The sequence below is a fragment of the Nelumbo lutea genome, chromosome 4, assembly GCF_056320005.1.
Source record: "Nelumbo lutea isolate HS-2025 chromosome 4, American lotus-T2T, whole genome shotgun sequence".
NCBI classification, from domain to species: Eukaryota; Viridiplantae; Streptophyta; class Magnoliopsida; order Proteales; family Nelumbonaceae; genus Nelumbo; species Nelumbo lutea.
In genome coordinates, this window is record NC_142687.1 from 25379823 (window position 1) to 25524001 (window position 144179).

At 36.3% G+C, this 144179-nt stretch overlaps 5 protein-coding genes across 6 annotated transcripts; 4 read left to right on the forward strand and 1 right to left on the reverse strand.

The window, feature by feature from the left end:
- Positions 1 to 1060: 1060 nt before the first annotated feature.
- On the forward strand, positions 1061 to 3073 carry LOC148854725 (aspartic proteinase NANA, chloroplast-like). The gene has a single exon (XM_088941568.1). The coding sequence runs from the start codon at positions 1398 to 1400 to the stop codon at positions 2778 to 2780; it is 1383 nt and encodes a 460-aa protein (XP_088797694.1). The 5' UTR covers positions 1061 to 1397; the 3' UTR covers positions 2781 to 3073.
- Positions 3074 to 23420: 20347 nt separating this feature from the next.
- Positions 23421 to 34002, forward strand: MSH2 (MUTS homolog 2). The gene is made up of 13 exons (XM_088982024.1): positions 23421 to 23733; positions 23820 to 23869; positions 23966 to 23998; positions 24149 to 25222; positions 25576 to 26130; positions 26203 to 26313; positions 26415 to 26504; positions 26601 to 26672; positions 27275 to 27385; positions 27652 to 27778; positions 31409 to 31611; positions 32893 to 33045; positions 33566 to 34002. Exons 1-13 carry the CDS (start codon positions 23685 to 23687, stop codon positions 33764 to 33766), a joined length of 2829 nt encoding a protein of 942 aa, XP_088838150.1. The 5' UTR covers positions 23421 to 23684; the 3' UTR covers positions 33767 to 34002.
- A 5961-nt stretch (positions 34003 to 39963) lies between these two features.
- On the forward strand, positions 39964 to 43243 carry LOC148854727 (transcription factor bHLH30-like). 2 transcript variants are annotated; one of them, XM_088982025.1, is made up of 3 exons: positions 39964 to 40455; positions 40648 to 41240; positions 41977 to 43243. In XM_088982025.1, exons 2-3 carry the CDS (start codon positions 40671 to 40673, stop codon positions 42430 to 42432), a joined length of 1026 nt encoding a protein of 341 aa, XP_088838151.1. In that variant the 5' UTR covers positions 39964 to 40455; positions 40648 to 40670; the 3' UTR covers positions 42433 to 43243. The 2 variants fall into 2 exon arrangements, with proteins under 2 accessions (XP_088838151.1, XP_088838152.1); XM_088982026.1 differs by having other exon boundaries at positions 39988 to 40455; positions 40652 to 41240.
- A 10145-nt stretch (positions 43244 to 53388) lies between these two features.
- Positions 53389 to 82852, forward strand: LOC148854728 (uncharacterized). Its single transcript, XM_088982027.1, has 15 exons — positions 53389 to 53609; positions 58231 to 58695; positions 65550 to 65640; positions 65791 to 65875; positions 66591 to 66675; positions 67029 to 67098; positions 69324 to 69393; positions 72872 to 72917; positions 73016 to 73265; positions 73364 to 73569; positions 73705 to 73779; positions 79642 to 79711; positions 79899 to 79979; positions 82271 to 82350; positions 82439 to 82852. Exons 2-15 carry the CDS (start codon positions 58562 to 58564, stop codon positions 82515 to 82517), a joined length of 1422 nt encoding a protein of 473 aa, XP_088838153.1. The 5' UTR covers positions 53389 to 53609; positions 58231 to 58561; the 3' UTR covers positions 82518 to 82852.
- Positions 82853 to 90744: 7892 nt separating this feature from the next.
- LOC148854729 (leucoanthocyanidin reductase-like) lies at positions 90745 to 94749 on the reverse strand. The gene is made up of 5 exons (XM_088982028.1): positions 93972 to 94749; positions 93743 to 93883; positions 92867 to 93104; positions 91313 to 91516; positions 90745 to 91235 (listed from the first exon to the last, which is right to left on the reverse strand). The coding sequence occupies exons 1-5, from the start codon at positions 94203 to 94205 to the stop codon at positions 90937 to 90939; spliced, it is 1116 nt and encodes a 371-aa protein (XP_088838154.1). The 5' UTR covers positions 94206 to 94749; the 3' UTR covers positions 90745 to 90936.
- Between the last annotated feature and the right edge of the window lie 49430 nt (positions 94750 to 144179).

Below are 144179 nucleotides of genomic sequence, written 5' to 3' on the forward strand. Positions count from 1 at the left end.
GGATCAAAGCCCTATTGCAATACAAGAGTACAAGACAACAATGAGAGAGAAAGAGAGAAACATTAATGAGAAGTTTAGTATTGGAACTTGGAAGGTTGAAGACTGGACATAAAACCCCAGACTGGACCAAGGCCCAAATCAGCTCCTGCCAAATCTTTCATCGGTGTAAAATCCTAACCTCACAAACATGAGAATATGCATTCAAGCCTGAGAATGACCATTTCATGCAAAAAATAAATAAAATGTCAAAGTTAGGCAATGACCTTGTCTCATTACCCACCTCCCCCTTCCCTCAAATACCAGGATAGCCAGCACCAGCATTGGGTAATCACCATTTCTTTATAACATTTCTATTAAAAAGTGTTGGGATTATGGATCAGAGCCAGAGTCTTAATACACTATGTCACTCCTTACCCAACTAAACTAATGACTTCAGTTGCTATGGCTCAGTTTAGAAGGAGTACAGATATTAATATATAGAATGCAAAACCTTGTATTTTTATATTATTTTGTATATATTTGTATTTATACTTTTGGAATCCAAAACAACTACAAATTACAGTCTATGTATCAAGGACAGGGAGGGGGTTGATTGATTTTTTAAAAAACTTAGTAGTGAATTACACCAAGCACCAAGATAAATTTGTATCATTTACTAAGAACATGGTTTTAACTTTGATTTGAATTTTGAACCGGATTTGTTTCAGATGAAATTTTGGAATCTCAGGATTTTGTCGTATATTTATTTTCATCGGAAATATTACTTTTTTTTTTTTGCATAAACTGACAAAAATAAATAATATAAATATATTGAAACTGATATTTTATAAAGTGAAAAATACCTATTAAAATAAAATGAATAGAATTTCCAAAATCTGAATCTTTTCTCTTATAACACCAACCCAAATTATGCAGCCCTTTTTGGCCAAGATGACCTCTCAATTCAGCGGTGGTTCGGATCCTCCAAACTTGCCACGTGTCAGGAGTTTCTGGAGTTGATACCTTTGTGGGACCCAGGAGTTTAATGCCGGCATTTTGCTGCACCCCCCCTCCTAAGCAGTGGTACATTTAATATGCAGTGGTGGTTGCAGAGAGAATGGTGCCGGTGGTGGGGACTGAGTAGGCGTGTGGAGCTCCTGTGAGCTTATGACGTTGGTCCATCATCCATGACTGATGGCTCCATGATCGATCACTCGCTCCACGACCCATGCATCTGTCGACTGTCGTCTCTATCCTTTGTACACCGTATAATCCTGCAATCACTAGACGACGAATTGATGTAATGTATATACACAACAGATACGTATATAATACCGCACTTAAGACCAGACCATCCCGGAGCCCATCTCCTTCTCTCCTCCTCCGCCTTCTTTCGTTTTTTTTTCCTTTCTCAAACAATGGTGGTACGTGTTCCTCTGCCACGCGTTTTCCTTCTTCCCCTTGTTCTTCTCTTCTCTTTCATTAATGCCCAGGCTGCTTTCAACAACAGCGGCTCAGTGGAATACTTGAAACTACGATTGCTTCACAGAAACCCGTTTGTTTCCCCAGCACAAGCTCTCTCTTTGGACTCTGAGCGTCTCTCTGTTCTTTTCTCGGCCCTGCGCAACCGTAGAGCCTTCAAGGCTCCCATTGTCTCCGGCGCATCGACGGGCTCCGGCCAGTATTTCGTCGATTTCAGGATCGGAACCCCACCTCAGAGCCTCCTCCTTGTGGCGGATACAGGCAGCGATCTCGTCTGGGTCAAGTGCTCTGCTTGCTGGAACTGTAGTAAACACCCTCCAGGCTCGGCCTTTTTGGCTCGCCATTCAACAACATTTGCTCCGGTTCACTGTTACGACTCAGCGTGTCAACACGTCCCTCACCCTCTGAAACACCAGCCCTGTAACCACACTCGCCTCCACAGTACTTGCCGCTACGACTACTCGTACGCCGATGGGTCTAGAACAAGTGGGCTTTTTGCCACAGAGACGACGACGTTGAATACGAGCTATGGAGGAGCTGCTCGGCTGAAAGACCTTGCTTTTGGTTGTGGGTTCAACATCTCTGGTCCGAGTGTTTCAGGTGCGAGCTTCAATGGCGCCCATGGAGTTATGGGCCTGGGGCGAGGGCCCGTCTCCTTCTCCTCCCAAGTAGGTAAGCTGTTCGGGAACAAATTCTCGTACTGTCTCAAGGATTACACCATATCTCCACCTCCGACAAGCTATCTGTTGATCGGAGAAACACATGGACCCATTACAAAGAAGCAAAAGATGAGCTTCACGCCATTACACACCAACCCTCTCTCGCCCTCGTACTACTACGTAGGAATCAAGAGCGTATTTGTTGATGGCGTGGGATTACCAATTGACCCATCCATTTGGGGCTTAGACAACCAGGGTAACGGCGGCACTGTGATCGACTCCGGCACTACATTAACGTTCCTCGCCGAGCCAGCCTACCGGCAGGTTCTGACAGCCTTTAGAAGAAGAGCTAAATTACCGAGAACGACGGACCCAGCTTCGAGCCTCGACCTCTGCGTCAATGTGTCGGGTGTAGCAAATCCAAGGCTACCCAAGCTGAGTTTCCGACTCGATGGGGGATCAGTTTTCTCCCCGCCGGCTAGAAACTACTTCATCGATGCGGCTGAAGGCATCAAGTGCCTGGCGATGCAACCTGTTACCTCCCCGTCAGGTTTCTCAGTCATAGGGAACCTAATGCAACAAGGCTTCTTGTTTGAGTTCGATAGAGAAAGGTCATGGCTTGGTTTTTCTCGGCATGGTTGCGCCCTTCCCCTACCATGAGCACAACGAATTAAGTGGATTGAATTTCTGAAATCACAGTCAAACTCAGTGAGTCGGGGGATCCCTTTTTCTTATTGTGATCATTATCAATTAATCTATTTAATTATTGGAGATTGTGTTTTCTTTTACAAAATCCATTTAGAGAGAGAGAGAAAGAGAGAGAGAGAGAGAGAGAGAAAGAGTTGTCTGTGTTTTCATGGGAAACTGAGAACAGAGTAAGGGAAGGTAGTTGTGCTGTGATGATTTACAGATTAGTATTAAGGGAAGCTGGTGTGAGCGGCTTTTTGCCTTAATGGCTTGCCTGTCTTTTTTACTTTTCATACTCTAAATTCTCAACTACTAAGCGCTAAGCGCATTGATGTCATGGGCACTATGAATGAAAGGAGATCAGGATCGCTTGACCCAATAATGAGTTGGAGTTGAAGGTTGAAACCTGAATTAAAAGACTGCAACACTTCTGGCTTTTGGACCACCAATGTTTTTTGGGGAAGTTGGATATGATATTGTTACAATAATCACAACAATGATTTAATAATTCAATACTGCATTTACTAGGTTAGCTTCATCTCTGCAACTTGGTCTACAGTCTCCTATGATGAGTCTATGACATTGTCTTGCTGTCTTTGTTTGTCTCTCTTGGTTGCCGAGATATATATTGATTCCTGAGTCCACTCGGCAAATCAGAATGAGCGGAGGGAAGTTTACGGTGCATATCTTCATTTGGGGTTGGCCTCGGTGAGGATCAGAACTCAGTTACTGAGTCTGAGATAGGTCAAAGCCTCAAGAGGGAATCAATCAATTTTGAAATTTTCTTTTAGGATTTCTGTCGAAAACCATGCGTGAAAGCGAAACAGTAGATAACAATAGGCAGGAAGAACCGGCCCTTGAACTGAAACGAGCCGCACATTTGTTGGCATTTGGACAAAACCCAGCAGCACTTTGAGTACTATGTCCAAGACACGCGTGGCTTAAATGCAGCCAAACCCGGTTGCTCGTCTCGTCCTTTCCAGCTAACAAACTAAGCTTTTTGCGATCCATCCGGGGCCCTGCGTCAGCTTAAGCCATTGATGTTGAAGTGTTGGACTCTTTCAAGTTTCAACTCCATGCACGCCTCATCGAATCATTAGTCTGTATCGATCCAATTAGCCTTCTTTCTTCTCTGTGTTTAGTATTAGTAGTCTGTATCAATCGAAGTCCTCATCCTAATCAAACCAACTAAAACTATCTTATAGATGGACTTGGGTTTTCTGGGTTGAATAGAAATGGTAGAGATTGTTACATGAAGAATAGCTTCTGATGAGTGCAATTACAATTTCTGTTCTCCTTTGGTAAGAATTCCAGAGGGGGTGTTCATTGGCAAAGGATAGATCATAGAACACACACAAGTGAAAGTGGAGCAAGGTTCCACCCACTTGACAAAATTTCAGTCCAATGAGCTTTTATCCTTATATTTAACTAAAGAGTAAAGAACACTTTTTCTATGATACAAATGAATTAAGCTTCAGTCAGACCTCGGTTTCATATATGGGGTTAGTTACCTTTTGGTCAAACATTAGTTTAATTTAATATAATTACACAAATATTAAGGGGGCCATGACACTTTGCCCCCCAAACTTTTATGATGTCAAAGAAAATAAAAATAAAGAGCTTTGACAGATCAAACCCCTTAAATTTTGATGAATACCACTTGCTTTATTACCACTCTATTTGGTTCCAACAACATCCTGATGCTCCTGGTGTATGTCTGCAATGGCTATTGGGACATTCTTACGATCACATCTGAATACTTAATGATACTGATTGATTGCTTATAAGCTTTTCCGGTATCATAGTCAAACCCTTTTCTACAATACTAATTCTTCTAACATTTTCTCAACAAAGGCCGGTAGAGGATCCACACCCACCATGGAATTGTTATTGAACGAGAAAATTAAAGCAAACATAGTTCTCAAAATCGGATTAGATTGGACAGTCAGACTAGAAAAACTGAGAACCAATCAGGTGACCAGTTCTATTTTACCCTAAAATCATTATTTCGCTAAAAATCGTTGATTTGATCAATAAACCGCTGATCCGGGCAATCAAATTATTCGAACCATCCAACGGTTTTGACTACTTTTTTTAATTTTTTTATTTTTTATCATAACGAACTATCTCTTTGATTTGAACGGTCAAATCATTCAATGCAAGAACCGAACTCCTGACCGATTTAAAAACTTGAAAGCAAGTGATTGATCTTTAAATGCCAGCATGCATTAAAATAACCAAGTGTTATTTTTGTCTGTTAGTCTATAGAATCTCAAAGGGGTAATTTGATAATTTGGGCCTTTGCTGAAAAAAGAAGTTCAGAGGACCAAGTTTTAGGCCCCATAAGTAGGGTGTCTATAATTTATCCTAAGTACCAGGTTTAGTTTCACACGATTCCATTCTTTTTCCCACATATTTTCTCTTTTTTTTTTTTTTTTTTTTTTTGGGGGGGGGGGGGGGGGGGGTAAAGAACCATTTCCTACATTTTTCTAAAACCAAACAAAGGATTAAGTTATTTGGCAAAATTTTGGATTCCATATGGATCAGGTCCTCCACCGCCTGTAGCAATAAGCTATAAATGGGTTGCCATTTATTAAGACCCTCAATCTTCTCTTTTTGTCGTTGGAACAATATTTAATATACCCATACCCATGACCCTACCTTGAGTTGTCTATATGTCCTTTCTGAAGCCAATCCAATGGTGAGAAACCTCTCCACACGAGTGAGGGACCCCACCTTTACTAGATCAGGACCCTTGACTACACCATCAGTATCTACTCTCCCACATCTCAACGATTAGAATCTAAGAATATTAATATATGATATATTCTCCCCTCTCTGTCCTTGTTTCTTGTTTAAACGATGTTCTCTTTTAGCCACATTTTGAGTATCCAAGTTCTTGGTTGCCTGGTATCAAGTCTTCGACATTAATTTTCATGGTTTTCGAACTGTCATTAACCCAAGTGGTCAAGCTGTTCGGCTAAGAAATTGTTTAGGCAATCAATTTTATTTTACCCCAAATTCAATTTGTGGTTAAAAACCACTGAATCAATGATTTATTGATTCAGGCTGTTAAATTATTAATTCTATTTTGTTGTCAAAATAAACTGCTCATTCATATTGAACGGTCGAACCATTAATCTAAAAATCGGTGGCTAAAATGGTTGCATTTACGAGTCATTTTTTAAAATCATGTTAATTTTCCATGTAAAAACATGGAAAATCCAATCCAACGGTTAAAATTGCAACATATAAGTTTTGCATTCGACCGTTGATTGTCTAGTGTTTGTTTTGTCCTTATTTGGAATACGCCTGGTTACCTTTGTTTGGACTTTAGAGGGTAGAAACTAGAGAGAGAATATCTTTGTTCTTCATTCCCTTCTCTTCTTTTCCTCTTTCTTTTTTTCTTAATGTTTTCTTCTTATTGGGTCATAGTTTAAATTTATGGTCCATGTTCAATGGATCGGACAGTCATGAAAAGTCAAGTTGACCCAGTATGCCGACCACACCACCATGGTGATAGTGGGTGGGGATAGGTGTAAACAGATTGAATTCGAATCGGACCAAGCAATATCAGAATTTGAATCCGATTAAAATATTTGATATCTGACGGATATTAAAAATTAATACCCGAATTTGAATCCGTATTCAAATATTCGATTTGATTCGAATTCGATTAATTAATTAATTTAGATAATTAATAAATATATAAAGTAAATATTTTATTGATATAAAGTATATAAATATATAAATTATTTATATAACTTAATTATTATATATAATTTATATAAAATATTTTATATAATACATAAGATTTAAATAATCGGTTGAATTCCAATGTTTATCAAATCGAATTAGGTCATATCCGAATTTGAATCCGATTAACTAATCGGTATGAATAGGATATCCGAATTCGACTGATTAGATATTCGAATTATCCAAATTCGATTCGATTATTTCAAATATCAAATTTTTGAATATCGTTTAGCACCCCTAAGTGGGGAAGGAGATTTTAATGCATTAAATAAAGGTGGTGATTTTGAGTATTTTTGCAAATACATTATTTTCTCAAGGGAAATCAACCAGCTGATAGTTTAAATTATTTATAAATACATCTCATATCAGGCATACCATATCATATCTTTAGGATTTAATATACATTGTTGAAACTATTTTCAATTTTTTTATTAAATAATATATATTAAAAAGTCTTAAAACCAAAATTAAAAAAAAACTAAAAAAATTAAAAAAGTACAAGATTAAGTGCCATGCACAGAGGTATACGGATACTTTGAACCATGCTCCTAAGCAACATACATGGTGGGTCCCACTTTTATGGTGGGTTGCAGTCTCATGGTGAGATATGTGATGTCAACGTATATTGATGGAGTGTTGAAACATGTTTTAGTGGCAGAGAGTATTGTAGACGGACATTTTAATATGGGGCTACAAAGACATAAAATCCAATTCGATGGAGGGTATATCCAATTCTATTCGATAATTAGAAATCTGACCAATCCAAATTCAATAAGAATCCGTTGGACTTCCAAAATCATTATTTGAATTCGAATTCAAATATTTTATTGGATAATTAATTTGGATTGAAGTAAAAAAATGATGATATAATATAAATAATATTATAGAATATATTTATATATAAAATATACATACAATATATAATATATAACATACAATATTTTATAATTAATAGATCGAATATAATCGGAATATATTTAAATTTGATCCATAAACTAAACGAATTGGCTTTTCCACTTCAATCCAATTTATTAAAATGAATGGAGATGTCACAAACTGGAAGCGGATGAGGACTCGTCGTTTAATAGCCCTCCGCCCCTCCCACCTTGCACAACGCCTGAATCATCATGAGAAGATATAATTAATGCTCTGTTTAGAAGGAGAACAAATGCAAATAGGTACAGTGCAAATGCATATTAAATAAGGTTGTGTTTGTTTGAAACAAAAAAAATAGAGAAATGGAGAGAAATATAAAAAAATCTTTATAAATCTTATATAAGTTTTTTTTATATTTCCCTTCCTTTCCTATCTTTTCCTTCAAAATAAATATAACATAATATAAAATATAAGATTTTGCACTCCTTTCAAACTGAGCCTTAATGACCATATGCGATTTACTGATCGATTTCTCTACTGCTACTTTTAGAGTTGGCGGTAGATTGCATTTCCATAGAGCAACCGGCCAAAACATTGAATTGGTAGCGATCATAACTTGGCTAGACGATTTCTCATATGGTATTCAGAAAAGGTTGGCTCTTGACCTTCTGTAACATTTATGAATCTCATTCCTTCTTTAATTAATGAATCCATTTTTGGTGTTCAAGCTCCAAGCTTCCCATATTAGTGTAGCCTTGCTCCGCCCAAATGTTCAAATAGAAACCAAATTATTTTGAGAAAGGAGGCAAACCTTAGACCGCCCGGCTTCAATTAATTAATAGAGCAGAAGTACTTCTATCAAAAACAAAAACATTCACTAAGCATTTGTATGTTTTTGTTAGGAGATACACCGCCACGCCCCAATTAATAGCGCAGAAGCATTTCATGAAAATTTGCCAATCTGTATGATTTCATTTCTAAAGAAAACTACTATTACAACAGTAATAGTTATGGGTTTGGGGTATGGGCCGCCAACCCATGAAAAAAAAATTATATATAGTAAAAACAATATGATTTGGCCAATGTTGTGCGACCGTTTTCTTGTTTTGAGAAACAAAATTTAGTATTAAATATTTGGTTTTATTGTTATAAAAAGAAAAAGAAAGCATTAAAATGTCAATATGCCTAATACCCCGCATTTCAATATGATCAATATTTTCTTTTTATAATATTTTTTTATTTTATAAGGATCATACGGATTGGATTTTTCATTCCAAAGCTTTAGAACTTTTAAGAAAATATATGCACCCACTAGCAGTGGCCCGTCCGATGCACCGGATGGAGCACCCCTTCTTATCCTTCACCTCCATAAGTCAAGACACTCCACTCCATCTCTGTCTTGACCCTAGTGGTAGGCAAGTTCAAGGTGAGACACCCATTTTCCATCGGGGGAATCCCCAAATTTTCCCCACCCTGAGGCAACCACCCAAGTTCAAGGTGAGGCACCCATTTCCCATCGGGGGAATCCCTAAGTAGGATTATGGGAATTTGGGGATATTTTAGGAATTGGATTATGATAATTTGGGGTATTTTATAAATGAAATTATGGGATCCTAAGATTATAATAATATGAGGAATTATTAGAGATATTTTAAAAATTAATATTATATCTACAAATATTTTACTAATTTACCATCACCTTCGGCGAATTATATGCAAACCCCATCCCTAATTTGGGGCAAAAATATATTTCCCTGTCCCCACCCCGTCCCCATTTAAGATTTTAGAAAACTTACCATGTTTGGGGCGGGGCAAGGTAGTGCCCCAATTTTACAAGGAAAATTGTCATCCCCACATTTCTAATAATTTTCTATAACTAATTAACTAACAATAATTTATGATAATTTCCAAAAAATTATTGAAATTGCTATTGATTAGTAGAAATGTATAGTACATTAATTATTTACAATAACAATAATGGGTTGTTATTTAAATAGTTATGGAACAATTTTTTGATAGATTAGTTTCCTAAATTTTTTAATAATTATTTAGATAAATAATAATAATAGATTATTATTTAACTAGTATTGGAGAATATTTTTTCATAGATTAATTTCTTGATTTCTTAATTACTTATTTAAAAATAATTATAGATTATTAGTTAAAGAGTTTCCCTAAATTATTTGATAATTGCTAACTATAACTATTGACTTTATAGAAATTAGTAAATTATGCTAATTAGTAATATATTTTATCAATAAATTATTATTGTAAAATTTTAATGAAATTTTATTAAATTACAATGATAAATGTAAATTATGCTAAACAATGAAATTTTGAACATTTATTAATTTTTAGTAGAATAATAAATTATTTAGGATTTGTTAAATAATGGATTATTTCTAAAATAATTATTTCATATTTTTTGGTAGAATATTTTTCAAAAATTTTAATAATTTTCATAACTAATGAATTACTTAACAATAATGGAAGATGCCATGAATATATAGGAAATATCGAATTCCCCTTATTCCCCTCTCTTTAATTTGCTTGAAATCACATCTATAGATATAAATATTGTTTGATTTGGAAAACCAAATCTTAATAAATTATGGCCCAATTTTCATGGGAAAGTGCATATATATATATATATATATATATATATATATATATATATATATATATATATATACATTAGATATAATATTTACCACGGAAAAGTAGGAAAATTCCCATATCATAATTTTTTATTTCATTTTTTAATAATACCACTATAATTTATTAAGTTTAAATTCAATTTTTAAGTTTAAATCTTTTGAACAAACAAACTAAATCAAAATTAGACCCAAATTGATACAACCCGAGTTGACGGGATTTCACTAATGGTCAATAGGTTTCGAGTAATAAACTCCTGAACTAACCAAGTTGATTTGGTTAGCGAAACAACCTACAACCGAATGAACCAATCATTGAACACTCCTAATTTCAGCTAAATTAATAGTCTAATCTCTAATAATTAACAATAGTTTAATCTCCAATAATTATTAAAAATTTATAGAAAAAATACACAATTATTGAAAATAAATATATAAAGAAAATACAATAGATATATAATAAAAATATAATAATTATAAAAATACAATAAACACTTAAAATGTACTAAACTAGTCAATAAATAGTGTAATCTCAATAATAATTTAATCTCTAATAAATATTAATCAATAAATTATAAAAAAATACATAATTACTAAAAATAAATTCATAAAAAATACAATAAATTAAATTTAAAAATTTAAATAGTGGATGTTTAATCTCTAATAATTATTGACAATTTATCGTTAAATAACAAACAAAATAGATTTATAAATAATTATTGAAAACATATTTTTCAAAAAGTACAATAAATAATTACTCAAAATAAAATAAATATTAATTTTTGTATATATATAAATATATAATGAATATACACTATTATTGTAAAATTACTACTAATAACTATTAATTTTAAAAGTTATTTTCTATAATTATTAAGTGGTATAAGTGAAATTAGTTATTTACAATATTATTTAGTTATTTAAATAATATTGTTATTTAAAATTTTAAAATAGTAATTATTTATTGAATTTAATATCCATAAAATTATAGTTAATAATATTACTACATAATTAATCATTAATTTTGCAGAATATTAAGTTATTATTAATATGAATATTACGATTATTTTCTACTTTTAAGAATTTTTTTAAGTTTACTACATAATTTTTTTATTTTAACTATTTAAATTTTAGTCATGTAAAATATTTCGTTATTTAAATATTTAGAAATTAAAAAAATGTAAAATTTTAAAAAAAATTATTATTTGAATTTTATTTATTTTAATGTTATTATGTAATTTTAAATATTTTGTTATATAATTATTTAGCTATTTTTCATGATTTTCTATTTAAGATATTTAGTTACTAAAATATTTAATTGATGTTTTATTTTTAATGTTAAATTTTTATTATTTGAATAACATTTAAATTGACCAATTTGTAAAATCATAATTTATATTATTACTACATAATTTCATGATGAATTTTGTAAAAATAAAATAATATGAATATTATAAAATCTATTATAATTAATTCTTGTGTTTTGAATAAAGATTTAAAAGTTAGTATTTATTTTTTTATAATATTTAAATAATTCTAAAAGTTTTTAATTGAAACTTTGGTTATACAAATGTAGATAAAAAGTGGGGGAGAGGATAAATAGGTCTTAGAGATAGTTGAGGAGAGAACCTCTCTACTATATATGTCTTGCTAAATATAGATAGATAGATATAGATGAGTATATAGTTGCATCCTATGGATATAATACATTTTGAATCACGTCAATGTTTTAATCTTTGAATAATAGGAAGGCTTTTATTTTTTCCAAGGAAATAAAAAATGTTGACCCCCGATAGGCACCATTTTGCATAATAAATTTCATGGTTTTGAAAACCGGGTCAGACCGAATGGTCAAACCAATTGACCCGGGAACTGGTCAGGTAATCGGTTCTATTTCACCCTAAAAATTCTCTTAGGCCAAAAACTGTTAATTTGGTCAGTGACTCAATGATTCCAAATTCTCCCCACCCTGAGGCAACCACTTAAGAATAATCTAATTTGTGGATATTTTACAAATAGGATTATGGGAATATGGGGGTATTTTAGGAATTGTATTATGAAAATTTGGGGGGTATTTTATAAATGGAATTGTGAGATCCTAGGATTATAAGAATATGAGGAAAACTTAAAGATATGTTAAAAATCAATATTAAATATACTGATATTTTACTAATTTACCATTAGGTTTGGAGAATTATATGTAAACTTTGTCCCTTCCTCATCCCTGATTTGGAGCAAAAATATTTTCTCTGTCCCCACCCTGTCTCTCTCCTATCTCTATTTAAAATTCAAGAAAACTTGCCACATTCGGGGTGGAGCAGGGTAGGCCCTAGTTTTATAGGGAAAATTGTCATCCCTACAATTCTTTTTATAAATAATTAACTAACAGTAAATTAAATAACAATAAATTATAATATTTTATGATAATCTCCAAAAATTATGGAAATTGTTGTTGATTAGCAAAAATGTATAGTAATTTAGTTTACAAAAATAACAAATTAATGTGAGTTAATGTAAATTATTTACTATTAATCAATGTGTTGTAATTATGGAAAATTACATTAATATTAATTAAGAGTAAATCATTTGTTGTTAATTATTGTAAAACCATGTATGGTTAAAGTCAACCATGTGGTCTACATTGGTGTGGATAGATTCAATAATTTTCCTAAATTATTTCATAATTATTTATTAAAATAATAATAATAATAATAATAATAATAATAATAATAATGGATTGTTATTTAAATAAATATGAAACAATTTATGATAGATTAATTTCCCAATTTGATTTTCCTAAAATTTTTAGTTGAATAATAATAATGGACCACTATTTAAATAGTTTTGGGTAATTTTTTTCATAGATTAATTTTCTAAATTTTTAATTATTATTTATTTAAATAATAATGAACTGTTAGTTAAACAATTTCCCTAAATTATTTGATACTTGTTAACTATAATTATTGGTTTTATAGAAATTAGTAAATCACACCAATTAGTAATATATTTTTATGAATAAATAATTGTTGTAAAAATTTAATGATATTTTATTAAATCACAGTGATTAATGTAAATTACGCTAAACATTAAAAATTCGAACATTTATTAATTAACCAATTCTTAGTTTTCACTAATGGTTGGTCAGTTTCAAATGACCAACTCCCTAACTCGTCCAAATCAGTTTGGCTATCCGAACAATCTCCAACCGAACTTAATTTCCTAGTGAACACTCCTAATTTTAGCTAAATTAATAGTCTAATCTCTAACAAATAATAATAGTTTAATTTTTAATAATTATTAAAAATTTATAGCGAAAATACACAATTGTTGAAAAATATATTTATAACAAAAATACAATAAATAACTAATAAAAAGCTTTAATACCTCTAAGTTAATTAATCTACTTCCACTATTTCAATAATATTTATTTTTTCATTTATTTATATTTTATATTCTTAATATAAATTTAGTCATGTTAAATATTTCATTATTTAAATATTTAAATAATATGTAAAATATTCAAAAAAAAATCGTTATTTGAATCCTATTTGTTTTAATGTTATTGTAATATTAAATACTTTGTTATATATCTACTTAGCTGTTTTTAATGTTTTGTTATTTAAGGTATGTTATTGAAATAAATAATGTTTTATTTTTTATGTTAAGTTTTATTTTTATTATTTGAATAACATTTAAATTGAATAATTTGTAAAATTATAATTTATATTGTTACTACATAATTTTGTGATGAATTTTGTAAAAATATAATCATATGAATATTATTAAATCTATTATAATTATTTTTTGTGTTCTGAATAAAAATTTTAAAGTTAGTATTTAATTTTGTTATAATATTTAAATAATTCTAAAATTTTTTTAATTGAAACTTTGGTTAGATAGAAGTAAATAAAAAAGTGGGGAAGAGGATAAATAGGAATTAGAGATAGTTTAAGAGAGAATCTCTCTAATATATATGTCTTGCTAGATATAGATAGATAGATAGATAGATATAGATGAGTATGTAGTTGCATCGTGTGGATATAATACATTTCGAATCATGTCGATGTTTTAATCTTTGAATGATAGGAAGGCTTTTATTTTGGAAATAAAAACTATTGAGCCTCTGATTGGCACCATTTTGCATAATAAATTCCATGGTTTTGAAAACTGGATTAGACCGAATGGTCAAACCAGTTGACCCAGGAACTGATCAGATAATCGGTTCTATTTCACCCTAAAAATGCTCCTAGGCCAAAAACCGTTGATTTGGTCAGTGACCCACTGATCCAAACGGTCGAACCATTGACCCAGACAACAGTTTTTTGTCATTTTTATTTTAATTTTTTCAAGTCAGAATGGGTCGTCCATTCAAACCAAATAGTTGAACCATTCAACCTAGAGAATATTTTTGATCTTTTTTATTTTAATTATTGTTTATTTTTATTTTTTAAGTTAGAATGGATTGTGCATTTGAACCAGATGATCTAACCATTTGACTTGGGAACCGATCCCCAAAACAATTCCATGTTCGGTCTGATTTTTAAAACCTTGATGAATTCAGACACTTTGACATACAAGAATGTGAACTAGTTAACATATATAACTCCATCTTTTCATTTTTTTTTTCTGTATTAATTCTCATCTATCTCCTCCTAGTCTCTCAATGTAAATGCAAAAGAGAATGAAATTAACTACCGTTTTTTCTATTTTTGTTCGGTTTTCCCCAACACCAAACCAGACCGCCACAGGAGAGAGAAGAAAAAGGAAAGATAATGTGATGTGGAGTTATGAATCATCTCTAGAACATTCCAACCAATTTTGGCGTCAAAGGAAAAAAAAAAATCCAATCAATTTCGGATAAGGCCGGCCCTGGCCTCCATTATTTAGGAAACTTCTCGGTCTCTCAAAATCTCATAAACCAAGTGAGAAAATTTCCCTTTCACTTTCTCCACTCATAATCAATATTTGGCTCGGTTAAGAGCCTAAGATTATGGAGATACCCACCAAAGTTGCTGCTCTCTATCTTTTGACACTGTTGTTGCTCACAAAGCACAACTGGACCATAATGGATATGTGCAATAATAGTAGTAATGTCAAGCTCGGAGTCCCAAGGGATCAACCCTAACCCATTCTAAGTGATGTCTGATTGGTGAAAACCAACCCTAATACAAACATGATAATCAATCCAACCTAGTTTTTCGAGTTGGATTAGGGTTAGGGCCTGTTTGTTTCCTCTTAATTCTTATCTCTTAAGAAGGATCTTACAATTTTAAGAGGAAAACAAATGTTCATTTCATTTTATCTCTTATTTATTAATTAAAGAAGAATCTTACAAGTTTTTGTTTTCAATGATACTCCTAAAACATAAATAAAAATTCTCATATATGGGAGTTAAAATGGACTTTTTATAATTTTTAGAATTCAGAACAACATTCTCTGCATTGAGAAAAGAAAAATTCACCAATATAATACCGATATACCTCTTAATGTAATTATTGCACTTTCAAATGTTAGACGTCAAATCAAACGAATATGCCCTTAGTGTGGACTAATCTAGCCTAAGTTGCAGTCCTACTCTCATTGATCAACCAAAAATTAAATTAAATGTGAAATTTTCAATTTGCAAGCCCATGAACAATAAACAGAATAGGGTGATCATGTTTTACAGGATGTTCTACAATATGAATTATTTTTCTTATTTTTGGAACCAAAAACAAATCAAAACCATCTTGTTTTAAATAGATTGTTTCTTAAAACAAAAACACAAGAAACATATTTTTTGTTGTATATATATTTTTTGTTTTCAAAACTGAAACCAAAAATATGTTATTGAATCTGGTTTCAAAAACATGTTTTAATCTGATAATAAACCCTAAGCAGCAATAGCACCAGAACATAACGATTGCCTTGACAGCTTTGTCATCTTTACAAGGCGGCATGGCATTTAGTTTCCTTGCTTTCTGCTGAAATCTAAGAGGTGTGAGAAGCCAATCAGCCAATCGATGGAGTGTTTTGTTTTATAATGGAGGTGGCAACAAAGGTGATACATTGCTTACAATGCATCAATGAAAAGTGACGTAACTAGATGAGTCCACAGCTGGTTTGATCGAGTTTGGAAAACTTTTCTTCTCACGATTTTGATTTGCTACAGCCTACAGCTGGTTGTTTGTCTGTATACATTTTGGTTGCCAAGAGTCCACGACATCTCTCTCTCTTTCATTCATATCTGCATTGTCACTTCAATAATGGCTAGTTGCTTGCTTGTTCTTCATGCCTACCTCCACTAGTAAAAGCCAAAAAGTACAACCATTTGTTTCCTTGTGGTGATGGAACCTGTACGAGAGGGGGAAAATGGTGGGCTATTGAACGAGACCCTACGTTCAGCCCATCAAATCATCCATTAGAGCTTTTCATTTGGTGGGCCCTGACCCTGGCCCATCAGCCCAATCATGTATCTTTCAAACGAATCATTAGCCAAACTATCATATAATTCAAATGATTTTCAGGTTATCAAATGGAATCCAAAATCATCGACAGAAGCAACTCTATACTGACTGACTTTACCCCTCACAGTTGGTCCACACCAAATGAGGTAGACAAATGTCATCATTCACCTTGCCCTGCTCTCTGAATGTTTATGAAGCTACCAGGCACTAAATCGTCCTATTAACCCTTACAGCAGCCTACCCATCTTCGCATTAGCAAACCTGGGCCCAATTTTTTTGGTGGAATCCCATCCATTCCAAAGGCCCGTTTGGGCCTTGGTGGTTTCGACAGAGGCAAATTCCTCAAGTTATCCACCCAAAACTGTAGTCCGTTTCATACATGTTTTTTTCTTGAAAAACTTCTAGGATTGATTGACCAATAAATGTTGGGCCAATGCGGCATTAAACAAATTTAATGGGTGGGATCAACCCATTAGGTTGCTTTACTGTGATCAATTCAAGGTAATGGCCTGACTCAGGCATCCCAAGGATTGACCCTTTAGTCCGTGTCTCAAGTACAAGATCCCCTTTTACCCTTATTAGAGTTGGGTGGACTAGTGGGCCTTGTGGGATGAAGGAATACTGGGCCTACATGTAGAATACGAATGGGTTAAATTCCTTTACTAATATGAATTCGGAATTCCATATGCAAATACCCAAATTGTAAACTGCAGAGAAAAGGCATTAAATCCATGTCTAAACCTTTATCATGTCTTGGTCTATGGAGAATTGAGCAGAGTGGCTTACCTGCCCACCATGGATTCCTACAAATTATTAATTCCCTCTTTACATAAAAAAACAAAATAATACCCAGGATGGATTTCTAGAAGAAATAAATAATGCCCCATTTGCATTAAAAACAAATTATAAAATTACACAATGTAGAAAATTACAATATGCTAAAGTTATGAGATTTCAGATTTCCCTTGTTGGTTGCTTGAGGACAGTAGACCAGCCCTGCACCAGTTGGGACCCCCCCCCCCCATTCATAACTTCCAACAAGAAAATTTCTTGCACAAATGCATCAGAAATATGGATTACTTGAATGATCATAGGCACTTGATCCATTGCATATTGAGAAAAACATGTTTGAGCATTTGTCAGAGAGACTTCTTGACTCTGTGTGTATGGGCTCTTGCACTTTGTCATGGGCTTCCGGTCTGGAATACAAAGACTGGAAAGAAGAAGTCATCTCTCGATTTTCTAAAATGGATGAAAATATAGCTCAAATACTTTCAGCTGGATCAATAAGTAACGAGAGTAATTGGATTGGCCCCGGTTTGATATGCCCAGCCCATTAACAATATTAATATAATGAACTTGAGAAAATGAAAAAAAAAAAAGAAAAAAATATATATAGCACAACCAAAGGGAGTGATCTGTCCTATCTTGCAAATTTGTGGGCTTGAGCTAACGTTTTAGGTTGGGTCTAGGCCCGAAACATGTATTATATAAATGTAACAATATGATACACAAAATATATTATAATACAGGTTAAAATATAAAAACCTCTCTTGAGGTTTCTGACAATCATAAAACTTCCCTTGTGGTTTCATTTTTACAAAAACCTTCCCAGTAGTATTGAAAAAACTTGCAACTACCTCCTTTTCTTATTGTCATAGACAAAAACCATTGGCCTGCATTAGTTTTTCAAATGTGTCGGTTTTACCCTTATATCTATCAATTTAAATGAAAACTTAATACTTCAAAATAAATTTTCACTTTTAATTAAAAAAAACCAATTTAAATTGAAAAACAATAGAATAATTTTACTCTATAAAAACGTTAGCTCTAATGAAGTTAAGAAGGACAAGTGAAAATTTTTAAATTATATTAAAAGATGTCCTAATAAATTGGTTTGGTAATTTTGTAACTTTGAAGTCTTTATTACTGGAACAAAGAGAAAAGGGAGGTAATTGCAGGTTTTTTATAAATTATACGGGAGGTTTTAATATTTTACCTTATACATAATTTATGTCATAATATATAAAAATACTAGCAGAGGGGCCCAGTTTCGCAGGGTTTGGATTGGAATTGTAATATTACTATTTTTTACAATAAGACAATAGTTTCTTAATAAGAAACTTGCAATTATAAGTACTCAAGTCTTAAAACTCATATAAAGACTTAAAAGATATCATCATGTGCTCATTTTTTAAATATTGCTTCATTAAAGCATCTCATATAAAATAATACGGTCATACAATGATAGTTCCGAGTTCTACTTCATAGTTGTCTTTTGTTTCATATCGAGAACTCCCAATTGACCCAAAGTATGACCGTTTGGCTTGGGAATCGTCCAGGCAACCGATTATGTTTTACCCCAAACCCGGTCCCTGGCCAAAAATCATTGAATCAATCGATGACCTGTCAACCCGAGCAGTCGAATCATCAACCCATTCAATGGTTTTGGCCATTTTTATTTTTAATTATTTTTTTTTTATTTCTTAATTTTTGTTGTCATAACGGGCCATTTGTTCGAACCGAACAGTCGAACCGTCGACTTAAAACCCGACGGCCAGAATGGTTCTGTTTTTGGGTCATTTTTTTTAGATGTCAATAATTAGACGAAATAGCTTTGTAGTCATAGTCATGGGAAGGGTGGACATTGTAAGGGATTCCAAAACCTTGAAAGATAAATCCAAAGTGACATTAAACATAGAACAAGAAAATTGGCGATAAATCCACCAAACTGAAAAAATAAAAATAAAAAATTGATTCCAAAGTTCTGCTTTGAGATGGAGCTAACTATACGTGCAATCAAAGAAAGAGACAAAGCAGGTCATCTTGTAAGAAATTAAAATGAAAAAAAAAAAAAAGAAACATTACACAAGAAAACCCAAAAAAAGCAAAAGAGAATAAATAAAATGGTGGTAACCCCTAAACCATTTTGGAGGATATTGAAGAAGACCCAACACAAAAAAAAAGGCTAAAAATGAAAAAAAAAGGAATAACCACTCACGCTCAAATAAAGCCCACAGTAGAGGAAACATTTGAATAGTGAAAATCCAAAAGCATAAAAAACCATGGTTTTCAAACTATCATTAACCTAGGTGGACGAACATTTTGGCCCGAAAACAGTCTAGGCAACCGGTTCCGTTTTACCCCAATCCCAGTCCCTGGCAAAAAACCGTTGAATCAGTCAACAACCCATTAACCCTAATGGTCGAACCATTGACCCATCCAATGGGTTTTGGCTGTTATTTTTTTTTAATTGGGAACCACCCAAGCAACCGGTTCCATTTTATCCCAATCCCAACCCTTGGCCAAAAACCATTGAATCGGTCAACGACCCATTGACCCGAGTGGTAGAGCCATCGACTTGTTGACCCATTCAATGGTTTTTGGCCATTTTTTATATTTTTTAATTTTTGTTTCCATAATGGGTCGTCTCTTCGAACCAGACGGTTGAACCATTGACTTGAAAACCGGTGGCCATAATGGTTCCATTTTCGGGTCGTATAAGTCATAAGTCACACGCTTGAATGACATAACACGTATTATATTGCTTAATGGACCTCACACACTCAATTTTTTGCTAGTAATTTTTGTCGTCATAACAGGTCATCCGTTCGAACCAGATGGTCGAACCGCTATTTTTTTTTAATTGGGAACCATCTAGGCAACCAATTCTACTTTATCTCAATCCCGGTCCCTGGCCAAAAACCGTTGAATCAGTCAATGACCCATTGACCCGAGCGGTTGAACCGTTGACCCATTTAATGGTTTTTGACAATTTTTTTATTTTTTAATTTTTGTTGTTAGAACGGGCCGCCCATTCAAATCGGGTGGTTGAACCGTCGACCCAAAAGCCAGTTGTCAGAACAGTTCCATTTTTCGGATTGTATGAGTCATATGCTCGAACCGTCGACTCACACATGTATGATACTGTTTAATGGACTTCACACACTCAAAATTTTGCTTGTAAATTTTGTTGTCAAAACAGGTCGTCCATTCAAACCGTCGACCCAAAAACTAGTGGCCAAAACGGTTCCATAATTTTTTGACAAAAAGTTATATTTAAGGTTGATTTTAATAATAATTTTCTGATCAATTTGTTGATTTCTTAAAAATTGGCCGATTAAACACCAAAATAGTCAACTATACACAAGGTAACACATGGCGAAAGGGGAGACCACCCCTTTTCTTTTAATACATATACTAGCGGAGGGTCCCCTGCATTGCAAGGGCTCGTTAATAAACTATCAGGCTCGAGCTCAATTTGAATTAGAGACTTGAGCTCAGCTCGAGTCAAAATCCTAAAAATTTAAGCTCGACTACCTTTGATTGTAAGTCTCTCAATCAGTCGAGGTGCCGAGTCGAGGTCTCCCTTAATTGTCGAGGTGCCAAACCAATGTCTCCCTCAACTGCTGAAGTGTCAAGTTGAGGTTTCCCTAGCAGGCGAGGTGTTAAGCTAAGGTCTCCCTTAGTTGACAAGGTGTCAAGCTGAGGTCCCCTTCAGTTGTCAAGGTGTTGAATTGAGATCTCCCTTAGTGATTGAGCTGCCTAGTTGAGGTTTCCTTTAGTGGTCGAGGTGTCGTCTAGCTCGAGCTTGATTCAAATTAGAGACTTGAGCTTGAGCTCAAAAGTTCAAGCTTGTCTCGGTTCAAACTCGACTACCTTTGATTATAGGTCCCCTAGCAGTCAAGATGTCGAGCTGAGGGTTCAAACTCGACTACCTTTGATTATAGGACCCCTAGCAGTCAAGATGTCGAGCTGAGGTCTCCCTCAGTTGGAGAGAGTGGCATTCTTGTAATTTGAAAAAAAAAAACAAGAGAAAGAGAAAGTTGATAGGCAAGAGTGACATTGTTATAATTTTTAAGAAAAAAAAGGCAAAAAATACTGCTAGATTCTATTTCCCTCATCCTCAAGCCTTATAAATCCAGTCTGACCTAACATTGGCATATGGCTAGATCCGAGCATATATTTCAGGCCCAAGTTACAGACTAAGTTCGTAAATTGGGCCAGGGCCATTCCCCTTGTTGACATAATCACATGTTTGAGATGAAACATGGGTCGGGCCCCAGCATGGCCCACTTTTATGGGCTGCCCACATTGTAGTGCGTTGTGTCAGGCCAGCCCATGGGCCTAGTAGGTTGTGCTTGCGTGGCACAAATTCCCCAAGGGAAGCCCAGCACTGCAAGGCCCGGACCTAGTGAGTCTCAGTCTAGGTCACAAGCCAATATTAAGGTGCAATTTTTTTTCGGTTAGGGTTGGGAATTTGTCAAATTTTTAATGGATTCATCCCGAAACCCCAGCCCAAAACAGTGTAAACTATTAATTCAACCTGATTTGCAACCCTAACCAATATGGTTTTCTAATAAAAACTGAAAAAATCTATATACATATATGTATATATGTATATATTTATATATGTGGGTCATGCCGGATCTAACCCATGGGCAGCATGACCCATTTTACACCTTTAATATACATATTAATTCAAATTTAACTCCTTAAAATCTCATATGTTTAAGCTTGGGTCAGCCCAATTTGACAATGAGCCAAGCCTACTCGAGTCTGAGCTTAATACTTGCCTACTCTCAACAAATTAATAAGAACAACTTGCTTATTTAACCAATGAGGGCTGGCTTGCTGGTGTGTTAATTGGTTTGTTTCAGCATTGACATAAAATCAAATCCCGCAACCAACACTTTGAAGAAAAAAGGGTCAAGGGGAAGTTATTAATAGTGCATAGCACCGAATACAAAAAAAGACTTGCTTATTTAATATTTAAAATCATAAAATATACAAAAAATTACCATTTCAACTGAAAACTACCAAAACTCAATTTAACTTGCGAGTTTCATGAGCTGACTTTATATTATTATTTTTAATATTGAAAAAATAACTTTATATTATTTGAGCTTGACTGATTAGCAATCAAGCTTATATATTGAATTCATACTTGGCTCAAATCTCTAAACCAAATTGAAGCAAGCTTTTTGGAGCTCAAATGGCTCACGAATAGTTTGCTTCAGATCCACTTAAATTTACAATTACTAGCATCTCTTGGGTTTAATGTTCGTTTTCAAAATGCCCCTAAATTTCCCCCAAATGCATAAAACCTTAGGATTTCATAATTATATTTGTAAAATATCTCAAAATTCATGTAGCTATTTCTAAAATCTCCCTGAAATTTGATGTATTTTTAAGTAGTTAATTTGAGGGGCAAACCTGTCCCACTGTCATTCATCGAGTTGTGATAAAAAAAAAAAAAAAAAAATCATCGAAACATATTTGATAAGGGTTGGAGAAAATCTCAGACCAAACCAGCAAATTACAGTTTAAGAAATTCTTAGACCAAACCAGATCTGATTTCTAATATGGTTTTTGGTCATTTTATTTGCCCTAACCCAATTAGAGGCCCAAATAACAAATATACCTACATAAACAACGAATATAGTTCAAATATCAAATTGAAATATTAACAAGCGACCAAGTTACATTCATACTTTCTCAAACATTAAACAACAATAATGTAACAAATTTGTTAATAATTACGTTTAATACATAGTTTATAACAATTCTTTAAAAATTAACCAGTCGGCAGTTCAATTATCTAGTTCAAATGGATGATTTATTATAATTTTAAAAAATAAAAATAATAAATAATAAAAAAAATGCCAAAATTGTTCGTCAGGGTCCAATGAATCAACAGCTTGATTGCCTGGGTCAGCAGGTCACTGACTAAGTCAATAGGTTTTTTTTGGCAAAAGATCAGATCAGGGGTGAAACGGAACCAATTGCCTGCATGTTTTTCGAATCAAATGGTCCGACCGTCTGAATCAACGACGGTTCGAAAAACTTTATAAAATTTTGAAAATCAGAACAAACCGCTAATTTCGGTTTTGGTTCGGTGCGATTTGGCAGTTTAGTTTGGTTTAGACCATGAACACCCTACTGCTCGGTGCTACGCGCGCTCTGCATCCGAGGCCATGCGACCCTTAACCGCGCAATTTCTCTTTCCCGCCATTACCAAAAGGTCCAAAACCTAATTTCTCTGTACTTCTTATGCATAAAAGAGAGGCAACCATAAATGGTCGTTTCATTGTCTTCATCGTGAAAATTTCGTGACAATTTCTATTTTGCACTGTTTGCACAAAATGGAAGAAAATCTGCAGGGACCCAACAAGTTGCCGGAACTCAAACTTGGTATGACCCCCCCCACCCCTATGTGTATCTTATTGGGTTGTTTTTAATCAATAAAAAATGCAACGATTCGTTTCATTGAACTGTAGATGCCAAGCAAGCTCAAGGGTTTATCTCATTTTTCAAAACCCTACCCCAGGTAAGCTTTGCCTTCTACTTCTTCTGTTTGGCTCTCATCGATTCCCCAAAGAAATGGAGAATAAAAAAGTGACTTTTCCCATACTCTAACTTTCAGGACCCAAGGGCCATTCGCTTCTTCGATCGTCGGGTAAGTTTGCAGTTCAGATTGGTTCTATCTGCTTATTTTTCCATATTTTAATATTTCTCGTTTTCATACATTCAAAATGAAATGGAAGTACCTTAGTTTCATCTGTGCATATGGGTTGGTTCTGTTTTCAATTTATGATGACTTGATTAGGACTATTACACTGTTCACGGAGAGAACGCGACTTTCATTGCAAAGACATACTATCACACTACTACTGCTTTACGACAGTTGGGTAGTGGCTCTGACGGTATTTCCAGTGTCAGTGTTAGTAAAAACATGTTTGAAACCATTGCTCGGGATCTCCTGCTGGAGAGAACAGACCATACTTTGGAGCTCTATGAGGGTAGTGGGTCGAATTGGAGGTTGACAAAAAGTGGAACACCCGGGAACCTTGGTAGTTTTGAAGATGTTCTGTTTGCCAACAATGAGATGCTAGAAACTCCAGTGATTGTTGCACTTTGCCTGAATTTCCGCGAAAGTGAGTGCACTGTGGGTCTGGGATATGTTGACCTGACCAAGAGGGTACTAGGCTTGGCTGAATTCATTGATGATAGCCAATTCATCAATGTGGAGTCCGCTTTGGTTTCTCTCGGTTGCAAGGAGTGCCTGTTGCCAATGGAAAGCGGAAAATCCATGGAGAACAAAACTTTGCATGATGCATTGTCTAAATGTGGTGTTCTTTTGACGGAGAGAAAGAAAACTGAATTTAAATCAAGAGATTTGGTGCAGGATCTTAGTCGCCTTGTCAAGGGGTCTATTGAGCCCGTTCGTGATTTAGTTGCTAGTTTTGAATATGCAACTGGGGCTTTGGGGGCACTGGTATCTTATGCAGATTTACTTGCAGATGAGAGCAACTATGGAAATTATACTATTCAGCGTTACAACCTTGATAGTTTCATGAGGTTGGATTATGCTGCTATGAGGGCATTGAATGTTCTGGAAAGCAAAACAGATGCGAATAAAAATTTTAGCTTGTTTGGTCTTATGAATAGAACCCGTACCGCTGGCATGGGGAAACGGTTACTGAATAGGTGGCTGAAACAACCTTTGCTAGATGTAGATGAAATCAATTGTAGGCTAGATTTGGTCGAGGCATTTGTGGAGGACACTGCGCTTCGTCAAGATCTTGGGCAGCATTTGAAAAGAATTTCCGATATTGAGCGATTGATGCATACTCTTGAGAAGAGGAGGGCTAGTTTGCAACATGTTGTAAAGCTTTATCAGGTTAGTGTCATTCCACCTCCTTCTGGCATTGTTCATGAGAGTCACCTTATGCACCAAATTACTTGACAATGTATTTTTTCCCATTATGCTGCCTTGGCAGATAGGAAGTAGAATAAACTTCTTCATTTCTCTCTCTCTCTCTCTCTCTCTCTCTCTCTTCTAGTGGTAGTTGTGTGGTTTAAATGCTCAGGTCTAGTGAGAAGATCGTCACTAGTTATATTTTAGTTTATTATATTCTAATCATCTAATGCTAGTCAATGTACCTCTCCTTAATTTCTTTTTTTTTTTATTTGTCATAGTTTACTGTGATTCCCCTTTGCCTTACCTTATTATCTGCAATTTTTTGAATACAGTCAGGTATTAGGCTTCCTTATATCAAAAGTGCCTTGGAACGCTATGATGGGCAATTTTCAACATTGATCAAGGAAAGGTATTTGGATCCACTAGATTACTGGACTGATGATGAACGCTTGAATAAGTTCATTGGTCTTGTTGAAGCTTCTGTGGACCTTGAGCAACTTGAAAATGGGGAATATATGATATCGTCTAGTTATGACCCAAAGCTATCTGCATTGAAGGATGAGCGTGAAACAGTGGAAAAGCAGATACACAATTTGCATAAACTAATTGCTAATGATCTTGATCTTCCACTAGATAAGGCATTGAAATTGGAGAAAACCACACAATTTGGACATGTCTTTAGAATCACAAAAAAGGAGGAGCCAAAAATTAGGAAAAAGCTCAGTACCCATTTTATTGTCCTTGAAACTCGCAAGGATGGGGTCAAGTTCACCAATACAAAGCTTAAGAAACTAGGGGATCAGTGTCAAAAGCTGTTTGAGGAGTACACAAGTTGTCAGAAGGAGCTGGTTTCTCGAGTAGTTCAAACAGCAGCAACTTTCTCTGAGGTATTTAAACCTAACTATCTAATCGTTATATCTAGCATTTACTTTGGAGTTTATGAAAGTTTCTGTATGCAGGTTTTTGAAACTTTAGCTGGCATTCTTTCTGAATTGGATGTCCTTCTTAGTTTTGCTGAGTTGGCCACTAGCTGTCCAACTCCTTATACAAGACCAGATATCACTCCCTCGGTAATGACTCACTAATAGTTGCTGCCCTTTGGTTTTTCTTGTTAGTGTAATTACACTTCCTCCTGGATCAAAGTATGCTTTATATTATATATGGATTGCAGGATCGGGGAGATATTATATTAGAAGGAAGTAGGCACCCTTGTGTGGAGGCTCAAGATGGAGTGAATTTTATACCTAATGACTGTGCACTTGTGAGTATACAACTATACATGAAATCCAGTGTAAAATGCATGTCTTGGCCCTTCCTCTAGAAATAATCCAGTTCTTTCGGTCTTCTTGGAAAACAGGTTAGAGGAAAGAGTTGGTTCCAAATTATCACAGGACCTAATATGGGGGGGAAATCTACATACATTCGACAGGTTTGAATAATTACCTTTTAGAGGCATTGCCATTATGCTTTTTTGTTAGTGCAATTTCCATAGGAAGTTATCATATTTAATTTTTCACCCCTTTTGGATGGGCTGTGAAGCCCTAGTAAGTTTAACTATTACCATGTGCAACATACATTTATTGGCTGCAAGCATGTGCCCTCCTTTAACCGACTCGATTTGTGAAATTGCTGGCCTTCTTTTCAAATGTACATATCTAATTATTTTGCTACTTTGTTTTGAATAGATAGAATTTAATTATTTAGCCTGTTTTAATGGATCTGTGGCTGTTTTAATGCCCTTCCAGTTTGCAAAAAGCTCCATGGGGTACCCGTTGACAGAATTGCTTCTTTCTTTTATTCTTTTATTTCTCCAATTTCCTTGTTTTGTCATAATAAATTTGGTCAACTTATTGAAGTTAATTATCTTGATCCCAGGTTCAAGAGTACATATTGTGTTTAAACCTCAACAATTTCCTTGAAATTTCTAAGTTTTTTTTTAACATGTTATTTGTATTATTCTGCCATCTAGATAATTTGCATATAATTTCTCTCTATTTTGTTACATCTATGTCTATTTGTTGCTATTAGCAGGTTGGTGTGAACATCCTGATGGCACAAGTTGGTTGTTTTGTTCCTTGTGATAAAGCAAGGATTAGTGTTCGTGATTGTATTTTTGCTCGTGTTGGTGCTGGTGATTGCCAAGTAAGCATATTGGTCAACTCCGTTATAATTTATACAGGCTAACTTTAGACAGGTGAACTTAATGAACTAGTGCAGTGCAAACAATTGGCCCATGACTGATTAAGGACCTAAAAGATTTCCTCTTTGAAAAAGATTTTTCTTTTTGTACAATTCTTGTGTTATTACCCAGTGCCTAGGGTTTAATTTCTTGCTAAAGATTATGTTTTAAGGTTCTCATTATGGGTTTACCACGTTCCTTATGTGGGTATTTATATTTTGTTTTGAAGCTCCGTGGAGTTTCTACTTTCATGCAAGAAATGCTTGAAACTGCATCAATATTGAAAGGAGCAACTGAGAAGTCCCTGATAATCATTGATGAGTTGGGCCGCGGGACATCAACTTATGATGGATTTGGTTGGTTGCCTATTTTTGTGGAATTTATTTTCTTTATTGCACTTACCACATTGGGAAGTTGTGTGTTCTATTTCTGTCGTGTAGAGTTTTGCATTTTAAGGATATTCCCATGGAAAATTCATGACTAAATATTATGTGTTTGCTAGCATCATAGAACTTATTATTTATTTCCAAGACTTTTTCAAATGAAACCACTGCCTTGTTGTTCTCCTTTCTCATTGTTTTCCATTTTTTCTTCATATTAATATTCAAATTTCCAGTTCCAAACTCCAGCTACTCAAATGATCATGAAATTTAAGGTCCTGCATGAAATCAATAGGCTCTGTTTTGTAGTGCACTTACTCATGCATGGATGGTGTGATTAACAAACTTGCATATTGAATAAGAGGATACTTGTGCTTTTTGTATGTGTATATATTTGTAGGTAAGCTTAATAATTGTGAGGAGCAGATAGTAAAGTTAAGTAGATGATATTTTTTAAGCACGATCTTTTTTCACTGATGCTATTTTTAGGAATAGATTAGATAATATGAAAGATGAAATATGTAAATATGCAAAGAAAGAGAAGATGTAACAACACAAGGGAAGAGAAAGCAAAACTGGAAACAACATTACAAAGTCTAACTTGCTATCTTATAATTACAATTTGCCATGCAATATTACAACCTGTTAATTCCCAAGGTTTTCAAATATGTTTTGCTAGCATTTTGGAAAAGCTAGAGCTAGGGCTGTTCACAAATAAATCCAAACCGACCAACCCGGCCCAACCCAACCCGAGTTGGCCGGTTTTTCTTCACTACCGGTCGGTTTCGGTTTTCACATACGAAAACCGAAACCGAACCGAACCAAACTGAGTTACATGAAAAATATATATTCTGAAAAAATATCTGTTAAATATAGATGTTTTAGTTTTAAATAATAAATATATATATCTCTCTCTGAAAAAATATATATTCTGAAATATATCAGATATATATTTCCAAAATATATATTTCCAGAAATTAGAAAATATATATTTCAATATATTTGTATATATGTTTTGGTTTTAAATATTTATTTCCAGAAAATATATTCTGAAATATTATATATAATATTAGCACTTTGACTTCATGTGCATTGTGCAAGCTTGGAGTTGGTTGAAACCCCGACTCAAACCGACCTGATAGAGGGTCGGTTTCGGTTTGGTCTATAGGTAACCCGACCAGGTTGGGTCGGTTGAAAAAACACTACTAAACTGACCCAACCCGACCCATGAACAGCCCTAGCTAGAGCTTTTGGCTGGAAGGCAAAGAACATTAACATAAATAACTGAGAAATGCTCCAGTAGAGACGATGAGTTGGAACTTGTCTCTTACTCTTTTACATGTTGGAATTGTCGATTACCTTCTGTAGATCCTACTCGAAACTTGGTTAATGAAATCTATCTCTACTAATTTTATTGTTATATCACACCAAAATGTTCTTCAGTGCCTTTTCCATACAATTCCTATGCAATGGTTTAAAACACGGAAGTGTGGTGCAAGGCATAAGCCTCCTTAATAGGAGGGGGAGGAGGAGGAAGAAAAGGAAGGAGTTTCATTTTTCTTTTTCTTTCCCCTTCCCCTTCCTTCCCTTCCCTTTTCTTTTCTTTTCTTTCTTTTCTCATTTTTCCTTCTCTTTCTTTCTTTTTCCTTCTCTTCCCTTCCCTTCCCTTTCCTTTCGTTTTACTTTTTTTTTTCATTTTTTTTGTCTTTGTGTATGAGGTGTGCATGAGGCACATGAGGCGTATGCCTCTAGCACATCTCATGAAAAGGTGTGTCTCTTGCACCTGAGGCGTACACCTCAGAGGTATCAATGCCTCTGGCATGCGCCTCAGGGTGTTTTGGGGGCACTGCACCTGGATCTCTAGGCATACGCCTCCCATGCGGCCATGCCTTTTAAAACACTATTCCTATGCAATGTGGTCTTGTAGCAGAGTTTCTGGAAGGACTGATAAAAACAGAGTTCTTGGAAGGCATAAATGCATTTTATACTTTATAGAAAACAATGCTCTTTACAATGTGAAAATCAGCATATTTTTCATGCGTTTCACTCACAGGTGCAGTATATACTTTACTAAAGTAATCATCACCATTGTAGGGACTTTTTAAGTTCTTCAAACCCTATTGTTATTGTAGATAGGGGTGTTGATGTGTCACTGTGTCAATTTTAACTTAAATGGTAAACCCGTCTTGATCCAATCCTATTGAATTGGGTTTGGAGCCTTAGTTGGGTGTAGGGTTGGGTTTGGGTTAAGTATGGATGAGAACATTTTGTGTATCATGTCATGTGAGTTTTTTTTTTTTTCAAGTTTTATGTAACCATGTTTATCACAAAGTCATGAACACACAACAGGTGACAGATCACAGTGAAATGTTCATGAAACTTCCATAACATGTGACATAGCGACATTGAAAAATCTGTAGATATATCCTTCACTAATTAAGTACTGTTTATGGGGCTTGGGAGGTGTCAGTCTTGATCCTAAAGTGTCAGGGCGGGTTCAGTAGTTCTATTTATTAGGTTGAATTGGATTCAGTTTCAGGTGGAGACAAACATGTACTGAACCAGATCTGTTGACATCCTTAGATATTTGTTGTGATATGCATTTTCCAGCTCAGGCATTGGAATTTGGAAACTCGTTTCAACTCTTGCTTTAGTTCTTTAACTTGAGATATCAAAACATTGTTGAATTTAATACAGGAAAGCAGAAGCATACTTTAAATTGCATAAAGCATCCATCATTAAGTATTCTATCCAGTACAGCCTTACGGGTTATCAAATGTCATTTCATTCTCTCTAAGAAGCTTTAAGAACTTGTTTCCACCCAAGAAGTTTGGTTTCCTGATTGCAGGTCCAACCATGAAAGATTTATTGATGCCAACTAGAACAAGGGGATATTGTCACTAAGAGTTCCTCTTCTTGTTTACACAAGTATCCAGAATGGGTGCAAATAATTCATGACAAATAATTCTTGAATTGCCTTAAAAAATTCTTCTCTCCATGAGTGATATTACATAGCATACTTGGTTTTTCTTTATACTGATGTGGGGCCAGCCTTGGAGAAATTGATGTAACTAAGGATGTAATTCTCCAAGTTACCCGAAAAATAGAAACAAACAAAAACCCAAGTGTTCCAGAAAGTATTTCAATATGGAAAACTGAGCTTTAAAATGAAAACCCTTTTTTAAGGCAAAGAAAAATCCAAATATCAAAACTAATTCCCATCTATCAAATGCAGCTTAAACAATTGATCATGGGAGCCTTGTTACTAGCTTTATGTCTACCCATTGTGCCCCTAACTACTATGGAATTTAAGAGTCTTTTAGGTTCACTCTGATTTACTATTGCAAAAGATGAGAAATAGCTACTATAGGGCTTTCCAGCCCATTGATTGTGTAAAGATAAACCATTAGGTTAAAAATTGCAGCATATGAAGCTGATGGTTTTGGCAATGTCCTTAGGGGCTTCAGTTTGCATCTGGTTCCTTTCAAATGTTATACTCAGTTAATGGTCTTTTGACTGCATGCTTTGTTCTTATTTTTGTTAATATTGTTTGCTTCCATTTATTTACTTATTTGTTAATATCTCTCAATTTACTTTTTTATTCAGGTTTAGCTTGGGCTATTTGTGAGCATCTTGTAGAAGTAATCAGAGCACCAACGTTATTTGCAACACATTTTCATGAATTGACCGCTTTGGCCCATGAAAATGCTGATCACAAGTCTCCTGAGAAGACCTTACTTGGTGTGACGAATTATCACGTCAGTGCAATTATTGATCCATCAAGTCGCAAACTAACTATGCTTTATAAGGTAGTTTTTTAGTTTTGATTTCTTTGTGCCAAACCTTTCAGGTTCAATTATATATTTTTCCACTATTCTCCTGTCCAGTAATCCGTTTTTTGTTTATTCTTCCCATTCTGTACTAACCACTTAATCTTGCTTTTGCTACCCTTCTGTATGGCATAAGTGATGCCCTTTTCTTTACTGAAATAATAAACCTAACATTCATATTCAATTCATGCTAAGAAACATGCTAATATCCACATTCAGTGGGAAGTCTTTTGTGAATTTCTCTTCTAACTATAAGCACAAAGCCTGATTTGTGGCTTTCTATTCTCATAAATTCCTTGAGCAATGATGCTGATTGGCTGATCCCAAAATTTCTTTAATTTTTCAATGAGAGAAACCTTATAGTAGCAATTATGTTTGTTATTAATTTTTGTTTCTCATTTCAAATATTCCTTTTATTTTCTAAAAAAATAAAACCTTATGATTATTTTTCTAAAAAAACTGATCTGTAGGTGATGTTAGTTACGAGGAAGAGAAGAAAGAAGTAAAAATGGAGCTTTCTTACTATAAGGAATATTATCATTTAGTATCATTCTCATCTCTACATTCTCTGGAGAACTGTAGCTATGTAAACAATTATGTCATTGTGCACCTGCAGTTTGCCTATTGTGACAATAAAATGGCATGTGTTCCTTGTATGGCAAACTTCACCTTTTTTTCAGTCTTTAACATGGGCAAGGAAAAAATGGTCTTCATGTGAATCAACAGATTGTAAAAATGGAGTAGGTGCCCAGAGTGCAATCAGTTGGTGGTCATCAAATCTAAAGGTTGGAACTCTTTCCAATGCAATATTGTTCCAAACAGTATACAGCTATTGAAGGGGGACCCAATATGCAATTGTTCTGGTGACTAAGGTTTTTGTAGTGAACAATGCATCAATGAAGATCACATGGAAGACATTGAAACTACCAAAAAATTCGAGTGAATTACCTGCAAACAACTTTTGAAATTTATGTCTTTTGACCTATAACAACACATTTTCTAAAATATTCATCTAGTGCTCATTTTCAATATATATTATGCTAAACTTGGTTTGTCATGGACCTTTTTTGGGTATAATGCCTGATATGCTACATGAATAACAAAAAAGACAGCCTTTCTATTTCATGTAATTTTTTACCAGTTAAGTCAGTCTATTATTTTTTCTCTCGCATTCCCTTTGAGCTAGTGGATCTGCTAATCCCTGTATTATTAACCTTACTGCCAGTTATGCTCGCTCTATAATGTAATTACTATTTTCAGGTTGAGCCAGGTGCATGTGATCAAAGCTTTGGCATTCATGTTGCAGAATTTGCAAACTTTCCTGAAAGTGTTGTTACCCTTGCTAGAGAAAAGGCTGCAGAGTTGGAAGATTTTTCACCTGTTCCCATCATTTCAGATGATGCAAAGGAAGAGGTATGCTATATGATGATTGTGATTTGTGAGTACATCACAACAAGAAATTTTGACATTTTCTTTCCTGAGAAAAGGTAACAGGTATGTAGATATTAAAAATCGAAAGCAGTAGTCGGGGTGGGGAGGTACATGAGTGGATGTACACTGATGTTCCAAGGTCTTGATGTTTCTCCTTCAGACAGGAAATTATAGATTTTGAATCTCTTTCTGCATCAATTCTCTGAGAACCTGGTGTTAGCTCTCAGCCCTTGAATTGGCACTTATAGTTCGGCTAATAGAGTTTCCAACTACAATTAGGCCTGAGAAAACCAGTAAAATATCTCCTTCATGTTCCCTAAAGACACCACCTATACCTGACTCCCAATGTTTCTAATACCGCAGACATCAAGGTTAATGTTTGAACTAATTTGGGTTAGAAGCAGGATTTCTTGGTTTTTTTTATTGTTTGTGGCTTTTTGTATTACCTTGATCTGTTTCATTTGTTTATTAGCTGATCCAGTATTATTGTGCTTTCTTACAGGTGGGATCTAAGCGGAAACGAGTCTCTGGTCCTGATGAAATATCCAAAGGTGCTGCTCGGGCACACCAATTCTTGAAGGAGTTTGCCACTCTTCCATTAGAGGAGATGGACTTTAAGCAGGCCCTGCAACAAGTAAGCAAGTTAAGGAATGATTTGGAGAAGGATGCAGCAGACTGTTGCTGGCTCCAGCAATTCTTCTAGTCCTCTTGTATGTACCATGATCTATCCCTCTTGCTTGTATATCATGTATATCAATTAGCCAAACATCTTTAGTTGCCACAGCAGAAACATCAAATATGTGTTCAGTCAGGGAAACTAGGATTTTTGTTTTGTTTGTTTTTTGGCAGTAAAGGCAAGGTAAGATTTATAACCTTGAATTTCATTCCTTTGTACAAATATTGCACAAGTGAAATATTTTTGGGCGCCATTATGTTAAATATTCTGCGTGTAGAAAGATAGGGTTCCCAACTTCAGATTCATGTGCTCGAATTGATCCGCTGTGGCTTTGGGTCCTTAACTCCATATATCCTAATCAAAGAGTTCAAATTCCCTACACCCTGGTCGAATTGGCATTTTGAGACTGATTATATGAGCGAATTGGTTTGAATCTGATCCTTTGGAGTTATACCAACCCCTCTGGCCTCGCTTTCTTCACTTCTGTCCTCTTGAGCATTTCATTTAGATCTCCAAAAGATGGATTGACAAGATTGTTAATGTCATCTAGTTGGAATACTGTCTGGTCACTCTTCCCCAATATTGTTAGCTGCCAGACTCGTTTACATAATAATGCAGTAATGCATTAGTCATAATTCCTAAGTGAAGCTCCTGCAAATGTTTACGAAGTTTGATTCTGGGCTTTTTACGGTTTAACAATCATTTCGAGAAGTAGACTGACAATCATTTTGGCATGGATACCAGAAGCTTCTTCTCCATGAATTATCAGATTCCCTTGGCTTCATGCATAATACCTACCCAAAAAAGAAGTCTCCATTAGGAAGCCCTGAAAATTTTGATCAATCCACATGGGTAACTTTCCTTGGAAGACTCCTTTAAGTGTACAAAACTGACCCATCAGTTAATTGTAGTTGTAGGAAAAAGAAAGCCACACCTGGGAAGGATATCCTGATATTAAATTTGTAGATAGCCAGCATTTTCAAACCAAGATTGCTATACTGAGAAGCAGGTGGGGAAGATGATGTCTCAAGAACTGTTCTTACTGGTTTTACATCACACCACCTATTCCCCCATATCTTTGTTGAGAGGTATGTCTCGAAAGGACCATATTGTTAGGTGTAAAATATTGTCTTGGAATTGATTCCATAATTAAGAAAAGAGATCTCTTAAAAGTTAAATCCATAGAGGGCTCACCGCTCACCCAAAAAATAAAAGGTTGAAAAATCCAAGGCCGGCCCTATAATATCCAAGCAAAGTGCCCTTTCGTAATTGAACACATTATAATCCCCAAAAGTGCCCTTGTAGAATTAGTATCTTCTTTGGTTTTTTTTTTTTTTTTTTTTTTATTTCTTACATATTAGGGGGGAGTTGGAATCTGCTCATAGCTACATCCCACGTGTATTGGAAACATTTTCCATGAATAATAATATACAAGTATGAAAGATGTTCCCCATGTGCGGCTGGAACACACTGAGGTTAAGGGGTGGGGACAGGAGTGCACATGAGGTCCATTGATAGAACATTAGAACTTGCACTGCACACGGGTTTGATCTCATTGCTGCATATTTGGAGCACCAAGTGACCATCTCAGTTCGTGGGTCATCGGCCCTTTTGGATTATCAAAATGTATGAATATGTTCTTTGTATATGAAGTCCCTCACTGGGAAACAAGAAGTTGATCTTGATTTTTGATGTTTGGAGTGGTAGGCCTCTTAACAAGTTGGTATGTATCCAATAATGCAAATCATCCAGACATTCATAAAAAATGCACCCTTTCAAGTAGGTTGATCACTCACCCAGATAAATTACTGAACTCAATCTATTTACTACCTCACTGGGTTGACACGAGTTAACACACCAACCCCACCCACCCAATTGCGTTGACTCACCCCACTATCGGCGTTGATATATCTCAGACTCAAGATCACATCCGATTCCAAAGTTAATTAAAACATGAAGCTACGCAACCCTCCAATGGGACCAACCAACAAAAATATAGATGTTGGGTGAGTCATAGCTTGTTGATGGGGACCCATCAAGGGAATCCAAGTATTCCTGTATTGGGGTAAGGTAAGAGGAATAATTGTTGTAGTGGAGCTGGGAGCTATTGCCAAGCTTTTGAGGCAGAACTTTGCTGGTTTCAAACATTCCTTTGTGCATGCACAGGAAAAATTCTTTACATGGATTGTGGTTTGCTGGAGTTAAAAGAATTTCCAGAGTCGGAGTTGAAAGTGACTCCTTAGTAGTCGTAATTCGTAAATATTGTCAGCTTGTAACGACCAAAGGCTTCTGTGAAATGGTTTGGACCTCAGATGCAGCTCTGACAATCTTATCTTATGGTTTCGAGTGCAGTACGTAATACGAGGTAACGAAGGGAAGAGTCATGCCTGACTCGGAGATACCCGGCCCAAAACATTTTCCATGAAGACATCAGCAGTCTTCATGCATCCATCCGCTGCATTTATCCCAAGATAGACCAGACCCAGTGGTTAAAATTCTGCTCAAAGAATCATTAGCTATTTGAAGAATGACTTCTGAGCCCAAAATGATTCTTTTTTTAGTTTCAAAATATCAATATTTAGAGTGAATTTTGAGCCCAGAAAAAGAATTGGTTCCAATACACCTGAGTCATCCTGACCTTGTATAGTTGTATTAAATGAATTTTAATTTGCATTAATTTGTTCAAATATGATGGTTTCTTGAAGCAAGACTGCAATTCAAGTAACCTCATATAATACCTTCGGTTATTATTTCCACCCCTTAGTGATTTGTTTTGATGCAAATGAAAAAGGAAGGCGGACAAACCTTGGGATGAAAATATGAGATTGGTTTCTATCACGGCAAAGCTGTGCCCATACTATTTTAACAGCCATTTTCACCATTGCATTAGGAATATCTCCTCATAAAATAAAGTATACAAGCATGGAGATATTTTCAATGCAAGGCAGTAAAGGGTGTTGAATCGGCTGACCGAAACCGAACTCTGAAAATATAGTTCAAATATTTCAGAGTGAAAATTATGTTGAAACACACACGGACACACAGAGCCCATATTGCAATAACTACAGTATAGTATTAATTCGTAGATAAACTAAGCTGAATTTTTCTCATGATTCATGATTCATGATCATGCAAACCAAGGAATTGAACTGCCATGCATGGATCAGAGGAATTGATTAGGTTCCTAACATCTTGACCGGTCCTAACAAATCCTCCTCCACCCCATCTAACTATTTCTGAAAATATCTCTTTACAGAAAAGGCAATTTGTAAAACTACTGCTAATTGGTCCAAATGGAACTCCACATGCATCTAATTTTCCTGCATCCACTCTTCGAAAGTTGGGAATAAGAACACCAAGCGGAAGAAGAAGGATAGAAAAAGATATTTGCACTAATAGCTTATATGTCTAAAGGTGATCATGCACGTGCCCTTTTTGCCTATTGTGTACAAGCATCATATATGCCTCTTTGCTAGTGTCTAGTGAGAATTATAAATAAGATAGAAATTCAAGAAGAATGAGCCCCGCCCAATCCTTTTTGCTTTATGACTTGGAAGAAAAGTACAGATTAATTTAGTGGGTTGAAGCTTAGAAGTCTTTCTTATGCGTAAAGCTAAGATATAGAGTCACTTGTTTAATTGGATAAGCCCTTGTGAGCCACTACTCCATATAGAAAATGGTTTGGTGGCGTCTTCTCTATCCTTAATTTGTAGAGACAGATAATAACACTCACTAAAGATGATCATGAGCATCTGATTATCTATATCCATGTCATATTTGAGCTACTTTAATTTGTCCCCAATAAAAGCTCACTGATGAGGAAATAAATCAGATCCATCTGATCTAAAAAAAAGTCTTTATAAAACTTAATTATTTTTTGCTAATTAAATTGAACCTCAATCATTTCAATGGTGGGTTCAGAACTTAGTGAGCCAACCCAACAACTCGGTTGATGACTTTACTCATGCTTCGAGGAGTGCTGGTCTAAGTCAAGCTTAGCATATTTTAATACAATGGTTTAGTAGTTTAAACAACCCAAAGAAAGCTCACTTCGAGTTTTTAACCAAAAAGGTGGTCGGATATGAGGAACTTAAGAGAGGAAACAGGTAAATAAATATATAAGAGGAATGTGACCCATAGAAAGAGATAGTGCAGCTGGAGAATTTAGCCCTTAAGCAACGGGATGGAGCGGGCAGCCGGGCACTAGTGCTTGTGGTAGAGACGTCAGGACACGGTGGAGATGATGTCACGATAAGCCCCACAATGAACCCTCTCTCGTGGGTGTGGGTGGTGGTGTCATCATCAAATCTTTGAATAACAATAGAAAAGAAAAGATGGAAACACAAAAAAAAATGGGGACCAAAGCAACCCATGCGTGTACCACAAAAGGTTCAAAACCTTTCTCTAAGCTTCCAAACCAAATCAATAGGAAAACAGGAGAGAGAGAGAGAAAAAACATTTCCTAGACAGACCCAATAAGGTAAAGAGAGACCGTACCAGTGAAAGATGAAGCAGAGACAAGAGGACTGTCGTGTGCACTGATGAGTTTTATTATGCTGTTTAGTGGTTATTTTTCGATCCTTTGCTGCTTAGAAAAAAAAAAAGAAAATATGGGTTTTCTTCATGTTTTTCATTTAAATAAGAAATGGGGTTTGTGCGTAGTGGTACCCGCTTGGTCAGTTGGTAAAAGTTTGTCTGTTTTGATGCCACAAACCGATGGTCCAAAATCCTTCTTCACCCATTAATCCAACGAGTCATTCCTCGGTAGGACGGCCCAGGTTGTCCTTCAAAAGGCTAAAATGTTTTGGGTTGTAACCACTTTCATGATTTCATGAACTACTGTGAGATTATAAAATACACTAGACTCAGAGGCCAGAGCTAGAACTGTAGCCTTGTATACCAACACCCTTCTATAGGGAGGGAATAAACATGCATCCCATCAACTCCCTCAAGGAGGTCCCTGTCTATATATGCTAGGGTTTTATGTCTTAAATTAACCAAAGAAGGAAATATTCAAGGCAAAACTCCCCTCTCCTTACTCCTTAGAAGCGTGGAATAATACATTAATTAGATCATTACTAAGAAGAGGAAGGATATATGATGAATCTCTACACTCATTTCCAGTATGTTCAGATAGGGAAGTCAAGCGATCGACTATCTTTGCAGGATTACCTTAATGGTTAATTTTGTGACCCGTTAACTAGTGAAGCTTCTTCTTTTGGTTTTGTAACCAACAAAACATCAGAGCTTCTAATCCAATGACCACTAACTAACCCATCTTGTCACCAAAAGAAAATGGTAGAAATATAGAATACCTCTTAGGTTTCTCATTCCTATGTTGGTCATGACACTCTACATGCAGACCTACCTGTGCAGATAAGAAGACCAGCCAGAAGTATGAAACAAATTAAAAATAAGCTTGTAATGTGGGTACGGATAAATTGTCAAATTTTCCCTTATTTCAATGTTTAGAGAGAGGGAGGCCTGGAGGGAGAGAGAGGGCAGCATAAGCCATGAAAAGAAAAGTGATTGTGACACAAAACATTGAGCTTACATTCCCTCTAGCCTGTGCTCCTCCTGCCCTTCCCCACATAGAGAAAAGAGAATTAGATGAAAAAAGGGAAATGGGCTCATTAGAGTCTATTCTCTATTATGTCAGAAGGACCCATACAAAAGGAGAAATGGAATTTGTCTGTTTTTGGATTTAACAGGAGAAGAATAAGAGGAACAAAACTTAAATCAGGCCATGAGTATTGGTGGGATCTTATTAATTTTCCAAAAAGGATTAAAGGATTTAAAGAAACCCAACAAAAGGTATGAAGTTTTTGTAACTGAAATCGAGGAACTTGGAGCGAGGGAGGGGGAAGGATGGAGAGAGAGAGAGAGAGAGAGGAGTGCGTTCCAAGACACAATGATTACATGGTTTAGGGAAGAGAAAGGGTGGCGTGGAAATAGCGAGTGTGTGGAGCAACGTGGGGGCTTGACCGAGGTAAGATAAAACCTTTTATCATTATCGGGCTCGGTCTTTGGTCGGTCGACAATCGGTGTGTTGTGTATTCACTGTGTTATGTTGTTGTGTTTCCTTCTCCTCCGCTGCTGCGCCAGCACTCACAGACTGTAATTATACACTTTGAACCAATAAGAAAGCAACCCCCAATACATTAAAATATTCATATTAACGACAAACATCATATTAAATTAATGAATTTTTTACTTTATTTATTGATGAAAAAGGAAAGGCAGCGAGTGATCACTGATCAGAGAACCCAACATAACACAACACACACTCACATATGGAGAGACAGAGAGCTAGAGCTAGAGAACGCGAGAATGCCGTGAGCAGAAAGGAAAGGAGGAGACTGCAACTAATACTGCTATCACTACAGTGATGACAGTGTATAGATGACATGCTTCTATAGCCATATATATGGATGGATTGACCATTGTAAACTTGTAGAAAGGGAGAGAGCTCAGAACCCAGAACAAAGAAGCAAAAGAGAAAACAAACACACATTAGAAAAGGAAAAGCGTAGGGAAGGAGAATAAAAAAGGGTCACACAAAGGCGTGGCAGAAGAAGCAGACCAACAAAGGAGAAGAGAAAGGATACATACAGAGTCTAAGCCTTGCCTTTTTTTTCTTTATTTCTATCTCTTCATTCCACAAGAGAGAGAGAGAGAGAGTATAGACCACGACTCATCATCGCATCTCAAGCAAGGTCTGTCTTACTTTTTTGTCTTCCTTTCTTAGCATCCTTTTTCTCTCTTCAACCAGCCAAAGTAAACCAAGTTTCCCATCTCTTTTTGACGAAGAAGACATATATAAGTGTCAAACAAGTCTTGGGTTTAATTTGCTTTCTTCAATTTGAGAGATCAGCTTGTTTTGTTGTCTGAGTATTTGATAATTGAAGACAGCTAAATAGGAAGATAAGAGATGTGTGCAAAGAAGGAAGAAGATCAAGGTGATTGTTCTCAGACTATCCAGAGCATCCAAGGCTATCAAGAGCAATTACTTATCCATCAACAGCAGCAGCTTCATCAACAATATAGTGATGGCTTTGGCGGTGGAAGTGCAGGAAGAGGTGGTGGATTACTCTTCCCTGAACTCTCTCCAATCATACCGTGGTCTCTCCCTCCCGTTCATACCTTCAATCCGATCCAGTTCTCAACCAACCCAGGTCGAGACCACGATCCATTTGTCCTTCCTCCTCCGCCATCATACGGTGGCTTGTTCAGCAGAAGAGCTTCTGCTCTACAGTTTTCTTACGATGGCCCATCATCCGATCACCTCCGGCTGATATCAGATCCACATGGTCCGGTGGTTCAACCTGGTTCTTCTCCTTTCGGGATTCAAGCTGAGTTGAGTAAGATGACAGCTCAGGAGATCATGGACGCCAAGGCGCTTGCAGCCTCTAAGAGCCACAGCGAGGCTGAGAGGAGACGAAGAGAGAGAATCAACACCCACCTTGCTAAACTGCGCAGTTTGCTTCCCAGCACCACCAAAGTAAGTAGTTAAACAACGAAAAAGCAGGAAAACCCTTAGTTTCTTCACGCCTGCAACATGTCATATTTTGATCTTTTTAATTTATTGGTTTTCTTTACCTCTTTGTTAAATATTATCTTGACCCGTTTGATTCAAAGATCTCTTTAGATTTTCTAAATAGGAACTTTCGGTTTTAGTATTGCAGAAAAGCACAGTAGTGATGTAATTTTTTCTAAACTTCTTCTTCTTCTCTTCTTCTTCTTCTTCGGCTTCTTCGCTGTGTTTCTTTCAGATCTCTTTTATTGTTTTGTATTGATTCTTTAGTTTTGTTCTGTTGGGTCTTCATCGAAAGTTTTTGACAGTTCCGAGGAAGAAAAAACCCAAAAGAAAAATAAATAAGCGTTAAAGTCGTCAGTTGATACGATAAAGAGAAACCAGAGATCAGCTAAAAAGCATCAACAGAAATTTCTTGCCGGTGAAGAGTGAAACTGAGTAGAGAAAGAGCGAAAGACAAAGAAGCAACATTGTCAGTCCCAAAGAACTTGCCTTTAGTCTCTCATATATATAGAATTCTCCCTCCAGACAATACCCATTAAAAAATTCTCCCAAGAACCAGACTAAAATAATCTCCAAATCAAAACTTATATCTTCTCTCTAACATTGGAAGTTTCACAAAACAAAAACACTAATTAATTCTTCTACCCTTAGTCCCTGTTCGAACATTGATTTGTTGTGTTGTGTTTGTTTTTGGCTATAGACAGACAAGGCTTCGTTACTTGCAGAAGTAATCCAACACGTGAAGGAACTGAAACGCCAGACTTCCCAGATTGCCGAAGCGAGTCCTGTCCCGACTGAAGTTGACGAACTCACTGTCGATGCATCAGACGAAGATGGCAAGTTCATAATTAAAGCTTCTCTATGCTGTGAAGACAGGTCTGATCTCTTGCCCGAACTCATCAAGACATTGAAAGCTCTCCGATTACGAACACTGAAAGCCGAGATTACCACGCTCGGTGGACGAGTCAAGAACGTATTGTTCATCACTGGGGAAGAAGAACCAAAGAACAACGAGCAACAACAAAACCAACAATATTCTATAAGCATGATTCAAGAAGCATTGAAGGCAGTAATGGAGAGAACAGCCGGTGATGACCCCTCTTCAGTTAAGAGACAAAGAACCAATATCAACATACTTGAACACAGGTCTCTTTAATTTCTTATCAAAATCAAAATCCTTTTTTTTCATTTTTTTTCCTTATTTTCAGCTTCTTTTCTTCTGCTTTTTTTATTTTGTATTTCCATCGCACACAAGGAGTTCGGGAGAGTGATAGAAAGAGAAACACAGGTTTCGGTTGGTGGGTCTTACTGGTTCTGCTTCTTCTAGTCTAATTTGGTACTTTGGTTTGTCTGGTCGAGAGAGAGAGAGAGATGGAGAGAGAAAGTGGCATGGGCTGGGAACTTGGCATTGACAAGAAAACAGAGGGATCTTTTTCGTGGGAAGAGAAACCTTATAGAGAAGCCTAACTTAGGAAATGTGAGGATTGATTGCTTCGATCCGGTTTGTATGCAAATTTGCAGTTGGGATTTTGTTCTGTAGTGGTTGGACTGTAGAAGTTTATGTCTGGATGACGATAAAGTTCTCGTCATGCTACGTCCACCTCCCCAAATCCCAACTCCCAAACCAACCACGCCCAACCGTACATACAATGTTTGTCTTCTTTCATGCTGTGTATTAGTGTCACTGAGTAAAAAAAAAAAAAAAAAAAAAACCTAAACCCCAAGTAAAAAGGATGCAATCAAAGTGCAATTCCAAGTTCGTGTTCATTGTGTCACGACAACTCAACTCAAACTCAACTGGGGAAGTGACTGTACATACTATTATTATTTGCTTTTCTTTCTGCTCGCCTTGTATCTTTTTTTTTTCTGGCTGTGTGGTTCATATATCTGTACTGAGGAGTGAGAACAAATATCAATTTTCTGTTGTGTCGGAATGGTTTTCTTAATTTGTTTTCTTCAGTGTGTTGTTAGCAACTTCACAAGCTTTTTCCTTTTAAGTTGATTAATTAATTTGACCTTACCTACGTACGTAAAATGGTTGATTTATTGCTTTCTTTTCTAAACTCATATACAAAGATTAATTATTGCTGGGAAGAGATTATAGATTTTATGTAGCTTCTTCTGAATCAATGAATGAATGAAGGAGTAATTAAACATTAGATTTTATTAATGAGCTAACTTTCGCTACGTATGTGTGCAAATTGAAGCATGTGCATATATGTATGCATGAAATATGGTTGCATGCCATTGAAAATGACTACGTGGAGAGGAATATCATCTGCACATAAAGAGAGAACGCAGCAACATTAATGTGCCATGCATGCATGTCTCCAAAGGTTATATCCTGTACCTGCTTCTAACACCTAAAGGTGTCCTTTCTCATCTATCTTTGTTTATATAAATTAATAACTAAAGTACAATTTGAGAAGAGAAGTTTTCTTGAGATGACCAAGTTGCCACGTGGCATTTGGAATATTTATTTATTTATTTATTTATTTATTTTAGTTTTTTCGTACTTCTATTGTGAAGGTTATAAAGAGGCCTTAAATTTACTCAAGCAAATTAATGGAGAGGTTTTTTGTGATCTCAGCTGGGACAAGAAAATGAAGGCTGAGCTCCAAAAGACAAAAGTTGTCTAGAAAAAGGGTTCTCACCTACTTGAGAAACTATATAGCTTTTTGGAAAGAAATTCCCACGACTTCAACGCCATTAGACAGTAGATCAGTTTGGGCCCGGTTTACAGTTTCGTCTTATTTAGGGGTCACTGCTCTTTTTTATTAGGAATATAAGATCAGGAGCTAGCGACTCGCGTGTCGCCACAAAAAGGAAATCCATTAGTTATATATAGGCCTTTTGAGTTTTGGCTAGCTTACAGCCTAACAATAACAATTTATGCTAATTTGATAAACAAGATGCAGTATTCAAGCCCTCTGGGACTCTTCCTCAGTAATATTATTTTTGCAACTTCTGGTTCTTTGTTTACTTTGTGATGGCTTCAAGTAGTGTTAGGTTTGTGTTCATCAAAATAGTTAGGTTTGAGTTCGACTTAAATTAGAGACTTAAGTTTAAATTCGGTTCGGTTCAAAAGCTTACAAGTTCGAGCTAAGATCATCTCAAATTCGACTACACAGCAAGCCTCCTATATAAATGAATTAATTTTTTTTTTATATTTTAGATACAAAAAATTAAAAATTATAAAAATTACTTATTATTATGCATAAAAAATAAATAAATATATATATATATATAATATTACTATACATATAATAAAAATTATGGTAAATTACAAAAACCCCTCTTGTACTATGGGGTCTGTGACAAAGACCCCCTGTACTTTGTTTTGCCACAAATACCGCCCTGTACTATGACCATGACACAAAGACCCCCTTCCGTTTGCCGTCCGTCAAAATCCTCCATTGTAATATTTTTTAATCCCCGTAACATGAACAGCAGCGGCAGTGGATCTCTCTCCTCTCTCTCTCTCTTCCCGATCTCTCTTTCTTCCCCTTCCCCTTTCTCTCCTTCCCTTTCTTCTTCCCGATTTCCTTTTCCGTTCTGGAGAGAGAGAGAGAGAGAGAGAGAGAGAGAGAGAGTAAATTCATCTCTTTGTAGATTTGCAGAGCTCAACCCCGATACGTATGAGCTCAATGTCTCATCCTACGACGAACCCTACTTCGCCAACTTCACCAAAATCGTTACTCTACTTCTTTGGGTCTGACGGAGATTGTTCCCTATCTTTTTCATGAAGAAAACAACGCGGGTAATGTCGCTGCTGCTCTCATGGCTCGTCTTGCCCCCAAAGCCCAGATTATCATCAGTTGTACACACCTTAACAAACCTTACGATGAGAGACAAATATTTATTTTTGACTTGTAAGAAACTCAAATGCTGTCAAACGCTAAGTAGATGAGGCTCCCATCCGTGGAAACTAGATAGAGAGGTCAAGGCATCCTTATCAGACCCAACATGGATGGATGGTGATTGCCATGCGCCAGTGCCTAGTCTAAACTGATAAACTCCTACCAAGCTGAGAATAAATCACACAGATCACCACTTATTCTGTCTAAAGGAGAAAAATCTTCGAAAAGCATGAGACCTTCAAGCTCCCAAACTCGAATACAAGCTGGCATTATCTTTCCACGCCATAGCTTTTCCAAGAAATCAGGTTTCTCCAGAAAAGAAGACCAAAAAGCAGCATTGAAGAGCAAAAAGAAAAATAGCAGAGCTTAAAATTCGTAGCTCGAACAACGAAAACCACATTAAATCCCAAAAATAGCACAGATTTACCACTTTCGCTCGCATTAAAACTAGTAAATGGGGAAAGCACACCTACAGAAAAATGAGTTCCAAGAACGAACAAAGATGAAACAGAGTAACATACTAACATCTGCATTTGTTCTTACCAGCAAGCAGATATATACCAGAAGCTCGTCAGTTTGTCCTGAGCTACCAAAGTCTCGGTCCAAACGCACTGGAAACGTTGGTTTTTAGATGAAACCAGGGGAACCTGCGAGGGTTCCACGCAAACGTTGCGCCGCTGCTGCTCCTTATCTTCTTCTTCGTTCTTCCTTTTCCTTTTACTTCTACCTTCAGTTCCCGAGGCTCCCTGTCTCTGTGTAGGTGTAACTAGAGACCAACGAATAAGCCTGAGCCGAGCCGTATACGGTGAAAAAAAAGAAGGGAGCGCGATTTTGTCATTTCCACGTACCCCTCTGATCTCTCTCTGTGCGGTATACTGGATTTAATAAGTGGTGATCCGTGTGATCACTGCGGGTCACCACACAGCGGCATTACCCGCGTTGTGATCTGTGAGATCCTGCCGGTTAGGAGGCTTTCCCTGAAAAAGATAGGAGACAATCTCCGTCAGACCCGAAAAATCCATTCATCTCGGCTTTCGGTGATTTCAACTCTGCAAGTCTCTCTCTCTAAACCAAAGACAAAGTAAAATTAAATAATTTAAAAAAGAAAAAAGATGAGAAAAGGGGAAGAATTGCAATTTCTCTATGGCAGAGAGGAATGGAAAACAGAGGAAAGCGGGAAGAAGAAAGGGGAGGAGAGAAAGGGGAAGAGAAAGAAGAGGGATTGGGGGAGATAGAGAGGGAGAGAGAGAAAGGTAAAAGAATCCGAGGTAGAAGGGATTATCTCCGCTGCTGTTCGTGTATTTTAGGTGGAAGATGAACAGTGTTTTTTTCTCTATAAGGTAGCATGGGAATTAAAAAATAATGCAACAGCGAATTTCAAGTGCAAGCTAACAAAAGGGTGTCTTTGTCTCATGAGTATAGTACAGGGGGTCTTTGTTGCAAAACAAAGTATACGAGGGTCTTTGTCACAAACCCTATGCTACAAGGGGGTCCTTGTAATTTACCCTAAAAATTATGTATACATGTATGTATTAGGCTTAATTAAGCTTGCGAGTTGACAAGCCAAACTTCATTAGGCTTGAGTTCGACTCAATTAACAAACGAGCCCATATGTCAGGCTTGAACTCAACTCAGAGCTTAGTTTAAGCTGAGCCAAATTGAGCTTTTTACCAACTGAGCGCAAATAACTCGTGAAAAGCTTGATTCGTTTTCACCCCTAGTTTTGTCAATATAGGAGAGATGATTAAATTATGGAGAGCATGCTGGTTCGTGGACATCAAGATAAATTGCCACTTTGGTAGTGAATATGTTGCTTAAAGCTACTAGCTCGCTATTATTAACTTATTTTCAATCTCCACTAATGTAAGAATACATGCTATGCATGCATAAAGCAAGGTTCTAAATATTGACAAGCGACGTATCGATCTGTGTCGTGCTTTTTTTTATGTTTTACTTATTTTTCAAAATCAGTTTAGAGGGGTCGGTTTAAGGTCCGACTACCCTCTGAACTAGTGGCTGACCTGATACAACGCCTATAGGGGCGTATCGAAAAGCCACTAGCACGATACATATCAGCTGATACAGACCAATACGTGTCGATACTTTGAACCTTGGCATAAAATATATGATATATGGTATTTAAATTTAATTATTACTTGCAAATTATATTCATTATATAGTATAGTTGAAGGATTAATTAGTTAACATTTTTATGAAAGGGTTGTCCGCTTCGTTGGGTTCTCTCCTACACAGCAAGTTGTAGTGTTGTACATGGGACTTTCCACCTTTAACCTGATGAGGAGGGGTTTTGTGAGTCACCTAGCCACTTCATCAACATATACGTGAATCATATTGCATGCAGTTGCAAAGTGTTCAACTCAATATCTCCAACTTTAACGGACTATATATTATTTAATGATACAAAAGAACTAGTGTAATCTTGAATGAGTAAGCATTCAAATCCAAAACGTGTTATCTATTTCCTTTAATGGGATGGATTTGGCATGATGGAAGACATCAAAGTTGGGTCAAATAAATATTTGTTTAGCAATCTAAAATCAGCTTAGTTATTAAGGTTGTGCTTGGAATCGGTGTAATTAAATAATGATGTAAATATTTATATCAGTTCGGTTTTGTTTATGCTTAGAAAAAGTGTAAATAATGATTAATGTAAAATTCTACTCCGTTTCAGTTTTATGTATGTTTGAATGAATTGGAATTTTACGTCGTAAATCAGTGTAAAACTTTATCATATGTAAAGTTTTACATCAATTATCGATGTAAATACTATATCAATAAAATCGATGTAAAACTTTATATTGATTGCATCACGTTTTTAAAACATACAACGATCACTTAATGACAATTCAGTATAAAATCTTTTACACCAATGATGTTTTATACTAAATCCAAACGCAGCTTAAAAAACACTACTAACATGCAAAAAAGAAAAGTTAGGAAAGTTATCACATAACAATACATAAGAAGATTTTAATTAGGTACCTACATCGTTATAATATCAAAAGTAAACTAATTAAGCATGTCAAGCAAACCAATAAACTCAAAATTAGAGAAAAGGAATTAAACCAGATCCAAATGCATGACATCAAACATGATGGATAAGAATATTTTCAAGGTTTTGGTTTAAAGCAAGTATATCATAACAAGAGAAAAGGATGGACTGACAATGAAGTACTAGTTATTAGAGCAGAATAAAAAAACCTGAACTTTCTTGGACTAGGTAGAGAATAAAATGTATCAATATATTTCTTTTGTGGGGTTCAGGAGATAGAGGGTGTTAATGTTTCCTGCAATGGGGAGGGATGATCTGCCTAATTTAAATTCTTCATCAGATAAGACCCTCTTGATTGGGCACCCATTCTCCTTCCCCATCCATTTACCCCTATCATGGCATTAATGGGAGCTTTGTTCATATAAATTTCAGTCATTTTAGGCTCAGTATTGTTTTAATTTTCTTTTTGTATTTTTAAGCCTATGGAAAAAAAAAAAGTTTTCTTGGGTCATGTCTATTTGATAATGGCTGAATTGACAAATTGAATGGCTTATATTGTTTTGTGTTTTAGGTCTGTTTGCTTTTTGGTAAGTTACTTATTCAAAAAATACTTGTCCAGCATTTATCCATGTTCTTTTATTTCCCAATTAAATAAGTCAATGGCCATTTTAGCCATAAAAATTCATTCTTAAAATGGGCATTTTTGTCCTATTCAAGTGTTAACGACTTTTCCACCAAATGGAAAAATTACTTACTCACCTAGGAGATGAATAAGTGATACTTAAAAAAAATAATTTTTCTTAGATCCCTAAAAGTTGCCAATCTGAAGCAAAATAAAACCAAGAACCTTTAGCACAAGACCTACAGTTTACGAAGTGAACAATATTGTTTTTATGACTGTTTACAAAGCAAAACACAATAGAAGTGAAACCTTGTCTTACAGCCAAGATGTCCAGAAGGATAGACAAGATCTCACTAGGGGGAGCGCGAAGGAGAATTCAAATAGTTTATCAAAATTTCGCAGTCTGAAAAACAAATGCACTGGTCTAGTCCCAATGACTTGACTAGTCTGAGTCCTTCGAGAATTGCATGTGCTTCAGGAAAGAGAGATGATCTCGACTTCACCAGAGGCGAAGAAGCTGCAACAAATTTTTTTCTGGTTATCAAAAACTGCAGTGCCAATTCCTGCATAGCCAATGGAAGGAGAGAAAGGACCATCGACTAATAATCGGGCGAAACGTGCGTGGAGAGCTCCAAGATGGTGAGCCTTGGAATTAGGCTTTGTTGGAGAGGTCGGACTTAGAGCCAAGAGTTGCTGAGCCAGCAAATTCGGTATCTGCGACAAAAGTCTGTTCACCCTAGCAACACATACTGATGGATCAGTGAGTTCATTAGAATATTGAACTAATTAAGCAATTTCTATTGCTCCACATCTGCCATACTATGACAGAAAAATGCAGAAATAATATTTTTTTATCAGCCTTCTATAGACTACCGTCCTTCGCCCAATGGAGTAGTAAACTTCGAATGGTACGGTACAGCCGTCATCCTCTTGAAACCGAAAACCCATTGGAGATCCTAACTATACCCGAGCATTGGTTTCATAGTGTATAATTGCATGGTCCACGGTCTCAAGGCATCGGTGACACACAGGACACAAAAGGATCATCAAGGACTTTCTTCCGGTGCAGGGAGCCCAAAACAGGTCGACTATCATGGATTACTCTCCATATGAACAGCTTTTTATATTCTGGGAATAGAGTCGCTGCTCCGAATCATCTTCCACAGTAAGGACTCGTCTGTATCAGATAGCCCTCTGCCCACTATCATGAAATCTATTAACAGAATTCGAGCTGAGTCGTTGGATAAGTTGTTACAACGTTTTAAAAAATGATTTAGAAACGGAACCATTTTGGTCATTGATTTTCGGATCAACAGTCTGATCATCTAGTTCAAATGGACAGTCCATTCTGATAGTAAAAAATATATATAATAAAAAAAATTGTCAAAAACCGTTGAATGGGTCAATGGTTCGATCGCCCGAGTTAATGGTTTATTGGATTTTTCAACGGTTTTTCAACCGGTTGCCTGGATGGTTCCTGGGCCGAACAGTCTGACCATCAAGGTCAACAGCGGTTTGAAAACGTTGAGTTGTTAAGGAGTTTGTAAGCTCCTTAATGCATGGTTGAAACTAAGGCTGCGTCTGGAATCAATGTAAATCAAGAACGGCATAAAAGTTTACACCGGTTTGATTTTGTCCATATTTGAAAGAAGAGTGTAATCATGATCGACGTAAAACTTCATTCTGATTCAGTTTGGATGGAATCTATATAAAATCTATCAAACATAAAATTTTATATTGATTTTATGATTGTAAAACTTTACACTCTTAATTTATTATGTTTTTCAAAAAGCAACAGTCACTTTCTAAGCAGCCTAAATACATGCATTTTAATATTTTCTTTAATTATTTTATGAGTTTATCCACTAAAAAATAAAGTAATTAAGTGATTCGATTAAACCATTTCAGCAGTTGTCAAATGGCACCAAGTGGCATTCAAACTGAAATGTTAACGTGCCCCAGGTCACAGGTTGAAGGAGTTGTGGAATCATTTGGTACAGACAATGGAGTAGTGAGATGCATCAGATTAGCTGCACTACTTGATGATTGTGTTAGGGACTGTTTAACCAATAATAATGCTTCATGTCAACCATGAACATGAAATAAAAGATTAGAGTGGTTGTGAGGCATATAAACTTGATCACTGACTTGATAGCTGACATGGGACGTAATTATTGGTTTAACTAACAGTCCCTAGCACACCCATTAAGTGCTGCTTTGGACTTGGGTGAGAGTTAGATCGGTCAATTTGAAGAGCTTCAACTTTCAACTATATCAGGGTTGGTTCAGGCTCGGCCCATTCAATGGTGGGTTATTTTCTAAACCCCTCCCCCCCCCTCCCCTTCACTTTTCCAATTTCTCTTAAACTTACCTTAATATTTCAAAACCTCTATAAACCCACCCCTTGAGTTTCCCATGAAATTTATTATCATCCCTTGCATTTGAGATCTGGGGGTTCATCTCTTCATCCCAAATAAGCTTGGGGCCATTGGATTGGACATTGGAGGAGGCTAAAATTTTCTTTTTAAATTAATTATTTAGCAGAGATTACGGTTAGTTTAGTTATTGAAAATAATGAATGGTTTAATTGGACAACTTCTATTAATGCTAACCTGGATAACAAGGGGGTTTTGGAGGTTTTGAAAAATCGAAGTCAGAAAAATAAAAAAGAGAAAAAGTGAAGAGGAGATTTAGATAAAAACCCTTCAAGATTTAATAAATGCTCAATTATTGGCAAATAAACATGTATATCTATCTACGTAGTAAATACTAAATGCACAACTTGGACGTACATTGGGCTCAACCATGGAGATCAAGAGATGTTGGGCTAAACTAAAAAAGCCCAAGCCCATATAAGCTAAAGAACCCTTCCATAATTCCATTAGCCGACAAAGCAGTGTCCACATCTACCATACATTTTGGAAAAAACAAAACATTCTTGGCTGCAATGTTCAGTGACTCATTGTAGCTCTGTCTTGCGCAGTCGTCGCAATTATCATCTGTCAATCTTCTGTTAGAAGTGTGTCTTTTCTGATTCATTAGGAGGGGTAATTGCTTGGCATGACCAAAATTGTGTCGGATTCTGACGAGACGTAAAACTGTATGATCCTTTTTCCCCCAAGTAAATGTAATGTAATTGTAGCCTCTCAATCCATGTCGGGAGTTGTCTAACAACAGTTTTGGGCTAAGGTTAATTAAGGCCCAGCCTAACTTGACATTAATCAGTAGCTATTAATTTGCCAGGTCCAGTCTAGATCAGGGTAGGTATGGTTACAACATGATAAATAGACGCATAGAACCTATTCTTAACCAAACCAGACTCCATAATATCTAGAATAATGGCTCAGTTTTGAAAGAGTATAAATACAAATTTGTAGAATGCAAAATCTTGTATTTTGTATTATTTTGTGTGTATTTGTATTCTGTATGTTTGTAGTTGTACTTCTCCCAAACTGAGCCAATAAATTTAGAACTTACCCAATTATTAATTGGGATTATTGGGTCTGCCCAGTAAAGACCGATTATAATTGACTAGTGCTCTTCTAACCTATACTAGTGTAGGGTCATGCTCGCATTTAGGCTGCGTTTGAAAATAATGCAAATGGAGTGTAAATCCTGGTTCAGGGTAAATTTGTATTCTGGTTCATTCTTGCCTATGTTTGGCAACATTGCATTTATGTATTGACAAATGATAGAAAATACATTTTACAATACATATTTACATGGATAATGAGATGTAAAAGTACATCAATAAAAAAGAAGTAAATTTGCATTCAAGTGGGCTTTTGATAAAAAAAATGCCTATGCTTTATTAGAATTCGTATTTGCATCCATTATAGCTAAAGGTTTGTTTGGTAAGAAGATAAATTTGTCAGTGCAAAACTAACCCAACTTCGCAATTTATATGGACCACTTCACACTCTACATATTTGTATTCACACTTATTTGCATCGTCTCCCAATGCAGCCTCAGCTTTTGCTAAATTTTGAATGGGCCAATTTAAAAGCCCGAGCAAACCCAAAGCCTAGCCCATGAACAAGTCTACCTATAATATAATTTGACAATGAACCTATTTTATTTTTTAAATGGATAAGTCATTGGGAGATCTAATATGATAATATCATATTATCATATTTGGATCTCATGATATGATAATATTATAAATACATGAAAAAAAGGTATTAGACAACATTTTTGTATTATGCTTGATATATAGTTGGTTCATAACAACAAAGACCGATCCTAGACCTGGACCATGTATAATCGGGTCGGTTTAAATATGTCAAGTTTGCACAAGCCATTGGTAGATCTACCTTTAGGGAAAATCTATAATGTTAGAAAGACATTGTACTAGAAGAGCTTTAACCAATGGTTTTTAAAATAGACTGGAAAAACCGATAACCATTTAAGCCCTTGATCCCAGTTATATTATAAACCACTAATTCACCAAACCCCGTTGAAAAAGTCAGAGAACCGCTAAACCGTTCGATTCGGGCAACAACTTGCGAATTTATAATTTTGAATTTCATTGATTTAAAAAAATAATAATAAAAATAAAAAAGACTCTTGTGTCCCCAACCCCAATTTATTCATGAGCTTGGGTTAGAATGGAACTCATTTTCATTCTAATTCTAACTCTTCCCGGCTCTTAGCCCTCATACCTCGATGAATTGCGGCGGCCACGACCTACAGCGACCAACGATGACTGACGGCGACCGATGATAGTGGTGAGGCTTCGTCTATAGTGGTTTTGCAACGGATGTAGGTGATTAGGTGGTTTCTGCTTTCTACATTGCAACGGCTGCTGGAATTTGCAGCGGCAATCACTAGTAACCAAGGTAAAATCCATCAACGGCAATTTTTGAGAGCCCAATAGCGTTTTCATCATACCTTTTGATTGTTTTCATGTTTTTTCTTTTGGAATATGGTTTATGTTTTTTGCTTTTTATTTTTTATGATTTATGTTTTTCCTTTTGAATTCGTATGCATTCATCTAAAAATTTTGGGATTACATACTATTTTATAGAGATTCTCTATTCCAGTACTCTTTGCTTAATTAGTTAGAGAGAGTCACATATTCACATTTGCTTAATTATTATTATTATTGCAATCCCTTGCTTATTTGTTATGTCAAAGAATGATGATAATGATGATGTTTATGAATGATAAAAATCCCTTTTTTTTATTTTCAACTAATTAATCAAGTGATGCTTATTTGCTTAAATTAATTGCTTATTGATTCTTAATTAATTTTTGCTTCTTGATTCATGCGTTGATTTATTGAAGTAGTATTACATTGCTTATTTGCTATGTCAAAGAATGATGATGATAATGATGTTAAAGAAATGAAGAATGATAAAATCTCTTTTTTATTTTCAATTAATTAATCAAATGATACTTATTTGCTCAAATTAATTGCTTATTGATTATTAATTTTTTGTATTTTTTGCACATCCTAATTTATGTTTTTTCACATTTTTTATGTATTTATTGTGTTTTTTTCAGTATTTGTTGTATTTTCTATGTATTCTGTACTTCATTATTTTTGTATTTAGATAGTTTTATTTTTCTGTATTTTATTTAATTTAATGCTATTTTTTATTATTTATAAATATATATATATTTTTTTATTTTTAATTGATTTATGACATCATGGGTCGAACGATTCAACCCAAATGGTTGAACGGCCGAACCGAAAATGGACCCCTAACCGATTTTGTTTCTGAGTCAGTTTTAAAACCTTGCTTTAACCAATCAAACCCCACCTATGAATTTTGATAAACACCCATGATTCAGTACCGCATATATGATACCAATCACAAAATTTTTAGATATTATATATTTTTCGTATCATAGTCGAACCCCTAACTTTAACACTTTAAATCCCAGTCTCGGTGGATCCCACCTTAGAGAAGTAAAACATTTCTCGTTCGTTATAGGTAAAATAAAATTAAAGTAGTATTTTAAAGAATAGTGCGTTTTACAAGTATTGTTATGAGTGGATGTGTTTCATATCACCAACTTAATTTTATTGAGAAATTGGTGATTATCAACGATAGTGATTGCAGAACCATACGCCATTGACACAACTCACAAGTTGATCAACTAATAAATGTTAGGCACAATAATTTCAGATCCAGACTGTATTTTTTGTTGTAGAAGTTTCGGTTTTTTTCTTATTTTATCAAATGATTAAATGATGTAGTGTTTGGTCTTCATTGTCTTCATTATAATTAATTAATTTTATATGAATGAATATTTGATTGCCCTAAGTTAGAGAATAAATACCCATTCAGTGGTTAGTGGTCTTTCTAGGTTCCGAATAAATAAAGATTTTCACGGAATATTGGATGGACTAATCGTAAGGTTAATTAAAAAACCCATAACCTGTAGAGCATTAACTCTAGTTTTTAGTCCAATCTAATTATCCAAACCTTGCAACACTAAGCTAGCTATCATCATCATATTTGTATAATTATTTGACCTTATTAATACAAACAAAATCAAACCTAGCCCTTTTAGTAATAAATATGAGTATGGTTACAAATATGTCAATTTCACAACAGTTCTGGATCTTGGATCCATGACTGTAGCATCTTGTACATGTTTTGAGGCTGTGTTATGTATGTAGATAAATCCATTATCTAAAGGTAAAAAATATAAATTATTTTTTAGAAAAGCCCATACCAATTTGCATAGAAACCTAGCTAGAAGGGGATGATGCATGTAATTGACAATTGCGTATCAATCTTACTGACTCAAAAAATGTATTTTAATATTTGATCTCCTTTGTTTTGTTTCCTTCAGTATTTGTTTGTTTTGATGGGAAAATTGGATGAGAAAAGAACATGTATTGGATTACCTCCCCTAAGAGAAAGTCAGTTTTGTTGACAATTTAGGTATGAATTACTTTTCTTTCAAGAAATCTCATTTCATAGTCGACCATCCGTTTTAAATAAGCCATTTAGTTATTATTAAATATTAGGGTCAAACTTTGAATTTTAACGTTGGGCCACACGGCTAAAGTTTCAAAGTTAATAATAATAATAATAGACAATTGGATCTATGATGTATAAAACATATATTTGTCTTAGTTTTGGTGCAAGCCGTAAAAATTAAAATTAATTATATAATATTAACTTGTATCTTTATTTTTTATTTATACACATATATAATACATGTTCTTACACTAATATTATATATAATACAAAAATCCTAACTATGTACAAGCTATGGCCCTTGTCATGGGTACTATGCATGGTTTAGGCCTGGAAAATGGGCATGAAAATTTTTAGACATAAACACTTTGTTAGTGTTAATTTCACTTTTATAGTAGAGCAAAAGCTTTGCTTTTTAGTCCATCTAATTGTTTTGATATAAATAGCAGGGAAAACAACTTTTAAGGGAATAACATATATTGTTAAGGTTTTGTAATTAAGTGTGGCTTGTTAAAGTATTTGGCATTGATGCTGTTTTATCAAAAAACAATGCTATGTAGATGCCACATCAGAGAAAGTGGTGTTTCAAATAATGCCCTTTTGTTTGGTGCCGTTTTTCTATAAAAAAATATTGCTCTAAAACACGCTTTGAAAATCAGGAAAATATGGTATGGAGCAACATCAAATTCAATGTTTTATGAGAAAATGGTGCATTGTTGCCAGTAGTGCAATGACGTGGAATCATAATAATTCAAAACAATGTTGAAAATGTTGCTACCAGTACTGATACCAAACAAAACCAGTTCTATTTTCTCATAAAACGTCTATGTGATAGCACCGGTTTCAAACAAAAATAAGTCCAACACCGATGCCAAACACCTTCTCAATGATGAGGCTGGACAAGATTTCTTATTTTACAATTTATAATAAATACATTTTAAATATCTTGTTTGCCCATATTTAATATACAATAAATAGCAGCAAAAGGTCCAGAAAATATTGTAAGAGCATTTAGTATGAACCTATTAATGACTTGTTAGTTTAGGGGTTATTCGGTATTGTGGCTCAATAAAACGTGGAGTGTTTCAATCTATTGAACCGCATCGTGAAGGTGAAAGGTCAAGTGGTTGAAACTATACCACATGAACCACACCACTCTGCACCGTTTGTGTGGATAATGTAGATGCTTTTGTCAAACAATTTTTTTATTAAGTATATTAGAAATTCAAATTATTATAAGATTTTATATAAATAATCATATTTGTTATGGTGTGAATTGGTTCATAGGATTTAAATAAATTGCAATATGATCCAACTGAGCTACATGTTAAATGAACACTGCTTTTTTTCAATGTGTTATGAATCGAAATGAACTTTTTTCAAATAAACTACACTACCGAATAACCCCTTAGTTGATCACTCAGCATCCCTAACAAGGGTTGAAGCCTATGAAAAAGGACAGGTTCCATAGAGTGAGACTGAGTGCTAATGGGCCATCAGGCCCACCACTAATCCTCTAAACCGCAAACTGGGTCGTCCATATGACACCATGCCTATATGGGCCCCTACCTTCTTAAGAATGCTGTTTTGCCCAATTAATTATTTTAAACCATCTTATCTTATCGTTTTAAAAGGATTCCAGTACTTTATTTTATTGGATAGTCCAATCAGGTTCAATAACCATCCATCCATCCCAAATCTCCGAAACGGAGAAAGGGTAGATCTGAATCATCTGATGAGGAGGATTCCGGGTCCGGGTCAGTACATGCCAAAGTGCGCAGAAAAACCCGATCCATTGTAAGAAGGTTCAAGCAGTTGAAGCGGGGCCCACAAGCTGAGGTGGGTTTGGGTGTTTTAACTGGCTACATCGACTAGGTGCCCGGATCTGCTCCTCACCGTCCAACAGGCCCCTCAGATTCTTCCAATCACGAGGCATATGTTGGACGGCTTAGATATTCTCAAATGACATTCCTCAGACCTTAATATATTTGAACTTGACCGGAGGATTACATGATTGGGATGGATAAAACAGGACCAATATGGGAGCGCCGCACATGCACGATGGACATGCCACGTGGTGATTACATGCTCCTCCCACCTGGAGATCAATGTAGGGAATCTACAGCCATCTGATAGGTCAATTATGGTATAATGTTAGAGACACGTGTACGGTGGTTCTCACTATTCTCACAGCTGACAGCAAAATGCGTTTACGTTGTCGTACACGTGAATTTTATCCCTAAATGGGCTTCCAAAGCTTCTTCTTTTGCATAGAAAAATCGAGTTTAAGCAAAAGGAATAATATTATCTAAATCCAAAACCTTAATTTATATTAATTAATTAGTAATTTATAATAATATACAAAACGACAGAAGGCTGCATTGTGGGGCTTACACTTTGAACTGACCTTAATAACCCCACTATTTTTACACAAAGACATGTTCTGTCTACAAAGATAGACTGTCTTTCTAGCTAAAGATGCAGTACATAGCTACCTTACCTATTATCTCATTATCTGTAGGTAATTAAGTAGAAGAATATCAGGGAGGGCGCACAAAGGAGTAAACAAAGCGTTTTGCTTTGGCGTGAAAACGAAGGCATAAAGGACGAGATTGGGTTTTAGCTCTTCAAGGGTCTCTTCAATGGCGCCCACTGAATGTCTGAAATCTCTTCCTTCGACCTGGTTTTAAGATTCTGGAGATCTTCTGACTGCTGTTACTCTCTTCGGAAGCTCTGTTTCGTTTTAAATCTGAGCTGAGTTGACTCGGTAGAGAGTGCGAAAAGGGGGACGTTGTCTGCGTTTTTCTTTCTTTTTTCGTTTTTTTTTTTCGACCGTGTTTTTGTAAGGGGTTATGATTCGAAGAAAAGTGATGAGTTGGAGGAGAGTCGCAAAATCTTTTCAGGCTTTCGCGGCCCATGGATTACTCTTTACTTTTACGATACTGCTCGTGCTCAAGCTCGATCATGTCGTCCATTGCTCATGGTGGTCAGTGATTCGTCAAACTTCTTCTTGGCTATGTGAAAAAAAAAGTTTGATCTTGTTATTTTTTGTTTTTTTTTTTCCATTTTTGGAATTGTTTTGTGCTGTATGGTTTAATTATGGTCGAAATTTGTAGAGATTCATGAAATTATTGGTCCTGGTTACTATTTAATTGACTGCTTAATAAAAATGTTTTCTTAGTAAATTTATACTGAGTCATTGTTTTTCTGATTTCTATTTGCAGTCTAAAACTTCTTGGTTCTATGTTCTGATCGTTGTTATATCTTTTTTATTTGAAGTTTAGGGTATTTGTGTCCTGTTTGAATTAAACCCCCTTTTGTAGAAGTTTTAGTGCATTGCATGTGCTGTTTGGTGAAATGTTTCTGTGAGTAGTTATAGTAGTAAAAAACTAGTACAATTTTGTGTTCTTCGATGTATGTCCGATGCAGCTATGACCTGTGAGAAATTGACTAAATAATGTTAATTTTAACTGTCTGATATGTCTTTTATTTAAATATGTTCCTATGGTTTTCTTCGGGGTGAAAATCCCATGATCTAATTGGCAATACATTTTGTTTAATGTTTCTAGGCAAATGTCAATGTGGCCTTTGAGGAATTTCACGCATGAATTGGTTCATGAATTATCAATATCTTCTTTTAGGGGACTCTTATAAAATTGTATGTTATTTCTTTATTTATCTTTTCAGTATATCCTAGCTATCAGATAGACTTTTGGTTAACGTTGTCTTTGTATGGTAGGCAGGAAACCCATTGATGTTATTTGTTCTGAACAGTAATGCTAGGAATGTTGATCTTTTTCTTTTGTTATCAATGCCTGCTAAGAGTATTCCAGTCTGGGTTTTGGTTTCTCTTTCTTGGAGGTTGTTCTTGCATAGTCTTGTACGTGATGGTCTTCAATTTAATAATTAATGAAAAAGACTCCCATTTTAACGTAAATAACAGAAAATGGGATACGCCTTTCTCCCCCCTCCTCTTCTCAAAGAGAAAGAACCTCTGTTTCTCTTGTGAAGGTGTTGATGGGTACTATTGAGTGTGTTTTCTATCTCAAATTTTCAAATGATTCAATTGTAATTATGTTTCTTTTTACCAGGGATTTATGCTTTATCTGGAAAGAAGAAAATGATTTATTTTTACACTTGGAAGCTTATGATGGAATAGACTCCAGCGATGTTGATTTCATAAATATGAGACAAGCTTGAGGTTTAGGCCTCAAGTGTGCTTTTTGAGGGACATAACCTTCTTCATATTTAAATTTATAGCAAACAAGAGGATGTGGTGGGATCACAAGGACATGTTGTCTGTGTAAGCTTGTATTTTGCAGCAAAACTATTCTTTGTCAATGGAAAAAAGAGCTAACCTGGGAAACTAATGGGGCAGTTACATTTTAATAGGGGTGCAAGCCAGGCGGGTTGGGCTGTGTGTATGGTCAACCCAGGCCCAACCCTCAATTTTGGGCTTAAGGCCCAAGCCAAGACTGAGCCTGAGGTTAAGCCCCTTCCCAACCTGAGCCCAGCCTGCACTGTAATTTGACGCACTCAGGTTGGGCTCGGGTTGGTCAATGAACCCGCTATAAAATTGTATATGTATATATGCTTTTATGTAAATATGTATACATATATGTATGTTTATATGTAAATATGTATGCAACTATGTATGTATATAGGTAAATATGTATACAAATGTATATACGTACAAATATATATGTATGAATGTGTATAGTTGGGCTGGACTCGAGCTGGGTTTGAGCTACCTAAGGGCTAGGCCCAGCCCGGTCCGAAAAATAAAAAGCCCGACTTCTTGAGCCTGAGCCCATCCCGAGGACTGAAAACCCAAGCCCAGACTGTAAAATTTTGGGCTGACCGCCCAAGTTGCACCCCTACTTTTTTTTTTTTTTGATAAATGAAGAATTTATTAGGGAAAGAAAATAGAAGCAACTTTTACAGGAGATACTTGGAGAGGCACGAGGTGCGACCTCTCCAACCCTACAAACACTTAAAAAAGATTACAATTGAACCCAATACAAATGTTCCCTTGTTGCCCCTTGCTTGGCTAAACAGTCAGCCATAGCATTAGCAGATCTCCTTACCCTATTCTAACATACAAGTTTCTCGTCAAACATTTGAATCTTTTAAGTTCATTTCTGAAGCACCAAGCTACAGTCTCTGGATTCTGTAACCACCCCACGACCACCTTAGAATCACCTTCTATTAGTATCTGCTCCACTCCTATCTGTACAGCAAACTGTACCCCTTGTAGTGCAGTCCCCTCACCTAAAGGACCTGAAAAAAGAAGAGCCACAGAACCACTTCCATTCCTTATAACCCCTCCCATCCCAGAAGGGCGGCCTGGGTTGCCCAAGCTACTCCCATCAAAATTTAATTTCAGGAAGCCTTCAGGTGAAGGTACTCATCTCATGGGCAACTTTGTCTTCAATGAAGAATTGCTTGCCACTTCTGCCCAATGCCTCCACATGTCATTAAAAGAAAACTGCTGAAATAACTCCGAAGATTTTAGCCACACTATAGCCGTATACAGGATACAGTCCTTCAAATCTTGTTGGCTTCGCACCTTCTCTTGGAATATTCGGGCATTCCTTTCTTCCCACACTGTCCAAAGCAGTGCTGCTCTTGCAACCCTCCACATAATTCTTCCTCTTTGATGGCACAAAGCAAAGGTAGAAGGGCCAAAAAGTAAGCTTACATCTGCTGGTCTATTCCACCTGCATCCAAAAATCAAGAAGAGCCAATCCTTTCTTCAAATCTTGTTGGCTTCGCACATTCTCTTGGAATTTTCGGGCATTCCTTTCTTCCCACACTGTCCAAAGCAGTGCTGCTCTTGCAACCCTCCACATTATTCTTCCTCTTTGATGGCACAAAGCAAAGGTAGAAGGGCCAAAAAGTAAGCCTACATCTGCTGGTCTATTCCACCTGCATCCAAAAATCAAGAAGAGCCAATCCCACAAATCTGCTGTAACAGTACAGGAAATTAGCAAGTTTCTTGCTAATGTAGATTAGCACCAAACCTTTCCCATAAAAACACTTCCCAACAGAAAGCCAAGACCTTAGGGGGAACAGGTTTGCACCAAACCTCCTTAAAAGGGAAAGGAGGAGCAGACAAAGAACGACAAAGGGCTTTGTCCAAGACTTGAATAGATTATCACCAAGTTTCTTGCTAATGTTTCAATCCCAAGAGAATGAATAGATGAAATTTATCTTAATCTGTCCAAGACTTGAAGTAGATGACTAAGGTATAGAAGAGGGGGCTGAAATGACTTTTTGTTGTGTGGTCCCACTCTTAGAAGCCGAGCCTCTGCTGTATTCTTGTTTATCTTTGAAGGCTTCATTTACTTCATCAATATTGATTGATGAATTTTGTGAGGGAAGACTAACTGTTTTGCAAACTATGATACCCAGATACCTGTATATGTAACATGCCTAGCGTACTAGTGTTATATTCAATACTTATTGGAAATGATTCTGGATACTGCATGGATACTTCTTGATGTACTCTATAGCATTAATGCTTTTAAAATATGTAGATTGGTATGCTTTAACAAATTATATTATAAAATATCTGCACATGTTAGTAATTAAATTTAGCAAGACATAAGTCTTGAGAAATGTAGTTGGGTTGGTCTCTATAAGAGGGTAAGGAAGACGAATAAAACTATCAAGAGAAGTAAAGAGATTCATGCTACAGCATTTGAGGATTTGGAGTAATCTGGTAATTTTGTTATGCAGATGTAGTTGGGGTTTTGATTGTTTGGGTATAAAACCTTTATTAGTATGGGTTGTTGGGTTTTCCTAGATGAGAGGGAGTTTAGATGTTCTCTTATCTGTATCTGTGTCTGGAATTCCTTGATAGGGGTTTTCCTAGATGATGTCTGGTGGGATGAGAGGGTGTTCAGATGTTCTCCTACCTGTATCTGTGTCTGGAATTTTAGGAAATGGAGAGTTGAATTCCATTTCCGGATTTCCCATATCCGTGCTTGTGTCCTATCTTTGTATCTGGGCATCATAGTTTGCAAGCCTAATCAAGATCTGCAATTTCATTTTCTGTACTTCCTGATATTCAGGGTTTCAGACATGGGGTTTAGGGTAGTTAAGGGGTGATAGTCATAGAGTTAGTGTTTCATTTGTCCAACCCTCCAAGGTACCATTCAGTGTAGTTCAGTGAATACCTTTTAAAGACCTACCTGGCTACCTGCATTGTTGATTGTATTCAAAATTTGAATTTATTGCACCATTACTCCAGCCAGCATTACCATTTTCATGTATCTAAAAGATCCAAATAATCATTACTTTTCGATTCTTTTTTTTTTCAACCACATGGATGCCCTTGACATGTCTTGTTTTAATAATATTTTTTTTTATCAATAACAGAACAAGTTTATTAACAATTTGACAACTGATACAAGAGAAGAGCAGAGGGATAAACCATCTTAACCCTCCTCAACAAGAAGTACAAACTTACAATAAAGCCCAAAACAAGTTACCCCTTTCCACCCCTTGTTTAGAAAGTACATCGGCAAAGGAGTTAGCATTCTTTGTTGTTCAAAGTTTACTTTTATTTGAAAATTTAAAAGGAAAATATCACTCCAATCAACCACACTATGTGGCCTCATTTTGAGACAGGATCTGGCACTGCAATCTGTCCCATTGAATTATGGTGAACTACCAAAAATGAGTACCCCATCACTGTCAGTTTGGTGCCCTTGAATTGTTCTGGTACCACCTCTTGTTAACACAGTCCCACATTCAATCTTGGTTTCTCATGCTTCCCTTTCAACCCCAGAATGATAAGTCATAGGTGGCTGGAATATTAAAAAGTATTTTAGAATGTTTGCAATTTAGTACAGTACACTTCCTTTACTTAGTGATAGGTGGTGATGGCTTCTGTTCTAGGATAGGGTCACATTTCATTTGCATGCCTTCTTTGATAACAAGTAAGCCTTTTCTCTTTACAACTGTTTCAGCTCCAACAAGTTTGATATCATGATTATTACAGAGTTGGTTAAAAAAACTATAAACCAGGCTTGGCTTTTAAGATCCATTTTGGTGTTCTCCAGTCCATTCCAATATGAAAGAAGTAACTTGTTAAACATTCTATTTTCTATTTTCTTTTTTTAAATATAACTTGTTGTACATAGCTCTTTGACATAAAGTTAATTGTGAACACTCCGGTGAATGCATGAGGTACCAAATAAATGTCTTTTTGCACAGAATGACATATTAACTAGTGACAAAATTCTTGAAGTCCAGGATTTACAAGCTGTTTAGTGAATAGCATTTGCAGATATTTAGGGCCATGCTACACCCTAGGTATTTTAGTAAATCGTCCTTTATAACCTAAAAAACAAAAAACTTGACATGGAATTTATTATGGGATGCTCTTGATGATTTTCTTTACATGGGGGCTTGTATAGTTGTATTTGTCTCTTTACCTTCTTATTAACATCTACTTTATACTGTTAATATCAAAAAATAATTAAGAATAGTTTTTTCCTATGAACTGTCCATTGTGGTGAGCAAAACGAATTTGAAGGATCATATTTGGAGATTATTCTGTCATTTGTGTTGCTCATTTTAGGAGATAATAATACGTTTGCACTGTGTCAATGGCTTCTTTGTCATCCACATGACAGCAATCCCTTGAGAGACATCCTTCTCTCTCTCTCTCTCTCTCCCCCCCCCTCCCCCAACTGCCCTTTTGAGGTACCTATTAGATGTGTTAACTATTTTAATTATATACATACATACATACATACACACACACACCCACGTATATATTCAAAACTGTGACAGTTAAAAGATTCAAACACCAGAATAACTGCAGAACTGTGACAGTTTCAATGGTTTTTGATAGATCGAGGGGAGGCCTATTTGGGGTCAGAAATAAGAAAAGAGTAAAGAAGACAAGAAGGGCCTTGAAGAGCAAAAAAGAGGTTACTCTTTCAATAAAGGAAGGTCTGAAATGGAGTCCTAATACTAGTCTCGGGAAAGGGATTCTGTCGGGGTGGTATTTAGGCTGGGGTTTGGATGATGGGAGGAAAGGATAAGTTAGGGGCTTCGGTTGCATATCTTTGGGGTTCAGGTGGTGGGTGGTTTTGAGGGTTTATTTGGTTTTGGCTTATGGGGTGGTTAGGTTGATTTATGGGACCATGTGAAGGTGTGCTCCCACCCCTCTTTCTCTCTGAGAAATTAGATAGCCTTAGAGGAGCAATTTTGGCATTTTTTTGTCTTTTTGACAACTGGCCTACACATTTTCTCTTGAGTTTTTCTGTGGTGGGGTTGGGGTGTAAACAATCTCCAGCAATTGCAATTGGTTATAAAAAGGAGAACATTCTTTAATTACATAGATATTAAATTGGTTGGCATGCATAAGATTATCTGTTGAAATACTTGTAATAAGTAAATACAATCCCAAGCGAATCTCTAGATTAGTTATTAGCTTGCCAACTGATCCAGCAATGCCATGGAGAATATGCACAAGCACAAAAAACCCATTTTTTTGAACAGTACCAATTGACATGCTTATATACAAATCTATGATGTTATTTATTGGGATTGATGCTTGGTTATTGAAAACTTCCTCGTGGTAGGTATGTTCCAGAAAGTAATAAAAAACATAATTTCATCTTTTCTTGTGAGTCTTTCTAGCTGCCACTTTGCTGTGCAAGTTGCTTGTATTTTAATATGTTGATAAATGGTGATGTTACAATGCTGGAGCTGGGCATGATGACCAATTTCATGCAAAAGCATAAAGCATTTTTTTCCCTATTTTTCTCATGTTTGCATTTGACTCTTGGGTGGTTACTAGTTTCAGATTTTACCATGCAGGTTCATTTTTGCCCCACTTTGGCTATTTCATGCAGTTGTTGCACGAGGCAGATTCTCTTTACCTGCTCCCTCGTTACCTCATGATCGCCATGTATGAATTAATGGACCCATGTAACTTCTTAGAACAAATTTTGTTTTAAGTCAATGAATTTTAATATTCACGTGTAATAAGACTTTCCCCCTCCTCTCTATGGTACTGTATGATGACAGTGGATTATATGTATTTCTTTTTCTTGGACAGTGGGCACCCTGTCATTCCATTGTTGCGACACCGTTGCTCGTTGCATTTGAGCTGCTCCTTTGTTTATATCTCGAGAGCATCTATGGTACAGATGCAACAACCTAATAACACAGTTGAGGATTGTGCATTATTGGATATTTTGGAGGGTTGACAATCACTTAATCTTCATGTTTGATGTTTTATTTCTAAATTCCATGTGCATGGGCAACACCCTTGACAGAAAAAAATGGTAGCTGAATTTTGACCTTGTGGTTCCATTTGTTTGCAATGGAAATTTCTTTTCTGGTGTAAATGCACGAGAGTGCAAACTTTGTTTCATTTTTTATTCAAATTATACTTTTTTTTTTGGGAGAGTAATGTGAAGAAAAGTGCTGTGTTACCCACTTTATATAGGAAAGAATGAAGGTGGGAGGAAGGTGATGCAAAAATTGCACCAGTTTGTAGGATGCAAATTTGCACTGCCAGTGAGTTCAGATAAGGTAGAAATGCAAATTTTAATCCAGGTAGGAGTGCAAGTCCTTGCTACAAACAATGCCTGTAAATCTAAACCAAGTTCAAGTATTGCACTCAGTTTGGATTTGCACTGAAAACAAATGGAGTCCATGGGGCTTAGGTAGATGCTAATAATTTCATGCTATTGTTATTTCATCTTAAGCTCTGTACATCACTGATAAAAGTGTTATGCAGCTTTATAACTCATTCTTCATGTGAAGGATGTCATTAGTTTATTTTTCATTGGCTCAAGTCTTCTTGTCACCTTATTAATATAATAATTATATTTTCTATTTTTTCTTGTGCAGTTCATGGTTTTGCAGCTGTAAACTTAAAGATTGTCTTTCTTCCATTGTTGGCATTTGAAGTAATCATTCTTATTGACAATTTCAGGTATTTCATCAATTTCACCAAGTAAGTGGTCATATTTGTATTTCCCCTTCTGGCCAATGATATTAACATTAGGTAACAAAAGAAAAGATACACCAAGTGCAAAAGCAATAAATTGAAGTATAGGCTTTACAAAGATTGTACATCATAAAAGCCATAAAGCCAATTTCTCATGATATGTACTTGGCTAGGCATTTACAACATTGTCTATATAGTTCCTATTTTATTGATAAAAGTATAACAAGATGTCGAATTTCTAGTTATAGAACTTGTACCACTGCTTCTTCAATTTCTGAAGTAAATTTTCTTCAGTTTTGATGCCATGCTAGTGATCAGTGTTTTCATTTCCTATTCAGGATGTGTAGGGCTTTAATGCCTGGAGATGAAGAAAGCATGAGTGATGAAGCGATATGGGAAACACTTCCTGTAAGTTCTTTTTGGTTGGTTAATTGTCTTGACTTCTTCCAAGCGTATTACAAGGCATCCTTTCTTATCTACTGTAATACTGCCAAGTTATTGATTCTTTTAGCATTTGTCTATTGGTAACAAATCACAAGTGTTCATTTGATGAGGTGAGAAAGGAAAAGATGAATATACACCCTTAATACTCAAAGCAATGGGCCAAGGGGCTGTCATGTCATAAGAACAACCACAAAAACTTTGAGAGCAAATTTGTCAGAGATATATAGGGAGAATAAATTGCTATACTAATAAAAATTGGTGTTTAGTGTATTATTTTTTAGATGGAAAAGAATTCTTGAAGTGAATTAACAATAATACTATTGAAGTGGATGGACAAGCTGTTATTGAGATATCAGGACAGAACTAATTGCTTGACACTGCCTGCTGTTTATATATATATATATATAATTAAATAGGAAAATTCCCATTTCTTTGCAATTTAAATGGGTAAGAAGGTCAACAAATGGAATGGCTGACACTTTAGCTAAGCAAGGAGTTAGTAGGGAGGCTTTGTTTTGGGCCTGTCTGTAAGGTTTTTGTTCTGATTTTCCATCCATCCTGTGGGTGGTAAATTTGTAAGTTTATTTAAAATCATCAATGAAAGTTACTGTTTCCTATCCAAGAAAAATCCCATTTCTTTTAGTTTTTGAGAAATGTGCTTTGTGCAATTTTTTTTTTTTCATTCCTTTCCTTTACTTTTCTTTTTCTGGGAGCAAGGTTACAGTTTGTTATTATGTGTCAGAAAGGTGGATGTACAGGATACACTTTTTTTTGGATTAGCAACTGATACAGGATGCACAATATTATGGACTATGACATAGAACCCACCCTTTCTGTACAGAAGAGACTTTTTTATTCTTGATTTAGCTAGGACACCAGCTACTGACTTTAGCCCAGTAGGAATACATCTGAACAGAAAAGGTCTTGTTGTTGAGATTTCTATGGCATAATTTAGTAGGTGATCCAGAATCCACAGCTCACTGACCACCCCCTGAGTCCAACTTATTGCATTAGCTGAGTTCGCTAATTGCTTTCAGTGGCAACAAAACCTAACTGGAGCTGTTTGATGATGCTTGCACCCATAGAGATAGAGGTGCTGCATCGCCTATCTACTACTGTAAGGTTCACAGGTTATGCACTTTTGCCCTCAGATTGACCATAAACAAAATGAAAAGGGAAGGGCAGAAAGCTAAAGGAATTGATGAAAGTGTCTTCAGAGTGAGATTATGAAGAGAAAGATGAATACAATAGACTTGTATTTTAATAAATAGTCTTACCTGAGATTGGAGATTAGTGTTTGGAGTACATGCACATTGTAAATTTAAAATTCAAGTTCAGATTGAATTCCATATGTAGGTGTAATCATTTCTAGGCAGGCCCGGAAGCCCTGCCCAGCCTGGCCTGCAATATATTTATGTTATATGTTATTTATATAAAAATGTGTGTTATGTTATAATTATAAATATTTATAATATGACACATCATATGTTATTTAGTATTTTATATTATATAAGGTATAATACATATTTTATGCACATATTATATGTCATAAAATATGCAATATTATATAAACATTTGATATTTTGTTTTTAATGTTGTAGGGCCGGAAGCCTGGTCTTGCCCATGATCATCCCTATGACCATTACATATTTACATTTCTTTTACCGTATTAATGTTTATATGAGTAGAAGAAAGGGATTTCTTATCAATAAGGGGAAAATACAAGCTGTATGTACATGTAAAAGGATTGTAATAAAAGAAAAAATTTTCAATTTGAGTGCATGCATTTTTAGTTTAATAATAAAACATTATCCTATTTTTCGAAAAAGCAAACATTATCCTATTCATTTGCTAGAATTCTATTAATGTGGACAGGCATGTTATGCCTGTTATTGCAATTGAACACCACTTAGATCCTTACAGTTTGAAATATGCCTGTGCTTATATATAAATATGTTGTAATGCTTTCACTTACTAAAACAATTTAAAGTGAATCAGCACAAGGTATTAGAATGATCTAATTATCATATATACTTATGTTTATCTCATTCTACAATGTTTATCATGAATATATTTTAGCTTCTGAAATGCATTGCTTGTTAGAAGTATTTTCTGGGTCTGTTTTTATTTTGGGTTTATGGGTATTGTCAACTGATTCTAAATTATCAATTATTTCTTCTTACTTTTAGCACTTCTGGGTTGCAATATCAATGGTTTTCTTTGTTGCTGCTACAACCTTCACCCTCCTAAAGCTATCTGGTAAATTTCCTGCCTTCCTAAACTGTATCTTGCATTCATTTTGATGGGAATTATTTTTTATTTTCATTATTATATTTTATTTACTTCTTAAGACCTTTAACCTTATAGGCTTCTGTTTTTCTTATAGACTTATTAATCTACATTTGTGGCCTGGATATGTACTTATAGACTTCTCTTTTACTTTTTCTTTTTCTTTTTTTTTTATTCCCACAATAGCAGCCATCGATGGTTAGGTCACTGCTTTTTTATATCCAGGTCTGTGGTGCAAAACCCCAGACTTGTAGACTTACTTACCTTTTGTGCAATATCAGTTTTCTGTAGCTAGACAAATACAATTTTGACCAGGTCTATGATAGAAAACCCTTCTTTATTTTTCCTTTTTTACTTTGATGGCTAAAGAACAATTGTTTTGTTAGAGAGGCCAAGAAGAGGAATTCTTCCAAACTTTACTTGGCTAGCTGGCATTTTTACTCTAGATTCGTTATTTCCTTTCTTTCTTTTGGATTTACTTTGTCAACTTGGGATTATGTCATGGTTTATGTGAAAGAAAAATGGCTATTGTTTGGAAGATCTTCATAAAAAAAGATTATAATTCAATACCAGGAAATAGAATCCTTAATATTATGTAAATTTTAGGAATATTACTGTTCATAAAAAAAGGAATATTACCAACTTGTGGTTTGGTGTTGACTCCAAAGTTTGAAGGTGAAATCCATCTCTAGGTGCTGAATCCTAGAGAAGCCTAATGGTACTGATTCCATTAGGCTCTTATTTGTCCCTACAACATGTATTTTGTTGATGTTCTACTTTTCTTTAACTTAGCTGTTTTATTTTCCTCCAAATGGTCTCAATTTCAATTTTAGTGGACAATTTTAATAGATGATTTATTTGCAGATTCCACAGAATGATACTATATTCCTTTCAAGTGTTAAATCTAAGCCCTTGCAAGAGAAAATATACTTTTCTAGTTGCACAATCTATAATGAGAAAGATTGCATCTAGCAGTCAATCTAAATTTTGCTAGATACTCTGGGTAACTTTCATCCTTTAGGGATTGGTGGAGCTTTCAGGGCAAGCAGATGATAATACCATTCTTCTTTATTCAGGTTCTGTAGGATCAGATGACTATAATTTTTCACCGATTGGTGGATCTATGAGGCTTGAGCTCTTGTTTTCATTTGACTTTTTCAATTAACACATTCTGTGGGGGAACTCCTCGTAATGTGATAGATTGGAAGAGGAACATATTGAGTGGCCCCCAGAGATTCAACTACTGAATAAGAGAACCAGGCCTTTTGAGTTAGTCTTTTATTGTGATCATTTTTATTTTTTAGGTTCAGAGATGTGCTAATTCTTTAGTTGATTATTTTTTAATTTTTATCTTGCTTTTTTAATGGTGGGGGGTGGGTTATGGGGTAGGTACAAAAATTCATTTTTTATTCTGGTTAAAGAACAAGCAAAAGGATACCTGTTTCACCTGCTTGATGACATGAGATGCCATCAGTGTTCTCCCTTTTTAATGATCCTGTGGTTCTGTAATTGTACTCTTTTGTCCATACAACTATCAGCATCCGGGAGCCACTTGTGTACACATACCTACATTTTGAGCAACTTTTCAGTGTTTTCTCATACAAGTATATTATTATGCAAGCATAACATGGTCCAGACATGCCTCAAGTCTGAGTGTTTTCTTTCTATGTTTCCTCACTTTTGGATGATTTTCTTGCTCAAAATCTCATCAATGACCAGGAGATATTAAGAACATTTATGCTTGGAAAGGACAGTTATTCTCTGTTCTGTAAACATTCTTATATTACTAAATCACCTAGCTTCTTGTTGATAATTTCATAACTGGAATTGTGGTACCTGTAAGTGGAACATTTGTTACAAAATTCCTTAGCTGCACACATAGTTTTCAAGGCGCCAAGGCGAACCTAGGCGACAAGGGAGCGCTTAGTCGCCTAGGCGTTGCCTAGTGTCAAAACTAAATGTATTTTTCATAGTATTTCCAGGCTCAAAAATAAACCTTTTCTTCTGTAATATCTCAGAAATAACCATCTTCTTCATACTGTTTCAAGGATAGTGTCTTAGAAATAACCATCGCCTAGTAAAAGAAGGGATTCTCTGTTTTTGTCATAGAAAAAAATCAAAAAATAAGGAGAAAAAAGGGCAGAGCCCCTTTTTTTTGTCTCAGAAAAGAGAGAAAAAACGATGAATGATATGAAGGAGAAGGGGTGAAACCCCTGTTCTTGTTTTTAAAAAAAAATGCAAGAAAAAAACTTGAAAATGATGACAATTTCAAAAAACAGAAAAAAAATAAATGAACAGAAATTACAAGGAGCGGAGCCCCTGTTTTTGTTCCAATAAACGAAAGGAAAAGAGTCAGAAATTTAAGGAGACTTATTTCTTATCCCAGAAAAATTAAGGTGCTGATCTGATCCTCTATAAGAACATACCTGTATTCGACTGGTGTTACTTGTTGCTTTAAGTCTTCACTTCTTCAAAATCTTTGAAGTCTTTGAACTTCAGTTCTTTATCAATTCAAAAACCTCCGAAGTCTTTGATATAAAATTGATAAGCATTTAGGCGAGGCGAGCAATAAAAAGCGCCTAGTCGCCTGACAACTATGGCTGCATATTAGCATAAATATGCAGCTTACTGCAGACATGCGAGCATATGTTCTGCTTGTATGTTTATGTTCACATGTAAATGCATTCCTACTTATATATGTTTGCATTCAAATGTAAATGCATGTCTACATGCGTGCATTATGCATCATCTACGATTCATAATATACCATGTTATACTAGTCTCTTATATGACAACTTTACAGGAGAAGCATTTCATGATTGTAGTATATTTTCCTTGGGTTATGTGATTAAATAAATTAAAAAATGAAAAAAATGTCTTCTGAGTGCATAGTTTGATGTCCTGTTATGTTCACAGTGACTACTTATTTCCATAATACATTTATACAATTACGTCCTAGGATTTATATGGTGAGAAAGAGGGTGGGCCTTGGTGTAATGGTTGGGTTGATCCATTGCGACCTGGGTGACCAGGTTGCTTACATCTGTCCCCCAGACCCCGCATTGGTGGGAACCTTGTGCACTGGGCTACCTTTTATTTATATGGTGAGAAAAGCTTCTTGGTAAATTATGTTTTTGTGTTGCTGTTTTTCTGCTAGCGTTTTTGACTTTGATATGTTGCAAGGAGACTTGATATTCTGTATGTTTACGTTCTGACTAAAGAGAAGAAAAGAAAAAAAATTATACAGCGATTTGCAAAAAATCAAAATGGAATAAGACATACCCATTTGGAGCAAGATGACAAGCTGAAAATTTCACCAACAGCTATTGTCCCCCCACCAAAAGGAAAGAGAAAATAGAAAGATGAAAATGAAAAGGATCTCTTTTGTTATTTAGAAAAATACAGTTCTAATATAAACTTATGAAGTATTGGTTTTGTAAAAATGCAGGTGATGTTGGAGCACTTGGTTGGTGGGATTTATTTATAAATTTTGGGTACTATTTATTTTGTTTTACTTATGAGGCTACCTTAATAATGGTTATGGTATGGTATCTTCCCTGTCAAAATAACATTTTTATTTTTGTTCTTACAGCATTGCTGAGTGTTTTTCCTTTCTTGTTTGCACAAAGTGGTCCAACCCAGTGATACATAGACATTCTTTCAATAGAGAAGCCAGTTCATCTTCTATGGCTATTAGATATCTTGACTGGAACAATGGCTTAGTGGTTTCTTCAGAAGAGGATCCAGACCAAGATAGATTATGTGGCCTACAAGATATTGGTGGCCATATTATGAAAATTCCACTTATCAGTTTTCAGATTCTGCTTTGTATGCGGTTAGAGGTAAGCAAACTTCCAGAGTATGTCCATTTATAACATTACGAATTTTGGATGCCACACATCAAATCATGCATCTCATCTTCTAAAATTTCAAATGTTAGGGAACACCGCCTGGTGCTAGACATATCCCACTTCCAGCTCTTTTCTCCCCTCTCTTCCTACTGCAAGGCGCTGGAGTCTTGTTTGCCTTATTTAGATTGGTTGAGAAGATTGTCCTTTTAATTCGTAATGGAGCTAGCTCAGAGAGATATTTTACATTTTCTTCAAGGGCTCGTGACTGCTTTGGGTTCTTGCATCATGGATCACGGTATTGCCTTGCAATTTTCTTCAGATGTAAACTTAGATGAACAGTGTCAGGCATTTGCGATCCATATTGGCATTGAAAACACTGCAAAGTCTGTATGGTAACTTTCATTTGTTTTATAATTGTTTCTGATAACAGGCTGCTTGGTTGGTGGTCAATTGATGAAGGAAGTCGAGAGGAACAAGCTCGACTTTACCAAGCTGGGGCTTCTGGGTAAAGTTTTATGATCTTCACTTGGTACTAGTTTAGTCAACCACCCGTGTTATTTTTTTTTTGTTTTTAATATCATTATTGTTATCATCATCTTCATTATTGTTGAGAATTTTTTTTTGATCAATAACAACATTTCATTACTTAATCACAAAAGAATTACAGAGAGGAAGATAAACTTTCTTATCTTCCAAGGGGAGCAAACACTCCCAAGAACAAAAAGGAAAAATACACTTGTGCCCAAAACATTGATTCCCTTATGAGTCCTTGCTTATCTAATCCATCCGCAAAGGAGTTAGTTGACCTTTACTTCCATCTCCTGAACCAGCCACCTAAACTTTCTCGTCTCATTACTGTGCATTCATAAACTGCTATTTTCTTTATTCAGCCACCCTACCACCACCTCTGAATCCCCTTCAATGAAGAGTTTTCTTATATTCATTTCCTTGGCTCTTTGAACTCCTTCCAAAACTGCAAGTATTTCAGCCCTGAGAGAGTCACCCACTCCAATTGGGCCGGAGAACATGGCAGAGACAAGCCCATTCTCATCCCTAAACACACCTCCAATCCCTGATTGTCCAGGATTCCCCCGACTGCTTCCGTCGAAGTTTAGTTTTAAGATGCCAGCTGGTGGGGGAGTCCAGGACACACACAAGATTGCTTTGGACTGAGTGCAGTTAGCAATCTCACCCCACTTCCTCAACAAATCAACCACTGTGAAATCTGTAAACAGCTCAGACGATTTCAGCCACTGAGCAACCCTTATGTGAATCAAATCTCTCAGTTCTTCATTACTTTTTTCTACCTCAGAAAAGATTTTGGAGTTCCTTTACTCCCATAGGGCTCAACAAACTGCAGCCCTCAAACATCTCCACATGGTCCTTCCCCTTTTCCAACTACACCTGAAGAAGGAAGGGGAGAAGAGTCTTTACAAATTTGGAGGTGGATTCCAGCTACACCCAAAAAGGGAAAGTGCCCACCCCCAAATGGACTTAACAAACTGGCAAGTCACCAATAGGTGAAAGCCAGTCTCCCCCTCCGCTTTACAAAGAACACACCAATAAGGGGATAAACAAGTCTTGGGTCTTTTCTTTCGGAGCAATTCACCAATGTTGATTCTTTCAAGATAGGCTTCCCAACAAAAACTACCTACTCTATGGGGAATAGGTCTGCACCAAACCTCTTAGTTGGGAAGGGAGGGCCAACAGGACTAGGAGGCTGACTTAGGACTTTGAAAAAAGAGGCACAAGAAAATGAGCCAGTGGGAGGGGGGGGCTCCAAATTCTAGAATCCAACTTAAAAGGGTCCAAGAAAACATTATCAAGGATACCTAGGAGGCTCGAGATATAGCCCAAGTCTGTATCTCTCACAGCTCTTCTCAAACCCAAATTCCAACCAAACCCAAATGAGGAAGGCGAAGGGGTAATAAAGGAAGGAACTGGCTCATTTTTTAAATTAGAGAGGGCATACACAAAGGAAACAAATCCTTACCAGGGGCATTCCCCATCAAAGTTTGTACCCAGAATTTTATGGAAGTACTACAGTTCAGATAATACCAGATGAGAGGGGAGAAAGAAGGAAGCAAGTCGTGAATGGGTTTTCCACGGTGATGTACTTGTGGTCCTTGCTCGGATCCCTGCATCCCATCCATTTTGCTCCATCCCATGTATGTTCACCACAATTCTAGCCCATAGTCTCTCCTTTTCTATTGGGAGCCTCCATAACCATTTCCCCAAAAGAGCCATATTCCTTTTCCTAATGTTCCCCAACCCCAATCCACCAAGGATTTTACTTCTGGTCACCGCCTCCCATCTCACCCTATGGTCTCTTTTATCTTCTCTCGGTTCCCAAAGGAAATCTCTCATCATCTTCCCCATCTTGTTAGAAACCCTTGTAGGAATTTTAAATGGGCAAATTAGCTAGAGTAGCCTTAATCAATGTAATCCTCCCACCAAGGGAGAGAGAATTCTTCTTCCAAGAGGCAAGTCTTTTTTCAAATCTTTCCACCACCGGAGTCCAAGAACTCTCCTTCTTTGGGTTATTATCCAAAGGCATCCCTAGATAATTCAATGGCCAACTTGAGACTTCACAACCTAGAATTTTTGCACTTTCCATGATCTCACCCTCCTCTAAGTTCACACCCACAACACAACTTTTTTCAAAATTCACCTTTAATTTGGACATTTGTTCAAATAGTTGTATTGCCAACTTCAAATTCCTGATATAATTCAGGTTCCCACCCTCACAAAACAGGACTATATCATTTGCAAACTATAAGTGGGTAAGGGGAATATCCTCCCTCCCTATTCTCCAACCTTTGACAAGTCCCCTAGAATCTGCTCTATGAATCAACCTCCCCAAAACATTAGCAACCATAGTGAACAGGAAAGGAGAAAGGGGGTCACCCTATCTTATTCCCCTAATAGCCGGAAAGAAACCCACCAATGTCCCATTCACTAGCACAAAATAATGAACGTTCCAAACACACCCCAAGATCCATTTACACCATCGAGTCTCGAACCCAAAAGTGGACATAACTTTCAATAAGAATGACCACTCCACCAAGTCATAAGCCTTTTCCAAATCCAGCTTACAAACCACTCCCTTCCTGTTCTTCCTTGATTTGGAGAGATTATTTGGCTATACTTCCTTCAACCTTAGAGACAAAACCTTTGCAATGATCTTATACAAGCTGTTTATTAGATTGATTGGTCTAAAGTCCTTAGGGTGGGAAGCATCTTTCTTCTTAGGGACCAATGCTAGAAAAGTGGGATTCAACCCCGGGTTGATCACACCTCTTCTATAAAATTCCTCAAGCACTAGCAGAAGGTCGCCTTTCATGATCTCCCAACAATCTTGATAGAAGGCCATTGTAAAACCATTCGGACATGGGGCTTTTGTTCTATCCATAGAAAACACAACTCTTTAATCTCATCTAGCTCAAACCTTCTTTCCAACCTTCCCCTATTATCCTCCCCTACATTTGGCCAATCCAAACCTTCAAGCCATATCCCCCTCCTGATTGGCCTTCTTAGAATGGACTTAAAGTGTTCAACAAATGCCCTTGCTATTTCATTCTGTTGTGTTAGAGCATCACCATCCACTTCCAGTCTTGAGGTCATGCTTTTCCTTCCCTTACCATTTTTGCCTCCAATTTATTTCCTCCTTAAGTAGGCACTCCTCTAACTGACTTCTCAAACCCCTCCTTTGTTCCTTGTCTACTTCTCCAAACTCACCCCTTTCTTCTTTCGAGTCAAGGAATTCAATTTGATCCATCAATGTACTCTTCCTTTCTTCTAATCTCCCGAATTCTAATTGTTCCACACCTTGAGCTTAGCTTTCAGAAACTAGAGCTTCTTATGAAATTTCATGCCTTCCCAATCCACATTTGGGTTACAATCACTCCACCAATCCTTAATTCTCGCATTAAAACCAGGATGGAGCAACCACATATTCTCAAACCTAAAAGGAGCAGGGCCTCCATTCCTTCTCTTCTCTTTGCATAACACAATTGGTCAATGATTCGAGGTCAGTCTAGGAAGAGCCCTAGATGCAAGGTTGCTACAATGGTCTTCCCAGTCCAAAGAGAAAAGAAACCTATCCAGCTTAGAGCAAATAGGACTTGATTGGAGATTGGACCGAGTGAATGACTTTTGGGCTAAGGGAATCTCTGAGTTCAAAAACATCCACAAACCGATTAAACTTCCTCATACTAGTTGTCACCCTCTGATTGCTAACGTTAGTTTCCTCCGTGAACCTAATCACATTGAAATCCCCACCCACACACGAAGACCCATCCCAAAGTCCTCTGACATCAGCTAGTTCCTTCAAGAAATCCTTCCTCTCTCTGTAGTCATTTAGACCATAAACATTTGTCAAGACCCACTCGTAACCATCCGCTTGCTGCTTGAACTTCAGTGAAACTGAATATTTCCCAATAAGCTCCTCCACACCTTCAACCACATCCTTCTTCCACAAAGTAACTATCCCCCCTGAGGCTCCCCATGAGGGGGCAGCCACCCAATTGATCCCCTAGCTCTTCAAAAACTCCTAGCCCATCTTCCATCAAAATCCATTCTTTTGGACTCCTGTATTAAAACAATGTCAGGATCAAACCGCTTTAACACCTCTTTGATCGTGCTCTTTTCTTTGCACTTCCTATACCCCTCACATTCCAGCTAAGAATCTTCATTGACAAGTCTCTCTCACGTCCCTTCTTCACCTGCCCACTACTTCCCCCCTTTTCTTCTATCTCCTTTCACCCCAAACTTTTTATCACCTTCGACATCCCTTCTCAACCTCTCAACATCGCTCAGTTTCCTTTTGTTTACTTTGATATCCTCCTTTCTCTTTGTAAGCCCCCTTTCAGGATGTTCAAGTTGTCCAATCTACAACCCAGTTTCCCCACAAAATCTGCTATTGAATCCTCTTTCCTGTTTCCTTCCACCAACCCACCCCCTGTCGTTTCTCCTTCATTTCTCCTCTCCTTTCCTAATCTACTCCCACTTGGCCCCTCCCCTCTGATCTCAGTCATACCCTCCCTCCTCAAGACATTTTGTTCCAACTCATTAAAAGCTCCTTCAATAATTTCCCACACCTTCTCATTTCTGTACCTTCCTAGCGGCTCCCCTTCTGATCCTTCATCAGCCTGTCCACAACACTAAGGCCTCTACCTTCAACACTGGCTTCACATACTGGGGCTGCAAAGCTTGGAATGGGAACGGAATCTGGAACAAAGGACACGGAAGACTCATCAGTAACAAAAACCAAATTGACTCGGTTACCTGGGATTAACTGAAGTGGTGGGGTTGCCTCTGGGCATAGATTCACGGCCTTCCGAACTGGTTTGGTAAGTTGGTAATTAGCTGCCCCCTTAAGTTGGTTGGGAGTCAGATCTGTCTTCTGGCTAATCTGGCAATCTGTCCTCTTTCCCCAAAGTTTACCCCTTGCAGATGTATTCATGCTCTGCTTCAGGTTCTCCTGATTTGCCACACTAGTTGTGCCTTGCACAATCTGAAGCCTTGAAGAAGGGCTACTCCCATAAGGTTCAGCAGTCTCACTTGGAAGGTATACTGAGTTTGTTTGTTTCCAGTGTATCTTGTTCTTACTTTTACTTTAAAGGTTATTGCAGTCTGGCCTGTTTTTTGACATGTGTCTGATTCACAAAAATAAGGTACCTGGTGGTAGATTAGTTGTTGGCAAACTTTTGTTCTAGAATAGAACTTGAACATTAGTGCTCTATGCTGGCTATACTAATCAGTGCATGTGATTGTTGCACAACTTGATAAATTGTTGGCAAACTTTAGTGCTCTATGCTTGCTACACTAATCATTGCATGTGATTGTTGCACACCTTACTATTGAAATCTTATAGTTGGTAAATAATGTTTCAACTTGGGTATGGAGAACTAAATACTCTCATTTTCTTTTGGGTGTAACTGAGAAAAATCAATTATATCAACTAAAGGCCAAGGTGGAAAAAATGAAGAGAATAAATCACAGCAAGGCAGCTTGACAGATGTTGTAATACAGTGCTACTAATGATAAGCGCACTGATTTACAGCATACAGTTGTGGTCATGCTGAGTGGATGATTTTCTTTGGTTCATAGTAGTCCTAGTTGGCTATCTTCTGGAATCCATTACCATCTTAACTTGTAGTTGTCAACTATGGAAAGGGAAAGCCTCCAATGTAGGAAGTGTTTTCAACGTCCCATGCCTTGCAGTATTACATCTCCTATTGTTCTTCACCATTGTTTTCCTGCTTTTTGTTCTTGCTATATGTTGCAATATATCTGTAAGGTGTTTTCATACAGCTGTCTCATCTTTTGATGTCATTTTGTTGTGTTTTGTGTACTTATCGTGAAGATATAACACCTTCTGTGGTTACCCTCCTGAGATAGTGAAGAAAATGCCCAAAAAGGATCTTGCTGAAGAGGTACGAACCGTTCTCTTTTGAGTGATCTCTTTCCTTTTATGCATTAAGTTGGCCAATGTTTATCGCTTTTGTTTTCGTGCCATAATTTCCTATAAAGAGCTCACCAATTTACTAAGTAACTTCCAAAATTATTATTTATTATGCTGCTTTCTTATGTGTTTGTTCAATTACTCCACTGCTATCTCAGGTGTGGAGACTACAGGCGGCTCTTGGTGAACAAACAGAAATTACAAAATATAGCCAGCAGGAGTATGAAAGACTTCAAAATGTAATGTTACTGACCTTACCTTGCAAATCTCCCATATGTGAATACAACTGCAAAGCTTGTGTAGTTTCATCTGTTGCATTGATCAGTCATGGTCTAGAGTGCTTCTATCTCTAATTCTGACATGGAAATGCCTATGTAAAGAAAGAAAACTGAAATGTGTTGGATTCCCCTAGCTGTACTGCAGCCATGTTTTAATGATCATTGTTTGATGCTTAGGAATCAGCTTAGGTTGCTTTGGTGATTTCATTGAGGACCTACAAGTTATTTGTATTTTTATCAAAATTCCAACTTTTGGGGCTAAAAAATATTATTAGAATTTTATCAGTTTTGGAGATGCTTTAATCATTTTCAGAACTTCATTTTAGTTGCTTCAGAGGATATGGTGGCATTTAACAGCTGTTAAAATAGGAACTGAAAACAAAGTACTGAAAGATAATGTGCCATTCAGCATTTCAATGACTCAAGGCCTACCTAATTGCTGAACAATGAATCACAGGTGTTAGAGTGATTGTTTGACCTCTAAAATTTTATTATATAGTGTAAAAAAATTATTATATACCAACAATACCCGACTTTGATACATTTTTAAATTTAGAAGCTCTTCATACCACTTTCAGTATCTTTTTTCTGTAATTATCAACATCTCCTAAGATTAATTATTTATCTTATTCTACCTTTTAGGGTTTTCTTTTAAGTAATATAAATTATGACAGTTGCAACTAGTCTTTCATTTTGTTCTCAAGAACAAAATTGGTCTTTCTTCTTATTAGTTCCTTTTGACAATTCGTGGATAAATCCATGCCATTCATCTTTTTTGCATCCTAACTAAAGCAGTTTCTTTTTTGTTGTTTTTCCCCTTGGTGGAAGTATTATTGTCCTTTAAAATCTTCTAGTGATATAATGGGGACTGAATACTCTGCTTACTTGGTGGCTTTGGAAGATGTGAAACACAAGCACTTCCATCAGTTTATTTTGTGTTCTCGATACATATAATATATCAATAGGTATATTAAAGAATATATCAAAGTGAACTAGCTTCCTTCAAACTTACATAATGGTAGACGTGGTGACAGGAAAGAAATCTTTGATAAGTCAAGTTCTTTGAGTGAAGAAGTATCAGCGTGTGCTATACACGTGATTAGTTACCAGGACCTGATGTCTGTTATGACTAGATTGCAGACAATTTAGAGTGCCTTCACTGCCTATGAATAAATAAAGGACATTTGTTCTCATTATATTGGCTCCACAAAGATGATTGGTCTGCATATTTTCACTGGAGCGTTTTGTTTTCCCCATTTCCTTGAAAAAGCTGTTTGGGTTCTGGATTTTCTTCTCTTCCATTGGCAATTCTATGCAGATTGACCAATCTGGGGTCTTGGGAATGGTAAGCGGATACGGTCCTAACCTTTGGCATAAAGTAATGGCCCCTATACCCTCCAGCACTGGGCTGCCCTAATTTATCTCTAAAATCCTGCTCCAGTTATGTTGATCATATATATTTGTATGCAAGTGAGGCACACGTGATGTTAAGAACCCACAATTTTTTTAATGTCTTTAGATGGTCTGCTGTTTTAGTCTTATGCATTTACACTGCTACAAGTATGTCATTGGCCTGTGGTCTCAGCCAAAGATTAGAATGCCTAGATATGGTGGGTATGTAAAATGGAAAGGTTTTAGATTTCAATTTTAAACTAGATTTTGACCTGGTTTCAAACCAGAATCGTTACCACGTTTTTAACAGGGATAGAGTTCCATAAAGGCATTAATTTCTTTTACATGCCAACTTCATTTGTCATTATCAAAACTGGAATTAAACTTAAAACTTCTGGATATTTCATCAGAACTTAAATCCTTGGGAAGTGAATAACTGGGATAAGGCCTATCATTTCTTGAAATCCACAACTAACCAGGCACATTCTGATGACGGGTTTCCAATTTTAAATTCGTAAAGCTATATACTACCTTTTTCATTTTAAAATGCTGGGATATTATCTGAAAAAAATATAGATTCAAGGATTTGTCTATGCATGGGAGTACGCTGTTTCATTATTGGGATGCAGTGCAACTATGCAAGGATTTTCTGGTCAAAATTTTCAATCTATTCATAAAAAAAAGCCATGATATAAATCCAACTCCTTATTTATCAAGTTATTGGGTATTTTGTGGTGAACTTATTTTGTTTGGCAAAACAAGATTTCCTCTCAGTGCTGTTCTTAGCTTATACTAGTTCCTTTTTCCAATGTCAAGTTCCCCAATGGTGCTTATTATGATTACTTAGATGCATTGTTCAGGAAAAGGTCTTATGTAGGATTTGCTTTGAAGGGGAGATCAGCATAGTCCTGCTTCCATGCAGGCATCGCATCCTTTGCAGGTATCTTCGTACTGGACTTTGCGTCTAGATCACCCCAGTATGTTTTACTTTCGAGTTTGTCATTTTGATTCCTTGTTGTGTTCTACAGTACCTGCTCTGAGAAGTGCAAAAAGTGCCCCGTGTGTCGTGTTTCTATTGAGGAACGATTGCCTGTATATGATGTATAGCTTTTAACTGTACTTACTCCCTTCCCGCATGGAGGCCGAGGCTGGGGAACTGATACATAGTTTACAACAAGATTGCCTTTTACCGAGTCCTGACCAGTAAGCTGTTGTCTGTTTCATTAACTGAGATAAACATTAGGAGAGATGGGAAGGTGGTTTCTCAACGTGTCTTTAGGTTGTTTTCTTTTCCTGATTGTATATACACACACTATCACACACATTTGTCTGGAAAAAGTGTCAACAAAGGTGCAAGGCGGCGTGTTGTAATTGTGAGTCTTCAACATGTATTTGTTACTTTACTAGACAGAAGCTCTGAAATGCAATCTCTTCATTTGTCATTGTTATTTGTTGATGATATGGTTCTGTAAAATCATATCTACCAGAGCTTTGTCATCCTCTTGATTGTTAAAAATGAGTACAGCCTTTTATTTTATTTTATTTTTATATAATGCATATGCTGTTAATGTGGTGCCATGTCCGGTACCCGTAATATCAACAAAGGTGGCCTACTTCACTTGGTAGCTGAATCACATTGTTTTCATTAATGTGCTAGTAGTATGGTGGTAAATTAATGCATCGTACTAGGGACTAGTGTTTCTAAGTCTAGGGCCGCCTGCTTTTTTCAGTCGGAAAAAATAATCCTTTACGGATTGGATTATATAGGACATTGGAGTGTACTTTGGCTCCTTTAAAAAAAGAGGGAATGGTCAGTTTCATGGTGGATTTTGAGAGATCGGATCTGCTCCTCACACTGACCTCACAGCATGTCCAGGTGGTGGTATATCGGGAACATCTCCCTTATTTGTATTTATTATTCATGGGGAGATGTTCCCCAATACATGGTGGAATGTGGTTGTGAGATCGGAGTGAGGAGCATATCCCAAATTTTTTTTGAAGGTTTAAAGGATGTTTCATTCATTCAAGAAATTGATATAAGTACAGAGAATTGCCAAAAAGGTTACAATTTCTCAAGAACAAAATATATAAATGAATGAAATAGTGAGAACATAGGGTTCAGTTTGGTAGGAGTACAAATGCAAATATGTAGAGTGCAAATACATACAAAAGGTTTTGCACTCTACATATTTGCATTTTTTCTCCTTTCAAACTGAGCTTAATGAAATTCTGCAATCAAAGGGTCACCAACAGAAGTAGATAAGTACAATTATAATCCACCAATATATGTATATGTTGAAGGAAGGTTGGCATTCTCGATTTCTAGAAAGTTAGATATTTGATAATTTCTAAGAAAGTCCTATTAAAGCCAGTCCACTATCAGGTTACAATCACCCACACATAGCCTTTTTATTTTTCTGAAAATTTAGATATGTGCCATTTTCTGAGAAGTTGCTAAAGTCTATAATTCACTATTACATTTTTCAATCAATTCTTAAAGTGGATTGTGCCTATATTCTATCAATCTTAGTTAATTATTAACCCTTTATGTATCATAACAAAAAAAAAAAAACTATCTATATTTTAAAAATTATTGAAAAGTTGTTTTTTGAAATACATATTTATTGAAATTTTAATAATTATTTAAAATACTAATAAATATAAAAATTTAATATTATTGATTCCATAATGTAAATTTAACATTATTGATTCCCCATACTTGATACGGGGTCATTCATTAATTCATTTTGAAAAACAGATCTCAAATCGGATTATGAAACCACGTCACAATAAGTGCTTTTTCAATACATGGGTGATCGTGGGCCTTGATATCCACCGTGAAAAGGTCCCATTCTCTTCTTTTAGAAGGAGCTAAAGTGTGTTAAGAGTGAGTGGAAAACAAATGGACTAGAATTTGGGGATGGGCGTCGCTTTGACGTGAGGCAAAATTCATTCTTATTGGGAGACAGACGTGTCTATTTATGATATGCAGCGTCTCCTACTTTGATCTCTTCCCTAGATTACTTGGCAACAAAAACAACAAATGAAGATAGCCCAGTAGCATTAGTCTTTATAGATTCTGGATGGTTGTACTTCTATTTCGATTTCGGTTCTACAATATTTATTTCATCATCTCTTCTGGGTAATTGTTTGTTTTCTGTAATGAATTTTTATGGAGTAAAGTTTTAACCACCCTAGCTGGATCATATGGTCCAATTGTTTGACCTATTACCTAGCCCTGAAATTGGTTTTGTTTGAGGAAGGACAGGTTACATTAGATTTTTAAGCTTATATTAGTATAAAATGGGTATGATAGATACAGCTATTGGCTTTTTTTCATGGTAAACTCTGGTCACTCTCCCCCCACTATTCCTTATGGCTTGTCGGTCTAGTGCCATCGGTTCCCTTGTCTGTTATTAGTACCCGTTGTGAGGGAGTACATTTGCTGCTGCACTCTTGTGATCCCACCAATAAAATTCTGAAACTGGAGCACACCAGTGGTGGAAAGTGGAAACAAAAAAGCAATTCATACGATGTTCTGAATTTATTTCCATTTGTTTGCATGTTCGTGTTTCATTTGGTGGTTGCAAAACTATATGAGCTCACTTTCATGTTGTTATTTTTGGCTTTGTGAGGTGGAGCCTACTTGGACAACCTACAAACAAGAGAGCCCAAACCAACCGGTTTTCAGACTTATTGTCCAAGTCTTAAGCAATTCAACCAAAGCCTTAGCCCTCTCAAATGGGGCCATATATTTCTCTTGGAAGAGTCGGAGTTGTCCTTCGTCTTAACATGGCCTTCTAGTAAGGGACCCAAAAACGCTCAGTGGAAGCTTTAATTTTTGAATTGCAAGGTAAAACTTGAGCCTAGAGATGAATCTGTTTAGTTGAACCAACCTGCGTGGTGGACCTAATAAGATTAGGGCTGGCTTTTTTAATCTTAATCTTTGATCGTAACTAGGGGGTGCAAGTCAGGCCGAGTTAGATTGGCCTAATTCAACCCAAGCTGTTGAACTCCCAACCTTAATGCTAATCCGACTATAAGTTCTTGGGTTGGATTCAGATTGGCCTGACTTCTCTATTTCCTTTGGCCAAATATTATTATTTCAAAGGGTTGAGGCCAATTTGGTTTCTGTATTGTAATATGTAAAAGGACAGTTTAGTTTATCATTCTTTAGAAAAAAATTACCTATAAACTTAAAATTATTGATATACATACTCAATACATGTGAATATATACAAGATATACATATATAAATATATACTTAGGCACATTTATGAATGTATAGCGGCATAACATACATGCATATATACACAAATACTTGCATACATGAATACATGTTTACGTGTTATTTATACAAACAAATAATGAAGTTAAGTCAGGTTGGTTAATGCTTCAGTCCTGAACCCAAACTGAAGTTCGAGTCAGGTTCATGCTTTTCAACCATAGCCTAAGCATCAACCTAACCCAAGTCAGATTGAGTTTGGGTTAACCCAGCCCAAGTTGTAGTGTTAATAAGAATGCAGCTTCGTGGCCCACAACATTATAATAGCTTTGCATGGGATAGGACTATTGTTTATAGTCATGGGGACCAATTCATTTTAGCCAAGGCAGTGTTCACTTTGTGGTTCCGTAAAGGGTGACATGGTTCTTTGAAAATTGCAATACTTTTCTTTGAACCATGCAATGCAAGGGAGGTGTTACTCTCTTCGTGGTATGAACCATGGATATGTGAACTTCTTCATTGACCGGAGCTTCTTCATTGGTGTGTGAGAGACGTCATCTTATCACTGATATGCCATACTTATACAAGTGAACCATGTTACCTGATTGAGAAATCTATACTACTAATAAAAGAATGAATAGCCCTATTTTCTAGACTTTTCATTAGACATTTTTATCCCTTATCTAAGCAACATACAACAGGCACAGAAAAGAGCATATATGTCATTTACTCTCACTATAAAAACTGTTTACTTATAACTGTTAAGAAACTATTCACTTATAACTGTTCAAAAACTGTCCACTTATAAGAAACTATTCATTTATAACTGTTCAAAAACTACTCATGAATTGCAAATAACTTTGTCTTTGAGATATTGTCACATGCAAATACATATACATATTTACTAGTTTATAAAAAATTTACAATGAACCCGGATTGGTTGGAGACAAAATCATGCACATCTGGCTGGACTACCTATTTATCACAAATAAACACACCACATATTTACTATGGTCCCCATCCGTACTGAATATTGGCATGTTCACTCGTTATAGGTAACCCAGCCCTATTTGCAAGATTTTGTGTCCAATTCATCCGGACTGCAATAGCAATGTACAGAGTGCCTGTTAACATCATAATCCGTTTGTAAGACAGATAAAACATTAATGCAACCATGAAACGAAAACCTAATTGACCAAAAATGCATTCAATCGTTGTTCAACGCAGTCACAAACACAAACGCTGCTCCACTTGCCATCTCCTCCGCCCCCACCGCAGTGCCATTAATTCCAATACCACAACCACCGCCATTTTGAATGTCAGACCTGAAATTTGTGGTTCGTCGTGATTACATCAGAATACGAAGTAGAAGCAGCTCTCGTGACAGCTCAGTGAGCTCGCCAGACATGCATTTCATCGATCTCTCGTCAAGGAATCGACACTTGTGCAAGCCGTGATGAACGGCAAAGATATGGTTGGATCAGGATTCAGTTCAAGCCCAGAGGTGGGTGGATCACCATTCTGTCCGAGCCCAGACGTTAACACCAAAAAGAATGTTCTCGGCAAGGCCGTTGATCCGATCACCAATAATTCCACCTCCACCCACCGCAGTCTCCATTAATTCTAATACCACCACCACCACCACCTCCTCCATTTCTATTATCTTTTTTTTTTTTTTTTAATTTTCTTGGTTTTCTGGAATAACAACTTTCACTATTGGGGAAAGAAAACAAGTGAAAAGCCAGGAATGGTCCATTGATAAATGGACTTATGGACCCAATTGCTGAATGTTGATAAGTGAAAGAATTCCATTGTCTAAATGTGTGTCTAGAATAGTTTTGAGTTTTCTAAAATACTTGAAAATTAATATGATGAGAATGAAGTTCCCAAACAAAAGGAGACCCACAGGCGGCAGTAGGGGTGTCAAACCTTCAATTGGACTGGATTTGGTCCAATCCGATCCAATTCAATGTGATTTCATTATAAATGGATCAGGTCTAATCCAATCCAATGAATATCATGGACCATTTTGGACTGGTCCAATTCAATGTTTGAACCTTTCAATCTGTTCAAATTCGTTTTGATTTAGATTAATTTCAACTTTTAACCCAAACCCAGTCCATTAACACCTATATTCTTATCTTATATCAATAGATCAGATATTGGCTTAATCCAATCCAATCCAATATAAATTTATTACAAATGGGCCAGGTCCAATTCAATCTAATAAATATTTTGGACTGTATTGGTATAAGTCCAATCCATCCAAATTGATTTTGGACTGAATGGGCCAGGTCCAATTCAATCTAATAAATACTTTATTCCGTGTAAATTACCCTATATATTAATATTAAGTATTAACAGAGCATTAGTACTAGTATTGCACCCATTCGGTTCCAGACGTCCAGTTGCCGCTCAAGAGGACTCTGAGTTGGTCACCTGCGCAAGAGGTAGACTCTGAGTTGCAGAGACAGAGATAGAGACAGATCAGACTCCACTTTTATAGAAATAAAAATATAAAATAGAAACTTTGAATGGCGATATGAGGAAGAAAAAGGTTAAGTGGTGGAATTGTTACCAACTGTTAAGCTAAGAGTGCAAATATGTTCAATATAAAGTTTAAAAATACAAATACGGATCATTGCTTTAAGTAGCAAGTACATTAAGGGGACCATTTTTTTTTTAACCCCAAACTTTATTTCTGATGGAGGGGCTGCCATCTTAAATTTTATTAATTATCCAACATCGAAAGGAAGATAAAAAATACAGGGGAGGACCACCTTGCCCAAAGAACCAAAACAAGAAAACTCTTCTTTACCCACTCCACTCTACCGATCCTCCTAGAATTGCAAATATACCATAAGTGCCACAGATAAGGAATCTTCTCAAGAAGAATTTTGACTAGGCATTTATTGTCACTCTCCAGTCTCCACCTCCACCTCAATGCAAAGAGCAAATCCATCAAGAACATCCAACGTTCAGCATATAGTTGTAAAAACCAAAACAAGAGGGGAAAATCAATGATGCTGGAAAGACATGGTATCGAAAGAGTTTTGATCAATCAAAACCCATTCATGAATTTTACTCCATTTTCATTTTTAACAGTACCTCCACCAGTACTCTCACCTGGATTACCCCTACAAGCCCCATCAACATTTAGTTTGAAAGGAAAAAGAGCAAGGAACTACCAATACACCCATCCTAATCTTTCTTTTTTAATAGGTTTGATAGAAATGTGTAAAATGTATAGCGCTATATGATGCCTATTAGACATTAAAGGTGGGCCTTGCAACCATACCATATCTTTTCTGCGTCATAGATTTTCCCTTTTAATTATGACAGAAAAAGGGACTCCTCTACCCTCAAATCTCTGTGTACATACTCTCTTTCCAGATAGTCCACAATAAAATTGATGGAAGAACTCTAATGAGATGATGGATTTGAGAGTTTTTAGAAGCAGTAGTTCATCAAAGATTCACCCCCATCCACAACATGTAGTGCATGAATGATAGGAACCCCAAATAAATTGCTACACAAAACCCACAATTTATTAGTTAGAGCACCACTAACAAAGACATGATTAACATATTGGTATCTACAACAACAACAACATTTTGAAGCTAATTGAACACCTCGTCTCTTAATTGTATTGTCCAGAGGAACTACATCATGCAATAACTTCCACGTATAAAATAAAGACTTTGGTAGGTAAAACTGTTTTTCAAATTGCTTTATACCATTCAACTTGAGGACCATAGTCTCTTATTACCTCCCATGTTGAGGAGAGAGAGAAAATTCCATTAGCATTACATTTCCAGATAAGCCCGCCATCGTCATCACTCAATGAAAATTTAGAAGAAGTTAGTAAAATCTTGTTTATTGAGATTGTAAAATCATTACATATCTTTTTTTTTGGGTATTCGGTGTCATGCACCATTTATAACTTTCCCTTTGACCCCTTTTCCCCGAAAGTGTTGGTTGCAGGATTTGATTCCGTATCAACATTGGAACAAACCAGTTAAAACACCAACGAGCCAGTCTTCCATTGGTCGCACGAAAACATATCCGATCCATCCCTCTTGTTAGTGTCAATTATGTAGGGGTAATTCTGTCTTTATATTTATGTTTATGTGTTGATGTGTAAGATTATGTTAAATTTAGTGTCCCTTATTTAAGTAGGGGCACATGTGTCTTTTCCACAATATAAGTAATATAAATTAATTCTGGCTGAATGTGAGAGTGATCTTTCTTTCTCTCATTTGAACCAGTTCTTTCTCTCTTTCTTCTCCTCTTCTTCTTCTTTCTCTCTCTCTCTCTCTCTCTCTTCCTTCTTCTTAACTGTTATCAGATTAATAGAATTCAAGGACAGGCCGAATCCTAATACCTCCAAAGATCCTACTTTAATAGGCCCACAAATTTAAATTTGTGAGCCCACATCCACAACAATACAACAATCCATGGGGCCATTGCACCTTTAAAGAGGAAAGAGAACTGATTTACCAATGGAGTGACAATTAATTAATTCACTCAACCCAGATTGTCAAACTTATAAATGAAGTCATTCTTAGGGATCTTGGAGTAACTCCGAGAGGTGATAAAATAAGAGAAAGGGTAAATTACAGATAGGTTACCTTATAATTTGAACGTAAAATCACTTCTAAATTTGTCACGTTAGTATCTGAACTTTTAAGAATATTCATTAAAGTTCCACTCTGTTAAACTAGTGGTACGGTTTGGGATAAAATTATGAAAATGTCTATGTTCTGATTCTCTCTCTCCCCACTATTCATCTTCTACCTTTCGGACTACAGGTGCAAATAAATAGTAGCAAAGTAAGCTCACCCCAGTATGTTAATTGGGAGTACTTTCACTTTTGGACGATCACTTTGCCGCCGTTGATTTGCATCCAAAATCCAAAGGTAGAAGATAGATGAATAGTGAAAAAAAGAATTAGAACTTGGGCATTTTCATAATTTTATCCTTCACCCTAATACTATTTTTAAGGAGTTGGCTTTGAGTGATATATATAAATATATATATATATATATAATCGGGATTTATGTGATCATAATTTAACAATAGATATCTAATCAACTCCCATAAGGCTTGGATGATGATTGATTGATTGATTTATTTATTTATTTATAATCTACAATTCAAACATTTCCAAAACACTTAGATCTAATTAAGAAATAATTGCTTAAAATGGGGGAATGAGGAGAGGATTTGTCATGTTTCCACTTGATGAAAACGCCATGAATCCATCGATGCCATAAATTGGTAAACAGAGTTAGCAATGGATCAAGCACATGTTGCAGCAACAGGCAACGATTCAACAATAGGGTTTTTGCCGAGTCCATCCTCCACAGGTAACGAATCCACCACGGGTTTCACTCCCTCCTCGGCTACTACTGGCTGGTCTAGTACTTTCCCTTCCACATATTTACTGAAGCTCTCTTCTATGGGCTTGAACGGAGCGTCTGGATAGAGAGAGGTCACTTCAATTTCGTTTGGCCCATCAATGGCGAAATTAATCTGACATCCCTTGATGAAAATGTCATGGGTGAGAGATGCCACAATACTGCGTGGAATCACCATTTCTGCAAATATTAGGAAATCATTAGAAGAAGAAGAAGAAAAAAGAATGATTATTATATTCTAAGTAATTTGTTTTAACCTTGGGCAGCTGTAAGTAAGTCCTTTTCTGTGACCGTAACTCTGGGGAGGGTCCTTCCAATGATTTTCTCCCACAAAGAAGCAAGCTCGTTCATGTTTAGGCAATTGCAGGCTGGTCGGAAATGAACCAATTTGTTGAGGGTACGGGCGTCGTCAATGGCTTTCATGGTGAGTTTTCCGATGTCGGTGCCGTCGACAAAATAGGCTGTCCAACATCAAAGACAAAATCATATTATCAATTCAACCAGCTGCAAGGGGAACATAGGAATTCAAATAGGGGGTATATCCAAATCCAAATTTGATCCTAGGAAATCGGAATCCCATTCAATATTTGATTGATATGTGAAATCCCTATTTGAATTCGATTCATTTTTGTATTTAGATATCCAAATATCCAAATTGGGGTCATTGGTCATACGTACCTGTTACCTAAAAATTATATTTTTCAAGACAAAAAAAACCCTACGTGTTGGCTCGTATGTAAAAGGAGATCGGCTTCACTCACTGCAAAGCCCATTCAACACTCCGTACTTGTATGTTTTATTTCATGTGCAGATTTTACGATCCAAGGCTATTATGGTTGTTGTTGTTTGAATGGACCTTGCACTGACTGAATCTCATTTCATGTAAAAAGCTTTTTTGATTTCTCCATGTGCTCAAATGCTTTTCTTTTGACCACACAAATAAGGGCATGTCGTATTTATCCCTTCCCAAACCCCTAAGTGGCACTTTCTCATGTCATGGCTATCTTTACATCACACTAAATGGTTCGTTTGGTTCATAGTTACAATTGGAATCGGAATGGCCTATTTTTATAGTCTGTTTGATTCAACCAAGAATGAAAAGGGGGAATTAAAATCAATGGAAATAAGATTTTGTGTTCAAGGGAAGGGTAGGGAATGACCATTTCCTTAAATGGGAGAATGTCAATCCAGCAGAATGGGAATGAGATTTCAATTCTGCCAAACCAAACAACTGAAATCGAAATAGCCCAATTTATAGGTTTAAAGACATTTGGGGTAGGTGTCAGCTCGAAATTAAAGCCAATTCATGGGCGGACATGAATGCATAGAATGTGATTTTTAAACATTTTGAATGTTTATATAGCTGTATAGTGGGAATCAGATTTGTACATTGGATGTATCCCTATTTCTCCTTTACCAGTAACAAAAATAAGCTCCTTCCCGTAGTGAGATCCCACAAAAGACATGTACTCGATAAATCATTTGTTGACAACTATGCTACCATTAGGCACCAACCAGCAGAACAATAAATGCTTAACCTTCCCCAAGGCATACATAAATCAAGACCAATTTTAATCAATATCTATATATATGAATCGATATAATGAGATAAATAACATGACACTGTTTATCAAATAATTGAAAGTCATACCAAAATACCACCAAAATCAGATCAGGTTTTTTGACTAATCCTATAATTTTGTTCAGCCGATAATGAAAATATGAAATAAAATTTTACAAAAAAAGTTAGATACTAATAATAATAATAATAATAATAATAATAACAAAAGTAAGGGTATGTAAATACAAACCTTTAACGCTGCCATCACCGTAGATGTGGAATTCGTCCAGTGGGGGAAGAACCTCGGAAGGATGAGTGTTGTCGTGGTAGGGCCAAGCGGCGATAGAGTTGCAGCAGATGTAGGTGTAGGGTATACCGACCTCTTCCACCATCCGCCTAATCTTGCGCTTGTTGTTGTACATGGTGAGCCCAGGTTCCACGGGATCAGCTCTATCTACGTCATGCCCGAATTCAGATGGCAGAAATCTCTGCAACCGTGCAAAATTAATATTTTATTAATTTTTTGTAAAAGAAATGGAATTAAAAAAAAGGTAAAATACAAAAATTTCATTTGAAGTTTGTAACGTTAGACTGATGCACTAATTTTTTTTATATATCCATTGTACACTTTTATAAATTATTTTACATACTGAATTATTGAAATAATCCTATTTTAACTTAATATTTCAATAATTTTGTATGTAAAATTGCTGTAATGATTGTTAAAAGAGTTTTTTTTGTTGAATTAAAATAGTGTTATTTTAGTAATTTTATATGTAAAATAATTTATAAAAAGATAGAATGAATATTTAGAAAAAACCAGTGCATCAATCTAATGTTTTCCATCTGCGGTTTTTGTTAAATTTCTAAAAAAATCAGGAGAGACATTTGTTAAAATAAGATTATAAAGGAGGTTTTTATGAGGGGAGGTTTTTCTATGTTACCCAAAAAATTAAAAGAAAAAGTAAACAACAAAACCCATTAAAATAAGCTGCAAAAGCCGAAAAGCGTCGTTAAAGTTAGGTCACTCCTGAAACGACATTGCTCATTCTTGTTGCTGCATTAATAATGGCAAGGCAAAAGGGGAGAGAGAGAGAGATAGACGACAGGTGACAACGCTGTTTACCTTAACAGTTCCGACGGAGCTAATGGCGTCGACAAGGTTGAGCTGGCCTAAGATGCTCTCCCCTCCAACGGCTGATATCACCACTTCGATTTTGTGCTCTTTTAATATCTTCTCCATTAATTCACGGTCATCCATCTTACCCTGAAAGTATTAAATTCATTCAGATTTTCAGAGAGAGAAAGAGAGTGAGAGAGAGAGAGACATAGATAAAGGCAGAAAGAGAGGGTACGTGTAGGATGATGGCTCCTTTGTCTCGGAAGGCTCCGATGAGCTTGGCCTTGGAAGGAGTGACTGGACCGGGGCGGACAAGAATATAGGTGGCTCTACCGGTGGCGAGGCTAGCGTCGGCGACGAAGCCGCCAATGAAACCGGCAGCACCAATGATGAGTGTTGGACTGTCTGGGGCCTCTGGGGAAGCCTTGGAGTTGGCGACGGGCATCTCTGCTGGGGAATTCGGGGTCATGTTGTTTGATTTTGGGGTTAAGATGTTGTGGTTGTGGTTGTGCTGTGTTGTCTACTCACTCAGTCTTCTTCTTCTTCCGAGATAAGGGAAGAGAAAGAAAGACGTAGTTAAGGACTCAAAACTCAAAAGGGTGTCGAGGCAGAGAGTCACAAAATTGTTGGGGAATAAATAAGGAAGGGATGAAGGAAGGTTATTATAAGATGTTTTTGTGTTAGGGTTTAAGGTTTTAAGCTAACCCCCGAACCAAACAGTCCACCTGCAGGCCGGAGGCTGCAGCCAGCTCCTTCAGTGTTATTTAATTCTAGCCTTTCCTTTTTTGCCAACTTTTCAGATCTCTTAATTATTCCTTCTTTCTTGTTGGTGATTGCAGAAGGGTAGGTGAGACTTGAGAGAAGTGAAGCTTGGTTTTCTTCCTTTGGACTTTTAGATGGATAAAAAAGCAAAAAAAAACCCAGAAGTCAGAACCCTTCTGCTCCGTTTCCACAGTATCCATAGGCATAGCTAATCGTTTTTTATCTCTCCGCTGTTGCTTGCTAAAAGCTTCACTCTTCAGAGAATAAGAACAGAATATATATCCCCAACACTTGAGGGTCAGTGTTGGTTATCCAGGTGGCAGCATCTCATGGGCCAACTTCCAACCCTGATCAACTATGTCTAGTCATGATTCATGAGAGAGATGTTAAGGTGTAATTAATAAACACTTATCCACCGTCTTCTTAGCTAGAGTTCATATTAGTTAATTGATGAGGGTAGATTTGGCCCTCCACTGAAATTACAACACGTGGCACCTCGTGACAATTAGGCAAAAACCCAGGCAGTAACTTACCAAGTTGGTGTCCCACCAGGGCACTGGTCTGGTCGGCCTAGCACGACCTGCACACGGCCTACGGCGACCTGCACGTGGCTTGCGCGTTACCTGGCGCGGCCTACACGACCTGGCCGACCTGGATCAGCCTGACACATGATCCGACCTGGTCGACCTAGCCACTCATAAGACGCCCACCGATAAACTCAGCATGCATACCCCACGAGCTCGGTAGCTCACCAAGGAGCTCGCCATGGAGCTTGGTAGCTCACCAAAGAGCTTGCTAAGGAGCCAAGCAGCTCGGTAGAGCTCGCCACAAGCAGCTCGGTATAGCTCCCCCAGGCAGCTTGCCACTTGTAGGGTAGCTCGATATAGAAGAGTAGTTTGGCGTATTGCAGGAAGATCTCCTGCCTGACAACATGGCCCAGACACCGACCCGCCGACTGACGCAGGCGTCGACTTGACAACCTGGCCCAGACACCGACCCGCCGACTGACGCAGGCGTCGACCTGACAACCTGGCCTAGGCACTGACCCGGTCGCCTAACACAAGTGCCAGCCTGACGACTTCGAGGAGTTCACCACCGTACCTCGGTTCTGACGGGATGTGACGAGTCTTACCGTTTGGAGGCTTTTCACCCACCTAACCCGCGAGGACTCTGGTATATAAAGACCTCACCCCCCAAAGGGGGGAGAGGATGGAAAAAATAGAGGTAATCCCTGCTCTCTAGCTCTCTCATTTCTCCAATATCATCTTCAAGTTCTCTACAATCAGAGTGCTAACTTAAGCATCGGAGGGTCTCCGCCGGGAAAATACCCCCGGGTCCTCTAATTCAATTCTCGTAGGTCCCTCAGCTCCCACCGCTTACAAAGAGGAGGAAAAGATGGAGTTCTCGCAGGTCCCTCAGCTCCCACTGCCTACATAGGAAAGATCACCTCATGTAGAGGACAGTCGGGTTGCGCTGCACCAGGGAGCTCCACCATTCTCTGAGTCACAGGCCGCCTAGGAGTAGGGAGTTTGCCACCAAGTAGCTCTCCACCAAGGAGTTCGCCACTAGGTAGCTCTCCACCAAGGAGTTCGCCACCAGGCAGTTCTCCACCAGGGAGTTCGCCACCAAGCAGCTCTCCATCAGGGAGTTTGCCACCAAGGAGTTCGCCACCAGGCAGTTCTCCACCAGGGAGTTCGCCACCAAGCAGCTCTCCACCAGGGAATTCACCACCAAACAGCTCTCCACCAGGGAGTTTGCCACCGAGCAGCTCTCCACTAGGGAGTTCGCCACCAAGCAGCTCTCCACCAGGGAGCTCGCCACTAGCCAGTTTTCTAACAGGGAGTTCGCCACCAAGTAGCTCATCACCAGGACACTTCACCACCAGGTCAAATGACAAGGTACTTAGCCAAAAATATTGATACACCACAAAAAATTGATACATAACCAGAAATGATTACATCAATAATAAACATCCAGCCACCTTATAATTATTTTAATTTAAAAGTATTTGTTTGGGATGTAGGTTTGGTGATCCAATTAATCCATAAATACTTATTTTTGTTAAAATAACAATTATAACCCTAACTTAACAATTAATCTATATATTTTTGTAAGAATAATAAATCAATATCAATATTAATATTATTGTAATTATTATTATTTCATCTATAGAACATTGATTTCTTATACAAAGCCCGTGCCATCTTATCAAACAACAGTAGCGCTTCTTCTATCAAACCCTCTGCACAAATTAAAGCAACTAATCAAAACATTATTAAGGCATGAATCATGTGAAACACCTTTGTTGCCCGTCTCCATGAACAATAATATCTTGGCTCTTCCGGTCTCTCCAATTTTATAAAATCCATCAATCAATCAATCTATTCTAAACATCAGAATCTGGATTTGTCCAGAATTTCAAATCTTCCCTAAAAATCCAAGGGAGAAGTACGGATAGGCCCATTGTAGAATTTTGATTTTTACTACAAATCTACAATATTTTAAAATGTCAATTACTCTCTCCCTATGTACTTTGTGCCTATAAATTGTGACCCTGGACAGAACTGTCTTATCATACAAACATACTTCACAGTATGCAACAGCCACAATACAAGTATTAGTTGCTTCATCTCCTCGTAATCCACTAATAGAATGCTACACACCTTGTGCCTGGGATACCATTTCATGAATTCCTTCAAGAAACAAATATCCCTGGAACACTTGCATAAAAACCTATTGAAAATCGAAATTACAAGATGATAAATCTTCAAAAGAGGCCAAATGTAATACTTATACCCTAAATGTAATAGTTAATGAAAGAGAATTGAATGAGAAAATATAATAGTTCAACTTATATTTTGTGCATTAACAATTAAAAAGAGATCAAATTTAAAAACAAGGGTATATTAGTTAATAATTGAATTCAATGAATGCTAATGAGAGTTAGGGATTTGAATGCGGAAAAAGTTATTGCTCAAATTACATTTATATTCCATATTATTCACCAAATCTTTTGACACTTTTGACCACCTTTGATCTCTTCCACCTAAAGTTGTTTATTTTGATGACTTATGGGCTACGTCCTCCCCTCTATGCATCATTTACTATTTCTCCTATTTTTTATTTATATTCTCCATTATAAAATTCCAAGCCTTCTAATTTCTTCGTACTTGATGTCAGGAGTGGATGCAAAATTATTAGGAGAAAGACTGTTCAGCCTAGGGTTAGAATTTACAGGCATAGAGTATTGTTGGGGTAGGTGCTAGTTTGGAATTGATGCCAATTCATGAGTGGATGTTAGTGCATAAAGTGTGGGCTGTTGCCATTTTGAATGTTAATAACTCTACAGTGGAAATCAGAAATCTGCATTGGGCTTGTCCATACTTCCCTGAAAATTATTTCATGGGCCAAATGAGAGATTTAATTGTCTTGGCAGCTGGTTGGTCTAATCACAACAACAACTTTCTTTTCTACTACTTTTGAAGTGAGAACGGATCTGCTCCTCACATAGGGTGTCTTACAAGTTACAATGACCTCATAGGCACATCCTATTATGTATTGGGAACATCTTCTGTACTTATAAGTTATTATTTACGAGAGATGTTCCCAATATATGATGCGATGTGTGTGTGTGAGACGCACTGTGTGAGAGCAAATTCCAATTCCTTTGAAGTATGCATGGGATTTGAATCCATCTGTCATTTAATCCAACATCCTAAGATTGCAGTAGGATCTGCATGAATATATAGATTGCAAAAACCATGGCCAATGGAGCCCCCCTCCCCCTCCTTTTGTTTTGTTTGTTGTGTTGTGTTTTTTTTTTTTTTTCTCATTTGATTTTCCCTTCATTTGACATGAATCAACTGCCCCACTCAATAATTTGAGTCACGATGGAATTGGAATTTCAAAGGTGCCACATAATTAATAATGAAGTCCTCGATTACATTCGATTACAAGATGTCATGCATTGCAGTTATTATATGTACTATTATATATAATTGTGTCTTAAGGTTCTTTTTTTACTAGATTGTTTAAATTATTCTTCTAACTATAAATTTGTCACAAAATGTTTAAACTGCATTTTCTTTACGAAAGGTGGACAAAAAATAAAAAAAAATGGATTTTTATTGTTCAGTCCACTTCAGAAATCTTACTTTCACCATACAGTTGAGGGTAGGTGCCAGCTTGGAATTGATGTTAATTTACGGGCGGGTATGAGTGTTATAGGTAGAGTTATTTATAATTTTGAATTATTATATGTCTACAATTTAAATCAGAATTCTAAGGTGGAGTGCAGTCTAAAAATCCCCCCCCCCAATCAGAGTGAAACATTTCAGCTATAATTTGTTTATGCTCTTTTGCAATGAAAACCTTGTTTTCTTTTTCTTTTATTTGATGTTTAAATGTGGCTTTGATCCCCACAAGGGCGAGGTGCCATACGTTAGATGTAATTTGTGGGTTAATAGCTAGTGTTAGTCATTGAATGCACGTAGGATCCACTAGAACAACACAGAAAGGGACGTGTCCAATTCAACTTTAGGGTCAGTTTGCCTATCCCTTCTAATTTGTTTTGATATAAATTGTATGGAAGACAAACTCTTCATACTATTACAGGCAAAGATATGATTCAAATATGCTTCAACCTGAAAAAAAAAAGAAAAAAAAAACATTTTAGTTGAAACAAACAGTCTTATAAAAAATGTCATACTGGATAACAAAACAATTGTTTACAGGTCGGGTGAGAATTCTAGAGGTTCTCTATTTCTTTCTGGTAATATGTTCTCCATGGTTTGATTTTGATGCCTCTAATTATAATTTTCAGTTTTTAGTTTTTGAAAAAGCATTTTTCTTGGGGAAGAATAGCTACTTTTTTTCATTTGCATAAAACTTTTTCTCTTAGGTTATGTTTGGTTTGAAGGAAAAGATAGGGAAAGGAAGGGAATGGTAGAGAAACATATTTAAAGTTTGTAAAGGTTTCCTTACCTTTCCTTTCCTTTCCCTACTTCTTCCTTCAAACCAAATGTAACTTTAATAGAAAGAGTTTACATGACAAGAAGAGAGCACAATATCTGAAGAGCAGATTGATGGGAAATTTTTAATTCGACCTATGCCATGGCAAAAGTTTTTGATATTAATAAAAGTCAAAGAAAAGTTGAGAGACCATAGGCAATGATTTAAGGCCAAGTTTGGAAGTACTTATTTGAAAAATAAGTGCTTATTAGCTTATGAGTGTTTGGTGCAAAAACACTTATCTTAAACAGGTATAGTATAGGTATTTTTAAAATGACATGACCGGCCAAGATAGGCCACAAAGGAAATAAACACTTAAAAATAAGTCCAAAATTTGGGCTTTCTAAATTCCCAAATGCAAATAAGGGTCCGTTTGGTTTACGGTCAGATCGGAATTGAAATCTTTCAGAATTGGAATCGGAATGGTCTATTTCCATAGTCTATAGTTCAGATAGGAATGAAAATGAAAATTAGAATCAGTAGGAATGCGATTTCATTCCCAAGGGAGGGACAGGGATGGAAATAGAATTCTGTTTCTGCTCAACCAAACAGTTGGAATCAGAATAGCCCATTCATATTCTAATTCCAAACCCCTATTCCTGTGAACCAAACAGGACCTAAGTATTTGGTGTGATCCCGACCAAAGTTTGTGCTTATTCAAATAATCACTTATTTTTAAGTACTCCCAAACTTAGCCTGAGTATGATCAATATTGTGACTCAATTGTTGTGGCTCGATTGTTGTCTTGAATAGTTCACAACCTTGACATCATCGAGGTACTAAGATGATAAGGCACGAAGTAGTTTTAATGCTCCAAAGCCCTAAAACAGTTCTTTATTTTAAAACTACCATTTGGATATACTTTTGATTCTGAGGTTGGGCTGTGGTTTTGCTTTTCATCTTTAGTCATTAAAGAGCTCACAACCTCGATAATTTATTTAATAATAGATCATTCAATTAAGCCTCTTTACAGCTGTTCAAATAGCTTTATTGAGAACATTAACAATGATAGGTGATAAGGATTGCTTCCTATTCAGCTATAGTTGAAAGATTTGGTCCAAAGTTGTAGGGGCCGTGCTTTTTCTTTTCTTGCTTTTGTTTCATATTGGTTGAACGTCTTTTTATTCATTACATGTGTTTGTTGTAAAAATAATAAAGAAGATAAAATGGAATTTATCAGTAATCGCTTTCTAAACTAAATTTGTAGTGGTGTATTATTGCAGAATCTTGAAACTGGGAATCACAAGGAGGGCTGAGTTGTACCACTTGGTCACTCCCCTTAAAACCGCGTTTGCCCCTTATGATGCAGCTGGAATTGGTTGCCAAGATAAAATAGCCCACAGACTACTGGTAGGCGTGCACTCGCTTACTAGACCTCCACGAACCACATAAGACTGATGCTCAAATATGTAGAGAAGACAGAGTCAAAAATGTGATTTTTGATAAAAACTAGGTTATCTAACACTCCTTTTATAGAGTGTTCTCAGATCTGAATGGACACAAAGGTGTCCTTTCAGATAGGAGCCTCTTCAGAACAGTTGTTGATGGAGGGTGATTTGACCTGACCTCCTTAGAAGGCGACATGTGGATGTGACTCAGCATAAGCAACAACTTAGCATGTCAGTCTGGCTACAACTGAGTAACAAGCTCGTTAAGGTCCTTGCGGGGCAGCTCGCTACATTACAGCTCGCCACGGAATGAGCTCGCTACAGCGCGAGCTCAAGGACCCCGGTATGTAGAAAGGGAATACTCTAAGTTAAGTCTATCCCAGCTCGCAAGCTGAGAGAATCAGCTCGCTCCAATACTTAGGCAAGGAGACTACCCCAAAGGCAATCTCATGCGGAATCACCTCGGGACACATAAAAGAGCTTGCTACAAGGCAACTCGCTGTTAAGCGATGCGGCGTTTTCAGGAAGCTTCTTATTTGACGAGACCATACCCGTCAGACCGCATCACGTCTCCTAACTGACGGTGCAGTCCCTACCAGCCCAACAGACTGCACCCATGTCTCTCGACAGGTGGTGGCGTGTCTGTCCATTCCGGGACATGTCTCTCATCTGATTGGGCAGTACTCTGTGACAGTTACCTGCACAGCCCTGGCAAATAACGACTGCGATAGAGGGCCAGTGGCGGTTACGCCCGATTTGACAAAAACACATGCATTTAAAGGCCCTAGGGTCAAAGGGGCGAAGGTAATATGAAATTTTACTGATCTAGCGCTATTTGGACTCTTAGCCCTCTTTGCATCCTTTACAACTCTCTCGAGTGTTCTAACTTAAGCATCGGAGTATCCCCACCGAGCGAGCTCCCTGGGAATCCTTCACCTTCTTCTTCTCAGGTTGATCACTCTCCTTAAAACTGCATTTGCCCCCTACGGTGCAGCTAGAATTGGTTGCCAATATAAAATAGTCCATAGGCCTCCGTGAACCATAGAAGGCTGGTGCTTAGATATGCAGAGAAGACAGAGAGTCAAAAATGTGATTTTTATTAAAAAGTGGGTCGTCCAACTGGCTTGACTTGGCGCGCACGTGTTAAAAGAACCCCTAACCCCCCTCACATGCATGGAATATTTATAGTGTTCTCCTCCTATAGGTCCCTACCCATAGAGAGAGCAAAACTACAAATATACTCTATTTTTACTCATTTCCCAAGCAATGTAGGACAATGAATTTTTCCATGAACTCAAGAGTGAAAAAAAGGAAAAATCAAACATAAAAGAAGGAAGAGAGAAATTCTTAAAAATTTGAATATTCCTCCAAGAATGTTTAATTCCTTTTCTTATTGGGATAACATTTAACTGTTTGAAAAGGCTCTCATATGTGCAAATGTACATAACACTTACATACAAAAAAATGTACGTAATATACAACCCAAAAGTCTAAATTATTGAATTATGAGACATATGTATACAAATTATTTGTAGCTTTCTTATATCTGTCGGCTTAATTAGACCGTTTTTTTTTTTTTTTTATAGTGTTGGGGTAAAAAATAATAGCTGAAGGTAATTAATGAGGTGGCACCTTCATGTGGTGCACTTTTAACCAAAGGAAAGGAGAAGGCCAATAACAACACTATTATATTGCTAGTTAGATTACTTCTTTACAGGATTTATTTATTACTTTGGAGCTAATTAATCAGTTTGACTGGAAGTTGTTATGGTGAACACTAACAGGACCAAGAGTGTTTAATTAAATAAAAACTACAAATAGGTATTAGAGTAGTTGATGCATAGGGTTAAGTGCTTGATCGATCAGTCAGATTTTGATTTTTCCTTTTCCAAATTCAACTAATGGACGTCATGCTCACATCTCTTGATGATGAAGCAATAAAAGGATAAGTCTGAACCATAACCATTCAGTTCATCATCTTTTGTAATTGTCAACTTACGAACCAATCAACAATTGTAATTCATCCAATCAAACTAAGATCCACAATTTCATTTCATGGTTGTTAGGGCTCATCTTTTTGGGGACCAGCGGAAAATATCTGCCTATACTGATCAGTTGACATCTCATTTATATACAACATGAGTTTTTAATTTGTCAAGGGTAGTTAAAATTGATATGTGATTAGAGGATACGAGCTACCTTTTTAACTGAATTACGAAAAGTATGCTTTTAAAATTAGAGGCTTATTGTCTTTTAAATTAAATTTGATTAATTAGCTCTTTTATTGAGGCTTATTGACACATATTGGAAGCATTATTTTGAAACCCAGTTGAGAGGTTGAACCATTTTCCAACCCTTGTTGTCAACCTTACAGGTCAATGGATTATCATTATAAAGAAGTATTTAATTAAAAGAATATTAACCCATTGAACGGGATTAATAGTTCAATCATCCACGCTAATAGGTCATTGACTCTATAATATACCACCCTGTTTGGAGGATGTTTGATGAGTGGTCTCCATATTTTTGTCCTTATGTACACTATTTTAATACCAGCTGCCTCATTCCCTCAATTATCTGTGTCTATCTTAATTTTATATCAATCCTAATACAACTTTATTGTAAAATTGTTACTATTTTTTTTTTAATTTTGATTCCCCATACCAATACAACCTATTTGTATATTGCTATTTTTTAATATAGGTCCTCCCTCATGATGATAATTGAAATTATTAATGCTAATTAAAGGATCAACAATAATTTTTTTTTGTTTCATTTTTTTTAAATTATCACATCAGCAAAATTAATAATAAACAAAAGCGTGGTCTTGAGCTACGTTTGTTTTTGTTTGGAGAAACAAATTAAAAACAAGTTGCGGTTTTATTTCAAAAAACAATTAATTCATGATATGGTGACGTAGAGGGACACACTCGATTGGGCTGACTATGCAAGCACTCGGACGATTGAATCGGCTTTGGACTTGAAGCCTCACGTAAAGGGCTAGGCATAGAGCCTTAGTAGAGAGAATTGTTAAAGAAAACTCTTGTGTGTCCTCTGTTAACTCAGAACAACAATATTTATAATACAATTGGTAGATTTGTAGAATAACTAGGAGAGTTAAAATTGTAAAAGAAAAACAACTAAAACATCTGGACTTCTAGACATCTTCAAAGTCTTCCTCAGGCTGCCTTGGTATCCACCGTCCGATAGCCACCATCTCCCAGTGTTATCCAATGCATGGAGTCGTCCTATTATCCTTTGCATGCTTTTTGCTAGATGGCACTATCCGAAGAATGTGCCTCTCTAACTATGAGCTTTCGCCTGGGTGGTGAATTGGCCCTCCATCATTCTCCCCCACTTAGAAAGAACTCGACCTTGAGTCATGACTGGGATATGCAAGTGTTGTCTTCGGTAAGTAACGATGAAGATCAGCAATATTAAATGTTTTGGAGATACCCATGTGATCTACTAAGTCCACTATGTAACCATTGTTGTTGATCTTCTTAATGATCTTGTATGGACCGTACTTCCGAGGCTGTAGCTTGTTATGCTTCCCCACGGGCATGCGTTCCTTCCTTAAGAACACCATGACCTCATCACCAACGTCAAACACCCGGTACCTGCGATGCCTGTGAACTGCAAGCTTATACTTTACATTGGTCCTTTGAAGTTTCTGTTGTACTTCTTCCTGTACTGACTGGATCTGTTATGCCAGCTGCTTTACAGAAGTGCTGAGGCCGGGTACTCTGTGTAGTTTCACTAAGTCCAACGCATGGTTAGGCACCTTCATGTAAACAATCGAAAACAGGGATCTACCTGTAGAGCTATGAACTGCATTGTTGTAGGCGAACTCTACCTGTGCTATGGCAAAATCCCACTGCTTCGGTCTCTCCCTACAGATACTACGGATCAAGTTACCTAGGGTTCGATTCACCACCTATGTCTGTCCATTTTCTGTGGATGAGCTGTACTGTTGAAATTCAATGATGAGTCAAATAGTCTTCACAGGGTCATCCAGAAGTGACTTAAGAACCTCATATCTCGGTCCAACGTGATGGTCTTAGGTACCCCATGTAAACGGACAATCTCCCTGAAAAATAGCTTAGTTGTCGCTATTGCATATGCGGTCTTCTTGCATGGGAGGAAGTGAGCCATCTTGGAGAACCGACCAACTACTACAAAGACGGAGTCTATATTTCTTGGAGTCTTTGGCAAGCCTAACATGAAATCCATGGACAAGTCTTCCCAAATCGCAGTAGGAATAGGTAGAGGCATGTAGAGGCCAGTATTCTGGGTCTGTCCCTTAGTTGTCTGACATATATAGCATCTACTCACAATAGTGGTTGCATATCTCCTTAATTTATAAGGCTGTCTGTTGCCCAGCCTTATACATAATTTTGTATGAGAATTTATTAATAAAAGCATACCACCTTGCATGCAGATCACTCCTCAACTGTTTCTGCTTACTTAAATACTTAAGAGCTTGATGGTCGGTGTAGAGGATAAATTCTTTAGCAATCAAATAGTGTTCCCAGGTCTTTAATGTTCTTACAATAGCATAAAGTTCTTTATCATAAGTGGACCACTTCTTCCTGGCTTCGCATAGCTTTTCACTAAAGAAGGCAACTGGTCTATTTTCTTGTGAAAACACAGCCCTTATGCCAACTCCACTGGCATCACATTCAACCTCAAATAGTTTGTCAAAACTTAGTAGTGTTAGGACAGGAGCGGTGCATAATTTCTCTTTTATGAGGGCGAAACTTTGCTCTTGTTCCTCTACCCATTGAAACTTTCCCTTTTTCAAACACTCAGTGATGGGAGCTACGATACTACTAAAGTGTTTGATAAACCGCCTGTAGAAAGTTGCTAACCCATGAAAACATCTTACGTCCGTGACGTTTGTTGGGGTCGACCACTCCCTAATGGCTCTCACTTTTTCCACGTCCACTTTAATTCCGTCTTTACTTATAATGAACCCCAAGAATAACAAATTATTGCTCATAAAAGTGCACTTCCTTAAATTAGCATATAATTTGTTCTCCCTTAATGCACTCAATATCTCCCTAATATGTCCTAGGTGCTCAGTGATAGATTTTCTATAAATCAAGATGTCATCAAAATATACCACAACAAATTTACCAATAAAAGGGCATAGTACCTGATTCATTAGCCTCGTGAAGGTGCTGAGTGCGTTAGTTAGTGCAAAGGCATGACTAACCATTCGAACAATCCATCTCTAGTCTTGAAAGTTGTTTTCCATTCATTTCCGGGACGGATCCTGATCTGATGGTAACCACTCCTGAGATCGATTTTGGAAAAGACTACAACCCCATCAAGTTGATCAAGCATGTCGTCCAGCTTGGGAATGGGAAACTTTTAGCCAATAGTGATCTTGTTATTTGCTCTGCTGTCGACACACATCCTCCAACTCCCATATTTCTTGGGTGTTAATAATGTTGGTACTGCACAAGGACTCATGCTGATTTGGATATGCCCCTTTCTCAATAATTCTTCTACCTTCTCCCGTAAAATCTCGTTCTCTTTAGGACTGATCCTGTAGTGTGGTAGATTAGGTAGGCTAGCACCAGGGACAAAGTCAATATGATGCTGGATATCTCACATGGGTGGGAGCTCATTAGGTAACTCATCAAGAACCACATCATGGAACTCATCGAGTAGACCTTGTACTTCCACTGGGATTTTGTTCCCCTCCAGTGATTCATTCAGGCCTCTCCCTTTGCCACCAACAAGTGGATCTTATGGGTATCCTTACATTCTTTTACAAACTCAGAATGGTGATGTGTTATGGTAAGGAAATTTCTCTCTTCTGCCTTTGGAGCCTTGTGTTGGTTCTTTTCTGCCATGGGTAATAAGGTATAGTGTACACCATCTTTCTTGAGCTAGTATGTATTTTTCTTGCCCAGGTGTTTGGCATCTACATCGAACTGCCAAGGCCTACCAAGCAAAATATGGCAAGCATCCATGTCCACAATATCACAATATACCTCATCAGTGTACTTACCAATAGAAAATGGAACCTTGCAGCGTTCCTCCACACGTACACCCCTGACTTCCTTGAACCACCCAATTGTGTACGGGTTCGGGTGCTTCTCAGGAAGTAGTTGGAGTTTCTGTACCACATTCCTGCAGATAATATTTTCCTGACTACCACTATCAATTATTAAATCAAATAATTTACCTTGTATAGTACACCTAGTGCAAAACAGCTAGTGTCATTGTGTGGTATCTTCGCTTCTCTGAGATAGCATTAGCTTCCTCACAACGCACGTGTACCCTTCATGATCATAGGTACCTCTTTTGTCTTCTCCATCGGGTCCACAATATACTTCATCATCTCCCTCTTCTTCCTCCTCTCTCTCTACCATGTTAACTGCCTTTCTTCTAGGACAGTCACTAGACATATGCCCAACTCGAGTGTTTCCTCCCGTGGTGGCCTTACTGGCGTTAGTTGTACTCGGCAGGTGGGAGGGTTGTACACTTGGGGCTGGTTTGCTCTGTCGACTACTACCGGTCTGTTGTCGCTCCCACTATACCATTGATAGTCATTGGCTCGGGTCCTTTCTTGGAACATTAACTCAGCTTTCAAAACTAAGTTCTTTGCTTCCTGCACACTTAGAACCATCTGGACGCCAATCTTGTCTCTGATAGCGGGTCTCAAACCACTCAAATAACGAGCTGCCTATTGATTGCCACTTTCTGGTAACTGGTTTCATTTAGCCAATCTCAGAAATTCTGAGGTATATTCGTTCACGCTTCTTGTTCCTTGTGCACACCGTTGATATGACTCAAACATATACTGCTCATAATCAAGGGGTAAAAATCTACCTCTTATTAATTGCTTCATACGCCTCCATGTTCGAACTGGACCTCTTCCTTCTTTGATCCGAGTCTCCCTCATTTGTTCCTACCAGACAGATGCTCCTCCCTTCAGTCAAAAAGCTACTAATTTCACCCTTCTTTCTTCCGGGATCTCCATGTACTCAAAGAAACGGTCGACCACGGTAATCCAATCCAGAAGGCCCTCTATATCTAGATCTCCACTAAAAGTAGGAATATCCACCTTAAGTTTAAACTCATCATTATTCCGACGGTGATTAAAATTGTCGGGATTTCGCCAATTCCTATCGCTTCTGCCATCACCGGTAATAACTGGAGCAACGTCGAGTTCTAGTTCATCGTCGCTATCATCATCAAGAACAGGATTCCAGGGTGTTGGATCGATGAGTGGTCTACCATGGTTGTCTCCTCTGGATGCATACGGGTTATCCTAGTTCCTTGGAACATCCTCCCGTAACAAAGTCCGCAGTTGTCCAGCGATCTCTACCAACTGTTGCTCAATGTTACGCGTGGCTGTGCACCGCTCTTCGATCGCTCTCCAAACAGTTTGTAACCCCTGATCTCCGTCACGGGGTTGGTTGCGACTGCTACCATCTTGGTTGGCCATCTAGCTGGGCGAACTCCCGCTCTGATACCACCTGACGCAATAGGACGCACTCGACCGGGTTGACTATGCAAGCACCCGGATGATCGAATCGACTTCAGACTTGAAGCCTCACGTAAAGGGCTAGGCGTAGAGCCTTAGTATAGAGAATTGCTAAAGAAAACTCTTGTGTGTCCTCTATTAACTCAGAACAATAGTATTTATAATACAACCAGTAGATTTGTTGAATAACTAGGAGAGTTAAAATTGTAAAAGAAAAACAACTAAAACATCAAGACTTCTAGACATCTTTGAAGTCTTCCTCAGGCTGCCTTGATATCCACCATCCGATAGCCACCATCTCTCAGTGTTATCCAATGCATGGAGTCGTCCTATTATCCTTTGCATGATTTTCGCTAAATGTCACTATCCGAAGAATGTGCCTCTTTAACTATGAGTTGTCGCCTGGTTGGTGAGTTGGCCCTCCATCATATGGTTTTTAAAACAAAAATAAATTATACCAGGGGTGGAGCCAAGCATAAAGTCCCCCCCCCCCCCCCCCCCCCCACACCACACCCCCCTCCCCCCTCCATCATATGGTTTTTAAAACAAAAATAAATGATACCAGGGGTGGAGCCAAGCATAAAGCTCCCCCCCACCCCCACCTATAACCAAAAGATATAGAAAATTCTTGGCTCCACCACTACTTATGCAAATATTGTATGGTCCATGAAAAATGAAGAGATATATAGTTTATTGTATGATTTAAAATTAAAAAACATTTTTTAAAACCGGAAATTCAAGAACATGTCTTTGGTTTTCAATATCTTATTAAAAAAAACATTTATAATTAACCAAGAATATGTTTTACATGTTTTTGTTTTAAGAAAAAGTATGTTTTTAAACCAAATGGTTCTAATTTGTTTTTGGAATAAAAATTCATGGAAGGAGCAAATTTTTTTACTGTCCATCATGTAATGATCTATAATATATAATGCTAATACTTGCTTTGATTTTTGTGTAGGTCATAAAAATTAAATTTAATTATATAATATTGACCTATATTTATCTTTAGGCTGCCTTTGATTGTAAGGCTTTTTAACAAAAGATTGTTAAACGCTTTTTATTCATTACCCTCAAATTTTGTTGTTTATTTTCTTTTTTTTTTCTTCATGTGCATGACATGTTAGCATGAGAATAAAAGAATATTTGTAATCAATTATCACCATTGTCATCATCCAAGCATCATCCCAATTATAAGGGGTTGGCTACACGAATTCTGTTTTACCATTCTGTTATATTAGGATAGAAATAATAGTTGAAGACAACCAGCAATAGACCATACCAACTGAACCAATTGGCCCCATCCTAGGCTGATGCCAAGGAGAACCACCAATAACACTATTGGTAGATAACTTCTTACAGGCTTTATTTAATTTTATCATTTTGGAGCTAATCAGTGAAGTTGTTTTGATGAACACTAACACAGCACCCAAAGTGTGTTAATAAAATAAAATTAAACATGGGTCTTAGACAAGTTGGTGCATAGGGTGGTTGATCTGTCAACTTTTGATTTTTCCTTTTCTCTTCCCAAATTCAAATAAACTGGCCTATTGATATGAGTCCGGATTTTCTGTAATTGGTTATGTGTGTGCTGTGGTGCATTCCCAATTATATTCAAATACGTCAGACTTCGTATGGTATCCTAGGTCACATGTGCGAGTCATTTAACGGGACCGTTTGCATTTTTTTAATATTTCAATTTTTGCAAACAAGAAATTTAAAAGAAAGAATAAAAATAGATACTTTGGCCGCCCAGCTCGACAAACGGTAAAAAATATAGAGAAAACTGTTCAGATCTAGCCCTTCCATAGAGTAGATTCCATTAACAAACGATTGCAGGGGAAAAAATTCTGGTGTTGAATTGTTCATACTGAAGTGCTATCAAGGCTCCTCCATGGTAAGTTTGCTTTTTCTAAGTCAATGTTCAATGTTTCTTACTCTGCAAATGAGAATTGAAGCAACAAATTGGCAAATCTTGTTGTTTTGATGACTTTATAGTGTATATTCTATCCAATTGATTGAGGTAAAGATCTAGAAATCTTCATGATGGAGGGTGATTTGACTCGACCTCCTAAGAAGGCGACATGTGGACGTGACCCAACATAAGAAACAGCTCAGCATGACAGCCTGGCTATGACCGAGTAACGAGCTCATTAAGGTCCTCGTATGACAGCTCGCTACATTACAACTCGCCACGGAATGAGCTCGCTACAATGCGAACTCAGGGACCCCGGTATGTGGAAAGGGAATACTCCAAGTCAAGTTTATCCCAGCTCACAAGCTGAGAGAATCAGCTCGCTCCAATACTTAGGCAAGAAGATTGCCCCAAAGGTAACCTCAGGTGGAATCACCTCAGAACATTTGGCCCATGAATTTTACTGATCTAGCGCTACCTACACTCTTAGCCCTCTTTGCATCCTTTACAGCTCTCTCGAGTGTTCTAACTTAAGCATCAGAGTATTCCCATTGGGCGAGCTCCCCAAGAAACTTTCACCTTCCTCTTCTCAGGTACCGTCTGATGCCAGTTAGGAGCCAAGCGTCTGCCAACTAGGAGTGTCTGGATTGCGCTGCATCATTTTGCATCGTCTGTGGGAACGCTTCAAAAAGCCTTCATCTAATCTCTGCAACTTTCTCTAAGAACTCAGCATTAATGGCTTCCTCTAAGAACGCTTCAAAAAGTCTGGATTTCACCATTTCTTTTATTTTCTAAGTATTATTAAAAAAACTAATAAAGGTAAACTGGCCATTTAAATGGCTCACATATTTGAGTTGGACTGCTATCCAAATTCTAATGCGTCACAATTTGATTGGGAGTGCACCCTTGCACACACAAACCCATGCGTCAATAACTCTGAATTTTCCAGTGGACGTCTTGCTCACATCTCCATCATAATAAAAAATTAAACCAACGTTTTTGAACCACCATTGACTTGGATGGTTAGACCATTCGACCTATGAATTGTTCAAGCAGTCGATTTCATTTTACTCCAGAACTGGTCTCTGGCAAAAAAATCATTGAATTAGTGAACAATTCATTAATTTGGATGGTCGAATCATTGATCTGTTCAATGGTTTTGACCATTTTTTATTTTAATTATTTTTTTATTTTTCATCAAAACGAACCATCTATTCGTAATAGACGATCAAACCATCAACCCAAAAACTGATGCCCAAAATGATTCCAATTCCAAGTCGGTTTCTAAAACCTTAATTAAACGATATTAAAATGATTTGGACCACATTGAAGTCTGAACCAGAACAATTCATTCACCAACTCTATTTGTCAATCGAGTAGAAAGAGAATTAAAAGAAAAAAAAAAACAAAAATTAAAAAAAAAAGGGGCTTGATTGTGCTAGGCTCACACTGTATTTCTTTTCTTTTGTTTGTTTATCTATCACACAAAGTATATAGTTTATTTTCAAGTTACGAACCAATCACCAGTTGTAATATAAATTATCCAATAAATAAGATGCACAATTTCATGTTTGTTGATACTCATTTTTTTGGTAGACAGTCGCCTAAAATATCTACATACACTGAATCAACATTTCGTTCTGTCATTTTAAGGGTTGAATCTTGAGAACGAACCATTTGTCATCTTCTTTGCTATCCATCAATTTTAACTTTATTTTACATCTTCTTATTCTTGAATGAGAGTGATGGGTCATTAAGGTGGTGTGGAAGCATAAAGACGCCATTCCAAAATTAATTAATAGTAGATCAAACGATTTGTTTATATTATAAGGCAAAATATGTCTACGCTTATTTTTCGTGGACAGTTCATTGTTACCATGGATATTTATCTCCAAATCGTTTTTATACTTTTTGCACTACTTTATAGTATGTCATTTGATACTTTGCACTATTTTCAATATATTACCATTGCATTTAGGATTCATCACTATGAAACCCGTGTTTGCTACCTCTCTGTCTCATGTCGGGCATTGTAGCTATTCCGAACACCACTGCATCATTGGACCATCAGATGTAAGCATGGTTTTCAAAATCAGACCCAGGTGGTTGAACCGTTCAACGGTTTTGGCTGTTTTTTATTTTTTATTTTTTTGGAATGGTCGGACCGTTCAACCTAGGAACCAAACTCCTAACCGGTTCGTTATTCAGGTTGGTTTTAAAAACCTCGGATGTAAGTGATTCATCTCTATTTTCCACTGTCATTTTGTTTTTTTTTTTTGTGCAATATTTCCCTCTTACCGTTTGGTTTCATTGGTCATTACAAGGCTTGTCATTGCTAATCCGTTGCTAGATAGAAGCTCGCCATTGTTCTCCATTTCCCGTTGTTAGGGATGTAAATGAATCAAATCGAATTCAAATCAAAGTATATCCGAATCCGATCCGACACAGATTCGATCCGATCAGATATGATAGGCAAGGATTTGAATTTGAAATCCGATTGAGAAGTCAAATATTCGGATCTAATCTAATCTGATTTGTTTTCTTTTAAAAATAATAAATTATTAAAAGAAAATTAAAATATATCAATTTAAATAAAGAAAAACAAAAAATACAATTATTTTTTAATTATTTTCATCATATATATACATTTTTTTATAAAAATAAATAAAATAACAAATTTACAAAAATACAATATAAATACTATGTTTATAATTAAATAAATAACATATACATATATATGTATTATATATTTATATAAAAAATATATAACATATATATCCGACCGGATCTTCTTGGATCAGATAGGGGTGATCCGAATCCGATCTAATTTTTTATTAGATCCTATTATTTGACTCAAAAATCCAAATAGGAGTGATCTAAATTCAACCAAATATGATCGGATCTCGAATCAAAGTGGATCATGACCCAATCCATTTGCACCCCTACCCTTGTTATTCGTCGTTGCAACAACTATCGTCACCATTGGTAAGAATTTATGCACTTGTTATCGTAAAATTAGCAAGATTTTGTGAGAAGCATTCCTAATTTCCCATTACTATCGTATCATGTATTAATTCATATTGTAATTGATATGCATAGAATCATAACACAAGGTGTGGACTGAAATGCAGCAAACCTTGTAGAACGTATACAAAGGTGTGGTGTGGTTCAATCCACACATTTTTGTCCACGGTGCAGAACAACTATCTTGTTGGGGGTGGTGTGTTTTCATCAATACACCACCCAATTTCTCATCTACGCTATAGAACACCCCTTAAGAGACTAATGGCATGTTCTATAGTGTGGATGAGAAATTGGTCCACACCATACTCTGTGGTAGAGATCAATCAACAACACACCACGGTCCACAATTGTTTTGAACTGTGGATAGATTGTTGGATCGGACCATTCTACACTTACAGTGGCATTCTATAGGTGTGGTGTAAACCAGTCCCCACCACACATTTTGATTCCATGTATCTCATATACATTTTATGGGAGATCTATAAATTCGATCATAAATGTGTAATTTTGCATTTTATATGGTAAATATGTTGAAAAAAATCATTAAATTAATGTATAGGCAATAATTGCATTTTTAAATAATTAAAAAAATATATTTTAAATATTAAAAATTAATATTTTAAATATTATTTTATTGATAAAAATATTAAATAAATTAATATTTTAATAAAGAAAAAAGAGTGGAGAAGGAGAATCATCAAACTTATGCCAGAATTAACATTAAAAATTATTATTTTGTTGATAAAATATTAAAAATTATTAAAAGATTAAATAAAATGAGAGTAATTGGACTAATGTAACACATACGAGTTACATTGAAACTTTTACAAACTATTCACACCATAGTGTGGACCATCCATGAGAAAATACTATGAATGATAAATTGGGGTGTGGACTATCCTTATCCATGCTATTTTGTAGATAGAAACCGTCCACACATAATAGAACATCATATCTTACTATGGACATGACCAAAATAGTCCCTTCCACAATATTTACACACTACCAAACACCACCTAAATCAAGTTTGATTTATATTCAATTTAGTTACTTTATTGTCTAAGACACGAGTTTTTACTTTCACAAGGTTAATCTATGATTTTAAATTAGAGTGAGGTTTATTGTCTTTTAAATTAAATTTTATTTAATTATCACTTTTCTTGACGCTTGACACATATTGCAAGCATTACATTGAACTCCAACTCATTATAGAAAAGCATTTCAAACTAATAAAAAGAAGACATTGAATGGGTGAGACATAACATATTGGATTGGATTACACGAACCAACAAAACATATTGGATTGGATTAATTCGGTCCAAAATATTTACTAGTTTGGATTGGACCCGGTCCATCCATAATAAATTTATATTGGATTAGGTTGGATTAAGCCAATATCTAGTCCACTGATATAAGATAAGAATATAGGTGTCAATGAACCGGGTTTGTATTGAAATCAATCTAAATCACAACGAATTTGAACAGATTGGATGGTCCAGACATTAAATTGGATCGGTCCAACTTGATTCAAAATATTCATTGGATTGAATTGGACCTGATCCATTTATAGTGGACTCACATTAGACTGGATCGGATTGGACCAAATTCAGTCCAATTGACACCCTTAGTGAGACATTAACCCCTTCAATGGGTCAGATGGGTTGACAGCTCAACCATCCAGATTGGTATTTTTATACCACATGCCCCATTCCCTCGACCATATAACTATATGTTTCTCTCTTATTAGTTTCTATCAATCCCAATGCAACCTAATTGTATAATCATTGATAATTTAAGAGGTATTCTACAACATGAATATTTTGTTCCCTTTTTTTTTTGGAGAAACAATAAACAAGTTGATTTCGTTTCAAAAAAGAATTACTTCTTGCTTTTGGAACCTCCAAAATGATGGTTTTTTAAAACAAAGGCAAATGTTAAATTGCAAATATTGTATAATTTATGGAAAACATTGATGGGATATATTGTATTATTTGAAATAAAAACATGTCTTTAGTTTCAAAGCAGAATTCAAGAAACACCTATTTTAGTTTCACTTTTAAGAAATGAAATGCCTTCAAACCAAAACCCTAAGGACCTACAGGAGTGGGTTGTCCAACAGCTTCCGCTAAGGACCTCTTGTCCACAAAACCCTATCCATTCTTACCTACAAGATAAAGATATTGCAGCTGTACATTGGGAATATCTCCGGTAATTGTATATCTTCATCCATTGGGAGATGTCGCAATCTCTGCATTATGAGATGTTCCCAATTTAATATGGATGTAATAGTAATGGAAATAACAAAAGGTAGATCATGTGATGTTTTTAAATTTGAACAAAAAAAAAATAATTATTCAATCCATGTTTAACCTTGTTCCTTACCAAATTATTTGTCCATTCAGTAGAAATAGGTGAATGTAAGGAAAGGTCAAAAAAAAAAAACTGCTCCTTCAATGACAAGGCCGCATTCCACATTCCCCGACAAGGAATAAAGTAAAGCATGCATGAGAAAGTAAAATGGATTCTCCTCAATTTTCCACATTCCAAAGACCGTAGGAGGTGGTGAGTATTTCTTACTCTGCAATAAAGAAAAGTAGCAGTTAAATTCACCATTAATATCAATGTTTCTTTTGAGGTTTTTCTAAGACAAATACAAGAGATATTCTCAATGCACGATGAAGATGGGCTATAGGGCGCCTGTGGGGTGTGCTCCATTGAGAGCCTATTCGAGTAGGTCATCCTAATACCCCCCAACCCGGGTGAAGGGAGGACAGAGGCCTTACCAAACTGAGTCATTTATTGATGGACTTATATAACACCACCATTGAATAGGGAGATCTTGAAGACTTCAAACTAAAACTAGACTCCAAGTCTGCTGCAGATCGATACAAATTTTATGACAACTTGTGCGGCATTTTTGGTATGACATGTCTCCATTGTCTTGGTTTTTGTTTTTTAAACGCCTGGATTGAATTGATTTCTGCACCTTCATTCCACCAACTTAACAATAAGATCACTAGATCTCTAGCTTACACTCAAATCAAGAGAGAACACTGAAGCCCTGGTCAACTTGTTTCTTTCTCGAAATAAAAAAAAAAACAAAAGAAAACAAATGAAAGGTTTACAAGCTCAAATGGGTGGTTTTATTTAGTTCTTTTGAAAATATAATAGCTTTTAAATTAGGCTGACTCGAATGTAGAGTTGAGATACGTTATATGGGATTGGGTTTATAATTACCCAACAACTATTGTTAGACATACAGACGGAAAATCAACGGTTCATATATAGACACCAGGTTCTCTGTATGACTGTATCAACGGTTTATAATTTTACATCAGTGCAAATAAAACAATAGTAATGTAAGCAAAATGTAATGTCAAATGGGAAATATCAGGCTTTATCATTAGAGAAATCGGATTTGGTGCACACACTGTTACTGCAGCCCCTTTCAGCCATGCATCGATAACATCTTCCCATGAATAAAAAAGATACAAGTATGGAAATGTGTTGTAGTTGTATACTAGGTCTTTGTTTTGTGAGAGAAGTTGAGAGACTTTAGTTATATTTGGAGATTAGGGTTTTTGTGAATAAGGTTTTGTGTGTATTTTTCTCCATTACTCATTTTATAGTGGATTTCTACTCCACACATGGATGTAGATTATAAGGCGAACTACATAAATTTGTGTGTCATCCCTGTTTACTTCTCTTTATCCATGTTTTTCTTTCGATTTTAGGTGTCATTCGAATCTGCATTTCTGGGTTTTGCACAACAAAATGTTCCCAATGTATGGCTGAAAAGGGCTGTGAAAACAGAGTTGAAATCAACCCCCCACAAGATAGTTTCCAACAATGTCCCACAGCACATCCCCACATCATTGGGGATGTGCTGTGGGACATCCTTGGAAACTATCTTGTGGGGGCCGATTTGAACTCATGAAAATAGTGTGAGCACAATTTTATGAGCACCAAATCTGCTCTTCCAATAAGAGTAGCAGCTCACTGATGCAATTATTCAGATGTGACGTGAGCCTCTAGTTAGAGAAATTAGATTTAATGCTGACAAGGCCTTGCTCACACTGTGTCATGGTCCCTTACAGCCTTGTATTGAAAATATCTCCCACAAAAAAAAAATGGATGCAAATACAGAGATATTCCTAATGCAAGACTAAAAGGCTGTATAAATAGTATTGTGGGCACTTAAGCCGATCTCCATTTACATTTTAGATCCCCAGACAAATACACGTGAAATGAAAGTAGCTCTAGCTCTACCTATTAATGAGTGATGAATAGTGTAATGCATTTAGACCTGTTTTTGCAGTTAGATCAATAATGTCTGTTTTGTTATCCGAGAATCAATAATTGTACCGTAGAGGTGGACCGAGCAATGTCTGCTACTTCCCTTGCCTTGCCCCTGGGCATGACATTGTCTAAATGGCTCCACTTTGATTTGGACCAATGACCAGCATCCAGCTATACCACTTGGTGTACTTGAATGGCAACGTGACATTGTTGTGGTTTCATCTTAACTTCAACAATTTTTTACGTCTTATAATGGAAATATCTCGATACTGCTATGTTTTATTTCATAATTCTAAATGTAAGGCTATAATGACTATGGGAACGGGTTTTGCATTGACTGAATCATGGGGCCACGTCAATACATTGACTGAGTCATCACTCACTTTTAATGGAGAACATCTGATTTTTTGAGGTGGGTGAATTATTGTTAAAAGATATGAAGCATATAATATAGGGAGAAGTATAGACAAATTTATTGTAGAATTCTGATTTTCACTGTACATCTACAACATTTCAAAAGGTCAGTTACCCCACCTAATACGTCAATGCTGTCGGTGAATTAACATCAATTCCAAGTTGGCACCTACTCCAACCGTATTTTGACAATTAATTTATTAGTTGAGTGGTATTTTGCCAATAATACACGCCACGCCTTAAGAAAATGGGTCAGATGAATCAATTATTCAGATCAATAATTGCATCAGTTTCCAGCTGCTGATCATAAATCAGCCAATTTGTTATTTCTTGAGGTGACATACAATTCATCCACATTTTTTTTTTCATGTGGCAAATTTCAGACAACATTTCTCACTATTGCTTATTTGGAAGGTTGAGCTTTCAAGAAATGATAAAATGGCTAATAATCTAGAGAAAAAAAAAATGTTGTATTCCTCCCTACCTCAGGCTGTAATTCTGCTGCATGGGTTTCATTAGTTATCTTAAATATATATATATATATATATATATATATATATATATATATATATTCATTTGTACATGTGGCTGATTCGGTGAGTACTTTATCAAATTGAATCTGTCAAGTGAAATGGTTCTTTTTTTTCTCATCGTCCATATGCAAGTGGATAATGCAGAAGATTCAAAATATGCTAGTTTGTGTTTCATGTATAAGAAAAGAACCTAAGGCTGTGTTTGGTTGCAATGCAAATAAATTTGTACTGATACAAAACTACGGAATGCAAATGATTAATTTGGGTATAAATTCTAACATATTTTTGTTTTAAATTCTTGCTTATTTTGTTTGATTGTAGTACAAATGAAATAAATTAAGACATGAAGCAGAATAAAGTAAAACACAAAAAAACAAAATTAAATAAGAATTTGCATTCTCATGCATTTGCATTGGTGCAAATAAAATTATACTTCAACCAAATACAACCTCTTTTTTTTCTGAAATTGATTTATTTTTCAAATTTGCCTTTCTTATCAATAACACAAAGGTAAAGCTACAACTTTATATTCTCTTTTTTCTCTTTTGTTGTTTACAAAGTTTGCATTGTATTTAATAATAGAAACAAGCCTTAATTCTTCTACCTAGAACATATCATTTTTCCATATTAACACAACCCTAACAAGATTGGATGTTTCCATATAGTCAACGGAAGTGTCTCATTTTAATCCTTTAATAATTTTTGGGGGTGCATCAAGTGAGTAGTGGCTTGTTTGACACATAAACTAGGTATCCCCAGCTTCTACAAAGAAAAAGACCATCTGTTTGAAACGGTCTTTGGATAGAAACAGTACCTTTTGTGATTTATGGCATGGTTTTAAAATTGACCTGAGATAAAACTGGTCAGGGGATTGGTTATTGGGCCGAACAGTCTGATCATTCAAGTCAAACAGTCGATTCATTCTAAAAATAAAAAATAAAAAAAATGATCAAAACCATTCAAACAATTTCTGATTTGGGGGAAAACCGAAATCGATCACCTGACATATTCCCATCATTGACCGGTTCTACAAAGAAAAAGACCATCTGTTTGAATCGATCTTTGGATAGAAACAGTACCTTTTGTGATTTATGGCATGGTTTTTAAAATTGACCTGGAGATAAACTGGTCAGGGGATTGGTTATGGGGTTGAACAGTCTGATCATTCAACTCAAACAGTTGATCCATTCTAACAATAAAAAATAAAAAATGATCAAAACAGTTCAAACAATTTCTGATTTGGGTGAAAACCGAAATCAATCACCTGACATATTCCCATCATTGACCGGTTCTACAAAGAAAAAGACCATCTGTTTCAAGCGGTCTTTGGATAGAAACAGTACCTTTTGTGATTTATGGCATGGCTTTTAAAAATGACCTGGAGATAGAACTGGCCAGGGGATTGGTTATTGGGTTGAACAGTCTGATCATTCAACTCAAACAGTCGATCCATTCTAACAATAAAAAAAAAATGATCAAAACCATTCAAACAATTTCTGATTTGGGGGAAAACCGAAATCGATCACCTGTCATATTCCCTTCATTGACCAGTTCTACAAAGAAAAAGACCATCTGTTTGAAGCGGTCTTTGGATAGAAACAATACCTTTTGTGATTTATGGCATGGTTTTTAAAATTGACCGGAAGAAAGAACTGGTCAGGCGATTGGTTATTGGGTCGAACAGTCTGATCAATAAAGTCAAACAGTCGATCCATTCTAACAATAAAAAATAAAAAATGATCAAAACCATTCAAACAATTTCTGATTTAAGGGAAAACCGAAATCGATCACCTGACATATTCCCTTCATTGACCGGTTCTACAAAGAAAAAGACCATCCGTTTCTAGTGGTCTTTGGATGCAAACAGTACCTTTTGTGATTTATGGCATGGTTTTTAAAATTGACCTAGAGATAGAACTGGTCAGGGGATTAGTTATTGGGTCGAACAGTCTGATCATTCAAATCAAACAGTCGATCCATTCTAACAATAAAAAATAAAAAATGATCAAAACCATTCAAACAATTTCTGATTTGGGGGAAAACCAAAATCGATCAACTGTCATATTCCCTTCCTTGACCGGTTCTACAAAGAAAAAGACCATCTGTTTGAAGCGGTTTTTGGATATAAACAATACGTTTTGTGATTTATGGCATGGTTTTTAAAATTGACCTGAAGATAGAACTAGTCAGGGGATTGGTTATTGGTTCGAATAGTGTCATCATTCAAGTCAAACAGTCGATCCATTCTAACAATAAAAAATAAAAAATGATCAAAACCATTCAAACAATTTATGACTTGGGGTAAAACCGAAATCGATCACTTAACATATTCCCTTCATTAAGCGGTTCTACAAAGAAAAAGACCATCTATTTGAAGCGGTCTTTGGATAGAAACAATACCTTTTGTGATTTATGGCATTGTTTTTAAAATTGACCTGGAGATAGAACTGGTCATGGGATTGGTTATTGGGTCGAACAGTCTGATCATTCAAGTCAAACAGTCGATCCATTCTAACAATAAAAAATAAAAAATGATCAAGACCATTCAAACAATTTCTGATTTGGGGGAAAACCAAAATCGATCATCTGACATATTCCCTTCATTGACCGGTTCTACAAAGAAAAAGACCGTCTGTTTGAAGCGGTCTTTGGATGCAAACAGTACCTTTTGTGATTTATGGCATGGTTTTTAAAATTGACATTGAGATAGAACTGGTCAGCGGATTGGTTATTGGGTCGAACAGTCTGATCATTTAAATCAAACAGTCGGTCCATTCTAACAATAAAAAATAAAAAATGATCAAATCCATTCAAACAATTTCTGATTTGAGGAAAGACCGAAATCGATCACCTGTGATATTCCCTTCATTGACCGGTTCTACAAAGACAAAGACCATTTGTTTGAAGCGGTCTTTGGATAGAAACAGTACCTTTAGTGATTTATCGCATTGTCTTTTAAATTGACCTGGAGATAGAACTGGTCAGGGGATTGGTTATTGGGTCGAACAGTCTGATCATTCAAGTCAAACAGTCGATCCATTCTAACAATAAAAAAGAAAAAATGATCAAAACCATTCAAACAATTTCTGATTTGGGGGAAAACCAAAATCGATCATCTTACATATTCCCTTCATTGACCGGTTCTACAAAGAAAAAGACCATCTGTTTGAAACAGTCTTTGGATAGAAGTAGTACCTTTTGTGATTTATGGCATGGTTTTAAAATTGACCTGCAGATAGAACTTATCAGGGGATTGGTTATTGGGTCGAACAGTGTGATCATTCAAGTCAAACAGTCGATCCATTCTAACAATAAAAAATAAAAAATGATCAAAACCATTCAAACAATTTCTCATTTGGGGAAAACCGAAATCGATCACCTGTCATATTCCCTTCATTGACCGGTTCTACAAAGGAAAAGACCATCTTTTTGAAGCAGTCTTTGGATAGAAGCAGTACTTTTTGTGATTTATGGCATGGTTTTTAAAATTGACCTGGAGATAGAACTGGTTAGGGGATTGGTTATTGGGTCGAACAGTCTGATCATTCAAGTCAAACAGTCGATCCATTATAACAATAAAAAATAAAAAATGATCAAAACCATTCAAACAATTTCTGATTTGGGGGAAAACCAAAATCGATCATTTGACATATTCCCTTCATTGACCGGTTCTACAATGAAAAAGACCATCTGTTTGAACCGGTCTTTGGATAGAAACAGTAAATTTTGTGATTTATGGCATGGTTTTAAAAGTGACCAGGAGATAGAACTGATCAGGGGATTTGTTATTGGGTCGAACAGTCTGATCATTCAAGTCAAACAATCGATCCATTCTAACAATAAAAAATAAAAAATGATCAAAACCATTCAAACAATTTATGATTTTGGGGAAAACCGAAATTGATCACCTGTCATATTCCCTTCATTGACCGGTTCTACAAAGTTTGTGATTTATGGCATGGTTTCTAAAATTGACCTGAAGATATAACTGGTCAGGGGATTGGTTATTGGGTTGAACAGTCTGATCATTCAAGTCAAACAGTCGATCCATTCTAACAATAAAAAATAAAAAATTATCAAACCATTCAAACAATTTCTGATTTGGGGGAAAACCAAAATCGATCATCTGACATATTCCCTTCATTGACCGGTTCTACAAAGAAAAAGACTATCTGTTTGAAACAGTCTTTGGATAGAAGCAGTACTTTTTGTGATTTATGGAATGGTTTTTAAAATTGACCTGGATATATAACTGGTCAGGGGATTGGTTATTGGGTCGAACAGTGTGATCATTCAAGTCAAACAGTCGATCCAATCTAACAATAAACAAATAAAAAATGATCAAAACCATTCAAACAATTTCTGATTTGGGGGGAAACCGAAATCGATCACTTGACATATTCCCTTCATTAACCGGTTCTACAAAGAAAAAGACCATCTGTTTGAAGCGGTTTTTGGATAGAAACAGTACCTTTTGTGATTTATGGCATGGTTTTTTAAATTGACCGGGAGATAAAACTGGTCAGGGGATTGGTTATTGGGTCGAACAGTCTGATCATTCAAACCAAACAATCGATCCATTCTAACAATAAAAAATAAAAAATGATCAAAACCATTCAAACAATTTCTGATTTGGGGGGAAACCGAAATCGATCACTTGACATATTCCCTTCATTGACCGATTCTACAAAAAAAAAGACCATCTGTTTGAAGCGGTCTTTGGATAGAAGCAGTTCCTTTTGTGATTTATGGCATGGTTTTTAAAATTGACCTGAAGATAGAACTGGTCAGGAGATTGGTTTTTGGGTCGAACAGTGTGATCATTTAAGTCAAACAGTCGATCCATTCTAACAAAAAAAAATAAAAAATGATCAAAACCATTCAAACAATTTCTGATTTGGGGGAAAACCAAAATCGATCATCTGACATATTCCCTTCATTGACCGGTTCTACAAAGAAAAAGACCATCTGTTTGAACCGGTCTTTGGATAGAAGCAGTACCTTTTGTGATTTATGGCATGGTTTTTAAAATTGGCCTGGAGATAGAACTAGTCAGGGGATTGGTTATTGGGTCAAACAGTCTGATCATTCAAGTCAAACAGTCGATCCATTCTAACAATAAAAAATAAAAAAAGATCAAAACCATTCAAACAATTTCTAATTTTGTGGAAAACCGAAATCGATCACCTGTCATATTCCCTTCTTTGACCGGTTCTACAAAGAAAAATACCATCTGTTTGAAGCGGTCTTTGGATAGAAACAGTACCTTTTGTGATTTATGGCATGGTTTTTAAAATTGACCTAGAGATAGAACTGGTCAGGGGATTGGTTATTGGGTCGAACAGTCTGATCATTCTACAAAGAAAAAGACCATCTGTTTCTAGCGGTCTTTGCATAGAAACATTACCTTTTGTGATTTATGGCATTGATTTTAAAATAGACCTGGAGATAGAACTGGTCTGGGGATTGTTTATTGGGTCGAACAGTCCGATCATTCAAGTCAAACAGTCAATCCATTCTAACAATAAAAAATAAAAAATTATCAAAACCATTCAAACAATTTCTGATTTGGGGGAAAACCGAAATCGATCACCTGACATGTTCCCTTCATTGACCGGTTATACAAAGAAAAAGACCATATGTTTGAAGCGGTCTTTGGATAGAAGCAGTACCTTTTGTGATTTATGGCAAGGTTTTTAAAATTGACCTGGAGATAGAACTGGTCAGGGGATTGGTTATTGGGTCGAACAGTCTCATCATTCAAGTCAAACAGTCGATCCAATCTAACAATAAAAAATAAAAAATGATCAAAACCATTCAAACAATTACTGATTTGGGGGAAAACCGAAATCGATCACCTGACATATTCCCTTCATTGACCGGTTCTACAAAGAAAAAGACCATCTGTTTCTAGTGGTCTTTGGATGTAAACAGTACCTTTTGTGATTTATGGCATGGTTTTTAAAATTGACCTGGAGATAGAACTGGTCAGGGGATTAGTTATTGGGTCGAACAGTCTGATCATTCAAGTCAAACAGTCGATCCATTCTAACAATAAAAAATAAAAAATGATCAAAACCATTCAAACAATTTCTGATTTGGGGGAAAACCAAAATCGATCAACTGTCATATTCCCTTCCTTGACCGGTTCTACAAAGAAAAAGACCATCTGTTTGAAGCGGTTTTTGGATATAAACAATACGTTTTGTGATTTATGGCATGGTTTTTAAAATTGACCTGAAGATAGAACTAGTCAGGGGATTGGTTATTGGTTCGAATAGTCTCATCATTCAAGTCAAACAGTCGATCCATTCTAACAATAAAAAATAAAAAATGATCAAAACGATTCAAACAATTTATCACTTGGGGTAAAACCGAAATCGATCACTTAACATATTCCCTTCATTAAGCGGTTCAACAAAGAAAAAGACCATCTATTTGAAGCGGTCTTTGGCTAGAAACAATACCTTTTGTGATTTATGGCATTGTTTTTAAAATTGACCTGGAGATAGAACTGGTCAGGGGATTGGTTATTGGGTCGAACAGTCTGATCATTCAAGTCAAACAGTCGATCCATTCTAACAATAAAAAAAAAATGATCAAAACCATTCAAACAATTTCTGATTTGGGGAAAACCGAAATCGATCACCTGTCATATTCCCTTCATTGACCAGTTCTACAAAGAAAAAGACCATCTGTTTGAAGCGGTCTTTGGATAGAAACAATACCTTTTGTGATTTATGGCATGGTTTTTAAAAATGACCTGGAGATAGAACTGGTCAGGGGATTGGTTATTGGGTTGAACAGTCTGATCATTCAACTCAAACAGTCGATCCATTCTAACAATAAAAAAAAAATGATCAAAACCATTCAAACAATTTCTGATTTGGGGGAAAACCGAAATCGATCACCTGTCATATTCCCTTCATTGACCAGTTCTACAAAGAAAAAGACCATCTGTTTGAAGCGGTCTTTGGATAGAAACAATACCTTTTGTGATTTATGGCATGGTTTTTAAAATTGACCGGAAGAAAGAACTGGTCAGGCGATTGGTTATTGGGTCGAACAGTCTGATCAATAAAGTCAAACAGTCGATCCATTCTAACAATAAAAAATAAAAAATGATCAAAACCATTCAAACAATTTCTGATTTAAGGGAAAACCGAAATCGATCACCTGACATATTCCCTTCATTGACCTGTTCTACAAAGAAAAAGACCATCTGTTTCTAGTGGTCTTTGGATGCAAACAGTACCTTTTGTTATTTATGGCATGGTTTTTAAAATTGACCTAGAGATAGAACTGGTCAGGGGATTAGTTATTGGGTCGAACAGTCTGATCATTCAAATCAAACAGTCGATCCATTCTAACAATAAAAAATAAAAAATGATCAAAACCATTCAAACAATTTCTGATTTGGGGGAAAACCAAAATCGATCAACTGTCATATTCCCTTCCTTGACCGGTTCTACAAAGAAAAAGACCATCTGTTTGAAGCGGTTTTTGGATATAAACAATACGTTTTGTGATTTATGGCATGGGTTTTAAAATTGACCTGAAGATAGAACTAGTCAGGGGATTGGTTATTGGTTCGAATAGTCTCATCATTCAAGTCAAACAGTCGATCAACTCTAACAATAAAAAATAAAAAATGATCAAAACCATTCAAACAATTTATGACTTGGGGTAAAACCGAAATCGATCACTTAACATATTCCCTTCATTAAGCGGTTCTACAAAGAAAAAGACCATCTATTTGAAGCGGTCTTTGGATAGAAACAATACCTTTTGTGATTTATGGCATTGTTTTTAAAATTGACCTGGAGATAGAACTGGTCATGGGATTGGTTATTGGGTCGAACAGTCTGATCATTCAAGTCAAACAGTCGATCCATTCTAACAATAAAAAATAAAAAATGATCAAGACCATTCAAACAATTTCTGATTTGGGGGAAAACCAAAATCGATCATCTGACATATTCCCTTCATTGACCGGTTCTACAAAGAAAAAGACCGTCTGTTTGAAGCGGTCTTTGGATGCAAACAGTACCTTTTGTGATTTATGGCGTGGTTTTTAAAATTGACATTGAGATAGAACTGGTCAGGGGATTGGTTATTGGGTCGAACAGTCTGATCATTTAAATCAAACAGTCGGTCCATTCTAACAATAAAAAATAAAAAATGATCAAATCCATTCAAACAATTTCTGATTTGGGGAAAGACCGAAATCGATCACCTGTGATATTCCCTTCATTGACCGGTTCTACAAAGACAAAGACCATTTGTTTGAAGCGGTCTTTGGATAGAAACAGTACCTTTAGTGATTTATCGCATTGTCTTTTAAATTGACCTGGAGATAGAACTGGTCAGGGGATTGGTTATTGGGTCGAACAGTCTGATCATTCAAGTCAAACAGTCGATCCATTCTAACAATAAAAAAGAAAAAATGATCAAAACCATTCAAACAATTTCTGATTTGGGGGAAAACCAAAATCGATCATCTTACATATTCCCTTCATTGACCGGTTCTACAAAGAAAAAGACCATCTGTTTGAAACAGTCTTTGGATAGAAGTAGTACCTTTTGTGATTTATGGCATGGTTTTAAAATTGACCTGCAGATAGAACTTATCAGGGGATTGGTTATTGGGTCGAACAGTGTGATCATTCAAGTCAAACAGTCGATCCATTCTAACAATAAAAAATAAAAAATGATCAAAACCATTCAAACAATTTCTCATTTGGGAAAAACCGAAATCGATCACCTGTCATATTCCCTTCATTGACCGGTTCTACAAAGGAAAAGACCATCTTTTTGAAGCAGTCTTTGGATAGAAGCAGTACTTTTTGTGATTTATGGCATGGTTTTTAAAATTGACCTGGAGATAGAACTGGTTAGGGGATTGGTTATTGGGTCGAACAGTCTGATCATTCAAGTCAAACAGTCGATCCATTATAACAATAAAAAATAAAAAATGATCAAAACCATTCAAACAATTTCTGATTTGGGGGAAAACCAAAATCGATCATTTGACATATTCCCTTCATTGACCTGTTCTACAATGAAAAAGACCATCTGTTTGAACCGGTCTTTGGATAGAAACAGTAAATTTTGTGATTTATGGCATGGTTTTAAAAGTGACCAGGAGATAGAACTGATCAGGGGATTTGTTATTGGGTCGAACAGTCTGATCATTCAAGTCAAACAATCGATCCATTCTAACAATAAAAAATAAAAAATGATCAAAACCATTCAAACAATTTATGATTTTGGGGAAAACCGAAATTGATCACCTGTCATATTCCCTTCATTGACCGGTTCTACAAAGTTTGTGATTTATGGCATGGTTTCTAAAATTGACCTGAAGATATAACTGGTCAGGGGATTGGTTATTGGGTTGAACAGTCTGATCATTCAAGTCAAACAGTCGATCCATTCTAACAATAAAAAATAAAAAATTATCAAACCATTCAAACAATTTCTGATTTGGGGGAAAACCAAAATCGATCATCTGACATATTCCCTTCATTGACCGGTTCTACAAAGAAAAAGACCATCTGTTTGAAACAGTCTTTGGATAGAAGCAGTACTTTTTGTGATTTATGGCATGGTTTTTAAAATTGACCTGGATATATAACTGGTCAGGGGATTGGTTATTGGGTCGAACAGTGTGATCATTCAAGTCAAACAGTCGATCCAATCTAACAATAAACAAATAAAAAATGATCAAAACCATTCAAACAATTTCTGATTTGGGGGAAAACCGAAATCGATCACCTGACATATTCCCTTCATTAACCGGTTCTACAAAGAAAAAGACCATCTGTTTGAAGCGGTTTTTGGATAGAAACAGTACCTTTTGTGATTTATGGCATGGTTTTTTAAATTGACCGGGAGATAAAACTGGTCAGGGGATTGGTTATTGGGTCGAACAGTCTGATCATTCAAATCAAACAATCGATCCATTCTAACAATAAAAAATAAAAAATGATCAAAACCATTCAAACAATTTCTGATTTGGGGGAAAACCGAAATCGATCACTTAACATATTCCCTTCATTGACCGATTCTACAAAAAAAAAGACCATCTGTTTGAAGCGGTCTTTGAATAGAAGCAGTACCTTTTGTGATTTATGGCATGGTTTTTAAAATTGACCTGGAGATAGAACTGGTCAGGAGATTGGTTTTTGGGTCGAACAGTGTGATCATTTAAGTCAAACAGTCGATCCATTCTAACAAAAAAAAATAAAAAATGATCAAAACCATTCAAACAATTTCTGATTTGGGGGAAAACCAAAATCGATCATCTGACATATTCCCTTCATTGACCGGTTCTACAAAGAAAAAGACCATCTGTTTGAACCGGTCTTTGGATAGAAGCAGTACCTTTTGTGATTTATGGCATGGTTTTTAAAATTGACCTGGAGATAGAACTAGTCAGGGGATTGGTTATTGGGTCAAACAGTCTGATCATTCAAACCAAACAGTCGATCCATTCTAACAATAAAAAATAAAAAATGATCAAAACCATTCAAACAATTTCTGATTTGGGGAAAAACCGAAATCGATCACCTGACATATTCCCTTCATTGACCGATTCTACAAAAAAAAAGACCATCTGTTTGAAGCGGTCTTTGGATAGAAGCAGTACCTTTTGTGATTTATGGCATGGTTTTTAAAATTGACCTGGAGATAGAACTGGTCAGGAGATTGGTTATTGGGTCGAACAGTCTGATCATTTAAGTCAAACAGTCGATCCATTCTAACAAAAAAAAATAAAAAATGATCAAAACCATTCAAACAATTTCTGATTTGGGGGAAAACCAAAATCGATCATCTGACATATTCCCTTCATTGACCGGTTCTACAAAGAAAAAGACCATCTGTTTGAACCGGTCTTTGGATAGAAGCAGTACCTTTTGTGATTTATGGCATGGTTTTTAAAATTGGCCTGGAGATAGAACTAGTCAGGGGATTGGTTATTGGGTCAAACAGTCTGATCATTCAAGTCAAACAGTCAATCCATTCTAACAATAAAAAATAAAAAAAGATCAAAACCATTCAAACAATTTCTGATTTTGTGGAAAACCGAAATCGATCACCTGTCATATTCCCTTCTTTGACCGGTTCTACAAAGAAAAAGACCATCTGTTTGAAGCGGTCTTTGGATAGAAACAGTACCTTTTGTGATTTATGGCATGGTTTTTAAAATTGACCTGGAGATAGAACTGGTCAGGGGATTGGTTATTGGGTCGAACAGTCTGATCATTCTACAAAGAAAAAGACCATCTGTTTCAAGCGGTCTTTGCATAGAAACATTACCTTTTGTGATTTATGGCATGGTTTTTAAAATAGACCTGGAGATAGAACTGGTCAGGGGATTGTTTATTGGGTCGAACAGTCCGATCATTCAAGTCAAACAGTCAATCCATTCTAACAATAAAAAATAAAGAATTATCAAAACCATTCAAACAATTTGTGATTTGGGGGAAAACCGAAATCGATCACCTGACATATTCCCTTCATTGACCGGTTATACAAAGAAAAAGACCATCTGTTTGAAGCGGTCTTTGGATAGAAGCAGTACCTTTTGTGATTTATGGCAAGGTTTTTAAAATTGACCTGGAGATAGAACTGGTCAGGGGATTGGTTATTGGGTCGAACAGTCTCATCATTCAAGTCAAACAGTCGATCCAATCTAACAATAAAAAATAAAAAATGATCAAAACCATTCAAACAGTTTCTGATTTGGGGGAAAACCGAAATCGATCACCTGACATATTCCCTTCATTGACCGGTTCTACAAAGAAAAAGACCATCTGTTTCTAGTGGTCTTTGGATGTAAACAGTACCTTTTGTGATTTATGGCATGGTTTTTAAAATTGACCTGGAGATAGAACTGGTCAGGGGATTAGTTATTGGGTCGAACAGTCTGATCATTCAAGTCAAACAGTCGATCCATTCTAACAATAAAAAATAAAAAATGATCAAAACCATTCAAACAATTTCTGATTTGGGGGAAAACCAAAATCGATCAACTGTCATATTCCCTTCCTTGACCGGTTCTACAAAGAAAAAGACCATCTGTTTGAAGCGGTTTTTGGATATAAACAATACGTTTTGTGATTTATGGCATGGTTTTTAAAATTGACCTGAAGATAGAACTAGTCAGGGGATTGGTTATTGGTTCGAATAGTCTCATCATTCAAGTCAAACAGTCGATCCATTCTAACAATAAAAAATAAAAAATGATCAAAACGATTCAAACAATTTATGACTTGGGGTAAAACCGAAATCGATCACTTAACATATTCCCTTCATTAAGTGGTTCAACAAAGAAAAAGACCATCTATTTGAAGCGGTCTTTGGCTAGAAACAATACCTTTTGTGATTTATGGCATTGTTTTTAAAATTGACCTGGAGATAGAACTGGTCAGGGGATTGGTTATTGGGTCGAACAGTCTGATCATTCAAGTCAAACAGTCGATCCATTCTAACAATAAAAAAAAAATGATCAAAACCATTCAAACAATTTCTGATTTGGGGGAAAACCGAAATCGATCACCTGACATATTCCCTTCATTGACCAGTTCTACAAAGAAAAAGACCATCTGTTTGAAGCGGTCTTTGGATAGAAACAGTACCTTTTGTGATTTATGGCATGGTTTTTAAAAATGACCTGGAGATAGAACTGGTCAGGGGATTGGTTATTGGGTTGAACAGTCTGATCATTCAACTCAAACAGTCGATCCATTCTAACAATAAAAAAAAAATGATCAAAACCATTCAAACAATTTCTGATTTGGGGGAAAACCGAAATCGATCACCTGTCATATTCCCTTCATTGACCAGTTCTACAAAGAAAAAGACCATCTGTTTGAAGCGGTCTTTGGATAGAAACAATACCTTTTGTGATTTATCGCATGGTTTTTAAAATTGACCTGAAGAAAGAACTGGTCAGGCGATTGGTTATTGGGTCGAACAGTCTGATCAATAAAGTCAAACAGTCGATCCATTCTAACAATAAAAAATAAAAAATGATCAAAACCATTCAAACAATTTCTGATTTAAGGGAAAACCGAAATCGATCACCTGACATATTCCCTTCATTGACCGGTTCTACAAAGAAAAAGACCATCTGTTTCTAGTGGTCTTTGGATGCAAACAGTACCTTTTGTTATTTATGGCATGGTTTTTAAAATTGACCTAGAGATAGAACTGGTCAGGGGATTAGTTATTGGGTCGAACAGTCTGATCATTCAAATCAAACAGTCGATCCATTCTAACAATAAAAAATAAAAAATGATCAAAACCATTCAAACAATTTCTGATTTGGGGGAAAACCAAAATCGATCAACTGTCATATTCCCTTCCTTGACCGGTTCTACAAAGAAAAAGACCATCTGTTTGAAGCGGTTTTTGGATATAAACAATACGTTTTGTGATTTATGGCATGGTTTTTAAAATTGACCTGAAGATAGAACTAGTCAGGGGATTGGTTATTGGTTCGAATAGTCTCATCATTCAAGTCAAACAGTCGATCCATTCTAACAATAAAAAATAAAAAATGATCAAAACCATTCAAACAATTTATGACTTGGGGTAAAACCGAAATCGATCACTTAACATATTCCCTTCATTAAGCGGTTCTACAAAGAAAAAGACCATCTATTTGAAGCGGTCTTTGGATAGAAACAATACCTTTTGTGATTTATGGCATTGTTTTTAAAATTGACCTGGAGATAGAACTGGTCATGGGATTGGTTATTGGGTCGAACAGTCTGATCATTCAAGTCAAACAGTCGATCCATTCTAACAATAAAAAATAAAAAATGATCAAGACCATTCAAACAATTTCTGATTTGGGGGAAAACCAAAATCGATCATCTGACATATTCCCTTCATTGACCGGTTCTACAAAGAAAAAGACCGTCTGTTTGAAGCGGTCTTTGGATGCAAACAGTACCTTTTGTGATTTATGGCGTGGTTTTTAAAATTGACATTGAGATAGAACTGGTCAGGGGATTGGTTATTGGGTCGAACAGTCTGATCATTTAAATCAAACAGTCGGTCCATTCTAACAATAAAAAATAAAAAATGATCAAATCCATTCAAACAATTTCTGATTTGGGGAAAGACCGAAATCGATCACCTGTGATATTCCCTTCATTGACCGGTTCTACAAAGACAAAGACCATTTGTTTGAAGCGGTCTTTGGATAGAAACAGTACCTTTAGTGATTTATCGCATTGTCTTTTAAATTGACCTGGAGATAGAACTGGTCAGGGGATTGGTTATTGGGTCGAACAGTCTGATCATTCAAGTCAAACAGTCGATCCATTCTAACAATAAAAAAGAAAAAATGATCAAAACCATTCAAACAATTTCTGATTTGGGGGAAAACCAAAATCGATCATCTTACATATTCCCTTCATTGACCGGTTCTACAAAGAAAAAGACCATCTGTTTGAAACAGTCTTTGGATAGAAGTAGTACCTTTTGTGATTTATGGCATGGTTTTAAAATTGACCTGCAGATAGAACTTATCAGGGGATTGGTTATTGGGTCGAACAGTGTGATCATTCAAGTCAAACAGTCGATCCATTCTAACAATAAAAAATAAAAAATGATCAAAACCATTCAAACAATTTCTCATTTGGGGAAAACCGAAATCGATCACCTGTCATATTCCCTTCATTGACCGGTTCTACAAAGGAAAAGACCATCTTTTTGAAGCAGTCTTTGGATAGAAGCAGTACTTTTTGTGATTTATGGCATGGTTTTTAAAATTGACCTGGAGATAGAACTGGTTAGGGGATTGGTTATTGGGTCGAACAGTCTGATCATTCAAGTCAAACAGTCGATCCATTATAACAATAAAAAATAAAAAATGATCAAAACCATTCAAACAATTTCTGATTTGGGGGAAAACCAAAATCGATCATTTGACATATTCCCTTCATTGACCGGTTCTACAATGAAAAAGACCATCAGTTTGAACCGGTCTTTGGATAGAAACAGTAAATTTTGTGATTTATGGCATGGTTTTAAAAGTGACCAGGAGATAGAACTGATCAGGGGATTTGTTATTGGGTCGAACAGTCTGATCATTCAAGTCAAACAATCGATCCATTCTAACAATAAAAAATAAAAAATGATCAAAACCATTCAAACAATTTATGATTTTGGGGAAAACCGAAATTGATCACCTGTCATATTCCCATCATTGACCGGTTCTACAAAGTTTGTGATTTATGGCATGGTTTTTAAAATTGACCTGAAGATAGAACTAGTCAGGGGATTGGTTCTTGGGTCGAACAGTCTAATCAATCAAGTCAAACAGTTGATCCATTCTAACAATAAAAAATAAAAAATGATCAAAACCATTCAAACAATTTATGACTTGGGGTAAAAACGAAATCGATCACTTAACATATTCCCTTCATTAAGTGGTTCTACAAAGAAAAAGACCATCTGTTTGAAGCGGTCTTTGGATAGAAACAATACCTTTTGTGATTTATGGCATTGTTTTTAAAATTGACCTGGAGATAGAACTGGTAATGGGATTGGTTATTGGGTCGAACAGTCTGATCATTCAAGTCAAACAGTCGATCCATTCTAACAATAAAAAATAAAAAATGATCAAGACCATTCAAACAATTTCTGATTTGGGGGAAAACCAAAATCGATCATCTGACATATTCCCTTCATTGACCGGTTCTACAAAGAAAAAGACCGTCTGTTTGAAGCGGTCTTTGGATGCAAACAGTACCTTTTGTGATTTATGGCGTGGTTTTTAAAATTGACATTGAGATAGAACTGGTCAGGGGATTGGTTATTGGGTCGAACAGTCTGATCATTTAAATCAAACAGTCGGTCCATTCTATCAATAAAAAATAAAAAATGATCAAATCCATTCAAACAATTTCTGATTTGGGGAAAAACCGAAATCGATCACCTGTGATATTCCCTTCATTGACCGGTTCTACAAAGATAAAGACCATTTGTTTGAAGCGGTCATTGGATAGAAACAGTACCTTTTGTGATTTATCGCATTGTTTTCAAAATTGACCTGGAGATAGAACTGCTCAGGGGATTGGTTATTGGGTCGAACAGTCTGATCATTCAAGTCAAACAGTCGATCCATTCTAACAATAAAAAAGAAAAAATGATCAAAACCATTCAAACAATTTCTGATTTGGGGGAAAACCAAAATCGATCATCTTACATATTCCCTTCATTGACCGGTTCTACAAAGAAAAAGACCATCTGTTTGAAACAGTCTTTGGATAGAAGTAGTACTTTTTGTGATTTATGGCATGGTTTTAAAATTGACCTGCAGATAGAACTTATCAGGGGATTGGTTATTGGGTCGAACAGTGTGATCATTCAAGTCAAACAGTCGATCCATTCTAACAATAAAAAATAAAAAATGATCAAAACCATTCAAACAATTTCTGATTTGGGGGAAAACCGAAATCGATCACCTGTCATATTCCCTTCATTGACCGGTTCTACAAAGGAAAAGACCATCTTTTTGAAGCGGTCTTTGGATAGAAGCAGTACTTTTTGTGATTTATGGCATGGTTTTTAAAATTGACCTGGACATAGAACTGGTTAGGGGATTGGTTATTGGGTCGAACAGTCTGATCATTCAAGTCAAACAGTCGATCCATTATAACAATAAAAAATAAAAAATGATCAAAGCCATTAAAACAATTTCTGATTTGGGGGAAAACCGTAATCGATCACCTGACATATTCCCTTCATTGACCGGTTCTACAAAGAAAAAGACCATCTGTTTCTAGTGGTCTTTGGATGCAAACAATACCTTTTGTGATTTATGGCATGGTTTTTAAAATTGACCTAGAGATAGAACTGGTCAGGGTATTAGTTATTGGGTCGAACAGTCTGATCATTCAAGTCAAACAGTCGATCCATTCTAACAATAAAAAATAAAAAATGATCAAAACCATTCAAACAATTTCTGATTTGGGGGAAAACCAAAATCGATCAACTGTCATATTCCCTTCCTTGACCGGTTCTACAAGGAAAAAGACCATCTGTTTGAAGCGGTCTTTGGATATAAACAATACGTTTTGTGATTTATGGCATGGTTTTTAAAATTGACCTGAAGATAGAACTAGTCAGGGGATTGGTTATTGGTTCGAATAGTCTCATCATTCTAGTCAAACAGTCGATCCATTCTAACAATAAAAAATAAAAAATGATCAAAACCATTCAAACAATTTATGACTTGGGGTAAAACCGAAATCGATCACTTAACATATTCCCTTCATTAAGCGGTTCTACAAAGAAAAAGACCATCTATTTGAAGCAGTCTTTGGATAGAAACAATACCTTTTGTGATTTATGGCATTGTTTTTAAAATTGACCTGGAGATAGAACTGGTCATGGGATTGGTTATTGGGTCGAACAGTCTGATCATTCAAGTCAAACAGTCGATCCATTCTAACAATAGAAAATAAAAAATGATCAAGACCATTCAAACAATTTCTGATTTGGGGGAAAACCAAAATCGATCATCTGACATATTCCCTTCATTGACCGGTAGTACAAAGAAAAAGACCGTCTGTTTGAAGCGGTCTTTGGATGCAAACAGTACCTTTTGTGATTTATGGCGTGGTTTTTAAAATTGACATTGAGATAGAACTGGTCAGGGGATTGGTTATTGGGTCGAACAGTCTGATCATTTAAATCAAACAGTCGGTCCATTCTAACAATAAAAAATAAAAAATGATCAAATCCATTCAAACAATTTCTGATTTGGGGAAAGACCGAAATCGATCACCTGTGATATTCCCTTCATTGACCGGTTCTACAAAGACAAAGACCATTTGTTTGAAACGGTCTTTGGATAGAAACAGTACCTTTTGTGATTTATCGCATTGTATTTTAAATTGACCTGGAGATAGAACTGGTCAGGGGATTGGTTATTGGGTCGAACAGTCGGATCATTCAAGTCAAACAGTCGATCCATTCTAACAATAAAAAAGAAAAAATGATCAAAACCAATCAAACAATTTCTGATTTGGGGGAAAACCAAAATCGATCATCTTACATATTCCCTTCATTGACCGGTTCTACAAAGAAAAAGACCATCTGTTTGAAACAGTCTTTGGATAGAAGTATTACCTTTTGTGATTTATGGCATGGTTTTAAAATTGACCTGCAGATAGAACTTATCAGGGGATTGGTTATTGGGTCGAACAGTGTGATCATTCAAGTCAAACAGTCAATCCATTCTAACAATAAAAAATAAAAAATGATCAAAACCATTCAAACAATTTCTGATTTGGGGAAAACCGAAATCGATCACCTGTCATATTCCCTTCATTGACCGGTTCTACAAAGGAAAAGACCATCTTTTTGAAGCAGTCTTTGGATAGAAGCAGTACTTTTGTGATTTATGGCATGGTTTTTAAAATTGACCTGGAGATAGAACTGGTTAGGGGATTGGTTATTGGGTCGAACAGTCTGATCATTCAAGTCAAACAGTCGATCCATTATAACAATAAAAAATAAAAAATGATCAAAACCATTCAAACAATTTCTGATATGGGGGAAAACCAAAATCGATCATTTGACAGATTCCCTTCATTGACCGGTTCTACAATGAAAAAGACCATCTGTTTGAACCGGTCTTTGGATAGAAACAGTAAATTTTGTGATTTATGGCATGGTTTTAAAAGTGAACAGGAGATAGAACTAATCAGGGGATTTGTTATTGGGTCGAACCGTCTGATCATTCAAGTCAAACAATCGATCCATTCTAACAATAAAAAATAAAAAATGATCAAAACCATTCAAACAATTTATGATTTTGGGGAAAACCGAAATCGATCACCTGTCATATTCCCTTCATTGACCGGTTCTACAAAGTTTGTGATTTATGGCATGGTTTCTAAAATTGACCTGAAGATATAACTGGTCAGGGGATTGGTTATTGGGTTGAACAGTCTGATCATTCAAGTCAAACAGTCGATCCATTCTAACAATAAAAAATAAAAAATTATCAAACCATTCAAACAATTTCTGATTTGGGGGAAAACCAAAATCGATCATCTGACATATTCCCTTCATTGACCGGTTCTACAAAGAAAAAGACTATCTGTTTGAAACAGTCTTTGGATAGAAGCAGTACTTTTTGTGATTTATGGAATGGTTTTTAAAATTGACCTGGATATATAACTGGTCAGGGGATTGGTTATTGGGTCGAACAGTGTGATCATTCAAGTCAAACAGTCGATCCAATCTTACAATAAACAAATAAAAAATGATCAAAACCATTCAAACAATTTCTGATTTGGGGGGAAACCGAAATCGATCACTTGACATATTCCCTTCATTAACCGGTTCTACAAAGAAAAAGACCATCTGTTTGAAGCGGTTTTTGGATAGAAACAGTACCTTTTGTGATTTATGGCATGGTTTTTTAAATTGACCGGGAGATAAAACTGGTCAGGGGATTGGTTATTGGGTCGAACAGTCTGATCATTCAAACCAAACAGTCGATCCATTCTAACAATAAAAAATAAAAAATGATCAAAACCATTCAAATAATTTCTGATTTGGGGGGAAACCGAAATCGATCACTTGACATATTCCCTTCATTGACCGATTCTACAAAGAAAAAGACCATCTGTTTGAAGCGGTCTTTGGATAGAAGCAGTTCCTTTTGTGATTTATGGCATGGTTTTTAAAATTGACCTGGAGATAGAACTGGTCAGGAGATTGGTTTTTGGGTCGAACAGTGTGATCATTTAAGTCAAACAGTCGATCCATTCTAACAAAAAAAAAATAAAAAATGATCAAAACCATTCAAACAATTTCTGATTTGGGGGAAAACCAAAATCGATCATCTGACATATTCCCTTCATTGACCGGTTCTACAAAGAAAAAGACCATCTGTTTGAACCGGTCTTTGGATAGAAGCAGTACCTTTTGTGATTTATGGCATGGTTTTTAAAATTGGCCTGGAGATAGAACTAGTCAGGGGATTGGTTATTGGGTCAAACAGTCTGATCATTCAAGTCAAACAGTCGATCCATTCTAACAATAAAAAATAAAAAAAGATCAAAACCATTCAAACAATTTCTGATTTTGGGGAAAACCGAAATCGATCACCTGTCATATTCCCTTCTTTGACCGGTTCTACAAAGAAAAATACCATCTGTTTGAAGCGGTCTTTGGATAGAAACAGTACCTTTTGTTATTTATGGCATGGTTTTTAAAATTGACCTGGAGATAGAACTGGTCAGGGGATTGGTTATTGGGTCGAACAGTCTCATCATTCAAGTCAAACAGTCGATCCAATCTAACAATAAAAAATAAAAAATGATCAAAACCATTCAAACAATTACTGATTTGGGGGAAAACCGAAATTGATCACCTGACATATTCCCTTCATTGACCGGTTCTACAAAGAAAAAGACCATCTGTTTCTAGTGGTCTTTGGATGTAAACAGTACCTTTTGTGATTTATGGCATGGTTTTTAAAATTGACCTGGAGATAGAACTGGTCAGGGGATTAGTTATTGGGTCGAACAGTCTGATCATTCAAGTCAAACAGTCGATCCATTCTAACAATAAAAAATAAAAAATGATCAAAACCATTCAAACAATTTCTGATTTGGGGGAAAACCAAAATCGATCAACTGTCATATTCCCTTCCTTGACCGGTTCAACAAAGAAAAAGACCACCTGTTTGAAGCGGTTTTTGGATATAAACAATACGTTTTGTGATTTATGGCATGGTTTTTAAAATTGACCTGAAGATAGAACTAGTCAGGGGATTGGTTATTGGTTCGAATAGTCTCATCAATCAAGTCAAACAGTCGATCCATTCTAACAATAAAAAATAAAAAATGATCAAAACCATTCAAACAATTTATGACTTGGGGTAAAACCGAAATCGATCACTTAACAAATTCCCTTCATTAAGCGGTTCAACAAAGAAAAAGACCATCTATTTGAAGCGGTCTTTGGCTAGAAACAATACCTTTTGTGATTTATGGCATTGTTTTTAAAATTGACCTGGAGATAGAACTGGTCAGGGGATTGGTTATTGGGTCGAACAGTCTGATCATTCAAGTCAAACAGTCGATCCATTCTAACAATAAAAAAAAAATGATCAAAACCATTCAAACAATTTCTGATTTGGGGGAAAACCGAAGTCGATCACCTGACATATTCCCTTCATTGACCAGTTCTACAAAGAAAAAGACCATCTGTTTGAAGCGGTCTTTGGATAGAAACAATACCTTTTGTGATTTATGGCATGGTTTTTAAAATTGACCTGGAGATAGAACTAGTCAGGGGATTGGTTATTGGGTCAAACAGTCTGATCATTCAAGTCAAACAGTCGATCCATTCTAACAATAAAAAAAAAATGATCAAAACCATTCAAACAATTTCTGATTTGGGGGAAAACCGAAATCGATCACCTGTCATATTCCCTTCATTGACCAGTTCTACAAAGAAAAAGACCATCTGTTTGAAGCGGTCTTTGGATAGAAACAGTACCTTTTGTGATTTATGGCATGGTTTTTAAAATTGACCTGAAGATAGAACTGGTCAGGGGATTGGTTATTGGGTCGAACAGTCTGATCAATCAAGTCAAACAGTCGATCCATTCTAACAATAAAAAATAAAAAATGATCAAAACCATTCAAACAATTTCTGATTTAAGGGAAAACCGAAATCGATCACCTGACATATTCCCTTCATTGACCGGTTCTACAAAGAAAAAGACCATCTGTTTCTAGTGGTCTTTGGATACAAACAGTACCTTTTGTTATTTATGGCATGGTTTTAAAAATTGACCTAGAGATAGAACTGGTCAGGGGATTAGTTATTGGGTCGAACAGTCTGATCATTCAAGTCAAACAGTCGATCCATTCTAACAATAAAAAATAAAAAATGATCAAAACCATTCAAACAATTTCTGATTTGGGGGAAAACCAAAATCGATCAACTGTCATATTCCCTTCCTTGACCGGTTCTACAAAGAAAAAGACCATCTGTTTGAAGCGGTCTTTGGATATAAACAATACGTTTTGTGATTTATGGCATGGTTTTTAAAATTCACCTGAAGATAGAACTAGTCAGGGGATTGGTTATTGGTTCGAATAGTCTCATCATTCAAGTCAAACAGTCGATCCATTCTAACAATAAAAAATAAAAAATGATCAAAACCATTCAAACAATTTATGACTTGGGGTAAAACCGAAATCGATCACTTAACATATTCCCTTCACTAAGCGGTTCTACAAAGAAAAAGACCATCTATTTGAAGCGGTCTTTGGATAGAAACAATACCTTTTGTGATTTATGGCATTGTTTTTAAAATTGACCTGGAGATAGAACTGGTCATGGGATTGGTTATTGGGTCGAACAGTCTGATCATTCAAGTCAAACAGTCGATCCATTCTAACAATAAAAAATAAAAAATGATCAAGACCATTCAAACAATTTCTGATTTGGGGGAAAACCAAAATCGATCATCTGACATATTCCCTTCATTGACCGGTTCTACAAAGAAAAAGACCGTCTGTTTGAAGCGGTCTTTGGATGCAAACAGTACCTTTTGTGATTTATGAAGTGGCTTTTAAAATTGACCTTGAGATAGAACTGGTCAGGGGATTGGTTATTGGGTCGAACAGTCTAATCATTTAAATCAAACAGTCGGTCCATTCTAACAATAAAAAATAAAAAATGATCAAATCCATTCAAACAATTTCTGATTTGGGGAAAGACCGAAATCGATCACCTGAGATATTCCCTTCATTGACCGGTTCTACAAAGACAAAGACCATTTGTTTGAAGCGGTCTTTGGATAGAAACAGTACCTTTAGTGATTTATCGCATTGTCTTTAAAATTGACCTGGAGATAGAACTGGTCAGGGGATTGGTTATTGGGTCGAACAGTCTGATCATTCAAGTCAAACAGTCGATCCATTCTAACAATAAAAAAGAAAAAATGATCAAAACCATTCAAACAATATCTGATTTGGGGGAAAACCAAAATCGATCATCTTACATATTCCCTTCATTGACCGGTTCTACAAAGAAAAAGACCATCTGTTTGAAACAGTCTTTGGATAGAAGTAGTACCTTTTGTGATTTATGGCATGGTTTTAAAATTGACCTGCAGATAGAACTTATCAGGGGATTGGTTATTGGGTCGAACAGTGTGATCATTCAAGTCAAACAGTCGATCCATTCTAACAATAAAAAATAAAAAATGATCAAAACCATTCAAACAATTTCTCATTTGGGGAAAACCGAAATCGATCACCTGTCATATTCCCTTCATTGACCGGTTCTACAAAGGAAAAGACCATCTTTTTGAAGCAGTCTTTGGATAGAAGCAGTACTTTTTGTGATTTATGGCATGGTTTTTAAAATTGACCTGGAGATAGAACTGGTCAGGGGATTGGTTATTGGGTCGAACAGTCTGATCATTCAAGTCAAACAGTCGATCCATTATAACAATAAAAAATAAAAAATGATCAAAACCATTCAAACAATTTCTGATTTGGGGGAAAACCAAAATCGATCACCTGACATATTCCCTTCATTGACCGGTTCTACAATGAAAAAGACCATCTGTTTGAACCGGTCTTTGGGTAGAAACAGTAAATTTTGTGATTTATGGCATGGTTTTAAAAGTGACCAGGAGATAGAACTGATCAGGGGATTTGTTATTGGGTCGAACAGTCTGATCATTCAAGTCAAACAATCGATCCATTCTAACAATAAAAAATAAAAAATGATCAAAACCATTCAAACAATTTATGATTTTGGGGAAAACCGAAATTGATCACCTGTCATATTCCCTTCATTGACCGGTTCTACAAAGTTTGTGATTTATGGCATGGTTTTTAAAATTGACCTGAAGATAGAACTAGTCAGGGGATTGGTTCTTGGGTCGAACAGTCTAATCAATCAAGTCAAACAGTCGATCCATTCTAACAATAAAAAATAAAAAATGATCAAAACCATTCAAACAATTTATGACTTGGGGTAAAAACGAAATCGATCACTTAACATATTCCCTTCATTAAGCGGTTCTACAAAGAAAAAGACCATCTGTTTGAAGCGGTCTTTGGATAGAAACAATACCTTTTGTGATTTATGGCATTGTTTTTAAAATTGACCTGGAGATAGAACTGGTCATGGGATTGGTTATTGGGTCGAACAGTCTGATCATTCAAGTCAAACAGTCGATCCATTCTAACAATAAAAAATAAAAAATGATCAAAACCATTCAAACAATTTCTGATTTGGGGGAAAACCAAAATCGATCAACTGACATATTCCCTTCATTGACCGGTTCTACAAAGAAAAAGACCGTCTGTTTGAAGCGGTCTTTGGATACAAACAGTACCTTTTGTGATTTATGGCGTGGTTTTTAAAATTGACATTGAGATAGAACTGGTCAGGGGATTGGTTATTGGGTCGAACAGTCTGATCATTTAAGTCAAACAGTCGACCCATTCTAACAATAAAAAATAAAAAATGATCAAATCCATTCAAACAATTTCTGATTTGGGGAAAAACCGAAATCGATCACCTGTGATATTCCCTTCATTGACCGGTTCTACAAAGACAAAGACCATTTATTTGAAGCGGTCATTGGATAGAAACAGTACCTTTTGTGATTTATCGCATTGTTTTCAAAATTGACCTGGAGATAGAACTGGTCAGGGGATTGGTTAATGGGTCGAACAGTCTGATCATTCAAGTCAAACAGTCGATCCATTCTAACAATAAAAAAGAAAAAATGATCAAAACCATTCAAACAATTTCTGATTTGGGGGAAAACCAAAATCGATCATCTTACATATTCCCTTCATTGACCGGTTCTACAAAGAAAAAGACCATCTGTTTGAAACAGTCTTTGGATAGAAGTAGTACCTTTTGTGATTTATGGCATGGTTTTAAAATTGACCTGCAGATAGAACTTATCAGGGGATTGGTTATTGGGTCGAACAGTGTGATCATTCAAGTCAAACAGTCGATCCATTCTAACAATAAAAAATAAAAAATGATCAAAACCATTCAAACAATTTCTGATTTGGGGGAAAACCGAAATCGATCACCTGTCATATTCCCTTCATTGACCGGTTCTACAAAGGAAAAGACCATCTTTTTGAAGCGGTCTTTGGATAGAAGCAGTACTTTTTGTGATTTATGGCATGGTTTTTAAAATTGACCTGGACATAGAACTGGTTAGGGGATTGGTTATTGGGTCGAACAGTCTGATCATTCAAGTCAAACAGTCGATCCATTATAACAATAAAAAATAAAAAATGATCAAAGCCATTAAAACAATTTCTGATTTGGGGGAAAACCGTAATCGATCACCTGACATATTCCCTTCATTGACCGGTTCTACAAAGAAAAAGACCATCTGTTTCTAGTGGTCTTTGGATGCAAACAATACCTTTTGTGATTTATGGCATGGTTTTTAAAATTGACCTAGAGATAGAACTGGTCAGGGGATTAGTTATTGGGTCGAACAGTCTGATCATTCAAGTCAAACAGTCGATCCATTCTAACAATAAAA

Coding starts and splice junctions, on each gene's coding strand:
- LOC148854729 (XM_088982028.1), bottom strand. CDS start 94,205: ATGACCCCGAATTCCCCAGCAGAGATGCCCGTCGCCAACTCCAAGGCT. Junction 91,517..92,866: donor CGGTGATGGCAGCGTTAAAG/GTTTGTATTTAC, acceptor GATGTTGGACAG/CCTATTTTGTCGACGGCACC. Junction 91,236..91,312: donor CTTACTTACAGCTGCCCAAG/GTTAAAACAAAT, acceptor TAATATTTGCAG/AAATGGTGATTCCACGCAGT.
- LOC148854727 (XM_088982025.1), top strand. CDS start 40,671: ATGTGTGCAAAGAAGGAAGAAGATCAAGGTGATTGTTCTCAGACTATC. Junction 41,241..41,976: donor TGCTTCCCAGCACCACCAAA/GTAAGTAGTTAA, acceptor TTTTGGCTATAG/ACAGACAAGGCTTCGTTACT.
- LOC148854725 (XM_088941568.1), top strand. CDS start 1,398: ATGGTGGTACGTGTTCCTCTGCCACGCGTTTTCCTTCTTCCCCTTGTT.
- LOC148854728 (XM_088982027.1), top strand. CDS start 58,562: ATGATTCGAAGAAAAGTGATGAGTTGGAGGAGAGTCGCAAAATCTTTT. Junction 73,266..73,363: donor TGCTTTGTATGCGGTTAGAG/GTAAGCAAACTT, acceptor TTCAAATGTTAG/GGAACACCGCCTGGTGCTAG. Junction 79,980..82,270: donor AGTATGAAAGACTTCAAAAT/GTAATGTTACTG, acceptor TGCATTGTTCAG/GAAAAGGTCTTATGTAGGAT.
- MSH2 (XM_088982024.1), top strand. CDS start 23,685: ATGGAAGAAAATCTGCAGGGACCCAACAAGTTGCCGGAACTCAAACTT. Junction 26,131..26,202: donor CAGCAGCAACTTTCTCTGAG/GTATTTAAACCT, acceptor TTCTGTATGCAG/GTTTTTGAAACTTTAGCTGG. Junction 33,046..33,565: donor CAGATGATGCAAAGGAAGAG/GTATGCTATATG, acceptor GCTTTCTTACAG/GTGGGATCTAAGCGGAAACG.